The sequence below is a fragment of the Rhinoderma darwinii genome, chromosome 7 (assembly GCF_050947455.1).
Source record: "Rhinoderma darwinii isolate aRhiDar2 chromosome 7, aRhiDar2.hap1, whole genome shotgun sequence".
In the NCBI taxonomy this organism is placed as follows: Eukaryota; Metazoa; Chordata; class Amphibia; order Anura; family Rhinodermatidae; genus Rhinoderma; species Rhinoderma darwinii.
The window spans coordinates 83045089-83189267 of NC_134693.1; the positions used below are offsets into that span (position 1 = coordinate 83045089).

At 43.1% G+C, this 144179-nt stretch overlaps 1 protein-coding gene, 1 long non-coding RNA gene and 2 other non-coding genes across 5 annotated transcripts; all 4 read left to right on the plus strand.

The window, feature by feature from the left end:
* Positions 1–56380: 56380 nt before the first annotated feature.
* On the plus strand, positions 56381–72691 carry RPL3 (ribosomal protein L3). The gene is made up of 9 exons (XM_075833625.1): positions 56381–56545; positions 57746–57938; positions 59998–60166; positions 60607–60742; positions 66150–66336; positions 66637–66797; positions 66871–66972; positions 69064–69279; positions 72574–72691. The coding sequence occupies exons 1-9, from the start codon at positions 56396–56398 to the stop codon at positions 72613–72615; spliced, it is 1356 nt and encodes a 451-aa protein (XP_075689740.1). The 5' UTR covers positions 56381–56395; the 3' UTR covers positions 72616–72691.
* Positions 66474–66567, plus strand: LOC142658284 (small nucleolar RNA U83B). The gene has a single exon (XR_012850111.1). It is a non-coding gene; the product is annotated as a small nucleolar RNA U83B (small nucleolar RNA).
* LOC142658285 (small nucleolar RNA U83B) lies at positions 67957–68047 on the plus strand. The gene has a single exon (XR_012850112.1). It is a non-coding gene; the product is annotated as a small nucleolar RNA U83B (small nucleolar RNA).
* A 3681-nt stretch (positions 72692–76372) lies between the features above and the next one.
* Positions 76373–105767, plus strand: LOC142657995 (uncharacterized). Of its 2 annotated transcripts, none has more exons than XR_012850010.1 (3): positions 76373–79725; positions 104965–105082; positions 105464–105767. It is a non-coding gene; the product is annotated as an uncharacterized LOC142657995 (long non-coding RNA). The 2 variants fall into 2 exon arrangements; XR_012850011.1 differs by lacking the exon at positions 76373–79725 and adding an exon at positions 102347–102691.
* The last annotated feature ends 38412 nt before the right edge of the window (positions 105768–144179 follow it).

Sequence of the window (144179 nt, forward strand, 5' to 3'; positions counted from 1 at the left end):
TTCAGGAATACTGCCTGTGCCATGCGCATCACAGGAAAAACAGCGGGAGCTCAGGGAGTTAAATGCATGGCTGAAGTCTTGGTGTAGAGAAGGCTTTGGATTCCTAGAGCACTGGGCTGACTTTTCATTGGGGTACAAACTGTATTCTGCAGATGATTTGCACCTAAATGGAAGGGTGACCGCTGTGCTGAGGGAGAGAATTCTAGCTGGGGTGGCGGAGTATTTAAACTAGGGCTGAGGAGGGAGATCAATGTAGAAAATAAAGAGGTAGTTAGGTTAGAGAGGGGTCAAACTAAATTGGTAGGGAGAGAAATAGGCTGTGGGGAGAGGACTAGACAACAGGATAGGGTGATCCTTTTGTTACAAAACAGCAATGAAAACAAAAATGCCCAAATAATCTAATTTCTGATACTGAAAGTGAAAAATTAAAAAATTTAAACATTTGAAGTTTTACACTGTATCGGAAAGACAGGGCAAATAGGAAAGGTGGTGGAGTATGTCTGTATGTGAGAAGTGATATGAAGGCGAGTGTGAAAGAGATAATCATGGATCAAGATTTTGAGGAGATTGAAACCTTGTGGGTGGAATTACAGAGGGAGGTAAACACTGAAAAAAATAACTTTTGGTGTATTCTATAGACCCCCCAATATAACTGAGGAGATGGAAGATCAGCTATATAAACAAATGGAGCGGGCTGCATAGGCTGGTACTGTAGTGATAATGGGAGATTTAATTACAGGGATCGGCTTCAACTGCAAAGGGCAGACATTTCCTCAACCTATTGCAGGAAAATTTTATGGGCCAGTTTGTGGAAGACCCGACTAGAGGGGAAGTTCTGTTGGATCTGGTCATTTCTGATAATGCAGAGCTTGTTGGGAATGTCAATGTTCGTGAAAACCTCGGTAACAGAGATCACAATATAGTAATATTTTACCTATACTGTAAAAAACAAACACAGGCTGCGAGGGCAAAAACACTTAATTTTAAGAAGGCCAATTTCCCCAGGATGAGGGCTGCAATTCAGGATATAGACTGGGAAGAACTTATGTCAAATAATGGTACAAATGATAAATGGGAGATTTTAAAATCTGCTTTGGGTAATTATAGTGCAAAATGTATTCCTATAGGTAACAAGTATAAACGACTAAAATTAAACCCCACATGGCTTACACCGTCTGTAAAAAGGGCAATACATGACAAAAAAAGGGCATTTGAAAAATACAATTCTGAGGGTACAGCTTTACCCTTTGGTGATTATAAAGAGCTTAAAATAAAATCTGTAAAAAGGTAATAAAATCAACAAAAATACAAAATGAAAGGCAGGTGTCCAATTATAGTCAAACAAATCCCCAAAAATGTATTCAAGTATGTGTGCCAGGGTTCGGCATGTGGTGGAACAGGTGGACAAATTGCTGGGAGGGGCTGGTGATGATCCAGCTGCCATGGTCCATGTGGGAACCAATAACAGAATAAATGGTGTGTGGAGGAGCCTTAAGTATAATTTTAAAGAACTAGGCTACAAGCAGAAAGGAAGGACCACCAAGGTTGTATTTTCAGGAATACTGCCTGTGCCATTCGCATCACAGGAAAAACAGCGGGAGCTCAGGGAGTTAAATGCATGGCTGAAGTCTTGGTGTAGAGAAGGCTTTGGATTCCTAGAGTACTGGGCTGACTTTTCATTGGGGTACAAACTGTATTCTGCAGATGATTTGCACCTAAATGGAAGGGTGAACGCTGTGCTGAGGGAGAGAATTCTAGCTGGGGTGGCGGAGTATTTAAACTAGGGCTGAGGAGGGAGATCAATGTAGAAAATAAAGAGGTAGTTAGGTTAGAGAGGGGTCAAACTAAATTGGTAGGGAGAGAAATAGGCTGTGGGGAGAGGACTAGACAACAGGATAGGGTGATCCTTTTGTTACAAAACAGCAATGAAAACAAAAATGCCCAAATAATCTAATTTCTGATACTGAAAGTGAAAAATTAAAAAATTTAAACATTTGAAGTTTTACACTGTATCGGAAAGACAGGGCAAATAGGAAAGGTGGTGGAGTATGTCTGTATGTGAGAAGTGATATGAAGGCGAGTGTTACATAGTTACATAGTTACATAGTTAGTACGGCTGAAAAAAGACACATGTCCATCAAGTCCAACCAAGGGAAGGGAAAAGGGAAGGAAAAATGTCTACACATAGGAGCTAATATTTTTTTGTTCTAGGAAATTATCTAACCCTTTTTTAAAGCCATCTACTGTCCCTGCTGTGACCAGCTCCTGCGGTAGGCTATTCCATAAATTCACCGTTCTTACTGTAAAGAAGCCTTGTCGCCTCTGCAGCTTGAACCTTTTTTTCTCCAGACGGAGGGAGTGCCCCCTTGTTTTTTGAGGGGGTTTTACAAGGAACAGGATATCACCATATTTTTTGTATGTGCCATTAATATATTTATATAAGTTAATCATGTCCCCCCTTAGTCGTCTTTTTTCAAGGCTAAATAGGTTTAATTCTTTCAATCTTTCCTCATAACTTAAATTCTCCATGCCCCTTATTAGCTTCGTTGCTCTTCTTTGTATTTTTTCCAACTCCAGGGCATCCTTTCTATGAACTGGAGCCCAGAACTGAACTGCATATTCTAGATGAGGCCTCACTAATGCTTTGTAAAGTGGCAATATTACATCTCTGTCCCGCGAGTCCATGCCTCTTTTAATACACGACAATATCTTGCTGGCCTTTGAAGCAGCTGATTGACACTGCATGCTGTTATTGAGTTTATGATTTACAAGAACACCCAGATCCTTCTCAACAAGTGAATCCTCCAGTGTAGCGCCCCCTAGGACATATGATGCATGCAGGTTGTTGGTACCCAGATGCATAACTTTACATTTATCTACATTAAACTTCATTTGCCAAGTGGACGCCCAAACACTTAGTTTGTTTAAATCTGCCTGCAATTCACAAACATCTTCCATAGTCTGAACTATATTACATAGCTTGGTGTCATCTGCAAAAATAGAAATAGTGCTATTAATCCCATCCTCTATATCATTAATAAATAAGTTGAATAATAGTGGTCCCAGCACTGAACCCTGGGGTACACCACTTATAACCGGTGACCATTCAGAGAAGGAATCATTGACCACAACTCTCTGGATACGGTCCTTGAGCCAATTCTCAATCCAATTACAAACTATATTTTCTAAACCTATAGTCCTTAATTTACCCATTAGGCGTCTATGGGGGACAGTGTCAAATGCCTTTGCAAAGTCCAAAAACACTATATCCACAGCGGCCCCTCTGTCTAGACTTCTGCTCACCTCTTCATAAAAACAGATTAGGTTAGTTTGACAACTTCTGTCCTTAGTAAAACCGTGCTGGCTGTCACTTATAATGCTATTTATTGTCACATAATCCTGTATATAGTCCCTCAATAGCCCCTCAAACATTTTCCCCACGATGGATGTTAAGCTTACTGGTCTATAATTACCCGGGGAAGACCTAGAGCCCTTTTTGAAAATAGGCACCACATTTGCCCTGCGCCAGTCCCTTGGCACTATACCAGTCACTAGAGATTCTCTGAATATTATGAAAAGGGGGACAGAAATAACTGAACTAAGCTCTTTAAGAATTCTAGGGTGTAACCCATCTGGTCCCGGGGCCTTGTGCACATTTATTTTATTTAATTTAGCTTGGACCATCTCTACATTCATCCAATTCAGTATATCAACTGCTATATTAACAGCACTGGCACCGGCTAAATCAGCTGCTCTTTCTTCAGTTGTATATACAGAGCTAAAGAACCCATTTAGTAACTCTGCCTTCTCTTGATCCCCTGTGATCAACTCCCCATTACCATTATCTAGGGGTCCTACATGTTCAGACCTTGGCTTTTTTGCATTTATATGCTTGAAGAATTTTTTAGGATTTGTTTTACTATCCTTGGCCACCTGCCTTTCATTTTGTATTTTTGCTAATTTTATTACATTTTTACAGATTTTATTAAGCTCTTTATATTTTACAAAGGCTACAGCTGTACCCTCAGATTTGTATTTTTTAAATGCCCTTTTTTTGTCATGTATTGCCCCTTTCACAGAAGGTGTAAGCCATGTGGGGTTTAATTTGAGTCGTTTATACTTGTTACCTATAGGAATAAATTTTGCACTATAATAACTCAAAGTAGATTTGAAAATCTCCCATTTATCATTTGTTCCATTATTTGACATTAGTTCTTCCCAGTCCATATCCTGAATTGCAGCCCTCATCCTGGGGAAATTGGCTTTCTTAAAATTAAATGTTTTTGCCCTCCCAGCCTGCGTTTGTTTTTTACAGTATAGGTAAAATGTAACTATATTGTGATCACTGTTACCGAGGTTTTCACGAACATTGACATTCCCAACAAGATCTGCATTATTAGAAATGACCAGATCCAACAGAGCTTCACCTCTAGTCGGGTCTTCCACAAACTGGCCCATAAAATTTTCCTGCAACAGGTTGAGGAAATGTCTCCCCTTTGCAGTTGAAGCCGAACCATGACACCAATTAATATCCCGGAAATTAAAATCTCCCATTATCACTACAGTACCCGCCTGTGCAGCCCGCTCCATCTGTTTATATAGCTGAACTTCCATCTCCTCAGTTATATTGGGGGGTCTATAGATTACACCAAAAGTAATTTTTTCAGTGTTTACCTCCCTTTCTAGTTCCACCCACAAGGTTTCAACCTCCTCACAGTCTTCACCCACTATTGTCTCTTTCACACTCGCCTTCATATCACTTCTCACATACAGACATACACCACCACCTTTCCTATTTGTCCTGTCTTTACGAAAAAGTGTAAAACCCTGTAGATTTACAGCCCAGTCATGTGAAGAGTCCAGCCATGTTTCAGCAACACCAACTATATCTATATTATCTTCCAGTATCAAGGCCTCCAGCTCCCCCATTTTACTTGCTAGACTTCTGGCATTTGTGAACATACACTTTAACTTGCCTGTCAGTTTTTCACTTTTATTATCAGAAATGTGATTTGACATTAATCGGTCCTTTTTATTTACACTGATGTTTTGTAACGAAAGGATCTCCTTATCCTGTTGTCCAGTCCTCTCCCCACATTCTGTTTCTCCCCCCACCAATATAGTCTGACCCCTCTCTAACCTGGCTACCCCTTTTTTTTCTACATTGATCTCCCTCCTCAGCCCTAGTTTAAATACTCCGCCACCCCAGCTAGAATTCTCTCCCCCAGCACAGCGGACCCCCTTCCATTTAGGTGCAAATCATCTGCAGAATACAGTTTGTACCCCAATGAAAAGTCAACCCAGTCAACCCAAATCCTTCTCCTCTACACCAAGACTTCAGCCATGCATTTAACTCCCTAAGCTCCCGCTGTCTTTCCTGTGATGCGCATGGCACAGGCAGTATTCCTGAGAATACAACCTTGGAGGTCCTTCCCTTCAGCTTGTAGCCTAGTTCTTTAAAATTATTCTTAAGGCTCCTCCACCTACCATTTATTCTGTCGTTGGTACCGACATGGACCACGACAGCTGGATCATCACCAGCCCCTCCCAGCAATTTGTGCACCCGTTCCACCACATGCCGAACCCTGGCACCAGGGAGACAGCAAACCATTCGGTTGAGGTGGTCTTGGCGACAAATAATTCTATCCGTCTTCCTGATTATAGAATCCCCTACGACTATCAATTGTCTTGGCTTACCTGCATTACCATCCCGCCGACTACTAGCTGGGCTGTTCTCCCGGCTGTTAGGGAGATCAGTATCCACTAGGGCTGCCATTTCTGAGACTGACACCCTCGCATCATCACCCAACTTGGCAATTTTGCCTGGAATGTCAGAAACCGGATCGGCCTTCCTTGTCTTTGACCCCTTTCTACTGCCCCTAAGTGTGAAAGAGATAATCATGGATCATGATTTTGAGGAGATTGAAACCTTGTGGGTGGAATTACAGAGGGAGGTAAACACTGAAAAAAATAACTTTTGGTGTATTCTATAGACCCCCCAATATAACTGAGGAGATGGAAGATCAGCTATATAAACAAATGGAGCGGGCTGCATAGGCTGGTACTGTAGTGATAATGGGAGATTTAATTACAGGGATCGGCTTCAACTGCAAAGGGCAGACATTTCCTCAACCTATTGCAGGAAAATTTTATGGGCCAGTTTGTGGAAGACCCGACTAGAGGGGAAGTTCTGTTGGATCTGGTTATTTCTAATAATGCAGAGCTTGTTGGGAATGTCAATGTTCGTGAAAACCTCGGTAACAGTGATCACAATATAGTTACATTTTACCTATACTGTAAAAAACAAACACAGGCTGGGAGGGCAAAAACACTTAATTTTAAGAAGGCCAATTTCCCCAGGATGAGGGCTGCAATTCAGGATATAGACTGGGAAGAACTTATATCAAATAATGGTACAAATGATAAATGGGAGATTTTAAAATCTGCTTTGGGTAATTATAGTGCAAAATGTATTCCTATAGGTAACAAGTATAAACGACTAAAATTAAACCCCACATGGCTTACACCTTCTGTAAAAAGGGCAATACATGACAAAAAAAGGGCATTTGAAAAATACAATTCTGGGGGTACAGCTTTACCCTTTGGTGATTATAAAGAGCTTAAAATAAAATCTGTAAAAAGGTAATAAAATCAACAAAAATACAAAATGAAAGGCAGGTGACCAATGATAGTAAAACAAATCCCCAAAAATTTATTCAAGTATGTATGCAAAAAAAAGCCAAGTTCTGAACATGTAGGACCCCTAAATAGTGATAATGGAGACATGGTCACAGGGGATCAGGAGAAGGCAGAGTTAGTAAATGGGTTCTTTAGCTTTGTATATACAACAGAAGAAAGAGCAGCTGACTAAAGTCCTTAACCCCTTAACGACCAGGCCTATTTTTGCCTTAATGACCAAGCATTCTTTTTTATTTTTCTCATCTTCACATTCCAAGAGTTATAACTCTTTTATTTTTCCGTCAACATAGGAGTATGAGGGCTTGTTTTTGCGGGACGAGTTATGTTTTTCAATGGCACCATTTTTTGGTGCATATATTATATTGATTAACTTTTATTCACTTTTTTGGAGGAAGGGAATTTTAAAAAAACCTGCTATTCCTGCATTGTTTTTCGATTTTTAAATTTACGCCATTCAATGTGCGGCATAAATACCATTTTACCTTTATTGTATGGGTCGGTACGATTACGATGATACCACATATGTTTAGGTTTTTTTTATGTTTTACTACGTTTGCACAATAAAAAACCTTTTAAACAAAAATAATACATTTTGTCATAACCGCATTCCAAGAGCCATAACTGTATTATTGTTCAGTTGATATCGCCATACGAAGGCTTGTTTTTTGAGGCGCATGGGACTTATTGATTAATTTTTATTATATTTTTTTGGTGTGGGAATGCAGAAAAAAAGCGATTTTAACATTGTTTTTAGCTGGGTTTTTTGTACGGCGTTCAGTATACCATTGAATTAATGTGTTAACTCTTTGTGTTGTTACAATCGCATCGATACCATATATGTGTACTTTTAATTTTGTTTTTACACTTTTATTAAATAAAACCACTTTTTATGGAAAAAAATGTTTTTATTTTATTTTTGCTGTTCACGTTTTTTTTAAATATTTTCAAAAACTTTATTTGACTGTTTTTAATTATTTATTTAAGACCCACTAGTGTACATCACCATGCGATCTTCTGATCGCAGATATAATGCTTTGTATACCAAACTTAGTATACCAAAGCATTAATGCCTGTCAGTGTAAAACTGACAAGCATTCTATTAGGCCATGCCTCTGGCACGGCATAATAGGCATATAGCCAGGGCAGGCCTGGGGGGTCTTTGTTAGACACCTGGCTGCCATGGCAACCTGTTGGCAGCCTGAGATCGCATTTGCGGGCCGCCGATGGGTGACAGAGAGAGCTCCCTCTCTCTGTCAATAGATTTAAATGCTGCGGTCGCTATTGACTGCGGCATTTAATGGGTTAAATGGCAGAGATTGAATGTTTCTTCAATCTCGGCAGTTGCAGCGGGAGCCCAGCTGTCAGTCATAGCCGGGCTCCCGCAGCGATCTCTGCGATCTGTGCCCGCACGAGCTCCATCACGTACATGCACGTGGGAATGTGCGAACAGGCTGCATTCCCTGACGTGCATGTACATGAAAATGTGGGTTAAAGAGCTTAGTTCAGTTATTTCTGTCCTCGTTGTAGCAGTTTGGGGACTGTAGATAGGCAAAGAGACACTCTCAGTGCAGTATTTTTGTTAAAACAGGACTTTAGAAGCTTTATTTCTTTCAATCAGGGAAATCCAATAAATCCAATAAACACAACAGTACAGTGGCGTAGCTATAGGGGTCGCAGTGGTCGAACTTGTAAAAAAAACAAACACGCAAAAATAATTAGTATCACGTCAAAAAAGAAAATAATTATTATTCTTACCTTTCCTGGGTCCAGCGCTGGAGCTGCAATGTCAGCCAGCTGGGCCCTATATCTAATCCAATCATGTGTGATACTGTCTACTGAGCCACTGTATCTAATCCTATCATGTGATACTGTCTGCTGGGCCCTATATCTAATCCAATCATGAGTGATACTGTCTGCTCAGCCCTATATCTAATCCAATCATGTGTGATGCTGTCTGCTGAGCCACTGTATATAATCCTATCATGTGTGATACTGTCTGTTGAGTCACTGTATCTAATCCTATCATGTGTTATACTGTCTGCTGGACCCTATATCTAATCCAATCATGTGTGATACTGTCTTCTGGGCCCTATATCTAATCCTATCATGTGTGATACTGTCTGCTGAGACACTGTATCTAATCCTATCATGTGTGTGATACTGTCTGCTGAGCCATATATCTAATCCTATAATATGTGATACTGTCTGTTGAGCTGTGTATCTAATCCTATCATGTGTGATACTGTTTGTTGAGCCACTGTATCTAATCCTATCATGTGTGATACTGTCTACTGAGCCACTGTGTCTAATCCTATCATGTGTGATACTGTCTGCTAAGCCACTGTGTCTGATCCTATCATGTGTAATACTGTTTGTTGAGCCACTGTATCTAATCCTATAATGTCTGATACTGTCTGCTGAGCTGCTGTATCTAATCTTATCCATAGCTTTAGGGTCGTAGTGCTATAGATATGCTGTCTCATATGATGTTATCTACGGGGGGTCTGTATGGTGTTATCTACGGGGGGGTCTGTATGGCGTTATCTACAGTGGGTCTGTATGGCATTATCTACAGGGCGGTCCGTATGGCTTTATCTACAGGGGGGCTGTATGGCGTTATCTACAGGGGGGGTCTGTATGTCGTTATCTATAGGGGGGGCTGTATGGCGTTATCTACAGGGGGTCTGTATGGCATTATCTACAGGGGGTGTCTGTATGGCGTTATCTACAGGGGGCTGTATGGCGTTATCTAGTGGGGATTTGGGGCTGTAAGACGTTATCTACAGGGGGGCTGTATGGCGTTATCTACAGGGGGGCTGTATGGCGTTATCTACAGGGGTATTTGGAGCTGTAAGACATTATCTACAGGGGGGCTGTAAGGCGTTATCTACAGGGGGCTGTGTATGGTGCTATCTATAGGGGGTGCTGCGTGGTGGAATCTATAGGGAGGCACTATCTACAAGGGGGGGTTGTGTGATACCCAGCGGAGGGGGGGGGGCCCAGTCAAAAGTTTGCTATGGGGCCCAGTCTTTCCTAGTTATGCCCCTGGTTAGAATAGAAAGAAACGTTTTACGTAACAAAAGTCCAGGTATAACTCACACAGTCCAGCCCTTTGCAGGGGTTAGCTCTCACCCCTATGTAAATGTCAGATCTGTTCAGCAGCAAAACAAGTCTTCACCTTCCTGCTTCCCCACTCTGATGGTTTTTCTCTCTCTCCCCTCTGGTGATGGGCTGAATAAGCACAAATAGGTTTTTGTTTTGAGCTTTATTGGGACAGAAAAAGGGTTTGCAAACGTAGGTTTTCGGGTTTATGTATAGAGTATTGTATTTGGTTATAGTTATATGTTTCTGTTATTATATTATATGGAGTATAGGTGTATACATGGGATTGTGTGAATGTTTAGGTAAGGTGGGCAGTAAAGAAAGGTGGGGTGGGGGGGGCTGGGGGTGTGCCCAGCCTGATTCTGGATTACGTGGACATGACGAGGACATGAGATGTTGGATTGGGCTGGGCGGGTGTTGTTTTGGGTGGGGGGGGGGGCAGCATCTGAACTATGCGGAGATGGGAGGATATGAGGCATGGTGCTGACCGGGGGAAGGTGATGGGTGGTGATAGATAAGTTAGTGTGGATAAGGTTAGGTATGAATATGGATAAGATAAAATATAATAATAATAAAAATATATATATAAAAAAATATTGGTTTTGTTGTTTTCTTTTCTTTCATTTACATGGTGCACTGAAGGTAAGTGCACCACGGGATGGTAATTTTTATTTTTTAGAGTTAGTTTGTTAGTTATTACTATTATGTATTATTATTTTGTTTATTATTATTAATATTAAGAGTATTATTAGTATTATTTTGGTGTTATTATTATTTTGTGAGGTTTTAGGGGGCCATTGGTTGGCAAAAGATTATAGGAATATGTTATAATAAGTATATAGTACATTATATTATAGTTAAGTTTTCTTGGGGTTGGGGGGTATAGGTGTCAGTATGAATGAGCATGGGAATATAGTTATGTATGCATGGGGATGTATGTAAGAATGGCCAGGCTGGGTAATTATTTTTTTTTTAAGAGGTACAGAAATGTGCATTAGTGTAACATCCGTGGTCGCTGACTACGAACTCCTCCCATCCAGTCAACGCCCTTCTCTTCAGAGATGTCTGCACATGCGGCCGTCCTGTTCCGCAGTGACCACTAGGGTGCGCTCGCAAGCTCAGTCCAGCCTTCAGGAGCCAGAGCGCACACATGTGTGAGATTGAGCTGATTGCTCCCAGATCACCCTGGACTATAAGAAGGGCTCTGCCCCTCCCTGCATTGCCTGAGCATTGTTGTCATTACCTAAGTTTGTCTCTGCAAATGGTCCTTAAAGTGTCTCCAGTTCCCAGTGTTCCCTGTTCCTGCTACCTGTAACCTGTAACCCGTGTTATCCTGGTCCAAGTGCCGTATTCGGCAATTAACCCGTTACATGCGGGGCTCAATTGCGATCTTTGCATGCAGGGGGTTTGTAGCACATCAGCAGCCATGCAATTGTGGGGGCTGCTGATGCTTGTGATGGCACCCGGGGGCAAGGCAACGGCCTCCGGGTCTGCCATGTACGGAAGCTTATGAGGACCAGCCTCTGGCTGGTCCTCGTAGACTAATAATAATAATAATTATTTATATAGCGCCAACATATTTACAGCACTTTACAATTTAGAGGGAACATGAAACAAACAATATCAGACATTGCATAGTGACAAAGTTAATTTACAATTCAAACCTGAGGAGTGAGGACCCTGCTCGCAAGAGTTTACAATCTATGAGGAAATAAAGGAGACACAAAGTGTAACAGTGTTTGTTCTGTACAATGGTCCGGCCATTTTTATACACATGGGGCGGTTTTTTGTTTTTTTTTAACTGTGACGTCACACTGACAGTTGGAATACGTTACACAATAGTGGGTGAAGACTGTGAGGAGGTTGAAACCTTGTGGGTGGAACTAGAAAGGGAGGTAAACACTGAAAAAATTACTTTTGGTGTAATCTATAGACCCCCCAATATAACTGAGGAGATGGAAGTTCAGCTATATAAACAGATGGAGCGGGCTGCACAGGCGGGTACTGTAGTGATAATGGGAGATTTTAATTTCCGGGATATTAATTGGTGTCATGGTTCGGCTTCAACTGCAAAGGGGAGACATTTCCTCAACCTGTTGCAGGAAAATTTTATGGGCCAGTTTGTGGAAGACCCGACTAGAGGTGAAGCTCTGTTGGATCTGGTCATTTCTAATAATGCAGATCTTGTTGGGAATGTCAATGTTCGTGAAAACCTCGGTAACAGTGATCACAATATAGTTACATTTTACCTATACTGTAAAAAACAAACGCAGGCTGGGCGGGCAAAAACATTTAATTTTAAGAAAGCCAATTTCCCCAGGATGAGGGCTGCAATTCAGGATATGGACTGGGAAGAACTAATGTCAAATAATGGAACAAATGATAAATGGGAGATTTTCAAATCTACTTTGAGTTATTATAGTGCAAAATTTATTCCTACAGGTAATAAGTATAAACGACTCAAATTAAACCCCACATGGCTTACACCTTCTGTGAAAGGGGCAATACATGACAAAAAAAGGGCATTTAAAAAATACAAATCTGAGGGTACAGCTGTAGCCTTTGTAAAATATAAAGAGCTTAATAAAATCTGTAAAAATGTAATAAAATTAGCAAAAATACAAAATGAAAGGCAGGTGGCCAAGGATAGTAAAACAAATCCTAAAAAATTCTTCAAGCATATAAATGCAAAAAAGCCAAGGTCTGAACATGTAGGACCCCTAGATAATGGTAATGGGGAGTTGATCACAGGGGATCAAGAGAAGGCAGAGTTACTAAATGGGTTCTTTAGCTCTGTATATACAACTGAAGAAAGAGCAGCTGATGTAGCCGGTGCCAGTGCTGTTAATATATCGGCTGATATACTGAATTGGATGAATGTAGAGATGGTCCAAGCTAAATTAAATTAAATAAATGTGCACAAGGCTCCGGGACCAGATGGGTTACACCCTAGAATTCTTAAAGAGCTTAGTTCAGTTATTTCTGTCCCCCTTTTCATAATATTCAGAGAATCTCTAGTGACTGGTATAGTGCCAAGGGACTGGCGCAGGGCAAATGTGGTGCCTATTTTCAAAAAGGGCTCTAGGTCTTCCCCGGGTAATTATAGACCAGTAAGCTTAACATCCATCGTGGGGAAAATGTTTGAGGGGCTATTGAGGGACTATATACAGGATTATGTGACAATAAATAGCATTATAAGTGACAGCCAGCATGGTTTTACTAAGGACAGAAGTTGTCAAACTAACCTAATCTGTTTTTATGAAGAGGTAAGCAGAAGTCTAGACAGAGGGGCCGCTGTGGATTTAGTGTTTTTGGACTTTGCAAAGGCATTTGACACTGTCCCCCATAGACGCCTAATGGGTAAATTACGGACTATAGGTTTAGAAAATATAGTTTGTAATTGGATTGAAAATTGGCTCAAGGACCGTATCCAGAGAGTTGTGGTCAATGATTCCTTCTCTGAATGGTCACCGGTTATAAGTGGTGTACCCCAGGGTTCAGTGCTGGGACCACTATTATTCAACTTATTTATTAATGATATAGAGGATGGGATTAATAGCACTATTTCTATTTTTGCAGATGACACCAAGCTATGTAATATAGTTCAGACTATGGAAGATGTTTGTGAATTGCAGGCAGATTTAAACAAACTAAGTGTTTGGGCGTCCACTTGGCAAATGAAGTTTAATGTAGATAAATGTAAAGTTATGCATCTGGGTACCAACAACCTGCATGCATCATATGTCCTAGGGGGAGCTACACTGGCGGATTCACTTGTTGAGAAGGATCTGGGTGTACTTGTAAATCATAAACTCAATAACAGCATGCAGTGTCAATCAGCTGCTTCAAAGGCCAGCAGGATATTGTCGTGTATTAAAAGAGGCATGGACTCGCGGGACAGAGATGTAATATTGCCACTTTACAAAGCATTAGTGAGGCCCCATCTAGAATATGCAGTTCAGTTCTGGGCTCCAGTTCATAGAAAGGATGCCCTGGAGTTGGAAAAAATACAAAGAAGAGCAACGAAGCTAATAAGGGGCATGGAGAATTTAAGTTATGAGGAAAGATTGAAAGAATTAAACCTATTTAGCCTTGAAAAAAGACGACTAAGGGGGGACATGATTAACTTATATAAATATATTAATGGCACATACAAAAAATATGGTGATATCCTGTTCCTTGTAAAACCCCCTCAAAAAACAAGGGGGCACTCCCTCCGTCTGGAGAAAAAAAGGTTCAAGCTGCAGAGGCGACAAGGCTTCTTTACAGTAAGAACGGTGAATTTATGGAATAGCCTACCGCAGGAGCTGGTCACAGCAGGGACAGTAGATGGCTTTAAAAAAGGGTTAGATAATTTCCTAGAACAAAAAAATATTAGCTCCTATGTGTAGAAATTTTTCCTTCCCTTTTCCCTTCCCTTGGTTGGACTTGATGGACATGTGTCTTTTTTCAGCCGTACTAACTATGTAACTATGTAACTACCTAGGTATTCTAGCAGCGATCAAAGCTGCAGGTAAAAAAAGAAAGTGTAAAAAGTAAAGAAAAAAGTAAAAAAAAGTTAATAAAAATGTTTTACAAAAGTGTAAAAATAAAAGATTTTTTTTCCCTATAAGTCTCTTGTTATAGGGAAAAAAAGAAACCGTTAAAAAACAGTACACATATTTGGTATCACCACGTTCGCAACGACCCAATCTATAAAACTAGAATTTTATTTTTACCGCACGGTGAACGCCGCAACAAAACCAAACTAAAAACCATGCCAGAATCACTATTTTTTGGTCACCACCCCTCCCAAAATATAGAATAAAAAGTGATCAAAAAGTCGTATGTACCCGAAAATAGTACCAATAAAAACTACAACCCGTCCCGCAAAAAACAAGCCCTTACACCGCTTTTTTCACTGAAAAAGAAAAAAGCTACGGCTCTCAGAATATGGTGATTTTATTGTGCAAACGCTGCAAAACATAAAAAAAACTATAAACATATGGTATCGCCGTAAACGTACCGACCCGCAGAATAAAGTAAAATTGTCAGTTATAGCGCATTATGAACGCCGTAAGAAATAAAGAATTTAAAACGCCAAAATCACTGTTTTTGGTCACCAAATCTCTAAATAAAATATAATAAAAGTGATTAAAAAGTTGCATGTACCAAAAAATGGTACCAATTAAAACTACAACTCGTCCTGCCAAAAATAAGCCCTCAAACCGCTCAATTTATGGAAAAATAAAAAAGTTATGGCGTTTGGAAGGCAGGGAGTGAAAAACTAAAATGGAAAAGCAAAAAAGCATCAGTCCTGCAAAGGTTAATTAATTTCTATTAAAATTTTTTATTATTACCACAAGTGGGGTATTGTCATACTCGGGAGAGATTGCGTTACAAATTTAGGGCGACTTTTTCTCCTTTATCCCTTGTGAAACACGGCCTAATTCGACTAAATTCTGCAAAAAAACCTGTGTGGTATAAATGCTTACTAATACCTCTATAAAAATTACTTGAGTGGTGTAGTTTCCCAAATGGGGTCACTTTTGGGGTGTTTCCACTGTTTTGTTCCCTCCAGGGCGTTGCAATCGCGACATGGCACTAAAAAACCAATCCAGTCAAATCTGTGCTCCAAAATCCAAATGGCGCTCCCTTCCTTCTGAGCGCTGCCGTGGGTCCAAACAGCAGTTTATTACCACATATGGGGTATTTCCGTAATAGGGAAAAGATGCTTTACAAATGTTGGGGTGCATTTTCTTCTTTATTCCTTGTAAATATTACAAATTTCTATGTTTTTTTCAGAAAAAAAGTTGATTTTCATTTTCACATACTAACTCCAATAAATATAGCAACATACCTGTGGGGTCAAAGTGTTAACTATACCCCGAGATAAATTCCTTGAGGGGGTCATACAACATCATCAATTAAAAACGAATAAGATATATTACAATTTGATACCACAATTCTGGAATAAATTCATAATATTAGAAAAACTAGTCTGTTCACAAGGGACCAAAATCCAAAGATGAATCAAGATATACGCTCGAAGGGAAACAAGTAGCGTCCCCGTTGTCATAACAACTCATGTCAACAAGACGACCAAATAGGCGAAAATAGGGGATTTATATTATATCAAACCCCAAGAGAGAAAAGAATGAGAAAACCTGTTATATTGTATTCTATCTTTAGTGATAATTATAATCATACTATGTGTATATAAATATGCATATTAATACAATAGAAATGAACTCTTTATGTCAAAGCAAATTTAAATCCATTGAATAGTGGACAGAAAATTGGTACGAAAATTATTTTGAAAGTTATGTATATTAAAAATATGAAATTTATAAACCAAAGATTTATTAAATATATTTATTTTATATTAAATATATTTAAGGAAATAAAAATAAAAATATTTTAATCTAAAGAGGACTCACTAATGTCATATAAACCTTCAGGGTGCAATGTAAAGAGTTTATATATCCAATAATTTTCTCTCTGTTTCAGACATAAAAAAATCTATTAGTATAATCTGCCGGTATTTGTTCAATTGGAGTGATACTTATGCACTCAAAATTGCAATTATGCTTATTTAAACAATGTCGAGAAACACTTTGTTTGGGAAATCCTCTGTTAACATTGGACCTATGCTTATTGATCCTATTACGTAAAGTCTGAGTCGTGCGTCCTATGTATTGCAACTTGCATGTACACTGTAAAAGATAAATAACATACTCACTCCCACAATTTAAAAAACTGTTGATAGAAAAAGATTCCAATGTGACCGTAGAAATAAAATTTGTTGTTTTATGTGTAATATTAGAACCACACAAGCAACTCGGTTGTATACAACGAAAAGATCCCTGAAGTATAGGGTGTATTTTTGGAATTAAATGTTTAGTATTATTAAGCAATTTGCTTGGGGCTAATAGATTTCTCAGGGTTTTAGATTTTCTAAAAGTAACCTTAGGTATAGGTGGTAGTGACCCTTTTAAAACAGGATCATTAAGAAGAATATGCAGTGTTTTTGTAAAATTGACCTTATGGATTTACTCCCAGTATTAAAAGACGTAATAAAATTGTACTTGTGATTAAAAGAGTCAACTTTCTTTGCACCCACTACTTTGATGCAATCTTCTTGAGTCATATTCATTGCTTTGTGTTGTGCCCCCTCAATTAAACTACTCGGAAAATGTTTTTCCTTAAACCTTTTTCTTAAAATCTGACATTCATTCTTAAAGTCTTTTGGGTTAGAACAATTTTCTCTAATTCTACGAAATTGTCAAAAGGGGATATTTTGGAGCCAAGGAGTATAATGACCACTTGTAAAGTCTAAATAGCTGTTTACATCAACTAATTTAAAGTGGGTTTTAGTTGAAAACTTATCCATATTTCTACTGATGGTTAAATCAAGAAAATCAATTTGTTTCACAGAATATGTATGTGTAAAGTTCAATCCATAGGAATTTATATTTAGAGATTCAATAAAGGCATTGGCTGAGGATTCATCCCCTCTCCAAACAAAAAACAAATCATCAATAAAATGTTTATAAAACAATATATTTTTCTTAAAAGGATGATCATACAGTATATAATTCATCTCAAAACTACCCATGTATAGATTTGCGAAGGATGGAGCAAAACTTGAGCCCATTGCACATCCCTTGATTTGGCGATAATATTTATTATCAAAACTAAAGGTGTTATGTTGCAGGATAAAATTAATGCATTCAATTTAAAAAAATTTGTTCAGTTGGCATACGGGCGTCCAAAGATATATAGGATGCCGTAGCATCAATGCCTAAATCATGTGGAACATTGGAATAAAGTGCAGATACATCTGCAGTAAGAAAACTCACATCATTAAAATTATGACTACAATTAAAATCTCTAAGATCTCTAATTAAATGTGATGAGTCCTTGAGGAAGGATGGTAACTCAAGAACAAAGGGCTGGAGGTGTAAATCTATAAAATGAAAAAGATTACTTGTAAGAGACCCTATTCCAGAAACAATAGGTCGACCGAGTGGGGAGGAAATAGACTTGTTGATTTTGGGCAAATGATACATAAAGGGTGTATTAGGAAATGTGACTGATAGAAAACTCTTTTCTTTTTTTGATAAAAGACCTTTAACCATTGCTGACTCAATTAGTTGATTGTACTCAATGAGATCGGATGATATAGTGTTACACACCAATTTCTCATAAAAGTTCTCATCTGACAAGATTCTACACGCTTCTTTAATATAATCGGACCGATCCTGGATCACAATACCACCCCCTTTGTCGGCCGAGCGGATCACAATAAGATGATTGTTTTGGAGAGATTTTAAAGCCCTTCTTTCAGAAGGAGCAAGGTTATCAGCTTCCATACTAGGTTTTTCAAGGGTTTTAAATCCATTGCCCACTAGAGTAGAAAAAGTATCTAAAAAGGGGCCTCTATGATGTATAGGATAAAAAGATGATTTTGGATGAACCTTTTTTTTTTTTTCCCCCTTAATTGTATCCTATACCTGGCGGTAAATTTCCGTATACCGGCTTGGACCTGGGCAGCAGCTGTATCTCAGATCTACCTACACACACTCTGGGTGTGTCTGCTTCTAACACTTCCCAAGTAGAGGTGATTACCACGTAGGCTGATTTTTCCGTTCTAACAGCGTTGTGCCTGCTCAGCACAACCTCTCCAGGTGAGTACAATTCACCTTCACCTCTGTCAACTTCTCGTGGGTAATCTACAATATGTGGCGCCGTGTTTTGTTCTTTTTCTCCCTATTCATAATTATACTCTGTCTGCCGTTGATTTTACAGAGAGGCATACAGAAGTTTTTTTCTCACGTATTCCATGAGAAAAAAAAATTGTGGCATGCAGTATTGCATGGTGTATTATGCCGGTATCTTCTCCCCTCTGTTATGTGGTGGTATACCTCCTCTAATAAGGCTTCATATATACTGAATTTATTGCAGTGTGTACCCTGCACCAGACATCGGCAACAAATGTGCAGTATTGTGATATAGGTCTCATATGGGTTATAAAGGTGTTGGATATCTTCGTTCCTTATCCAGCCTTATACTTCTCTAATCAGAATAACTAATTTTAAAGAGGATCTGTCACTAGTTTATTAATGCCCTATATCCTAACTCATCTAATAGGCTCTATGAAGCTGATAACTACAGTGTAAATTTTTTTGAAAAGTTATAAGCATTTTTCTAAATATGCTAATTTGGCTATAATACCAAATAGGAGGTGACTCTTTCTTTTCAGTCTGGGCGGTGTAATGTTTTCTGTATGACGCTGTCCAATCAGCCTACAGCTTCTGCCCCTTCCCTGCCCAGCAACACAGCCGGATCATATAGTATACAGCCTCCATTGCCGACTGTGTTTTCAGCTGGTGATATCAACTGTTGTTTCACAGCGATCCTGGTGTCATATGAAAGATTAGAATCTTATCTTTCATATGACACTAGTACCACTGTTCTAGGTGGTCCACAGCCCGAGATATGGCTGTTTTAAGTGATCCCTCTTCCCTGCAGCCTGTCTCCTGCGGCTTGAAGCAGCTTCATGCTGATAGGACAGCGTCAGAGTCTGTGAGGTAGCACCACCTCAGTTGAATTGCTGGTGTTGACACCCACTTGTCTAGTATAGTTTCATTTGCATATTTAGAAAAAAACTCATAACTTTTAAAATCACCAGTGTGACAGCACCTACTAGATTAGCTAGGAGAATGGGAAAAACTAAACTAGTGACAGATCCACTTTAAGGTTATGTTCAAACTAACGGATCCTAATAAAAGGCAATGGAAGCCTTCTATTAGAATCTGCTGTTTCATTGACTTAAATTGTAAAAATAATGGGTTGTCACGAACACGTTAACTCCTATCCCCCTGTGAAATAAATATCCCCACAGATTGCTTTGGCAAAATTAATGGCGTGTGCCACCTTTATAAAGCAATCAATCACATAAAATACAGTGCACTGGAGCCTGACCAATCACAACATGGCATTCGCTGAGCAAGGGACCGCTGGCCCCAAGCAGCAGGCCAGCTGTGCCACCTGCTGCGACTGCTCCCCTGGATAGCTGCTGGGACCTTGGTCTGTCCAAGTGCAGTGTCGGAAACATGCACAAAAAGGTAGGCTCCCCCTACTGCCTTACCTTTCCCCTACTAGAAAAACTCAAGTTTGTATTGCAAAGTGTTGTTAAAAATGTCCAAGCCTACACCAATACGAATGTCCCTGTGAGCCACAAACTCACGCTTTATCTCCCCATAAAGTCTCACACGTCCCCCTTACCCTCTCGATGGCCGCCGGTAATGCCGCGGTCCTCTACTTTTTTCTTTGGAGGATCTTTACACTTAATCTCCAAGCAGTGACTTCCATTATTACGTCACTGATCAGGGCCAAAGCTTTAGTGGATCAGGATTCTAAACCAGAAACTCATGTGTCCCAGGCAGTACCTCTTCTCATTGAGCAATGGGTTATGCTGGACAGCTGCAATGCTGAATCTATTGTTTAGGTTCTCTTCATTCTTGCCTCTTGAGATTCTTTGGCTTGATTATCTGATTAGTCTCACACTTACATAAGCCTGGCCCTTGCACTTTCTCCTTGCCAGACTATTAAGCTTTCTGCCTCTAGTCTAGTTCATTGCTGCCTTACTCTACAAACTACTGCTGCTTATTTCTGCACCGAACTTCGATTGTTTCCTGACCATGTCCCTGCCTTAAGCTACAAACTGTTGACGCTTATCTGCGTACTAAACCTGGACTGTTACTTGTCTACTCCTGCTATTATCACCCACTTTCCAGATCGTTTCAGCCATTGGACTCCAAATCTGCTTACAAACGTTAACACGTTGCCTCTGGCTTGCCCCACAATTTGGACACCCGTTCCCCGCTGCCTCATCCACCAACTTTTTCATCTGATGCTATTGGAGGCCCCGAACCAATCATAATATCTCGTATGTGCACTCCTGGCCACCCAATACACATAGGAGAGGCCCACCATCCATTGAAACATAGAATTTTAAGGCAGAAAAAAAACCTACAGGTCCATCCACCGTTTTTCGTATAATATAATATATATATATATACATATACACTACTCAACATTGAAATTGCAACACCAAGCAGGGCAAACCGTAATGCAAATAGCAGGTGTCGCTAAGGTCTGCAAATTATCAAATTTTTAAGCACCTAGGGCGGCAACCAGTGTTGACACAAAGCATTAGAAGGCATTTGAATGACATTGGGCTACAAGCCAGACGTCCAGCTACAGGTGTTCCACTGACTACACGCCACTGCTCTTAAAGGGTATCATGGTGCATAGCTGTAGCGTCCACGGCCGCAGACCGTCATTCCTACTCACCTCTCGATGGTCGTGGCCATGGATCTGTGAGTGCCGGCCTGCGTCTTCTTCCTAGGGGACGCCAGCACTCAGTTCCGCCCGCTCTGCTGTCTCCTGTAGGGTGTGCATGCACGCCCGTGCCCGGCCATAAAGGGCCAGCTCCCGCACATGTAAAATTTTCGAATTAGCCCATGGTCACCCTGGACTATAAAAAGGGCTTTGCCCTTTCACTCCTTGCCTGAGCGTTGTTTGTATTCCTGTTAGTCTTGCAAATGGTCCCATAGTTGTATCCTGTTCCCTGTGTTCCTGTGTCCTGCTACCTGTATCCCGTGCTGTACTTGTTCTTGTGCCATCTCTAGTGTGGAGTCGCGTTGTGCTGTCTATTACGCCTGCTGTGTTACACCACGTCTAGTGTCCTCCGCCACATCTTGCATCACCTGCTGCCAAAGATCCCGTCTGTGCCTGCCGTTATCGAGGGGAATCTGGAGAGGGGTTTCATACGAAAGTCTTCCTCCCGGATTCTTCTTCGTTAAGAAGAAAGATGGATCTTTCCGACCCGGCATTGACTTCTGTGGTCTCAACCAGATCACGTTCAAGAACAAATACCCGTTGCCACTAATATCCGAACTTTGTGACCGCATACGAGCAGCCAGGATTTTTTCTAAACTTGACTTCCATGGGGCTTTCAATTTGATCCGAATCCGTCAAGGCGACGAGTGGAAGACAGCATTCAACACTCGAGATGGGCAATACGAATACCTGGTAATGACCTTTGGTCTATGTAACGCTCCCGCTGTCTTCCAGGAATTCGTCAATGATATCTACCTCTATCTCCTCTATTTCTGTGTTATGGTCTATCTCGATGATATTTTTATTTTCTCTCCAGATCCGACGACTCATCGGAGGCATGATCGTCTGTATGCCAAGCTGGAAAAGCGTGTCTTTGAAAGAAATTCGCTGCTCTTCCTGGGCTACATCATCTCGGATCAAGGTCTCAAGACGGATCCTGAGAAAGTAAAGTCTGTCCTGGAATGGCCACGTCCTCAGGGCCTGTGGTCCATACAGTGTATTATGGGATTCGCCAACTTCTACAGGCAGTTTATCCCAAACTTCTCATCACTGAAGGCTCTCATCTCTACCCTTACCAAGAAGGGTGTGAACGCCAAGGTGAACGCCAACTCCAGAGGCAGAATCTTTATTTAATAGCCTCGAGTGCCTTTACCTCACCCTCAATCCTCCATCATCCTGACGTCTCTCGACAGTTCTCAGTGGCTGAGGACGCTTCATCTGTTGGTGCAGGTGCACTTCAGTTCAAGAGACATTTCAAAGGAAAGGCAGTGGTGTGTGTCTATTACTCAAGACTTTTTTTATCCCACAGAGCACAATGACTCTATTGGGGATTGGGAGTTATTTGTCATCAAATTGGAGCTGGAGGAGTGAAGACAACTGCTACAGGGTGCATCTCATCTCATCCTGATATAGTCCGAACACAAGAGAATTCTCTACCCTTCCTGGGCTACATCATCTAAGACCAAGGCCTCAAGATGGATCCTGAGAAGGTAAAGTCCATCCTGGAATGGCCACGTCCTCAAGGCCTGAGGTCCATACAGTGTTTTTTGGGATTCGCCAACTTCTACCAGCAGTTTATCCCAAACTTCTCTTCACTGACTGCTCCCATCTCTACCCTCACCAAAAAAGGTATGAACGCCAGAAGCAGAATCTGCATTCAATAGCCTTAAGTGCCTTCACGTCAGCCTCAACCCTCCATCAGCCTGACGTACACTACCGTTCAAAAGTTTGGGGTACCCAGACAATTTTGTGTTTTCCATGAAATCTCACACTTATATTTATCAAATGAGTTGCAAAATGACTAGAAAATATAGTCAAGACGTTGACAAGGTTAGACATAATGATTTTTATTTGAAATAATAATTTTCTCCTTCAAACTTTGCTTTCGTCAAAGAATGCTCCATTTGCAGCAATTACAGCATTGCAGGCCTTTGGCATTCTAGCTGTTAATTTGCTGAGGTAATCGGGAGAAATTTCACCCCATGCTTCCAGAAGCCCCTCCCACAAGTTGGATTGGCTTGATGGGCATACCATACAGTCAAGCTGCTCCCACAACAGCTCTATGGGGTTGAGATCTGGTGACTGCGCTGGCCACTCCATTACAGATAGAATACCAGCTGCCTGCTTCTTCCCGAAATAGTTCTTGCATAATTTGGAGGTGTGCTTTGGGTCATTGTCCTGTTGTAGGATGAAATTGGCTCCAATCAAGCGCTGTCCACAGGGTATGGCATGGCATTGCAAAATGGAGTGATAGCCTTCCTTATTCAAAATCCCTTTTACCTTGTACAAATCTCCCACTTTACCAGCACCAAAGCAACCCCAGACCATCACATTACCTCCACCATGCTTGACAAATGTTCTTCTGTGTGGTCCAAACACCTCAAACTTCGATTCGTCTGTCCATAGCACTTTTTTGCAATCTTCCTCTGTCCAATGTCTGTGTGCTTTTGCCCATATTAATCTTTTCCTTTTATTAGCCAGTCTCAGATATGGCTTTTTCTTTGCCACTCTGCCCTGAAGGCCAGCATCCCGGAGTCGCCTCTTCACTGTAGACGTTGACACTGGCATTTTGCAGGTACTATTTAATGAAGCTGCCAGTTGAGGACCTGTGAGGCGTCATTTTCTCAAACTAGAGACTCTAATGTACTTGTCTTGTTGCTCAGTTGTGCAGCGGGGCCTCCCACTTCTCTTTCTACTCTGGTTAGAGCCTGTTTGTGCTGTCCTCTGAAGGGAGTAGTACACACCGTTGTAGGAAATCTTCAGTTTCTTGGCAATTTCTCGCATGGAATAGCCTTCATTTCTAAGAACAAGAATAGACTGTCGAGTTTCACATGAAAGCTCTCTTTTTCTAGCCATTTTGAGAGTTTAATCAAACCCACAAATGTAATGCTCCAGATTCTCAACTAGCTCAAAGGAAGGTCAGTTTTATAGCTCCTCTAAACAGCAAAACTGTTTACAGCGGTGCTAACATAATTGCACAAGGGTTTTCAAGTGTTTTCTAATCATCCATTAGCCTTCTAACACAGTTAGCAAGCACAATGTACCATTAGAACACTGGAGTGATGGTTGCTGGAAATGGGCCTCTGTACACCTATGTAGATATTGCATTAAAAACCAGATGTTTGCAGCTAGAATAGTCATTTAGCACATTAACAATGTATAGAGTGTATTTCTGATTAATTTAATGTGATCTTCACTGAAAAAAACTGTGCTTTTCTTTCAAAAATAAGGAAATTTCTAAGTGACCCTAAACTTTTGAACGGTGGGTGTATCTCGACAGTTTTCGTTGGAGATGGACTCCTCCTCTGTAGGTGCAGGTGCACTTCTGTTCCAGAGAGGTTCCAAGGGGAAGGCAGTGGTATGTGGCTATTATTCTAGACTTTTTTTCTCCCGCAGAGCGTAATTACTCTATTGAGGATCGGGAGTTATTGGCCATCAAATTGGCGCTGGAGGATTGGAGACATCTGCTAGAGGGTGCAGATTACCCCATCCTGATATATACCGACCAAAAGAACCTCACCTATTATTCCTGTATTATTCCTGTTAATCCACTGCAAGTTAGAGACATCCCTCCGGGCAGGACTTTTGTGCGGTTGCCAGATAGGAGGAGAATCCTTCGCTGGGGGCACAGCTCCAAACTGGCTGGGCACACGGGTGCTCGTAAAAACCTGAGATCTGATTGCCCGTCATTTCTGGTGGCCAACGATGCCCAAAGATATTGTGGACTTTGTCTCATCCTGCACGGTGTGCTTCCAACAAAGTTGCTCACTCCAAGCCGGCAGGTCTGCTCCAGCCTCTGCCTGTACCTAATGCTCCCTGGCAGCATATAGCAATGGACTTTGTCACAGACCTTCCTTCCTCTGCAGGATGCAATACGGTCTGGGTGGTGGTGGACCGGTCCTCGAAGATGGCTCATTTTATCCTGCTGACCGGTCTACCTTCTGCTCCTCAACTGGCTAACCTCTTTATCCAACACATCTTCCGTTTGCACGGCTTGCCTCTTCACATTGTGTCGGATCGGGGGGTTTAGTACTCCTCGAAATTCTGGAGAGCCCTCTGTAAACTCCTAGACGTGAAGTTGGCCTTTTCTTCAGCCTACCATCCCCAGTCCAATTGTCAAGTCGAGAGGATTAACCAAATCATGGAGAATTATCTTCCCCACTTCATCTCCACGCAGCATGATGACTGGGTACAGCTTCTTCCATGGACCGAGTTCTCATACAACAACCACACAAGTGAGTCCTCTGCGTCCACACCGTTCTTCATTATCTACGGCCAACATCCACGAATCCCTTTTCCTGTTCCGGCTACTTCTCAGGTACCCACAGCTGATTCTGCATTTAGGGACTTCCTACAAATGTGGGAACAGACTCGGTCCTCTATTCTGCTGGCAGTCGATCGCATGAAGCGAAAAGCGGATACACAAAGAAGAGAGCCGCCTCAGTTTCCTCCGGGTTCCAAAGTCTGGCTGTCCTCAAGGAACATTCATTTGAAGGTGCCCTCGTACAAATTTGCTCCCAGATTCCTCGGACCCTTTGAGATCCTACAACAGATAAACCCTGTCTCCTATAAGATTCGGCTGCCACCAACCCTAAGAATCCCAACTCCTTTCATGTGTCCCTCCTGAAACCTGTGGCCCTGAACCGCTACAGTAAAACTCCTAGTCCCGCACTTGCTCCCAGCGGCTCATCTGATGTGTTTGAGGTAAAGGAGATCCTGGACTGCAAGAGAGTAGGAGGAAGGACTTTCTATTTGGTCTACTAGAGAGGGTTTGGTCCTGAGGAGAGGTCCTGGGAGCCAGAAGAGAACCTTAATGCCCCTACCCTCTTTAGGAAATTCCTCTCGCTATGGTCCTAAGAAGAGGGGGGGATACTGTAGCGTCCACGGCATTGGACCGTCATTCCTACTCACCCCTCGACGGCCGCGGCCTTGGATCCGTGAGTGCCGGCCTGCGTCTTCTTCCTAGAAGACGCCAGCACTCACTTCCGCCCCGCTCTGCAGTGTCCCGTAGGGGGTGCGCGCACGCTCATGGGCCAGCGCACGCACCTGTAAAATGTTCAAATTGGCCCATGAACACCTTGGACTATAAAAAGGGCTCTGCCCTTTCACTCATTGCCTGAGTGTTGTTTGTATTCCTCTGTTAGTCTTGCAAATGGTACCGTAGTCGTATCCTGTTCCCTGTGTTCCTGTGCCCTGCTACCCGTATCCCGTGCTGTACTTGTTCTTGTGCCATCTCTATTATGGAGTCGCGTTGTGCTGTCTATTACGCCTGCTGTGTTACACTACGTCTGGTGTCCTCCGCCCCATCTTGCATCACCTGCTGCCAAAGATCCCTTCTCTGCCTGCCGTTACTACTGTCTGGACAATCACAGGTACCCTTGTGCTTGGACTATATATATTGACTTGGTACACTGTCATTGGCCCAGCTGCCATTCTGCTACAGCGGTGCGGCCCAGTGGGTCCACACACCCACAGATCGTGACAATAGCAAGACAGCAATGGAGGCTAGAATGGAGGTCTATCCTCTTCAACGATGACTTCCGCTTTTGTCTTAGATGCAACAATAGCCGGTGATTGGTCTGGAGACATGTCGGCAACGAAATGAAGAGGCATTCACAAGGGAACGTCACACCGGTCCTAATCCGGGGATTATGAATTGCGTGCCCAAGTGCACTCAGCTTGGCATAATATTCCTTTACCATTAATAACCTCATTGATAGCAAGGTGTGTAAGTGCGTGTATTTCTGCGCTTGGTGCTCATACTCGATACTGAATAAATCAAGATGTTTGGAATATTTTGTTTACATTTTTTCATCATGTGCATATATCGTTAACACCTTTTCCTTCTTGGTGTTGCAATTTAAATGTTGAGTATATATATATATATATATATATCCAAAAAAGAGAACGTGAAGCAGCACTCAAATAAAGTGAATTTATTCATCCAACATGGAACCACAACGTTTCACCTCCTCTATGAAGGTTAACTACTTGAAAATGCCTTCATAGAGGAGGTGAAACGTTGTGGTTCCATGTTGGATGAATAAATTCACTTTACTGCAATCCTCTGCTCTTTTATATACATATATATATATATATATATATATATATATATATATACATATATATATATATATATATATATATATATATATATATATATATATAATATATCTATACTAGTCCTTGAATTAGAATATCATCAAAATGTTAATTTATTTCAGTAATTCAATTCAAAAAGTGCAACTCATATATTATATAGATTCATTACACACAAAGTGATATATTTCCAGCATTTTTTTCTTTTACTGTTGATGATTATGGCTAACAGTAAATGAAAACCCAAAATTTAGCGTCTCAGAAAATTAGAATATTAAATAAGCCCAATTTCAAAAATGAATTTTAATACCGAAATATTGGCCTAATGAAAAGTATGTACAGTATATGCACTCAATACTAGATCAGGGCTTCTTTTGCATGAATTACTACATCAATGCGGCGTGGCATGGAGGCAATCAGCCTGTGGCACTGCTGAGGCGTTATGGTAATACTGTGGTTAATAAACCAGGTATTGGTACTTTTGGTAGGGTGGGCAGGTGCCAAGTCCTGCTGAAAAAAAAATCAGCAGGTCCATAAAGCTTGTCAGCAGAGGGAAGCATGAAGTGTTCTAAAATTTCCTGGTAGATGGCTGCGCTGACTCTGGACTTGACATAACACAGTGGACAAACACAAGCAGATGAGTGTGGACACTTCACACTGGACTGTAATCAACTTGGATTGAGTGCTTCTCCACTCTTCCTCCAGACTCTGGGACCTTGATATCCAAATGAAATGCAAAATTTACTTTCATCTTAAAACAGGACTTTGGACCACTGAGCAACAGTGTTGGTCCACTGTGTTATATCAAGTCCAGAATCAATGCAGCCATCTACCCGGAAATTTTAGAGCACTTCCTGTTTCCATCTGCTGACAAGCTTTATGGAGATGCTGATTTCATTTTCCAGCAGGACTTGGCACCTGCCCACACTGCCAAAAGTACCAATACCTGGTTTAATAACCACAGTATCACTCTGATAGATCACTCTGTGTGCAATGAATCTATATAATATGAGTTTCACTTTTTTAATTGAATTACTAAAATAAATTAACTTTTTGATGATATTCTAATTCATTGAGAAGGACTAGTGTATAGGGTGCGATATATTACGCAGAAAGTGAACAGTCAGTTCTTGAAGAAGATGTGTTAGAAGCAGGAAAAATGGACAAGTGTAAGGGTCTGAGGGACATTGACAAGGGCAAATTTATGATGATGACTGACTCAGAACATCTCCAAAAGGGCAGGTCTTTTGGGGTGTTTCCGGTATGCAGTGGTTGGTACCTACCAAAAGTAATCCAAGGAAGCACAATCGGTAAATTGGCAATAGGATCTATTCACACTTGTAGGTCCTCCAGGTCCTTGGTGCCAGGGATTTCACCACCAGATTCTTTTGAATCAACAACTGCCAAATATTGTTAATGTACACCCTGCTTGTTTCTTTAGCATTCAGCACCAGCTGGAAAATGTATACAATTGAATTACTGACCGCCTGTACATAATCTGCCCTGAAATTGATGTTATACTTCATGTACTCAGAATTAAGTTCAGCAAGATGGCTAAGACAGGCTGACAGCTGTGAATAAATTATTCACTGCCCCTACTCTGCTCATATAATTTGTCCAAAAAACAACCCACCTATCTTTCAACTACTCCTTCCAAAGCTCCACAGTTACCACTATTGAAAATAATTCCAAGAGCATCAGGTTCCTCAACCATACTTTCTCCTGCTATCCCTCTGACCAAACTCCAGTACACCACCTTCCATAAAAGGCTCCATAGCCCACTGACTTGGAGGCATCTGTACACAGCCTCAGGTGATGGTGGGAACATGATTTATTTATCCACACCCTTACTCCTTTAAACTCTCAAGAAACTCTTCCACACCTTCTCTAAATTGACTTTGTAATCCTGATTGTATGGAAACTGTCACGCCTGTGAGGTATGTGGACCGACTAGGCCGCTCCGCCATAGCAGAGTAGCAGCTGGCTAAAACAACAGTCAGTAACAGTCTCTGGGTTCGAGTACCTGGGAAAATGATCTGGCAGAAACTCAGAGAAGCAGGCACCTGGTGTAGTAGACACTTGGCACAGATGATGCTTGGTGTGGTAGATGACACTGGACGTGGCAGACGACACTAGACATGGCAGACGACACTAGATGTGGCAGATGACATTACATTACATGTGGCAGTTACGGGATACAGGAAGTAGGATACTGGGAACAGGATACAACTAAAAGACCATTTGCTAGACTAACATGGGAATACTGTAACGTCTATGGCCACGGTCCGTCGTCCTGCCTTAAACGTCGACGGCCGTGGCCATGGACATCTTACCTGCTTGCAGCGTCATCCTACTGTGAGGCGACGGCACTCACTTCCGGACATCGAGACTATTTCCGGCGGGCGCGCGCTCCCGCGCTTGCACCATCTCAAAGGGCCAGTTCGCACATTTTGCAGGAAGTCTATAATCTAGCCCAGGATGCCCTGGACTATAAAAAGAGCTCTGCCCTCTTGCTCTTTGCCAGAGCTTTGTTTGTTACCCATAGTTAGTCGTGCTAATAGTCTTCCAGTTTCCCAGTGTACCTTGTTCCTGTATCCCGTATTGTTAAAAAAAAAGATGGATCGCTACGACCTTGCATTGACTACCGAGGCCTAAACCAGATCACGGTGTAGAACAGGTACCCTCTGCCTTTGATTTCTAAACTGTTTGATCGCATACGGGGGGCAAAATTTTTTACTAAACTGGACTTGCGGGGGGCCTACAATCTCATCCGGATTCGTCGTGGTGACGATTGGAAGTGTTAGGGATCTGCCAGGTACTTCATCTAGGTATACTCCTGGGATTAATCAATCCACACCTGAGGCCAGACCTGTTCGACTGACACCATCTCCCACCAACCAGGGTGGCAGGCTCAGGAGTGGGAGAGCCTATCGCGGCCTGGTCTGTCGGAGTTAGCTCCGCCCCCTGTCCTTTATTACCTGCCCTGTTCTCTCCCTCAGTGCTTGTAATTCTTTTGGATTCCTGGCCCCACTGCTGCTTGCTCCAGCCTGCTTCTGCCGTGCTTCTGCCTTGCTGCAGTTCTGCTTGACCTGCTTTGCTTTGCCCCTGGCTTGCTTCTGTCTCCTTGCCCGCTTGGGTGTACTCACTTCGTCCTGGTCCTGACTGTCCGTTCGCCGCTCCGTTTCCTCGTGGCGTTCCGTGGCTACTGCCCCTTCCCTTGCATGTTCCCTGTTTGTTTTCCTGTGCACTTAGACAGCGTAGGGACCGCCGCCCAGTTGTACCTCGTCGCCTAGGGCGAGTCGTTGCAAGTAGGCAGGGACAGGGCGGTGGGTAGATTAGGGCTCACTTTCCCTTCACCTCCTTCCGGCCATTACAGGAAGACTGCCTTTAATACTCGTGATAGGCACTACGAATACTTAGTTATTCCCTTCGGCCTGTGTAACGCCCCCGCAGTATTTCAAGAATTTGTCAATGAAATTTTTCATGATCTCCTTTGTTTGTGTTGTGGTGTATCTCGATGACATGTTGATTTTGATGTCCGCCAGGTGTTGCTCCGTCTAAGAGAAAGTCGCCTTTATGCCAAGTTGGAGAAGTGTGGATTTGAGATGAAGTCTCTATCCTTCCTTGGCTATATTATTATACCGACTGTTCATCCCCAACTTCTCATCTTTGACTGCTCCTATCTCCACCCTCACTAAGAAGGTTATGAATGCCAAGATGTGGACTCCGGAGGCTGAAGCCGCATTTGAATCCTTAAAAAAAACCTTCACGTCTGCCTCCATTCTGCACCATCCTGATGTATCCCTACAGTTTTCGTTAGAGGTGGACGCTTCCTCTGCTGGTGCACTGTTGTTCCAGAGACGATCGAAAGGCAATGCTGTGGTATGTGGCTACTATTCTAAGCTGTTTTCTTCCGCAGTGCGCAACTACTCGATTGGGGACCGGGAGTTATTGGCCATCAAGCTGGCTCTGCAGGAGTGGAGACATCTACTGGAGGGCGCGGTTCATCCTATCCTGATCTTCACGGATCACAATAATTTGACCTACCTACAGACGGCCCAGCGGTTGAATCCTCGTCAAGCCAGGTGGTCGTTGTTCTTTGCTCGGTTCCGGTTCGAACTTCACTACCGACAAGAATGTGAGGGCCGACGCCTTGTCTAGATCTTTTGAAACCGAGAACGCCATGGAATCTCCACAGAATATTATTGACCCATCCTGCATCTTCTCTGTGAATCCCCTGCAAGTTAGAGACATTCCTCCGGGTAGGACTTTTGTACGTCTGGCTGACCGAGGAAGAATTCTTCGCTGGGGTCACAGTTCTAAGCTGGCAGGTCACGCGGGTGCTCATAAGACCCAAGATCTAATCACCCGTCAGTTCTGGTGGTCCAAAGACGTTATGGACTTTGTCTCCTCATGCACGGTATGCGCAGCAAATAAAGTTGCTCACTCCAGACCTGCTGGCCTGATGCAACCACTGCCTGTGCCCGTTCCCACTAGGCAACATGTCACTATGGACTTTGTCACGGATCTTCCTTCTTCTGCGAGTTGCAGTGTGATCTGGGTGGTGGTGGATCGATTTTCCAAGATGGCTCACTTCATTCCCTTGACCGGCCTGACGTCTGCTATGCGATTGGCTGACCTCTTCATACAACACATCTTCCGTCTGTACGGCTTGCCCCTGCATATTGTCTAGGACTGAGGGGTCCAGTTCACCTCGAAGTTACCTGCTTCGAGAGAGTTAACCAAATTATGTAGAACTATCTACGTCACTTTGTTTCCAGGCGCCATGATGATTGGGTGGAGTTGCTCCCATGGGCAGAGTTCTCTAATAACAACGACACCAGTGAGTCGACCACTTCCAGTCCAGTCTTCATCGTCTACGGTCAGCATCCTCGTATACCTCTTCCTGTTTCTACTATGTCCCAGGTTCCTGCAGCTAACTCGACCTTCAGGGACTTTCTACAGATTTGGCAACAGAGCCGATCTTCTATCCTGTTGCCGGTGGACCGCATGTAGAGAAAGGCAGATACAAGAAGACGGGCGCCTCCGCAGTTCCTTTCAGGGACTAAAGTCTGGTTGTCTTCTAGGAATATCCGGCTGAAGGTGCCGTCGTGCAATTTGACCCTAGGTTCCTCGGACCCTTCAAAATCCTGCTACAGATCAACCCTATCCTACAAGCTGCAGCTCCCCTCTACCCTCAGGATTCCTAACTCCTTCCACGTCTCTCTGCTGAAACCCGTGGTCCTGAACCGCCACTCCAGGACTCCTAGTTCCTCAGTGGTCCCGGGCGGCTCATCGGGGACTTTCGAAGTAAAGGAGATTCTGGCTACCAAGAAGCATGGTGGAGGTAATGTGATGGTCTGGGGTTGCTTTGGTGCTGGTAAAGTGGAAGATTTTCACAAGGTAAAAGGGATTTTGAATAAGGAAGGCTATAACTCCATTTTGCAACGCCATGCCATACCCTGTGGACAGCGCTTGATTGGAGCCAATTTCATCCTACAACAGGACAATGACCCAAAGCACACCTCCAAATTATGCAAGAACTATTTAGGGAAGAACCAGGCAGCTGGTATTCTATTTGTAATGGAGTGGCCAGCGCAGTCACCAGATCTCAACCCCATAGAGCTGTTGTGGGAGCAGCTTGACCGTATGGTACGCAGGAAGTGCCCATCAAGCCAATCCAACTTGTGGGAGGGGCTTCTGGAAGCATGGGGTGAAATTTCTCCCGATTACCTCAGCAAATTAACAGCTAGAATGCCAAAGGTCTACAATGCTGTAATTGCTGCAAATGGAGCATTCTTTGACGAAAGCAAAGTTTGAAGAAGAAAATGATTATTTCAAATAAAAATCATTATTTCTAACCTTGTCAATGTCTTGACTATATTTTCTAGTCATTTTGCAACTCATTTGATAAATATAAGTGTGAGTTTTCATGGAAAACCCAAAATTGTCTGGGTGACCCCAAACTTTTGAACGGTAGTGTATGTCCACACGCAAACGTAAAATACGTCTGAAATTACGGAGCTGTTTTCAGGCGAAAACAGCTCCTGAATTTCAGACGTTTTTGCAAGTGCACGCGTTTTTCGCGGCGTCCATTACGGACGTAATTGGAGCTGTTTTTCAATGGAGTCAATGAAAAACGGCTCCAATTATGTCCCAAGAAGTGACATGCACTTCTTTGAGGCGGCCGTCTTTTAAAAAAAAAAAAGCCTGTCTGCACAGAACACCGTAAGAGCCATTGAATTCAATGGGCAGATGCATGCCGACGGTTTGGAGCCGTTTTTTCGGCCGTAATTACAGGTGAAAAATGCCTGAATTACGACCGTAAATAGGGCATGTGAACATACCCTAATACTTATTTGCAGTCGCCAGGGAAAAACCTTATTCATTGGTTCCCATGCTGCATGCAAAATTAATGAACCCAAAAGTGACTGCATCTTCTTGTGAGTCACCTTCCTACTGCCCTTCAACTCTCTTAACCGCTTCCCGACCGCCCACAGTAAATTCACGTCGGCATTTGCTGGGCTCTGTGCAGTGCCGATGTGAATTCACGGTGGATGTTAAAAGCGAGATCTGGGTGTCTCAGAATAGCGCTGACACCCGGATCTCGCTGCTGTCACCTGCCTCTGGTCCCAGAGACATGATCGGGACCTGATTTATTCAGGTCCCGAACATGTGATGGTCATGATAATCAATCATGACCATCGCAGGGAAAGTTTGTTGTATCAACAAACTTTTCGTCGTAACCTACACTGTCTCCCCTCTGCTGTTCTATCAGAGAGCAAACAGAGGAGAGACAGTGCCTCTAGTCCCGGAGACATGATCGGGACCTGATTGGTTCAGGTCCCGTTCATGTGATGGTCATGATAACCAATCATGGCCATCGCAGGGAAAGTTTGTTGTAGCAACAAACTTTCCCACGTAACTTACACTGTCTCCCCTCTGCTGTTCTATCAGAGAGCAAACAGAGGAGAGACAGTGCCTCTGCTCCTGTAAACATGATCGGGACCTGATAGGTTCAGGTCCTGGTCATGGTAACAAATCATGGCCATAGCAGGGAAAGTTTGTTGTAGCAACAAACTTTCCCTGTAACCTACACTGTCTCCCCTCTGCTGTTCCGTCAGAAAGCATACAGAGGAGAGACAGTGCTTCTGCTCGTGGAGACATGATCGGGACCTGATTGGTTCAGGTCCTGGTCATGGTAACAAATCATGGCCATCGCAGGGAAAGTTTGTTGTAGCAACAAACTTTCCCTGTAACCTACACTGTCTCCCCTCTGCTGTTCCGTCAGAAAGCATACAGAGGAGAGACAGTGCTTCTGCTCCTGGAGACATGATCGGGACCTGATTGGTTCAGGTCCTGGTCATGGTAACAAATCATGGCCATCGCAGGGAAAGTTTGTTGCAGCAACAAACTTTCCCTGGGACCAAGTATATATAAACCAAGTATATATAAACACTGTCTCTGTCAGAGAGCAAACAGAGGAGAGACAGTGTCAGATCTGTGAATATCACAGTATAAGACACAGTGAAAAAACACACCACATAACAATTTCCCCCAATCCCATTAATCTGCCTTGTTAGGTAGGATATAGGGTTAGGGTATAGTGCTAGGTTTTAGTATTAGGGTAGTTAGTAATAATAATTATTACGGTATAGTTACCGTATTTTCCGGACTATAAGGCGCACATAAAATGTTGAGAATTTCTCAGAAATAGAAAGTGCGCCTTATAATCCGGTGCGCCTTATATATGAACCCGACAGTAAAGAGAGGGGTTCATACAGGATCCTTTACCTCTATCGTGGGCGGCAGGGGTCGGCGGCGGCATACCACAGCACACACCATGCTCCTCCCCCCCGTGCGCCTATGAATTTATTCTTCACTTGGGTTTTTACAGTATCCATAAATGGATTGAGCATTACGGCCACCGTAATCAGGAGCCACACTGAGTGATACTTACAGCTCTGTAGGATCCTTGCAATATATCTTTGCTTTAGCGTTAACTATACCCACTACCCCAAAAAATGCCTCCTGTTAAGAGACATGCTTATGATGCAGGTTTCAAGCTTAAAGCTATAAGTTATGCAGTAGAGCATGGAAATAGGGCAGCTGCAAGAGAATTCAACATTAATGAATCCATGGTGCGTAAGTGGAGAAAACAAGAAGATGACCTCCGCCAAGTAAAGAAGACCAAACTGAGTTTCCGAGGAAACAAAGCAAGGTGGCCACAGTTGGAGGACAAAATAGAACAGTGGGTTATGGAACAGAGAAACGCATGTAGAAGCGTCTCCACTGTCTCTATTAGACTCAAAGCCACTGCTTTAGCACGTGACATGGAGATCAAGGACTTTCGAGGAGGTCCTTCATGGTGCTTTCGTTTCATGCAAAGGCGTCATCTCTCCATTCGCACCAGAACTACTGTGTGCCAGCAATTACCAAAGGATTATGAAGAGAAGCTGGCCATTTTCCGCACCTACTGCATAACCAAGATAAATGAAAAGAATATCCAGCCAGAACACATTATTAACATGGATGAGGTTCCCCTCACTTTCGATATCCCCGTAAACCGTACTGTTGAGAAAACAGGGACCAGTACGATATCTATACGTACCACAGGAAATGAGAAGTCCTCTTTCACTGTAGTTCTCGCTTGTCAGGCTAATGGCCAGAAACTACCACCCATGGTAATTTTCAAGAGGAAGACTTTGCCTAAAGAAAATTTTCCTGCTGGTGTCATCATTAAGGCTAACCCAAAGGGCTGGATGGATGAGGAGAAGATGAGTGAGTGGCTGAGGGAGGTCTACGTCAAGAGACCGGGTGGCTTTTTTCACAAATCCCCATCCCTATTGGTCTGTGACTCGATGCGCGCCCACTTGACCGATACTGTCAAAGCCCAAGTGAAGAAAACTAATTCGGAGCTTGCTGTCATCCCTGGTGGATTAACCAAAGAGCTCCAGCCGCTAGATATCAGCATCAACAGGTCATTTAAAGTTAAATTGCGAGCTGCATGGGAGCATTGGATGACAGAAGGTGACCACACATTCACCAAAACAGGGAGGCAACGCCGTGCGAGTTATGCCACTATGTGCCAGTGGATCGTGGATGCCTGGAAGAATGTATCAGTCTCCAGTGTCATCCGAGCTTTCAGGAAGGCTGGAATCACCACTGAAGAGCCTAGCAGCAGCAACGAAACCGACTCGGATAATGAAGAGGAGGACCCCATGCTTGATGCCGAAATCGCCCAACTGTTCAACTCCGACACTGAAGATGACGGATTTGATGGATTTCTGGTGGAGGAATGAACTGAAAAAGTACGGTAAGGGTATGTGCACACACACTAATTACGTCCGTAATTGACGGACGTATTTCGGCCGCAAGTCCCGGACCGAACACAGTGCAAGGAGCCGGGCTCCTAGCATCATACTTATGTACGACGCTAGGAGTCCCTGCCTTGCTGCAGGACAACTGTCCCGTAGTATAATCATGTTTACAGTACGGGACAGTTGTCCTGCAGCGAGGCAGGGACTCCTAGCGTCGTACATAAGTATGATGCTAGGAGCCCGGCTCCTTGCACTGTGTTCGGTCCGGGACTTGCGGCCGAAATACGTCCGTCAATTACGGACGTAATTAGTGTGTGTGCACATACCCTTAACGTTTTGATTTGCAATTACAGCTGAACCAGTTGCAAGTTATTGTTAAAAAGTGTAATAAATTTTGACTTGCAGTCTGAGCAATGGTTTATTTAACGGTAATGTGCTGCGCCTTATAATCCAGTGCGCCTTATATATGAAACATGATTGCTTACAAGGCGCTCATAGAAAGTGCGCCTTATAATCCGGTGCGCCTTATAGTCCGGAAAATACGGTAGTAATAATTTAGGGTGACGGTTAGGGTAGTATAAGTTATATTCGTAATCAATTTGATAGGAAGTGCTGTGCCAGTCAATTAATTTGTTTGTAATGGCAGGAAGGAGGTGAAGGGAAAGTGAGCCCTAATCTACCCACCGCCCTGTCCCTGCCTACTTGCAACGACCCGCCCTAGGCGACGAGGTACAACTGGGCGGCGGTCCCTACGCTGTCTAAGTGCACAGGAAAACAAACAGGGAACACGCAAGGGAAGGGGCAGTAGCCACGGAACGCCACGAGGAAACGGAGCGGCGAACGAACAGTCAGGACCAGGACGAAGTGAGTACACCCAAGCGTGCACGAAGACAGAAGCAAGCCAGGGGCAAAGCAAAGCAGGTCAAGCAGAACTGCAGCAAGGCAGAAGCACGGCAGAAGCAGGCTGGAGCAAGCAGCAGTGGGGCCAGGAATCCAAAAGAATTACAAGCGCTGAGGGAGAGAACAGGGCAGGTAATAAAGGACAGGGGGCGGAGCTAACTCCGACAGACCAGGCCGCGATAGGCTCTCCCACTCCTGAGCCTGCCACCCTGGTTGGTGGGAGATGGTGTCAGTCGAACAGGTCTGGCCTCAGGTGTGGATTGATTAATCCCAGGAGTATACCTAGATGAAGTACCTGGCAGATCCCTAACAGTACTCCCCCTTTTATGAGGGGCCACCGGACCCTTACTAAGGGGACCCGGTTTAGTGGGGAAGAGAAGGTGGAACCTCCTGATCAATACCCCAGCGTGAACATCACGGGCAGGTACCCAAGTCCTCTCCTCCGGCCCGTATCCTCTCCAATGGACCAGGTACTGGAGGGAGCCCTGGACATCCTACTGTCCATAATCTTGGCCACCTCGAATTCCACCCCCTCAGGGGTGAGAACGGGAACAGGAGGTATCCTCGAGGGGGACCAGGACGGGGAGCAGCGTTTAAGGAGGGAGGCATGGAAGACGTCATGTATGCGAAAGGATGGGGGGAGCTCCAGACGGAAGGATACAGGGTTGAGGACTTCAATGATCTTATAAGGTCCAATAAATCGGGGAGCAAACTTCCTGGACGGGACCTTAAGGCGCAAGTTCCTGGACGACAACCAGACCAAATCCCCGACGACAAACCGGGGGTTAGCAGAACGTCTACTATCCGCCTGAATCTTTTGTGCGCTCTGGGACGCCTCTAGGTTCTTCTGAACCTGGGCCCAGACAGTGCACAGTTCCCGATGAACATCCTCTACCTCAGGATTATTGGAACAACCAGGGGAGACGGAGGAGAACCTTGGGTTAAACCCGAAATTACAGAAAAACGGGGAGACCCCTGACGAGTTACTGACCCGGTTATTCAGGGAAAATTCAGCAAGGGGAAGGAATGAGACCCAATCGAATTGACAGTCAGAGATGAAACACCTTAAATATTGTTCCAGGGATTGGTTGGTCCTTTCCGTTTGGCCATTAGTTTCGGGATGGAAGGCGGAGGAGAAGGACAGATCAATCTCCAACTTTTTACAAAAAGCTCTCCAAAATAAGGAAACAAATTGTACCCCTCTGTCAGAAACGATATTGACTGGGGCCCCATGGAGACGCAGGATGTGTTTCACAAACAAAGAAGCTAACGTCTTGGCGTTAGGTAGCTTCTTAAGGGGCACAAAGTGGCACATCTTGCTGAAGCGGTCGACTACCACCCACACCACCGACTTGCCCTGAGATGGAGGCAAATCGGTGATAAAATCCATGGAGATATGGGTCCAAGGTCTCTGGGGAATGGGCAAGGAACGTAGTAGGCCCGCAGGTCGGGACCTAGGGGTTTTGGACCTAGCGCAAACCTCACAAGCGGCGACGTAAGCCCTAACGTCTTTAGGCAACCCAGGCCACCAATAGTTTCTGGTAATGAGGTGTTTGGTGCCCAAGATGCCAGGATGACCAGATAGAGCGGAGTCATGGTTTTCCCTGAGTACCCTCAGCCGGTATTGCAGGGGAACAAACAGTTTGTCCCCAGGGACGTTCCCGGGAGCTGCACCCTGATCAGCCTCGATATCAGAAGCTAAATCAGAATCCGTGGCAGAGACGATTATACCAGGGGGTAAAATACAAGCAGGATCCTTCTCGGAAGGAGGATTGGCCATGAAACTACGTGACAGAGCATCAGCCTTAATATTCTTGGACCCAGCCCTATAGGTAACCAAGAAATTAAATCTGGTAAAGAATAGTGCCCACCGAGCTTGTCTAGGATTAAGCCTCCGGGCCGATTCTAGGAAAACCAGATTCTTGTGATCTGTAAGGACCGTTACCTGGTGTCTGGCCCCCTCCAGGAAGTGCCGCCACTCCTCAAAAGCCCATTTAATGGCTAGAAGTTCGCAGTTGACAATATCATAGTTACTCTCCGTGGGCGAAAACTTCCTAGAGAAGTAAGCACAGGGGCGGAGATGGGTTAGGGAGCTGGTACCCTGGGACAAGACGGCCCCCACTCCCACCTCGGAAGTGTCAACCTCCACAATAAATGGCTCCTCTTGGTTGGGCTGAATCAGCACGGGGGCCGAGTTAAAGCACTTCTTGAGACTCTCAAAGGCCTGGACGGCCTCAGGGGGCCAATGGAGGACATCAGCACCCTTGCGGGTAAGGTCTGTAAGAGGCTTAGCGACGACCGAGAAGTTGGCAATAAATCTCCTGTAATAGTTGGCGAACCCTAAAAAACACTGTAACGCCTTAAGGGAGGCAGGTTGGACCCATTCCGCCACAGCCTGAACCTTGGCAGGGTCCATGCGGAATTCATGAGGAGTGAGGATTTGCCCTAAAAATGGTATCTCCTGTACCCCAAAGACACATTTTTCAGTCTTAGCAAACAGATTATTCTCCCGAAGGACCTGGAGCACCTTCCTGACATGCTCCACGTGGGAGGACCAGTCCTTGGAAAACACCAGTATGTCATCAAGGTACACAACAAGAAAATTACCCAGGTACTCTCTCAGGATTTCATTAATAAAATTCTGGAAGACAGCAGGGGCATTACACAACCCAAAGGGCATGACCAGGTATTCGAAATGACCCTCGGGTGTGTTGAACGCAGTTTTCCACTCATCCCCCTCTTTGATGCGGATAAGGTTATATGCCCCCCGTAGATCGAACTTAGAAAACCATTGGGCTCCCTGAACCTGATTAAAAAGATCCGGAATCAAAGGAAGTGGGTACTGGTTCCTTACGGTGACCTTATTCAGGTTACGATAATCAATGCACGGCCTAAGACCACCATCCTTCTTCCCCACGAAGAAGAAGCCAGCACCTACAGGAGAAGTCGAGGGGCGAATGAAACCCTTGGCCAGGCATTCTTGGATATACACCCTCATAGCTTCACGTTCAGGACATGAAAGATTAAATATCCTACCCTTAGGAAGCTTGGCACCAGGCACCAAATCGATAGCGCAATCGTAATCGCTATGGGGGGGCAACACCTCGGAGGCCTCCTTAGAAAACACATCGGCGAAGTCCTGAACAAACTCAGGAAGCGTGTTTACCTCCTCCCGGGGAGAAATAGAGTTAACAGAAAGACATGACATAAGACATTCATTACCCCATTTGGTGAGATCCCCAGTATTCCAATCAAACATGGGATTATGCAACTGCAACCAGGGAAGGCCTAAAACCAGATCAGACGATAATCCCTGCATCACCAGTACAGAGCACTGCTCCAAATGCATGGAGCCAACCAGGAGTTCAAAAACAGGAGTATGCTGAGTAAAATAACCATTAGCAAGGGGAGTTGAGTCGATTCCTACTACAGGGATAGGATAAGGTAAATCAATACAAGGCATCTTTAGAGACATAGCAAATTCCACAGACATGATATTAGCAGATGAGCCAGAATCCACGAAAGCACTGCCCGTGGCAGACCGGCCAGCAAACGAGACCTGAAAGGGAAGCAAAATTTTATTGCGTTTCACATTAACGGGAAATACCTGTGCGCCCAAGTGACCTCCCCGATGATCACTTAGGTGCGGAAGTTTTCCGGCTTCTTATTCTTGCGCCTGGGACAGGTGTTCAGTAGATGCTTGTCGTCCCCACAATAGAAGCAGAGACCATTCATTCTGCGAAACTCCCTACGTTGTCGAGGGGACATGGAGGCCACGAGTTGATAGGTATCTCCGAGTCCTCCGTGGAGGGGCGAGGAGACGGGACCTCGGGGGGATCGCAGAAAAGTCAGAGGGGAGCACACTGAAGCGTTCTAGCTGACGTTCCCTGAGACGTCGGTCAAGTCGTACTGCTAGGGCCATAACCTGGTCAAGGGAGTCAGACGAGGGGTAGCTAACCAGCAGATCCTTCAGGGCGTCAGATAATCCTAACCTAAACTGGCACCTTAGGGCCGGATCGTTCCACTGAGAAGCTACGCACCACTTCCTAAAATCAGAACAGTATTCCTCAACCGGTCTCCTACCCTGACGTAAGGTCACCAGCTGACTCTCGGCTAAAGCAGTCCTGTCAGTCTCGTCGTAAATGAGTCCGAGGGCAGAGAAAAAACGATCAACAGAGGAAAGTTCAGGGGCGTCAGGAGCCAAGGAGAAGGCCCACTCTTGGGGCCCTTCCTGGAGTCGGGATATGATGATACCCACCCGCTGGTTCTCGGAACCTGAGGAGTGGGGCTTTAGGCGGAAATACAGTCTGCAACTCTCCCGGAAGGAGAGAAACGTCTTACGGTCCCCTGAGAACCGGTCAGGTAACTTGAGGTCGGGTTCTAGAGGTGAGGTGAGGGGTACTACTAAAGCAGCGTCACCCTGATTGACCCTTTGGGCCAGGGCCTGGACCTGTAGGGAGAGGCCCTGCATCTGCTGGGTCAGGGTCTCAAGGGGGTCCATGATAGCGTCAGCGTAGGAGAAATGGCAGACTAGGTAAGGGCTTGTAATTATGTAATGGCAGGAAGGAGGTGAAGGGAAAGTGAGCCCTAATCTACCCACCGCCCTGTCCCTGCCTACTTGCAACGACCCGCCCTAGGCGACGAGGTACAACTGGGCGGCGGTCCCTACGCTGTCTAAGTGCACAGGAAAACAAACAGGGAACACGCAAGGGAAGGGGCAGTAGCCACGGAACGCCACGAGGAAACGGAGCGGCGAACGAACAGTCAGGACCAGGACGAAGTGAGTACACCCAAGCGGGCACGGAGACAGAAGCAAGCCAGGGGCAAAGCAAAGCAGGTCAAGCAGAACTGCGGCAAGGCAGAAGCACGGCAGAAGCAGGCTGGAGCAAGCAGCAGTGGGGCCAGGAATCCAAAAGAATTACAAGCGCTGAGGGAGAGAACAGGGCAGGTAATAAAGGACAGGGGGCGGAGCTAACTCCGACAGACCAGGCCGCGATAGGCTCTCCCACTCCTGAGCCTGCCATCCTGGTTGGTGGGAGATGGTGTCAGTCGAACAGGTCTGGCCTCAGGTGTGGATTGATTAATCCCAGGAGTATACCTAGATGAAGTACCTGGCAGATCCCTAACATTGTTCTAATTAAATTAACGAACTTCATACCATTTACGTTTATATACCTTTACGTATAAAAATATAAACGTAATAAAATGGCCCGTCAATTTTATTCTGCAGAGGAGGCGTATGCCCTTTTATGCTCTGACAGTGAAGATAGTGTCTTGTCAGATGGCGAAGACTATTTTGAGGGTTTTGCTGTTAGCGAAAGTGACAGCTCTGAGTCTAGCGGTCATTCTGGTTCATCGCCAAAAAATACAAGGACCAGTACAGGACAGGTAGAGAGGGCTGTTGGAGAAACATCTCCAAATCAGGGCACGATGCCCAGTACAAGTGACATGCCTCATTTTAGCGAAGAAGCGCATGCCAACCTACAAGAGAGTTTGCCACTAGATGTAGCATTTACTATATGGGAGGCTTCAAATTCTGGTGCGCCATTCATCCCTGACTTTAATGCCACCCCAGGTACAAATGTGGAGGTGGAAGGTTTTGGTCCAATTAATTTTTTTTACTTATTTCTAACAAATGATTTGCTTGAACATATTGTTTTCCAAACTAATTTATATGCTTCCCAATTCATCTCTCAGAATCCCCGTTCATATTATGCCAGGCAAAATTCATGGAGGCCAACAGATATTGATGAAATGAAGAAATTTATAGGCCTCACATTTGCGATGGGGCTTGTTAAAAAACCGAGCATTCGATCTTACTGGTCCACCCGTCCCGTTCTAACCACCCCTGCCTTTTCTGCCATTCTTCCTAGAGCACGTTATGAAATGCTCATGAGATTTTGGCATTTCAACGATAACAGTCAGTGCCTCCCTAGAAGTGCCCCAGATTATGACCGACTCTACAAAATCAGGCCCATCATCAAAGCGTTGTCAGACACATTTTTATAAATTTACACCCCCACGCAAAATATTTCCATTGATGAGTCCCTAGTAAAATTCAAAGGGAGACTGCACTTCAAACAATTCATTCCATCTAAAAGAGCAAGATTTGGAATAAAGCTCTATAAAATGTGCGAGAGTTCAACAGGGTATACATCAGCTTTTCGCATTTATGAGGGAAAAGATAGCCAACTAAACCCACCAGGATGCCCCCCCCCCCTATCTAGGGACAAGTGGAAAAATTGTTTGGGAGCTTATTACCCCATTTCTAGAAAAGGGCCATAACCTGTATGTGGACAACTACTACACAAGCATACCCCTTTTTAAAAGTTTGGTCGAACAGAACACAGGGGCTTGTGGGACCATTCGTAAAAACCGCCAGGGGTTTCCACAATCATTGGTGAATGAAAAGTACAAAAAGGGGCAGTCAGGCGGTGTTCGCAGCGGAGAGCTGCTTGCCCTAAAATACAAAGACAAAAAGGATATTTTTATCCTCAGCTCGATCCACACTGATGCAACAATGGATGTTGTAGAACGAGGTTCTACTACCCAAAAGGAAAAGCCTGTGTCAATCATTGATTACAACAAATACATGGGGGGGGGGGGGAGTGCTGATCAGGTTCTACAGCCATACCAGGTATCAAGAAAATCCTATACCTGGTACAAAAAATTTGTTATTTACCTATTTCAGGCTGCCACATACAACTCGTTTGTGTTATACAAAAAGGCAGGAAATTCAAATACTTTTCTAGATTACCAGGAAATGGTTATTGAAGATCTTGTTTTAGCAAATGTTGGCCCCTCTCATCCATTAGAATCTGAATCCGTCAAAAGACTCACTGAGCGACATTTTATTGCTGTAATTCCCTCAACTGAATCAAGAAAGTACCCCCAAAGAAGATGTCGTGTATGTACCAAGAAAGGAATGAGGTGTGATACCCGTTATTATTGCCCAGATTGCCCATCACTCCCAGCCTTGTGTCTCATTGGCTGCTTTAAAATTTTCCACACAGAGCCACGTTTTTAAACTCTTTATTCATTTGTCACATTTTAGACATTCAAGAATATAATTTAGTTTATCTTTAGTGTGCCAAAATTTTCTTGGATATTTTTGTTCTTGCCATTCTTGTCAAAAACCCATCTTCATAAATGAACCACCAGCCAAAGTATACCCAAAAATAAAAATGTACCTAAAGGGGTTGTCCGATGAAAAGAAAAACTATTTAGCATTTTGCTTTTGTGAAATAAATAAACTTTCTAATATACTCTATTTTTAAAACCTGCACGGGTTGCAGGTTTTAGTCCCCATTGTGTGGACCCAGAAGTGTGGAGCTGCGATTCTTGCTGGGATGGGTCAACACAATCTCCAGGAGAAGGAGCATCCCCCTCCTCTCTGTGTGTTGATAATGCGGATGAAGGGGCTGGCTGCTTGGCTCAATTCATCAGCTATCCAGCCCCTTCCCCCTTAAGGCTTAGCTGATGAATTGAGCCAGGCAGCCAGCCCTTTTATACGTGTCATCGACAAACAGAGAGGAGAGGAACTCCTATAGTCTGTGTCGAAGCGTGGCAGCAAGAACGGCCGGGTCTATGCAATGGGGAATGAAAACCTGCAATTCATGCAGGTTTTAAAAATTACGTATATTAGAAAGTTTCGTTATTTCAAAAAAGCAAACTAATATATTGTTAAAATGCAAGCTGAAAGCCAAAATGCACACAGTCCACTCGAGGCCCTGAAAAATGTCCAAGCAGTCGGTAATTTAAACATATAAGGTAACTACACATTCCTTGAGGGTAAACTTTCCAAAATATGGTTGCTTTCGGGGAGTTTCCACTGGGGCTAAGGGGCTTTGCAAATGCGACATGGCCTATGCACACCATTCCAGATAAATTGGAGCTTCAAAAGCCAGATGATGCTCCTTCCCTTTTGGGCCCTGCCGTGTGTCCAAACAGCAGTAAATGACTGCATATGGGGTTTAACTATACTCAGAAGATATTTCTTTACAAATATTGGAGTGCTTTTTCTCCTTTAGTCCCTATGGAAATTTAAAAAAAATTTCAAAACCTATATTTTATCGAAAAAAAATTCGATTTTCATTTTCACTAATTCCAATAATTTATGCAAAAAAATTCTAGGGTCTAAATGCTCACTATACCCCTAGATAAATTTCTTGAGAGGTGTAGTTTCCCAAATAGGGTCATTTTTTAGGGGTTTCCACTGTTTTGGCCCCTCAATGGTTTTGCAAATGCGACATGGCCTCAGCAAACAATTCCAGCTAAATTTGAGCTCCAAAAGCCAAATGGTGCTCCTTCTAAGCCCTGGTGTGGGTTCAAAGAGCTGTTTCTGACCACATATGGGGTATTTCTGTGTTCAGAAGAGTTTGCTTTACAAATGTTTGGGTGCTTTTTCTCCTTTATCTATTGTGAATATGGAATAATCTGAGGTAAAACTTAATTTTACTTGAAAAAAAACAAAGATTTTCATTTCCATGACCTAATTACACTAAATTCAGCAAACATCTGTGGTGTCAAAATGCTCACTATACCACTCAATATATTCCTTGAGGGGTGTAGTTTTCAGGAAAAAAAATAATTTTAATTTTTACAGACTAATTCAAATAAATTTAGCAACAAAACTGTGGGGTCAAAATGCTAGCTATAGCCCTAGATACATTCCTTGAGGGGTGTAGTTTCCAAAATGGGGTCACTTTTGTGGGGTTTCAACTGTTTTGGTCCCTCCAGTACGTTACAAACGCGACATGGCACTGAAAACCATTCCAGCAAAATCTGTGCTCCAAAATCCAAATGGTGCTCCTACCCTTCTGAGACCTGCCGTGGGTCTATACAGCAGTTTATTACCACATATGGGGTATTGCCGTAATCAGGGGAAATTGCTTTATAAATGTTGTGGTGCTTTTTCTCATTTCTTCCTTGTAAAAAATTGAAAATTCTATGGTTTTTCAGGAAAAAAAAATATTTTCATTTTTACAGGCTAATTCAAATAAATTTAGCAAAAAAATTGTGGGGTCAAAATGCTAACTATAGCTCTAGATACATTCCTTGAGGTGTGTAGTTTCCAAAATAGGGTCACTTTTGGGGGATTTCCACTGTTTTGGCACCACAAGACCTCTTTACACCTGATATGGTACCTAAAATATATTCTAATAAAAAGGAGGCCCCAAAATCCTCTAGCTGCTCCTTTGCTTCTGAGGTTTGTGTTTCAGTCGATTACCACACTAGGACCACATGTGGGATATTTCTAAAAACTGCAGAACCTGGGCAATAAATATTGAGTTGCGTTTCTCTGGTAAGGGTATGTTCACACGTAGTCAACAAAAACGTCTGAAAATCCAGAGCTGTTTTCAAGGGAAAACAGACCCTGCTTTTCAGACCAACTCGCATTTTTCGCGCCGTTTTCGCAGCGTTTTTTACGTCCGTTTTTGGAGCTGTTTTCATTGGAGTCTATGAGAAAACAGCTCCAAAAACGTCCAAAGAAGTGTCCTGCACTTCTTTTGACGAGGCTGTATTTTTACGCGTCGTCGTTTGACAGCTGTCAAACGACGACGCGTAAATAACAGGTCGTCTGCACAGTACGTCGGCAAACCCATTCAAATGAATGGGCAGATGTTTGCCGACGTATTGTAGCCCTATTTTAGACGTAAAACGAGGCATAATACGCCTCGTTTACGTCTGAAAATAGGTCGTGTGAACCCAGCCTAAAACTTTCTGTGTTACAGAAAAAAATGGATTACAAATGAATTTCATAAAAAAAAAAAAAATTTGTAAATTTCACCTTTACATTGCTTTAATTCCTGTGAAACGCCTGAAAGGTTAAAACACTTTCTGAATGCTGTTTTAAATACTTCGAGGGGTGCAGTTTTTAAAATAAAGTGTTTTTTAAGGTTTTCAAATATATGGGCCCCTCCAAAACACTTCAGAATTGAACTGGTCCCTGAAAAAAAAACATTTTGACATTTTCTTGAAAATGTGAGAAATTACTGCTAAAATTCTAAGCCTTGTAACGTCCTCGAAAAAAAAAAGGACGTTCAAAAAACAATGCAAACATAAAGTAGACATATGGGAAATGTTAAATAGTAACTATTTTGGGTGGTATTACTATCTGTTTTACAAGCAGATACATTTACATTTAGAAAAATCATTATTTTGCAAATTTTCGCCAAATTTTGGCGTTTTTCACAAATAAATATTAAATTTATCGACCAATTTTTTTCACTAACATAAAGTACAATATGTCACGAGAAAACAATCTCGGAATCGCTTGGATAGGTATAAGCATTCCAGAGTTATTACCACATAAAGTGACACATGTCAGATTTGATAAAATAGGGCTGGTCCTGAAGGCCAAAATGAGCTTGGTCCTGAAAGGGTTAAATCTATCAGCACCGACTCCTTTTCAACCGGCAACCTACATTGCCCCAGCAGCACTGATGTAACTTGAGTTATATGGGCCACAATGCAAATATTGCACCTGCCTCCTCCCCCTCCCCCCACAGACACTTGTTGCTCGGATGCACTGGCCTCAGTGGCATTGCGAATCTCAAAAATATCATAGCTATAAGACAATTTTCTATGTATGATAATATGCCTCTAAATTATACAATAATCAAATTACCAAATAATACTACTATACACTATTCAAGGAACAAATATCACCACACTGTTACTGAACAAAACCCAGTATACCAAGGCCAATATTACCAATGATACCACTATATTAGGGCCAAACTATAGAGCCAAACCATGACTACATATTAGTACTACATAGTGACTGAATAATACCTCCACACCATGAACACATATTACCACCACAAAGTAACTGAATAATACCACCATACTGTTATTGAATAATACCTCCGCGCTAGAACCACATATTACCCCCATACTGTTACTGAATAGAATCCACTATATAAAGACCAATATTACCACCAGATAGTGTCTGATTAATACTACCATACTTTTACTGACTAATATCGCATGAGGACGCAGACACAAGTGAATGTAGAAGTTGCCGAGACAGTAATTTGTCGGGACTGTCTCTGTCAATTCGGGACAGTCCCGGCAAATTCGGGACAGAGGGCAAGTATGCACATGTACCCCCTGTGGATAGGGGTTTCATGTGTTTCGTGGGACCTTTAATGGCAGAGCCGGGAGATACCTCCCTGCTCTGTCATAGTGTACAATAGTATCTGCTTCCTGAGGACGCAGATACTATTGACTATGGCGTCGCTACCGCTGTAGCAGCCATAGCGGCTGCTAACGGTGCCAATGGGCATGGGGGGGGGCGTGACAGCAAGCGGCACGGTCCCCCTCATGTCGCGGGCCCAGTAGCAGCAGCCACTGCTCCAACATGCCAGCCACTGTAAGGGCTTATTTAGACGAACGTGATATACGTCCGTGCAACGCGCATGATTTTCACGCGCTTCGCACGGACCTATGTTAGTCTATGGGGCCGTGCAGACTGTCCGTGAGTTTCACGCAGCGTGTGTCTGCTGCGTAAAACTCACGACATGTCCAATATTTGTGCGTTGTTCACTCATCACGCATGCATTGAAGTCAATGGGTGTGTGAAAATCACGCGTACCACACAGAAGCACTTCAGTGTGACACGCGTGATTCGCGCAACAGCAGTAAAAAGTATGAATGAAAACAGAAAAGCACCACGTGCTTTTCTGTTTACAAACATACAAACAGTGTCTTAATGATGGCGGCTGCGCGAAAAGCACGCAGCCGCGCATCATATGCTGCTGACACACGGAGCTGTTAAGTACCTTTTGGGCGCGCAAAACGCTGCATTTTTTGCACGCGCAAAAGGCACTCGCTCGTGTAAATCCGGCCTCAGGCATGCGACCGAGACTGGGCTGACACACCAGCCCCTTTTTAACAGGTTCCCGACCGCTGGCCGTATTTATACGGCCAGCGGTCAGGGTCTCTGAAGTCCGCCGTATAGACTATTTACGGCGGCACTTCAGAGACTGTGCACGCGCGATCGCGTGCACACAGCTCTATGCCCTGGCTGTTGCTAACAGCCATGGGCACTGGGCAGAATGTCAGGGGCCAATCTTTTGGCCCCTGAACATGTGATCGCTGTGACAACCAATCACAGCGATCACATGCGTTTCTGCATATAAAACAGTGTGCACGCGATCGCGTGCACACAGCCCTGTGCCCACGCTGTTACCAACAGCTCTGGGCACTGGGCAGAGTATCAGGGACCAATCTGAAGGTCCCTGAACATGTGGTCGCTGTGAAAACCTATCACAGCGACCACATTTGTTTTATTTTGACTTTTCTGGCAGTAAATCTCCTGCCTCTTTTCTTCTCCTCAAACATTGTTTCAGTTTGAAGAGAAGAAGAGACTCGAGAGAATTGCTGCCAGAAGATTACAGTGAAAAAAAATACAGTTACACTATAAAACATTCTCTGTATAGATAGATTTCTATCTATCTATACAATCTATCTATCCATCTATCTTTTTTTCTATATATCTACCTTTCTTTCTTTTATTCTATTAGAATAGGCAGGTAGGGAATATATAATTATATATATATCCACATATATATAATATATATAGCAATAGCGGTTTATTTTTTTGTTAGCGGTAGTGTAGATATATATACCAATTAGTTTGTGTGTTTTATAAAAAAAAAAAAATTATTTGTTTAGTTAGTGTTAGTTACGTTATGGCGAGGAAGTTGTTTAGCGCCGAGGAGGCATACGCCATGCTGTGGTCTGAGTCGGAGACCGCATCAGAGATGGCGTCCGAGATGGAACCTGTTTTAGGTAGTGACGATGACAGCGTCACTTCAGGTTCATCTTCAGGGGACGTTGTCCCTGATGCAGTTGAAACTGCAGAACATGAAAGCGCAGGGCCAAGTAGCGCTGTAGCACGGGACAGCCTCGTCCCTCCAGTCCAGGCTCTTGTATGGGCACCTGCCCCATCTTTTGGGCCTAGAATCTACGGATTTACTGCCACTCCTGGCATAACCGTGGACAATACAAATTTTGTCCAAATGGATTACTTCCATTTATTTATAACGGACGACATCCTAAATCAGATTGTCCACGAAACAAATTTATATGCCATGCAATATATAAGGCAGAAACCTTCATCCACCCATGCCAAAGATTGGACGCCCACCAATTTGCAGGAATTAAAAAAAAATTTGGGGCTCACCCTAAATATGGGTATTGTCAAAAAGCCCTCCATTAGGTCTTACTGGTCAACAAGACCCGTCCAAGCCACCCCAGTATATTCTGCAGTAATGCCCAGGTCTCGTTATGAGACAATAATGAGGTTCCTCGGTTGTTCAAAATAAGACCACTGATAAATTCCCTGAATAATTTATTTCTGCAACTCTACACCCCTGAGCAGAATGTAAGCGTGGACGAATCCCTCCTCAACTTCCATGGCAGACTTAGCTTTCGCCAATATCTACCTTCCAAAAGGGCAAGATATGGCGTTAAGCTCTACAAATTGTGTGAAAGCGGGTCAGGATATACCACCGCCTTCAGAATTTATGAAGGGCGGGACCGCACAATAAATGTTCCTGGATGCCCCCCTGATCTTTCCACCAGCAGCAAGATTGTGTGGGAGATAATGCAGCCTCTGCTTCACAAGGGGTACCACCTGTACTGTGATAATTTTTATTCCAGTGTGCCCCTGTTTAGGCATTTGCATGCTGCAAGGACTGGGGCATGTGGTACCATGCGCAAAAACCGAATTGGTTTTCCACAGCAATTAGTGGGGAAGCGCATGGTAAAGGGGGACTCCGGTGCTTATGCATCTGAGGAATTGCTGGCGGTCAAGTTCAGGGATCGCAAAGATGTGTATGTGCTAAGCACGATTCATACCGCAGGAACAGTGGCAGTGAGGGAAAGGGGGGCAACATCGGACAAGCACAAACCAGTGAGCGTGTCCGAATATAACAAGTACATGGGGGGGGGGTGGATTTAAGCGACCAGGTTTTACAGCCCTATTTAGTAAAACGCAAAACTAAAACCTGGTACAAAAAAGTGGCCATTTATTTGTTACAGGTGGCCATCCACAACTCATTTGTGCTCTACAAAAAAAACAGAGGCAGAGACACATACCTGGATTTCCAGGAAAAAATTATTGAAGGCCTCATTTTTGATGTTCAGGACACCCGAGAATGCCCCCAGTCTGAGGAAGTAACCCTCAGAAAAAGTGCCGCGTCTGCAGAAAAGACGGGCACCGCAAAGATTCCCGATATTTCTGTCCCTCATGTCCCTCGCAACCAGGCCTGTGCATTGAGCCATGTTTTAAAAAATACCACACTGTTCTGAATTATTAGATTTTACTTAATTCGTTGAAAATATATTTGCCCTACATTACTTTTTTATTTTTCCCCTGATTTTACTCCAAGGGTGAGGGAGGGAATGGGTGGGGGGTGGATGTCATGTTTGATGTTTTCCAAAGTTCATCTGCTGGATAGCTCCATTTGCATAAACCTGCAATTTCTTATTTTAGAAAACCCAAAAAAATAAATTCTCATTATACCCCTAGATGAATATTTTGGGATTTCTGCTTCAAGAGCAGATATTTTGGAAGTGTTATAGCAACTCTGTCGAGTTTTGTAAAACCAGCTTTGAAAAAAAGCGATTTGTGAAATAAGCTTCTTCTATCGTCCGCCCTCCTACTTCTCTATGTGATAAATAAGACACACATATTTGGTATCCCCATGCTCAGGAGAAGTGGAAGAATGTGAAAGGAGATGAATTTTGTCCGTGGTCTATACTGTGTGTGAAAAATGCTGGTATAAACTGATGCATTTGCTAAAAAATTGCTAATTTTATTTTGATCCATCTTATTCAAGAAACTTTCAGAAGAAAACTGGACTGTCTAAAAATATGATAAACCCCTTGAAGAAAACTTTGTGGGGTCTACTTGTGTGAATGAAGTAATTTATGGGGTGTTTCCAATGTTTCAGCAGCATTACGCCCCCCAGAAAACAGTATGTGGCTATAAAATCAAATGCAGAATTCCTGGACCAAAGAGCCTTCTTTTATGCCAAGCCCTGGCACATGCCCGCACAGTGAATAAGGCACACATATTTGGTATCCCCATACACGGGAGAAGTGGAAGAATGTGAAAGGAGATTAATTTTGTCCGTGGTCTATACCGTGTGTGAAAAATACTAGCCTAAACTGACGAATTTGCTAAAAAAGCGCTGATTTTATTTTGTTCCATCTTATTCAGGAAACTTTCAGAAGAAAACTGGACTGTCTAAAAATGTGATAAACCCCTTGAAGGAAACCTTGTGGGGTCTACTTGTGTGAATGAAGTCATTTATGGGGTGTTTCCAATGTTTCAGCAGCATTAGGCCCCCAAGAAAACAGTATGCGGCTATAAAATCAAATGCAGAATTCCTGGACCGAAAAGGCCAAAAAGCCTCCTTTTATGCCAAGCCCTGGCACATGCCCGCACAGTGAATAAAGCACACATATTTGGTATCCCCATGCACGGGAGAAGTGGAAGAATGTGAAAGGAGATTAATTTTGTCCGTGGTCTATACCGTGTGTGAAAAATACTAGCCTAAACTGACGCATTTGCTAAAAAAGCGCTGTTTTAATTTTGTTCCATCTTATTCAAGAAACTTTCAGAAGAAAACTGGACTGTCTAAAAATATGATAAACCCCTTGATGGAAACCTTGTGGGGTCTACTTGTGTGAATGAAGTCATTTATGGGGTGTTTCCAATGTTTCAGCAGCATTACGCCCCCAAGAAAACCGTATGCGGCTATAAAATCAAATGCAGAATTCCTGGACCGAAAAGGCCAAAAAGCCTCCTTTTATGCCAAGCCCTGACACATGCCCGCACAGTGAATAAGGCACACATATTTGGTATCCTCATGCACGGGAGAAGTGGAAGAATGTGAAAGGAGATTCATTTTGTCCGTGGTCCATACCGTGTGTGAAAAATGCTAGCCTAAACTGACGCAATTGCTAAATTCTTGCATTTTTTTCCAATTTTGCCCACTTTAGAGAAAAAAATAAAAATGATATATACTGACAAATGCCACTAAAACAAAGCCCTATCTGTCCTTTAAAAAGAGTGTAAAATTCAAAGATGAACTTTATTCACCTGCAGAGTTATAGTCATCTAAAGAAGCGCATAGCAAAATTTTGAAATTTGCTCTGGTCATTTAGCTGTAAAACAGCCTAGTCCTTAACCGGTTAATCGAGTGACGTGTGGAAACAGAGTGGAGGGGGAGGCAGGAAAACTACTGCAGCTCCAGGGTTACGTGACCGCTATTGGATTAGAGGGCAGCGGACAACTAGCCGACAGCAGACCAATAAGTGAGTGCTTTTTTTTTAGGGTTGTTAAACCAATGGGCAACAGTTTTTTCTCTCCGGATAACCCCTTTAAAACCCACTTTACACTCCACCTTTTATTCTATACACATCCTTAGCCGTCCGTATTTACGGAACTGCCCATAGGCTTCTATGAGAGAGTCCGTGCCGTAATTACGGACAAGAATAGGACAGGTTCTATCATTTTTTTCAGCACGGACGCCCATCTGTAAAAATACTGAAAAATGTCCGTGGCCAATAGAAATGAATGGATCCGTAATTACTGATGAAATATACTGTTGTGTGCATGGGGCCTTAATAGGTGTTTTTTCCCCACTACGTTCAAATACAACATAATAAACCATTTATTTACTTGAGAAATCGGAGACGGCTTCAGTTTTAAAACCGCATGAATATAGCTTCACTCTCCCACCACTCCTAACTTTCCATTATGTACTAGGGACATCTGCCCCCCCCCCCTTAGGGTATGTGCACACACACTAATTACGTCCGTAATTGACGGACGTATTTCGGCCGGAAGTCCCGGACCGAACTCAGTGCAGGGAGCCGGGCTCCTAGCATCATAGTTATGTACGATGCTAGGAGTCCCTGCCTCTCTGCAGGACAACTGTCCCGTACTGTAATCATGTTTTCAGTACGGGACAGTAGTTCCACGGAGAGGCAGGGACTTCTAGCATCGTACATAACTATGATGCTAGGAGCCCGGCTCCCTGCACTGAGTTCGGTCCGGGACTTCCGGCCGAAATACGTCCGTCCAATACGGACGTTAATGTGCTCGTGTGAACCCAGCCTTATGGTTCCCCCAATCCCTCATCGCTAATTAGATAGAATAGGGTAGTAGACACATCAAAACAGAGCAACATATACAGAGTAAGGCCCCATGCACACGACCGTAAAAACTCCCGTAATTACGGGCCATAATTACGGGCCCACAGACTTCTATTGGCCACGGGTACCTCCCCGTATGCTTACGGGAAGGCGCCCGGGCCGTTGAAAAAGATAGAACATGTCCTATTTCAGGCCGTAATTACGGCACGGGCAGCCCATAGAAGTCTATGGTGCTCCCGTAATTACGGGTGACTACGTGTGTGCACCCGTAATTACGGGAGCGTTGCTAGGCGACGTCAGTAAATAGTCACTGTCCAGGGTGCTGAAAGAGTTAAACGATCGGCAGTAACTGTTTAAGCACCCTGGACAGTGGCTACCGATCACAATATAAATAAAGCTGTAAAAAAAAAAAAAAAAAGACGTTCATACTTACCCAGAACTCCCTGCTTCTTCCTCCATTCCGGCCTCCTGGGATGACGTTACAGCCCATGTGACCGCTGCAGCCAATCACAGGCTGCAGCGGTCACATGGACTGCCGCGTCATCCAGGGAGGTCCGGCTGGATGTGAACAGAGGGACGCCTCACCAAGACAACGGCCCGGTAAGTATGAATTTCTTTTACTTTTATTACAGAAAGGGCTGTCCCCTCTCTATGCTGCACTGATAGAGAGATGGGCTGCCGATTACTGCAGTGTAATTTTGCAGCCAAAAAGGTGCCCGTAAATACGGGTGGAATACTGGTGACACCGGATCCGTATTTACGTGCACGGGTCCGTAAATACCGGTGCAATACGGGTCAAATACGTATTTACACCAGTATTTACGGGTGGACAAAAATACGGTCGTGTGCATGAGGCCAAGCATAGAGAAAATGCGTGTGAATAAGGCCTTATGCACACGACATGATTTTCGGGTCGGATGGCTGCGGACTGTCAATGAGCCCGGACCGCAGAAGACGGCCGTAATAAGACACGTCCATTCTTTCTGCGGTCCGGGCTCCCAGGCCGTGTACGGACTGTAAAAACTACGGTCGTGTGAATGGGCCCCATAGAAATGAATGGGGCCGCAATTCTCCCGTGGATTTTCGAGGGAATTGCGGCCGCAAAAGCACGTTCGTGTGCATGAGGCCTAAGGCTACATTCACACGAACGTGTTTTTGCGGCCGCAATTCCGCCGAAAACCCACGGGAGAATTGCGGCCCCATTCATTTCTATGGGGCCATGCACACGACCGTAGTTTTTGCGGTCTTTGCACGGCCCGGGAACCCGCACCGCAGAAAGAACGGGCATGTCCTATTACGGACGTCTTCTGCGGTCCGGGCTCATTGAAAACAATGACGGCGGCCATGTGCATGTCGTACGATTTGCGGGTGGCCCGCGGCTGACAGTCCGCAGCCGGCCGACCCGAAAATCACGGCCGTGCACACGGCTACGGTCGTGTGCATGAGGCCTAACTGTCAGGAGGATGCACACTCCTATTTATCGCAGCCTGTACACCGGCTGTCTATGGAACTGATGGCAAAGCAGCACGTGTCTGCAGACAGGGAAGTCATGGAAAAGCCGGCTTATGTATAAAAACCGCAGCCCTATACATATAAAATCAGCAGTGATAAATACATGACACTAGCTGGAATGTAAGGCGAATAGACGTCGTTACCAGACACACCTCAATGCACGCGGCAACACCCATTCGCGTCCTATGTCACTGTAAATGTTTTGTTCCTTATTGCTAAAGTTGAGAGTTGTGGGGGGGAAAAAAAAAAAAAAAAAAAGATTGAGGGCGTGTCTATCCAGCGCATCTTTAAATAGTGAGGGTGCAGCCTCGTTGCTCTCTCTTCTAGTCCGGTCAGGAGACAGGATGGTAAGTGGAGGGCTATAGGCAATCCTGCTGTTATATAAGCCATCCCGTAACCTGTCCATCTCTAACCTTTACGCTTGTATATCGGCGACTGGAGCCTCGTGTGTGATGCCGATATGTGCAGTGTCCTCATTTTCTTTGTGTTTAGGGTTCGTGGGCGCAGCTGCGAGCCGCGGCCTGTACTAGAGGCCCGCACGCAGCCGCGGCCTGTACTAGGGGCCCGCACGCAGCCGCGGCCTGTACTAGGGGCCCGCACGCAGCCGCGGCCTGTACTAGGGGCCCGCACGCAGCCGCGGCCTGTACTAGGGGCCCGCACGCAGCCGCGGCCTGTACTAGGGGCCCGCACGCAGCCGCGGCCTGTACTAGGGGCCCGCACGCAGCCGCGGCCTGTACTAGGGGCCCGCACGCAGCCGCGGCCTGTACTAGGGGCCCGCACGCAGCCGCGGCCTGTACTAGGGGCCCGCACGCAGCCGCGGCCTGTACTAGGGGCCCGCACGCAGCCGCGGCCTGTACTAGGGGCCCGCACGCAGCCGCGGCCTGTACTAGGGGCCCGCACGCAGCCGCGGCCTGTACTAGGGGCCCGCACGCAGCCGCGGCCTGTACTAGGGGCCCGCACGCAGCCGCGGCCTGTACTAGGGGCCCGCACGCAGCCGCGGCCTGTACTAGGGGTCCGCACGCAGCCGCGGCCTGTACTAGGGGTCCGCACGCAGCCGCGGCCTGTACTAGGGGCCCGCACGCAGCCGCGGCCTGTACTAGGGGCCCGCACGCAGCCGCGGCCTGTACTAGGGGCCCGCACGCGGCCTGTACTAGGGGCCCGCACGCGGCCTGTACTAGGGGCCCGCACGCGGCCTGTACTAGGGGCCCGCACGCGGCCTGTACTAGGGGCCCGCACGCGGCCTGTACTAGGGGCCCGCACGCAGCCGCGGCCTGTACTAGGGGCCCGCACGCAGCCGCGGCCTGTACTAGGGGCCCGCACGCAGCCGCGGCCTGTACTAGGGGCCCGCACGCAGCCGCGGCCTGTACTAGGGGCCCGCACGCAGCCGCGGCCTGTACTAGAGGCCCGCACGCAGCCGCGGCCTGTACTTTGCTTTTTATTGTCTGCTTGAATGTAGCCGTTACTACAACTGCTGTACATGTTGTCTCCTAGTGTGAACTGTAACTCAATCATTGGGTGTTCATTTTGCCTTTTGTTTTCTTCCTTAGTCTCACCGTAAGTTCTCAGCTCCCAGACACGGCTCCCTGGGCTTCCTACCACGGAAACGCAGCAAGAGACACCGTGGCAAGGTTAAGAGCTTCCCTAAGGATGACCCAAGCAAACCTATCCATCTGACTGCCTTCTTGGGTTACAAGGCTGGCATGACCCACATTGTTAGAGAGGTGGACAGACCTGGCTCAAGTAAGCAAGAACTATATTTCAAATGGCCGTCTTATTCCCATCATGGGGTCTGCCATACATGTCTAATGTTGGTGCATCCCAGAGCTGTGACTTATCTCTAGAACGGGGGTCTCGGCGCATCAAGGTGGCACATGGGTGGCTGTATCACCATGTGGATCGGTTGCACCCCATTCTGGAAATTTGTCTTAGTTGATCTAACATAGCCCTTTAAAGTGTACCTGCGGTTTTAAAAAGAACTGGCATGTCAAGCTTTAGTTGTTGAACCTGCACTGATACGTAAAGTAGATCTATGCTTTTAGGTTCTAGGTATTCATATTTCTAAAAATCTCTAATGTTCAGAGATCTTTGCAAATGCAGAGTCTTCAAAGCTAAAACTTGTATGGACTCTCACATCAGTGGTGCTCCTAACAAATGCTTGACATTTAGGACGTTTTCAGGTGCTTAAGGCCCTGTTCACACAGATTTTTGCCGCAAAAAAAAAGTCCGGCATTGACTCCCATTGAATTCAAATGGAGGTGTCTTTACCACGAGCAAAAATAAAAATCCGCTTGTGAGGAAAAAGTGACCTGCCTTATCTTGAGGTGGTCTCCACCTCAGAAACCCATTGAAATCAATGGGAGACAGAAATGCGTTTTACGCAGGAAACACGTGCTGAGTTTCACTTCGAAAAAACCGTGCCTAATAGCGGCAAAAACGCGTGTGGTGCAAAACAACTTTTTTTTTTTTTTTTTAAATGGAGCTAATTTTTCCAGGCAGCATTTTATGCCTGCAAAAAAACTTCGTGTGAACAGGCCCTAACACTGTTGTATTGTCCAGTTTATACCCATACAACTAGGTGCTGAGTCACCTCATTCACTTGTTCAGACGGCTACACATGATGAAACTCCCGACGGGCGGACTGATAGACATCTTATGGTTGTCTCTGCTGAATGTCGACTACTGATTGTAGCTCTTTATAGTTTACCTGTTGTCTTAGTATCATTCATAAGTCACTTAACAGGCAGATATTTTGGCCGTGAAAGAGCGCCTATCGACAATACAGCATGTCGGTTGACGCTTGTTCTATTGAAACATTGTAGTAACTGCAAGTATTGGGATGAACTATCATTAAAGGGGTTTTCCGGGTTAAAAATGTGTGTGAATGCTTGTAACTTATGAATGTAACTACATTTGTAATATACTTACTTTTTCCAAAGTAGCCCAGTTTCCAGATGATGCCGTGGGGTACTTGACTGGTGACTTCACTCTCTGGCCACTTTGTTGCTCTTCAATTATTTTCCGGGTATGTGACCCGTCACTTGTGCCGTGAATGGGCTGTACTGTTGTACAGCAAGTAACGCGCATGCGCGGTCCTGGACAGCAGGAACCATGCATACGTGTAACTGTACAACAGAACAGCTCATACACGACTCATCACAAGTGACGTGTCGTATACCTTTAAGAGAATTGAAGATTAACACAGCCGCCAGACTGACGTCACCTGTCAAGTACCCCACGGCAGCATCTGGCCACGGGCCCAATTTGGAAAATGTTAGTATAGTACAAATCTACATTCAATTAATCTACAAGCATTAACAGTTTAACTCGGAAAACCCCTTTAATTCCTCCCCATACATATTGCATCTTGGCAAAAGACTTAGCAAAGTTCTGATCATTTTTAGTTTTATGCTAGTTTGTTCTAAGTGCCCAACTGGATGTTTTTTTTACTTTTCACGAAATGGATGTAGTAAAGAAAAGGTGTATGATGCAGACCAGTCAGATCACACTGCTTTGAAACAAGCTTGGCATGAATGGAGAGAAGTGTATGGCACTGATTGGTCAGCGTCGTACACTTTTCTTTACTACATCCATTTCGTGAAAAATAAAAAAAACATCCAGTTGGGCACTTAGAACAAACTAGCATAAAATTAAAAATGATCATAACTTAGTGAAACTTTTTTAATTAAAAACAAAACTAATCTACATTAAAGCACCTATTAGATTAGGTAGGATATAGAGCAGTTGTAAACTGGTGACAGAGCCTCTTTAAGATGTCCACCTCTGACTTGTGTGTTTTTAGAGGTGAATAAGAAAGAAGTTGTGGAGGCAGTAACTGTTGTGGAGACTCCTCCAATGGTCATTGTTGGAATTGTGGGATACGTCCAGACTCCACGTGGTCTACGCAGCTTCAAAACTATCTTTGCTGAACACATCAGTGATGAATGCAAGAGGCGCTTCTACAAGAACTGGTAAGGGACTGGTGTTTTGTTTTAAGGTTGTGGATATAGTGACAAAGGCCATTCATAGTTTATTTTAAACACTAAACGTAGATGCATTATAGCATATCATGACAGTGGTCAGTTTGACTCAACATGAAACTTTGCAATAAATCCCCTAGCATATTGTCAGATGAAATGCCAAATTCTAAGTAGTTCACTACTTTAGCATGTATGTTTTCTTCCAGGTATATTTAGTACCATCAAATAAATGTAATGTACATTGGTAGCTCCTCTCAGCTCTGGCCTTGCCTGCCTTTGTCTGACGAGCTCCAGGCTCCGCTTGCTTGCTGAATCTCCTGTGAAGCTATGCAATGAGCCGAACACTTAAAATGGTCTGGTGCCTTCCGCTCTTGTCCTTTCATTGGGGCATGATGAAGGTTCACTCCAACTTGCGTGCTCTATTGTTAAAGGTATAAATCCAAGAAAAAGGCCTTCACAAAGTACTGCAAAAAGTGGCAAGATGATGAAGGCAAGAAGCAGCTGGAGAAAGACTTTGCAAGCATGAAAAAATATTGCCAGGTCATCAGGGTCCTTGCCCACACACAGGTATGTGGTAGTCATTGCATATTGTTGTGAATTTTCCCATGGCATTTGCCTTCATCTGTGCAATTAGAATACTAAATTGTGCACTTCTTGGATATATTCTCATGGAATTGCACAATTTCCATTAAAGCACATCAATACACAAATTTTGCTATGGTTTTGAAAGACTGTTACAAGAAACTTTCCAGATTCATAAACCTAATCAATACCACATGCCAAAATTACCATTGTCGTTTTTCATTGTTTATATTTCCCCCATTGAAATCAATGGAGAACTGGCAAAAGCATGACGACTGAGGCATGTTCCAGTTAAGCCTTAAAGGCATGGTGTTGCCCGAAAAACATGTTTTTTTTTTAAAATTTAAACATTTAGTGTGTGGGTGATTAAACATTGTTCAAATTTTTTTTATTTTTTTCGCGAGTCAGGAAATATTATAAATTTTTTCTAATTTATAATACTACCCATTTTTGGTCACTAGATGGAGCTAGTTCCCAAAATTGCAGCATTGCAACATTGGGTTAAAAGCTCTCGCTCTAGTGAGCTCTCAGCATCCCCCCCTCCTTTATCCTGGCTAGTGCCGGGATAAACGAGGGGTTTGAAAGGTTTAACCTCCTACACTGTGTCGCCATTTTTTGAGGTAACCCACAGTGTAGTAGGTTTACATACAGTAGTAAACACACACAAACACTAACATACATTGAAATCTCTTACCTGCTCCTGCCGCCGCGGCTCCCTCCGGCCCGTCCGCTCCCTTTGCTGCCGCTGTTCCATGTGCACAAGTCCGGAAGCCGCGACCGGAAGTAGTAATATTACTGTCCGGCCGCGACTTCCGGTCCACAGGAAAATGGCGCCGGACGGCGCCAATTTCAAATAGGACTGTGTGGGAGCGGCGCATGCGTAGTTCCCACACAGACGCCGTACACGGACGTGAATGGGACGGGAGCCGTTCACAGTCCCTATGGGACTGTGGCTGCCGTACTCTATGTCTGTGTGTGTCGTTAATCGACACACACAGAAATGGAACAAAAAATGGCAGCCCCCATAGGGAAGAAAAAGTGTAAAAATAAGAAACAGTAAAACACAAACACACAAATGAATATAAATGTTTTTATTAAAGCACTAACATCTTTAACATATAAAAAAATTATTTGTGATGACACTGTTCCTTTAAATGGCTGCCTCTGCATCTATGGGGCTAAAAAATACATGAGTTTGCTGGGAAATACATGGTATTGAACCATACTCTGGGAGTTCATAACATTCCATTCACAGTACTGTTAAGCAGCATTCACATGCTTCAGATTTCACTCATGTAAAATCTGAGTGTGAATGTAGCCTAACACTTGGCTCCTTGCAGTGATGTACAGCTGTAGCAAATGTGGCAAGGCTGTCCCATATGGCATGTTATCTGTGGTAGTCCATAAGCAAAGATGGCCATTAGATGTGCACACTAGAGGAGCTTTCCGATATTTAAAACTAGACATACCGGTGTTAAGGTACTATTTAATGACAAATGATTTTGAGATTATGTGCAGAAGAAAAGTCAGAAAGTTGAATGAGTTTTGGCATATCGCCAGTGAGTTCCTCATTTAATCTGCGGGAATAGCTATGTAGTTCATATTCTAGTACATAAGAAAACGGCACTCGGCGAACACCAATGGCACTTAAAGAGGCTCTGTCACCAGATTTTGCAACCCCTATCTGCTATTGCAGCAGATAGGCGCTGCAATGTAGATTACAGTAACGTTTTTATTTTTAGAAAACGAGCATTTTCGGCCAAGTTATGACCATTTTTGTATTTATGCAAATGAGGCTTGCAAAAGTACAACTGGGCGTGTATTATGTGCGTACATCGGGGCGTGTTTACTACTTTTACTAGCTGGGCGCTCTGATGAGAAGTATCATCCACTTCTCTTCAGAACGCCCAGCTTCTGGCAGTGCAGACACAGCGTGTTCTCGAGAGATCACGCTGTGACGTCACTCACAGGTCCTGCATCGTGTCAGACGAGCCGGCACCAGAGGCTACAGATGATTCTGCAGCAGCATCGGCGTTTGCAGGTAAATCGATGTAGCTACTTACCTGCAACCGCTGATGCTGCTGCAGAATAAACTGTAGCCTCTGGTGCCGATGTGGCCGTCACGATGCAGGACCTGTGAGTGACGTCACAGATCTGCACTGCCAGAAGCTGGGCGTTCTGAAGAGAAGTGGATGCTTCTCATCAGAACGCCCAGCTAGTGAAAGTAGTAAACACGCCCCGATGTACGCACATAATACACGCCCAGTTGTACTTTTACTTTTCAACACGCCCAGTTGTACTTTTACAAGCCTCATTTGCATAAATACGAAAATGGTCATAACTTGGCCAAAAATGCTCGTTTTTTAAAAATAAAAACGTTACTGTAATCTACATTGCAGCGCCTATCTGCTGCAATAGCAGATAGGGGTTGCACAATCTGGTGACAGAGCCTCTTTAAGCACTATCCAAAAATAAATATGCATTACTGCTGAATCTACTTACAACAGTGAGGTTCTTAGCGCACATAGTTCATATTCTAGACAGGCTGTACTGGTGAAAGACCTATTTTAAAGCGGCTCTGTCTCCAGATTCTCTAATCCCTATCTCCTATTGCATGTGATCGGTGCTGCAATGTAGATAACAGTAAAGTTTTTTTGTTTTTTTTTTAAACTTTCATTTTTGGCCAAGTTGAGTGATTATTTTTTTTATATATATGTGCGTGCAAAGGAGGTTTTAAATGGACAACTGGGCGTTTTTTTTTTTTCGTATGTCCAACTGGGCGTGTGTTGTGTTTTTAACTGAACGTGTTTACTTGTTTTACTAACTGGGCGTTGTGAATAGAAGTGTATGATGCTGACTAATCGGTGACCAATCAGCATCATGCACTCCTCTCCATTCATTTACACAGCAGCATCACATTCTTACTAGAACGATGTGCAGCCACATTGCACTGTATTCAATGTGCAGATTTCAATGAGCGCAGATTTTGCTTGGTAGTTTTTCTGTTTTGGGTTTTGCTGGTTTATAATGTGGGGGTATGTGTAATCTGTGCGGAGTACATCAGGGCATAAGAGGGTATGATAATGGGATAAATAATATTTCATAGATATGTGGCCGGTGTTGCACTGATAAAGGGCGCCCGATCTTATCCACTTTTGAACACTCCGCACATTTTGCATCGCCATATTCTGAAAGCCAGAACTTCTTTCTTTTTTTTTTTCACCACCGGAGCCCTGTTAGGGCTTATTTGTTGCGGGACAATCTGTAGTTTTCATTGGTACCATTTTGGGGTACATGCATGTTTTTTTTGTTTTTTTTTAATTTATTTATTTTTTTAAATCACTTTTTATTCAATTTGTTTGCAATCCTGAGCAAAAAACAGGAATTCTGACACCGTTTTTTTAGGTTTTCTTTTTGCGGCGCTCACCGTACGCTATAAATGACATTTTTACTTTATTCTGCGGGTTGGTACGATTACAGCGATACCATATGTATATAGGTTTGCTACTTTTTTTTTTTTTTCTTCTCGCGTTTGCACAATAAAATGGCTTATTTATAAAAAAAAAAAAATTCTGTCACCATATTCGGAGAGCCATAATTTTTTTATTTTTTAGTCAAAGCTCTATAAGGGCTTGTTTTTTGCGGGACGAATGGAAGCTTTTATCGGTACTATTTTCGGGTACATGCGACTTTTTGATCACTTTTTATTCTTTATTTAGGGAGCGGTGGTGACCAAAAAAATTTCTGTCGTAGTTTTTTAAAGTTTTTTTTTTTTTTTTTTTTTTTTTTGGGGTGTTCATCGTGCGGGAAAAAACATTAGTTTTATATATTTTTTTTTAAACCTTTTTAGTACTTTTTTATTTATTTTTTCTACTTTTTTCACTTGTCCCACTAGGGGACACTTAGACTTGCAGCTTTGATCGCAGTATAATGTACTCCAACTGTCATTGTGACGTAACTGTCACACTGACAGGAAGCCTCGGAGGACCGGCCGGAGGCTGCTCCTCCGAGGCATCCGTACATGGCAACCCGGAGGTCATTATCTTACCTCCGATTGCCGTGACAAGCATCGGTAGCCCCCACGATCACTTCGTGGGGGCTGCCGATGTGCTTCAAACCCCTTAAATGTGGCGACGGCACGCCGTCGCCGCACTTAAGGGGTTAATTGCCGAAAGCAGCGGTGATGGTCCGCTGTCTGGCGAGACTGATGTCTCAGCTGTCTAGGACAGCTGTCAGCGCGCGCCTGTCACTGTGTTTACACTGAGTGACAGTTAGAAATGCTGACGAAAGTGAACGTCCTGGTGCGGGAACTAGCAGCCGACCAGGACGTTCATTTTCAAGTCCTTATGTTGACGCAAAAATAAGTTCTAGCTCTTTGAATGTGACGATGGAAAAGCTTAAATTGCTTGTGGGTTAAACTTGTGGTCTTGTATGGTGTTTTACACATGCTATAAGACTTGGAGGCCAACAGGACTTGTTGGGCGGACTGAATGATGAGACTCGACGAGCAAACAGATTGTTTATTGCAATCTTTGAATGTCTATTCAGACAATAGGAGTAGAAAGACTTGTGCTCCTATTGTCTGAATTGTTTGAGTCTGCAAAATTGAGAGAATTTGTCGCTCCAGTCACTAAACTTTTTTTTTTTTTTTTTTTGGTGCTCAGTCAGAGCTTTACAAGCTTCCAAAGTTTCATGCGCAGGAATAATACCATTATACCAATTGCATAGAGCAGAACTGTCCTGACTTGCTTTGGAGCCAGTATAGGAAATATACCCAAACAATCACCTCTTACAATAAATACTTCTGGTCAGTCAAGCTCAATGACTCTTTGCGGCTGATTTACAAAGACTGGCATTTCATACATCTGTCTTATTATGAAGCCTGCATGAATAAGATATGGCTAACTTAAGAGGCATGCAACTCTTCTATTGTCCATGCAGAAAGCGAAATCTACATCTGATAAGTGCTGATGTAGTATCCTGCTATATTTTAGGACCGTTTCTGGTTTCAATTGGTGAATTTGTTAAGCTGTGATGGTCCTGCCCCTCCTATGTCCTGCCCAATTTTTTAAGTGTGGAGAACTGCTGAGTCGCAACATTTTCACAGAAGCACAACTTTTTTTTTATATGCCAGAAAACAAGTAAATGTTTAATAAATACCCGTATTTCTAATTGCTAGTTTTAAATTTCCCCAGCTTAATAGGGACTTGTTTCTCATGCTAATATCTCTGTAATTATCATACGGGCCCGAATTACCTTTATTGTGATGGCAGCACAAACCTATTTACAACATAAAAGTAACAATTGCATGTAAACACCACGTACTGTCTGGTTTCTATTTTTGCTGAGTTCCATTTTTTTATCTTATTTTTTTTTTTTTATATATTTGAAGATGCGCTTGCTCTCCCTGCGTCAGAAGAAGTCTCATCTCATGGAGATCCAGGTTAATGGTGGAACAATTGCAGAGAAGGTGGACTGGGCTCGTGAGAAGCTGGAGCAGCAGGTGGCAGTGTCTGGAGTCTTTGGTCAAGATGAAATGATAGATGTCATTGGAGTCACAAAGGGAAAAGGCTACAAAGGTGAGATTTGAAGGGTGTATTTCCCTTATTTTTTATATGTATGTGTTTGTAATGTCTGATAAAACTGACCTTTCCCTTAATTGGTAGCAACCCATGGCTGGTATGACATGTTACATAGAGACGTTAGGCCTTTTTAATCTGTTCTGTGATGAGGTTATGGAATAAGCGCTGGGCACAGTGCCTGAATAACACTGAAGAAGAATTCCATGCTGCCTTCCTTCTGAGAACAAGCTATAGCAAGGTTACAAAATAAACATGTGTTGCTGCTTTCCTTCCTAATTTGTATATTACCCTATCCAGGTGTGACTAGCCGTTGGCATACAAAGAAGTTGCCACGCAAGACTCACAGAGGTTTGCGAAAGGTTGCTTGTATTGGAGCCTGGCATCCTGCCCGTGTGGCCTTCTCTGTAGCTCGTGCTGGACAAAAAGGTTACCATCACCGCACTGAGATCAATAAAAAGGTATTTGCTTTCAGTCATGGTTGCTGTGTATGTAACTGAAGTACAGTCAAACTAAATTTTAACTTTCACCCAGGTATATAAGATTGGACAAGGCTACCACTCAAAGGATGGCAAACTAGTAAAGAACAATGCTTCAACTGACTACGATCTGTCGGATAAGAGTATCAACCCATTGGTAAGTTTGCTTTGCAGTACAGGGTATTGTCAGATGACATTTAGTCAGCTAGCCCTAGAAGTACAAAATCCAGAGGTTCAATATAAATGCAAATGCAGTATTTAAGTCCCCTTCAGATAAAATGATGCTGGTTTCTTAAAGAGGCTCTGTCACCACATTATAAGTGGCCTATCTTGTACATAATGTGAATGGCGCTGTAATGTAGTTTACAGCAGTGTTTATTATTTAGAAACAATCATTTTTGACCGTGTTATGACCTATTTTAGCTTTATTCTAATGAGTTTCTTAATGGACAACTGGGTGTTTTTTACTTTTTGACCAAGTGGGCATTGTAAATAAGTGTATGACGCTGACCAATTAGCGTCATACACTTCTCCCCATTCATTTACACAGCATATAGTGATCTTATTACATCACTATGTGCAGCCACAAATACTTAACGTTACTCAAGTGTCCTGACAGTGAATATACATTACCTCCAGCCAGGGCGTGATGTCTATTCAGAATCTTGACATTTCTGTAGCGTCTGTGATTTACAGCAAGGCAAACGTAATCTCGTTTTAAATGACATATTACATCGTAATCTTATTTAGAGATTACGCTTGCCTTGCTGTGAATCTCAGACGCTACAGAAGTGAGTATTCTAAATACACATCCCGTCCTGGCTGGTGGTAATGTCTATTCACTGTCGGGACACTTGAGTAACGTCTTTGTGCAGCCAAACACACTGATGTAATAAGATAACTATGTGCTGTGCAAATGAATGGAGAAGTGTATGACGCTGATTGGTCAGCGTCATACACCTCCCACTTGGTCAAAGTAAAACACGCTAAATAAAAAAACTGCTGTAATTTACATTACAGCACCGATCATATGTACAAGATAAACCACTTATAATGTGGTGACAGCCTCTTTAAAAACCGTTTTGTGCAGTTATGTTTGTTTTTTTCAAAGGCTCGAAGTCTATAATACCAATTGATCTCTTCTGTCCTATGATGAAGCAATGGAAATTGCACTGGATAGTGCCTGATGTGCATGATTAATATTTCCATGCTGCCTTCCTTCTGAGGATTTTGCTCAGGTTCTACTTGGCTCTCCTGAATAACAACCATTAAATTGCCTTTGTCTTTTTGTTGGCGGAGTGGTTTTCCAGTATTTCCTTAACTAGTCAATCGTGTCATCCCTGTACTCCTTTGAAGCTTCAAAGGATACTGTCCATATCAGATATACTGTAACATTAGTATTGCAGTATATCATGCGAACGATCGCTTGTTCAAGTCTCCTGGGGTGACTAAAAAAAAGTAAACAGTTAAATTTTTGTTTAAAAAAGTGTTCAGCTAAAAAAAACTTTCTCCTAAAGCAATGTTAAAAAAATCAAAGTTAACATAACTGGTATTGCATAGAAGTCCAAACTATCACAATATGGCATTATTTAACCCGCTCGGTGAGCGCCATAAAAAGAATGACCCCAACATGGTATCAGTGAAGACTACAGCTCGCCTCACACAAATTAATCCCTCAATCACTACATTGACAGGAAAATGATAAAGTTATGGCTTCCAGAACATGGCTACACATTTGTGTTTTGTTTAAAGTGGTAAAACAAATTTTGGTATCTCTGTAATCGGATCAGCCTGTGGAATAAGGTGAACATGTAGAAATTTTTACTGCTTGACGGACGCCATAAGAACAAAACGCCCTGGAAAATGGCGTAATCGCTGTTCTTCTTTTCGGCACTTTTTTTTTTTTTCAGCTTCACAGTACAGTATATGGTACAATAAATGGTGCCATGACCAACTACAACTTGTCCCGCAAAAAACAAGCCCTCATACAACTATGTCCACAAAAAAAAGGATATGGCTTTTGGAAGGCAGGCAGGAAAAACAAAAATGAGGGAATTGGCTATCCAAGGGGTTAAACCAGATCCAGAAGTAAATCTAAGGAAAGTTCTTAAGAATTATTATTTTTTTTCTTGTCCACTACTGTTTGACTAAACCTGAGCTCAGAACGGTTATCCTCTTACAGTTTGTTTTTTTGGGTGTGCACTAAATTTACACTTGCGACAGATTAACCTCTACAACCTTTTTATAGGGGGGATTTGTTCATTATGGAGAAGTGAAAAATGACTTCATCATGCTGAAGGGCTGTGTTATCGGGACCAAGAAAAGGGTTCTCACCCTCCGCAAGTCTCTTCTTGTGCAGACTAGCCGTCGTGCATTGGAGAAGATTGACCTGAAATTTATTGACACAACCTCCAAATTTGGACATGGACGCTTCCAGACAGCAGAAGAAAAGAAGGCTTTCATGGTATGAAGTTGTAAATTAAAGGGAATGTGTCACTACAAATTGTTTTTTCAGTTAAACAATTAGTATTTGAGTGATTACACTGTTTTAATTTTTTTTCACAAGTCAGGAAATATTATAAATTAGATTCTAATTTATAACCTTTCCATGTGCTGGGCACTATAGGGAGCAGTTCCCAAAATTGCAGCATGGTCACTGTAGTAAAGCAACCTCATTGATTTATGCTGCAAATTTGGGGTGGACACTCTCCTCTAGTGTCCTCACACAATTCCCCCCCCCCTTCTGGCTAGTGCCAGAAAAAGGAGGGGTTTGAATCTTCAGACCTCCTACACTGTGCCACCATTTTCTGAGCGAATGCAGTGTAGAAGGATTAGATACAGGGCTCAGCAGACAGTATCACACGCGCATAAAGTACCTGCTCCTGCCTCCACTGGTCTACGCTCCTATTCCTTCGCTTCGTTGAACATATGGCCGGAAGTCCTCTTACTGTCCGGCAGCGGCTTCCGGTCGACGTGAAAATGGCGCCGGGTTTCAGTCTGCGAACTGTCTTCGTTTTTGTCTGTGGGAGCGGCACGTGCGCAGTTCCCACACAGCCTGCATACGCTTCAGAGAATGGAACGGCTCCCGTTCACATTCTCCATGGGGATGTATGTGGTAATCGACACAGATGAGAAAAAATGGCAGCCCCCATAGAGAAGTAAAAGTAAAAAAACAGTAAAAAGTAGAACATGAGAACACAAATAAATAAAATTTATGTTCATATCATATAAGCCATATAACAAAATTGTACCTTCCCTTTAAGTGTATTGCATTGTATTAACAGTTATGAAATTTCAAATGCAAAGCCTAGATAGTATTTTGACGACTTAAATAGTTGAGATTAAAAACTGTTAGTAAAAGATGTGAGACTAATGAATGGCCTCCACTGTGTACACCATCCCCCCAATGGCCAGATAAAAATGTATGCTCACTGCTCCTTTTCGCTTATTACTGGGTCCCTTCCAACTCTCCCAGTATAGAGTATGTTCACACAGGCTATTTTCGGGCTGTAAACCGCCGAAAAATCAGAAGTAGAACGCCTCCAAACATCTGCCCATTGATTGCAATGAGAAACTTCATTCTGTACAGTCGGGCCAGTTTTTACACGGCAGTTTTGAAAAAGTGCTGCAAAAACGAAGTGCAGGTCACTTCTTGGGATATTTTTGGAGCAGTTTTTCGTGACTATTGACGACCGCTACAAAAATGTCCGTTAAAATGCAGCGAAAATAGCGAGTGGTTTAAAAAAAATCTGAATCAGGAGCTGGTTTCCTTTAAACGGCTCCTTGTGTTTGAATTTGCATGTGAACATACCCGTACTGACTAGCAACGCCAGGGCCTTAAAGAGGCTCTGTCACCAGATTTTGCAACCCCTATCTGCTATTGCAGCAGATCGGCGCTGCTTTTATTTTTAAAAAAACGAGCATTTTTGGCCAAGTTATGACCATTTTTGTATTTATGCAAATGAGGCTTGCTAAAGTCCAACTGGGTGTTTTTTAAAGTAAAAGTCCAATTGGGCGTGTATTATGTGTCTTCCATCTGGGCGTGTTTACTACTTTTACTAGCTGGGCGTTCTGACGAGAAGTATCATCCACTTCTCTTCAGAACGCCCAGCTTCTGGCAGTGCAGACACAGCGCGTTCTCGAGAGATCACGCTGTGACGTCACTTCCTGCCCCAGGTCCTGCATCGTGTCGGACGAGCGAGGACACATCGGCACCAGAGTCTGCAGTTGATTCTGCAGCAGCATCAGCGTTTGCAGGTAAGTAGCTACGTCGACTTACCTGCAAACGCCGATGCTGCTGCAGAATCAACTGTAGCCTCTGGTGCCGATGTGGCCGACACGATGCAGGACCTGGGGCAGGAAGTGAGTGATGTCACAGCGTGATCTCTCGAACACGCTGTGTGTCTGCACTGCCAAAAGCTGGGTGTTAACGAACAGAAGTGGATGATGCTGATATCTGATTGGGTGCCATGGCAGCCGGGGTCCTAATAAAGGCCCTTACGTCTGCCCTGGCTATATACATATTAGAAAGTGCCAGTCTGTTCTTTACGGTCAGGCAATAATGCTCTGGTATACAAAGTATACCAAAGCGTTATATCTGCAATCTAAAGATCGCATAGCGAAATCTCCTAGTGAGACTGAAAAATGTGAAATAAAAATGAATAAGGTACACATTAAAAATCATGTTTTGCCATAAATGGTTTTATTTAGTAAGTGTAAATAAAATACACATATTGTATCCCTGAAATCGTGATGACCCAAAAAATAGTTATATTTAAAACCGCACCCCATAAAAAAAAACTGAAATTGCTGTTTCTTTTCTTATTCCCCCCCAAATAATAAAGTGTTTCAATGAATTAGAATATCAGAAAGCTAATTTATTTCAGTAATTCAATACCAAACTCCTATTATACATTAATTACACACACCTATTTCCGACATATTTTTTTTCTTGAGGTTTACGGCTTGCTGTTAATGAAAACCCACATTTTAGTCTCTGAGAATTTGAATATTGGGTAAAAGTTGCAAATTGTAGCCTCCGTGTCACACTCTAATCAGCAAATCGGCACAACACCTGCAAAGGTTTCCTAAGCCTTTAAAAATACTCTGCATGTAATGAATCCTTTTGAGTTTTGCTTTTTGAATTGAATTACTGAAATTATTTTTTTTTATATTCTAATTCATTAAGATGGACTAGTGTGTATCTCCTAATGCAGGCCTGTCTTGCTACACCCCACAGTGTAACATGCACCAAATCTCTGAATCTGTCAAATTTTAATTTGTCAGGACATGGTGGCCCATCCGCTTTGGTAAGCAACTCAAAGTGGCGAGGCCAGCGTAAAATGCACAGAAGCTGCAACTTTTAGACCTCCGGGCCTTCTACAACTTTTCTATGCTGGAAAACTGCTGTAGAAAGATGGATATATCAACCCAAGTGCCCCCCCCCCCCCCCCCCCCACCTCACCAATGTCTTTCTGTGCTTAGTGAGTTAGCATGTTTTGACCTAGCAGAGTAGGGATATTGAAGTTTCTTTACGTGTTAATTGTTGGCATTCCTCGTTTTCAATACCCTATTGCCTAGCAGTGTGGCATTCTTCTATTAAAGCGGTGTTCATATATAGACTTTTATGGCATAACAATTTAGTCTGCAGATGACTTACTGCTTTTCCATCTGACTATTTCTATCAGATTAAATGGCCTGAATATTTAATGTAGTAATCAACCACTATATCTGTACTAACCAAGTCTTTATTTCATAGGGTCCTCTTAAGAAAGACCGCCTGGCAAAGGAGGAAGCCTAAACCTTACCATACCTTGATCCATCTACCACCTGGGCTACATTGGAGTTTCAATTTCTCAATAAATTCTGTAAAAACATCATGCAGTCCTTGAGTTTTACAAAGATTCGTGGCATGTAAAAATTGACAGGTCTCAATAGCAATGCACTAATTTTGCCATTGACTGCAATATTGTGATATTGTAGTTATGGCATAAGTGTTCTAATGACTGCAGATTCAAGGCCCCTAGGGTGGGCTAATAACAGTGAAATTTAAATCACACCTCCGCCCCCCCCCCCCCCCCCATTTCCCTAGATCACATATAAAAATAAACTAACACATTAGGTATCCCCACATCTGGAAACACCCGAACTATATTTATCCAGTACAGTGAACATCCTAGCGGGAAAAGGTCAAAATGCCTTTTTTTTTTTTTTTTGCCACGTCAACCCCTACAAAGAATTTTTAATAAAGTGATAAATGCCATATTCCCCCAAATGGTATTCATGAAAGCTATATCTTTCCACATACAAAGACACCTGCACAACTGTCCACAGAAATAGTTATTGGGGGTTGCAATTTTTGTTTCAAACTGTACTTTGTTCCCTCTACACCTCCACGCTACCAGGAGGGATTCACTGCTTCCAAGGAAACAGGAAGCTGTTTAAATTCCCCTTCCTTACCCTCTCCAGTTATCTCCTGTCCCCTGGGAAACGGGGATCAGGATCCGTGCATCAGGCACCCCAGTCTGTCTTCCCCTGGACGAATGAGCAGTGTCTCGGCAGGGAACTTCTTTTTAATCTGACGTAGTTGAGTTTTTTTTTTTTTGTTTTTTTTTTTAAATATACTTACACCAATCATGTTAACCCCTTAGTGACCAGCCCATTTTAGGCCTTAATGACCAAGCTATTTTATTCGTTTTTCTATAGTCGCATTCAAAGAGCTATAACGTTTTTATTTTTTCGTCTACATAGCTGTATGAGGACTTGTTTTTTGCGGGATTAGTTGTGCTTTTTAATGGCACCATTTTTGGGTACATATAATTTTTATATTAACTTTTATTAACCTTTTTGGGGGGGATTATAAAAAAAAACTGAAATTCCGCCATTGTTCTATGCGTTTTTAAATTGACGCCGTTCACTGTGCGACGTAATTAACATGTGACCTTTATTCTATGGGTCGGTACGATTACGGCGATACCACATATGTGGAGGTTTTTTTGTTTTACGACTTTTGCACAATAAAAACACTTTTGAACTAAAATTATTTGTTTTTGCATCGTCTCTTTCCAAGAGCCGTAATTTTTTTTATTTTTCAATCAATGTAGTGATTTTTTGGGCTTGTTTTCTGCGGGACGAGACGTAGTTTTGAATGGTACTGTTTTTGGGTACATGGGACTTATTGATTCATTTTTATTATGACTTTTTTGGGGGGCAATGGAAAAAAATTGCAATTTCGCCAGAGTTTTTTGCGTTTTTTTTTACGGTGTTCACTTTGTGGTTTAAATTACATATTCACTTTATTAATGGAGTCATTACGGTCGCGGCGATACCACATATGTGTACTTTTTTTTTTTTTTTTTTTTTTTACACTTTTACTAAATAAAACCACTTTTTATGGAAAAAAAATGGTTTTATTTATTTTTTTACTGTACTTTTTATTAATAATCTTTATTTCACTTTGACTTATTTTATTAGTCCCACTAGGGGACTTCACTGTGCGATGTTCCGATCGCTGCTATAATGCTCTGGTATACTTCCTAACAGGCATATGTCCAGGGCAGACCTGGGGGCTTTTCAGTCCCCCGGCTGCCATGACACCCCATCGGAGACCCGCGATTGCATTCGCGGGCCGCCGATGGGTGAGAGAGGGAGTGCACTCCCTCTGTAAACAAAGTTAAATGCCGCGGTCGCTATTGACGGCGGCATTTAACGGGTTAAACGACCGCGATCGAAGTAAACTTCGATCGCGGGCGTTGGAGCAGGAGCTCAGCTGTCATCAGACAGCAGAGCCCCGGCTCCTGCCTGCACGGGAGACCCGTGCAGGACTTAGACTAGGCTGACGTGAAAAGGCGTCACCCTAGCCTAAAGCCCAGTAGTGAATCACGTTAAAAGGCGTATTAGTGGTCACTAAGGGGTTAAACGTTTGTTAGTTGTGGCATTACCAAATATGTCAAGTTTTGGGACTTCTCATTTAAAGACCAGTACTGCTTGATTGATCTGGGTAGTAGTTGTGAGTTATTTCAGGGCTGCTACGTGCTGAATACATTACAAGTTCAGCCACATTTCCTCATGCAGAGTCTGACGCAGCTTGGTAAGAATGTGGTTATGTTTTTATATAACCCCCCTCCCTCTGTAAAGCCTCAAAATATTCAACTGAAAACGTATGTTTATTTTTCAGGGAGGTAAAGAGGGAATTCAAAAGATCAGACCTATTAACCCCTTAGTGTCTAAGCCTGTTTTGGCCTTGTGGACACAGCTGATTTTTGCAAATCTGATGTGTTACTTTATGTGGTAATAACTCGAATTCTTTTACCTATCCAAGCGATTCTGAGATTGTTTTCTCATGACATGTTGTTCTTTATGATACTGAAAAAATGTGCTTGTTAAACTCCATATTTATTTGTAAAAAACATATCTAGAGAAAATTTGCAAAAAACTGCATTTTTCTAAATTGTAATATATCTACTTGTAAAACAGATCGTAATACCACACAATATTTACTAGTTAACATTTCCTATGTCTACTTTATATTTGCATCGTTTTTCTTGAACGACCTTTTATTTTTTAGGACGTTACAAGGCTTAGAGAATTTTAGCTGCAATTTCTCGCATTTTCAAGAATTTCAAAAGGCTATTTTTTCAGGGACCAGTTCAGTTCTGAAGTGGTTTTGAGGGCCTTATATATTAGAAAGTCCCCAATCACCCCATTTTAAAAACTGCACCCTTCAAAGTATTCAGAAATTATTTTAACCCTTTAGGCATTTCACAGGAATTAAAGCAAAGTAGAGATGAAATTTACAAATGTAAACATTTTTTTTACGAAATTCATTTGTAATAGTTTTTTCTGTAACACAGAAGGTTTTACGAGAGAAACGCAACTCCATACTTATTGCCCAGATTGTGCAGTTTTTAGAAATATCCCACATGTGGCCCTAGTGTAAAAATGGACAAACACTGGCCTCAGAAGCAACGGAGCACCTGGTGGATTTTGGGGCCTCTATTTTATTAGAATATATTTTAGGCAAGATGTCAGGTTTGAAGAGGTCTTGTGGTGCCAAAACAGTGGAAACCCCCTAAAAGTGACCCCATTTTGGAAACTACACCCCTCAAGGAATTTTTCAAGGGGTATAGTTAGCCTTTTTAGCCCACAGGTTTTTTGCTAAATTTATTGGAACTGGTCTGTGAAAATGAAAATCTACTTTTACCTATTCACCTATGACAGCACTCCTGGAGTGACGTCCCATCCGCTGGACAGGAAACCTGAGGATATAAAATGGACACACCTCTCCACACACCGTCAGGTTACCTGTCCTCCGGATGGAAGATTCTCCTGAGGAAAAAGGCACTTCTCCGGGATTGCAGACCCCCTAGCAAGGTTTACCTTATTCCACTAGGGGTGCTCTGGAAAGGTATAGGTCTCCCCCCTGGGAGCAACCTTAGTCTGGGAAAGGTACTCCCGCCTCTCCCGGTCCATCGTGTCTCCCCACCTCCTGCTGCAAAACAGGATGGTGGGCCTTCCTCTGGCGGGGAGTGGATCCCCGGGGCTTGTCCGGCCTGGTGAAGGGCCTGACCAGACCCAGCGTTGGCGGCTTCCTGGCGCTCACTGGCATGTACGGTCGCCACGACGCGTCCCTTCCGGGCGCGTCCAACACTCCAGGGGGTGGTGTTGCTCCAGCGTCTGGAGCGAGGGCCTCCCAGGCCAATCCTTGGCCTATTTTAGGCCAGTAACAGCTGGACTCGCTCTCCAGCTTCCACAGTCATGGAGTCACCAGGAGAAGCTTCAGGACGCACTGAACGCTCGGATGCCAAGTCCTCCAGCCCGCTACTTGAGGACGCCAGAGTGGGGTAAGAGAAGGACCTCTCCCTTAATGCTGTTCCCCTTTCTCTTGTACATATGTTTAGGCCAGGGATTGTCCTTGGATTCCTCAGCTTAAGGGGACCCCCAGCTAGGTGAAGAAGGGGAGTACAGCTCCTACGATTCCTCATGTGAGGAGGAGGAGGGAGAGAAATCTTTACCCAACGGAGGACGTTGACCTACTCCTAAAAACGGTCAGGGCGACTGAATATAGACGACCCCAAAGAACTACGGTCCATCCAGGACATTATGTTTCAAGGGCTAGGGCCTAAAAAGAATAGAACCTTCCCCATCCATAGGAACATATCTAACCTTATTAAAAAGGAATGGGAAACTCCTGATGAAAAGACAAGGATTCCCAAGTTTCTCAAAAGGAAGTATCCCTTTGAGGAAGATGCATGCAGGGACTGGGATAACATCCCCAGGCTCGACGCTCCAGTAGCCAAGATCTCAAGGAAACACTCCCTTTTGAAGACCTAGGCTCCCTGTCTGACCCTATGGAAGAAAGGCTGAATTCTACCTTAAGAGAACCTGGGAAGCCTCTACGGGGAGTTTCAAACCAGCCACCTGCGTGGCCAGATCCCTGAAAGTGTGGCTCGCACAACTGGAGGTACATCTGAAAGACAAAACCCCTCGGGATCAAATCTTAGCCTCCCTCCCAACACTTTCTATTTTCTTATTTTTACACTTTTTCTTCCCTATGGGGGCTGCCATTTTTTTGTCTATTTCTGTGTGTCGATTAACGACACATACAGACATGGAATACGGCAGCCACAGTCCCATAGGGACTGCGAACGGGTCCCGTCCCATCCACTTCTGTGTACGCCGTCTGTGTGGGAACTGCGCATGCGCCGCTCCCACACAGTCCAATTTGAAATGCGCGCCGTCCGGCGCCATTGTCCTGTGGACCGAAAGTCGCCGCCGGACAGTAAGATTACTACTTCCGGTCGTGGCTTCCGGACTTGTGCACTTGGACCAGCGGCAGCAGACGGAGCGGACGGGCCGGAGGGAGCCGCGGCGGCAGGAGCAGGTAAGAGATTTCTATGTATGTTCCTGTTTGTGTGTGTTTACTACTGTATGTAAACCTACTACACTGTGTGTTAGCTCAAAAAATGGCGACACACATTGTAGGAGGTTAGACCGTTCAAACCCCTCGTTTTATCCCGGCACTAGCCAGGATAAAGGAGGGGGGGATTCTCAGAGCTCACTAGAGCGAGTGCTTTTTTCCCAATTTTGCAGCAAAAAGCAATGTGGTTGCTTTACCACATGCAATGCTGCAATTTTGCGCAATAGCTCCATCTAGTGACCAGCAATGGGAAATACTATAAATTAGAATCTAATTTATAATATTTCCTGACTCGTGAAAAAAATAAAAAAAATTTCAACAATGTTTAATCACCTACACACTAAATGTTTAATAAAAAAAACAAAACATGTTTTGCTGGCAACACATTCCCTTTAAAAAAAGATCAGAGAAAACAGGGCCAGCGTGATACTGATAGCCCCCTTCTGGCCAAAGAGACCATGGTTCACGTGGCTAAGAAAAATGTCGTTACACCAACCATGGGTTCTTCCAGACAGGCCAGATCTTCTATATCAGGGCCCAGTATTACACCCCGACATTCCGAAGCTCCACTTGACAGCATGGAAAGGATAATCCTTAGGCAGAGAGGATTCTCAGAATCCGTCATCTCCACCCTACTAGCTAGTAGGAAACAGATTACCTCAAAGATATATCTGAGGTCATGGAACACATTCTTAAACTTCGCAGGCAGGGAGGTTAATCCTTTAATCCAGATATTCCCCTAATATTGGATTTTCTTTAGGTGGGACTAAAAAAAGAACCTTTAGGCCTACTAAATTAAAGGTTCAGATTTCGGCTTTAAGTTCCTTTTTTCAATTTTAAATTAGCAGAACACCCCTGGATCAAAAGATTCCTAGTGGCCGCCTGCAGACTTAAACCCCAGATAAGGTCCCCAGTTCCTCCCTGGGACTTAAACCTCGTTCTCCAGGCTTTGATAAAACCACCCTTTGAACCCATAGACTCTATTTCCTGGAAGATTCTAACACTCAAAATGATCTTTCTATTCGCCATTACATCAGCGCGTAGAGTGAGCGAGATCCAGGCCCTCTGACTTTCCTCCACATACCCTACTACTAGATGATAGTCATCTTAAAAACCCTACCGTAATTCCTTCCTAAAGTGGTTTCACCCTATCACCTAAACCAAGACATTGTCCTTCCCTCCTTTTGTGACTCCCCAAAGAATCAGAGGGAACAACAGTTTAACTGCCTAGACGAAAGAAGATGTCTAGTCCAGTACCTAAAGTTTACTCAAGATCTGAGATCATCACAAAATTTGTTTATCCAGTTTCAGGGTCACAATAAGGGTTCAGCAGCCAGCAAAGCTACCATAGCAAGGTGGATCAAGCAGGCCATACGGCTAGCCTATATAAACCAAAAACTCAAACCCCCAGAATTCTTCGGGGCACACTCCACTAGGGCCGTATCCACTTCATGGCAGAAAGAGCAGACACAGCCGTAGACCAAATATGTAAGGCGGCCACATGGAGTTCTCCTCCCACCTTCTTTAAACACCTACAGATTACAACTACATACAGCCTCAGACTTGGCCTTCGGTAGAAAGGTACTACAAGCTGTGGTCCCACCCTAGAAATAATGATTTCTATTTTACATCTCCAGGGGTGCTGTCATAGGTGAATAGGTAATAGATGGATTACTTACCGGTAATCTGTTTTTCAAGAACCTATGACAGCACCCCGCTGTTACCCTCCCATGTCTGTAGTACATGACCCTAATAAACTGGATCGCTGCCCTTGATTTGAGCGTCCCTGTAAATATTGTACATATTAAGGTGTGAGGGACTTTCACAAAAAAAAACAAACATACATACGAACTAAACTACTTCTCATCCTGAGGTCTTCCTAAAGACTGGGTGTGTGGAGAGGTGTCCATTTTATAGCCTCAGGTTTCCTGTCCAGCGGATGGGACGTCTCTCCAGGGGTGCTGTCATAGGTTCTTGAAAAACAGATTACCGGTAAGTAATCGCTTTTTTTCTGAAAAAACATACAATGTTTTTGTTTTTACAAGGAATAAAGGAGAAAAAGCACCCCAACATTTGTAAAGCAATGTCTCCCGATTTACGGCAATACCCCATATGTGGTAATAAAGTGCTGTTTGGACCCACGGCAGGGCTCAGAAGGGAACGTCTGCTCCTAGTGCTTGCTTCAGAACACATGTCCGGAAGTAGTAATCTTACTGTCCGGCCGCGGCTTCCGGTCCACAAGAAAATGGCGCCGGATGTCGCTCGGCCGAAGACCTTCCATTTGGACTGTATTTGGAATGCGAACGGCTCCCGTTCGCATTCTCTATGGGGATGTGTGTGCCGTATTCCATCTATGTATGTGTCGTTAATCAACACATACAGAAATGAAAAAAAAAATGGCAGCCCCCATAGAGAAGAAAAAGTTAGAAAATAAAAAAAAAAGAAAACACACACACACACAAATAAATATATTTTTTTTTAATAAAACACTAAGAGCAAATTGAAATAAAAAATTTTTTTTGCGACACCCTTCCTTTAAAGCCATCTACTGTCCCTGCCGTGACCAACTCCTGCGGTAGGCTATTCCATAGATTCACAGTTCTCGCAGTAAAGAAGGCTTGTCGCCTCTGCAGGTTTTTGTTTTTTCTCCAGACGGAGGGAGTGCCCCCTTGTTTTTTGAGGGGGTTTTACATGGAACAGGATTTCACCATATTTTTTGTATGTCCCATTCATATAGTTATCTAAATTAATCATGTCCCCCCTTAGTCATCTTTTTTTCAAGGCTAAATAGGTTTAATTTTATTCTTTCCTCATAATTTAGATTCTCCATGCCCCTTATTAGCTTTGTTGCTCTTTGTATTTTTTCCCAACTCCAGGGCATCCTTTCTATGAACTGGAGCCCAGAACTGAACTGCATATTCTAGATGAGGCCTCACTAATGCTTTGTAAAGTGGTGATATTACATACCTGTCCCGCGAGTCAATGCCTCTTTTAATACACGACAATATCTTGCTGGCCTTAACAGCATGCAATGTCAATCAGCTGCTTCCATTTAGTTCATGATTTACAAGTACATCCAGATCCTTCTCAACAAGTGAATCCCCCAGTGTAGCTCCCCCGAGGATATATGATGCATGCAGGTTGTTAGTACCCAGATGCATAACTTTACATTTATCTACATTAAACCTAATTTGCCAACTGGATGCCCAAACACTTAGTTTGTTTAAATCCGCTTGCAATTCACGAACATCTTCCAAATACTGAACTATATTACATAGCTTGGTGTCATCTGCAAAAATAGATATAGTGCTAGTAATCCCATCCTCTATATCATTAATAAATAAGTTGAATACTAGTGATCCCAGCACTGAACCCTGGGGTACACCACTTATAACCGGGGACCATTCAGAGTAGGAATCATTGACCACAACTCTCTGGATACGGTCCTTGAGCCAATTCTCAATCCAATTACAAACTATATTTTCTAAATCTATAGTCCTTAATTTACCCATTAGACGTCTATGAGGGACAGTATGAAATGTCTTTGCAAAGTTCAAAAACACTATCAACAGCGGCCCCTCTATCTAGGCTTCTGCTCACCTCTTCATAAAAACAGATCAGGTTAGTCTGGCAACTTCTGTCCTTAGTAAAACCGTGCTGGCTGTCACTTATTATACTATTTTACCCTTTCACCTATGACCACACCCCTGGAGAGACGTCCCATCCGCTGGACAGGAAACCTGAGGATATAAAAAGGGACACACCTCTCCACACACACAGTCAGGTTTCCTGTCCTCCGGATGGAAGGATTGTCCTGAGGAAAACACTTTTCCTGGGGTTGCAGACCCCCTATCAAGGTCTTACCTTATTTTCACTAGGGGTGCTCTGAAAGGTGTAAGTGTCCTTTGGAGGAAGCAACCTTGAGCCTGGTACAGGTACTCCCTCCTCTCCCGGTCCATCGCCTCCCCCCTGAGGTGGTTTAAGGTCCACACCATGGTCCTTTCTCTGGCTAGGAGTGGTTTCCCAGGGTCACGTTCAGGCTCTCTGGGCTGGACGATGCCCAGTGTTGGTGGCTTCCCGCGCATTCGCTGAGACTTCCAGACTTCCAACGCGTCCATCACTCCAGGAGGCGTTGGTTCCGGTGACACCAATGCAGGGAGGAGGCACTCCAGCTTCCAGAGCGGAGGGCATCCCAGCCAATCCATGGCCTATTTAGGCCTGAAACAGCAGGAGCTTCGATCTCCAGTCTTCTTCCTCCATTATGAAAACGCCAGGAGAAGCACCAGGACGCACTCACCGCTCAGATGCCAAATCCTCCAGTCCGGTACTTGAGGATGCCAGGAATATGGGGTAAGATGAAAAACCCCTCTTCCTTACTAAATACTGTTCCCCTTTCTTTTGTACATATGTTTAGGCCAGGGATTATCCTAGAAAAAAAAAACAGGATAAGGCCCACAACAAGGAATGTGCTATATGTAAAAAGAAACTAGCATCATCCTATAATAAAAGGTTCTGTCAGAAATGTTTAGACAACATTATCTCAGAAGAGTTTACAAACTTAGCCACAAGTATCAAGGATATTGTGAGGGCAGAAGTTAGGAACTCCCTAAAGTCCCTTAAAAGGAAAAAAGATTTACCATCTGCCTCTTCTAGCTGGATAGACTGATTCCTCAGCTGAGGAGGATCCTCAACTAGGAGAAGGGGAGTACAGCTCCTTATATTCCTCAGGTGAGGACGAGGGAGGGAGGAATTTGTTCCCAACAGATCACCTAGACCTACTCCTCAAAACCGTAAGGGCTACCATGAACATAGATGATCCCAAGGAACCTCGGTCCGTCCAGGACATAATGTTTCAAGGCCTAGGGCCTAAGAAAAATAGAACCTTTCCCATCCATAGGAACATTGCCAGCCTCATTAAAAGAGAATGGAAAAATCCTGATAGGAAAGCAGGTATTTCCCAAATTCCTCAAAAGGAAGTATCCCTTTTGAGGACGAGGTATGTAAGGACTTGGATAACACCACTAGACTCGATGCTCCAGTAGCTAAGATGTCAAGGAAACACTCACTTCCCTTTGAAGATCTAGGCTCCTTGTCTGACCCTATGGATAGGAAGGCCGACTTCTATCTAAGAAAGACCTGGGAAGCCTCTACGGGGGCCTTTAAACCAGGCATTGCAGCCACTTGTGTGGCCAGATCTCTGACAATTTGGCTTGCACAATTGGAGCTTCATCTAAAAGATAAGACCCCCTCGGGATCAAATCTTATCCTCCTTTCCAACACTTTCCTCAGTAGACGCCTTTCCGCCAGATCAGCACCCCTGTCAAATTCCGCTAGACGAGCTATCTGGCTGAAAACCTGGAAAGGAGACACTGGATCCAAAGGGAAGCTATGCGCTATTCCCTGCTCAGGAGATTATCTCTTTGGGCCCCTGCTTAACGACCTTCTGGAAAAAGCGTCGGATAGCAAGAAGGGGTTCCCTACACAAGCATGGCCAACAAAAGATTCCTTTCGTCCCAAAGGGCCTAATAAAAGACCTAACCCTAGGGGTCAGGGCTTTAGATCCTCAAGATTTACAAGGAAGAATAAGTCCTTTCTCTTCAGGCCCCAAAAGGACCCTAAAAATAGAGACCAACAATGACGCCAAAGGGTCCATGGTGGGTGTTTCCCTGTTTTTCAAGGATTGGCAGAAGATATCAGCGAATCCTTGGATTCTAGGAATCATAAAAACTGGGTACGTGCTGGAGTTCAGGTCTCTTCCCCAGACAGATTTTTCCCCACAAGGGTTTTAAGGGACCCAGAGCAGCAAAAAATCCTAGAATTAGAAGTCCTGTCACTCATAAAAAAAGGAGTCCTAATTCAGGTTCCAAGCATAGACGGGTCAGGGCTTTTATTCCCCTCTCTTCCTCGTGAGCAAACCAGGAGGAAAACCCAGGGTCATTATAAGCTTAAAAAGATTAAATCTTTATCTGACCTACAAAAAAGAGCATTGCGTCAACTATAAATCTCCTCTCCAGGGATTGCGTGATGGCATCAATAGACCTGGAGGATGCTTACTACCACGTACCCATATGTCATCATCATCAAAAATATCTGAGGGTAGCAGTGACACTCAATGGGTATTTACTTCACCTACAATACAGAGCCCTCCCCATTGGCATCTCACAAGCCCCAAGGGTATTTTCAAAACTAATAGCGGAAATGACCTCTTACATCAGGACGAACTACATCCTCCTGATCCCGTACCTGGACAATTTTTTTGTTGGTCGCAGAAACATCTCGAACCTTGACCCTACAAATACAAATAGTTTGCGCTATACTAGCAAAATTAGGATGGAACATAAATTTTAAAAAATCTAATTTAAACCCATCAAAAAGATTCGTATTCCTAGGAACTCTGCTAGACTCCTCCAAGCAGATGTCCTTCCTTCCAGAAGACTAAATCAATCCCCTGATAGACAGAGTATCAGAGATCTGCCTAGGCCATATGACATCTTTCAGGAAATCTATGTCTGTCCTGGGCCTCATGACATCGTGCATCCCAGCTGTACTATGGGCTGACTTCAGGTCCAGAACCCTACAGTGGGACATTTTAAATAAGTGGGACAGGAGCAGTCTCTCCCTAGACCAACCCCTACACATCTCATCCGCAGCAAGGCTGTCTCTCAGATGGTGGTTGAACAGGGAGAACCTCATGCGGGGTATTCCATGGAAGTTAACCCCTACTCTAAACCTTACAACAGATGCGAGTCCTTGGGGGTTTGGAGCTCATTACGACTCCTCTTTTCTTCATGGTCACTGGGATCAACGGACCATTCAGAAATCCTCCAACTTCAGGGAACTGGCGGCAGTTCTTCAGGCCTTGAAGAGATCCATACCAGCAATTTCAGGTCGACACTTAAAGATCTATTCCGACAACACGACCACAGTGTCTTATATATATTGGCAGGGGGGTACAAGATCGGCCTCACTGATGGACTTCTCACAGATCTTTTTTTCTGGCAGAACACCACCTATTGACCCTATCAACTGTCCATCTGAAGGGAAAAGACAACCAGGTGGCAGACTTCCTAAGCCGAGAAAGGCTTCGCCAATCAGAATGGTGCCTAAATACAGCAGTATTTCAGAAAATTATCATCAATTGGGGGACCCCATCAATAGCTCTATTTGCGTCCAGGGAAAACAAAGACCCAAAGATTCTTCTCCCTAGACCCTTTAGACCACCCAACAGCAATAGACGCATTCTCCCAGTGTTTGAGTCAAGAGAGGAGATACGCCCCCCCCCCCCCCCCCCACGAACCTCCTCCCAAGAGTAATAAGAAAGGTCAGAAGACAAGGCCATTGTGATATTAATAGCCCCCTTCTGGCCAAAGAGACCATGGTTCACGAGGTTGAGGAAAGTGTCTTCAGACCAACCATTGGTTCTCCCGAACATGTCAGATCTCCTACATCAGGGCACAGTAATACACCCCAACATTCAGAAACTCCATCTGACAGCCTGGAAACTGAAAGGATAATCCCTAGGCAAAGACGATTCTCAGAATCCGTCATTTCCACCCAGGGGCGGATTAAGGGTACCATGGGCCCCGGGAACTTTTTCATGTCCGCCCGAAGCCCCTCCCCCCCTTGAATTCCGAAGACGCTGTACAGTATATATTTGTAGATTTCTGTTTAGGTGGCCACAGATCTGGCACGGTTTTAATTTAGCTGTAAAAGCAGAATAGCCATATAGAAGAAAGCAGAATACTTTGAGACACTGAAGTGGTCAGGAGCTTTTATAACTTTTTTTATTTTTACGTCAATGTAGTGGTGTATGAAGGATTATTTTTTTGCGGGAGGAGTTATAGTTTTTATTGTAAAGTACCATATAATGTGTGAATTGGAAAAATCTGAGATTCCTCCATGGGTTTTTTGGGTTTAGTTTTTACTGTATATATTTACCTTCTCTTAAGGTAAAAGGAGATTTAACATATACTTTTACCTTAAGAGAAGGTAAATATATACAGACCCAGAAGCAAGCTCCGCACATATATACAGCCCCAGAACAAGCTCAGTACATATATACAGCACTAGAACCAAGCTCAGTACATCTATACAGCACTAGAACCAAGCTCAGTACATCTATACAGCACTAGAACCAAGCTCAGTACATAAATACAGCCCCAGAACAAAGCTCAGTACATAAATACAGCCCCAGAATGACTCTCCGTACATATATACAGCACTAGAACTAAGCTCAGTACATATATACATCCCCAGAACCAAGCTCAGTACATATATACAACATCATAACCAAGCTCAGTGTGTATATATATATATATATATATATATATAGCACCAGAATAAATACAGTTCAGTACAGAGATCATTTGCAAATTCAGTTTAACCCCTGCTGTATAAATTTGTACGACCTAAAACTACAACTCCCAGTATAGCCTAAACAATGGTTAGAGTATGCTGGGAGTTGCTGTTTAACAAAAAAAGAATACTACAATCCGTCATCTCACTGATCAGTACTGTAGTCACTGTATGATCTGCAGTCACAGGGAGAATAAACATTTACATTGAGTGACTCATAGGTGATGTCTCAGATTCTTTTTCTTTTTTTTTTTTTACTCTTTTTTTTTTTCTTCTCCATCCGGTCCAGACCTCTATGATGACTTGTCTCGGACACGGCCCATTTATGCAGTTCACATCTCAGATGTCTTCGGCTCCTCACTTTTCCAACATTTCCGCACTGTAAACATAGATAAAATTCTCATGATGCCACACTCTATGCTTCTAAATATAATCGTATCATACAATGAATATAATAGTACTATACACTGTACTCTTGAATATAATAGTATTATACACTGTGTTCCTGAATATAATAGTACTAGACACTGTGTGTGTGTGTATATCTATATGTGTGTATAGGAGACAGCATATCTATATCTCTGACCCTATAAACTATGGATAGGATTAGATATAGTGGCTCAGCACAGTATCACACATGATAGGATTAGATACAGTAGCTCAACAGACAGTATCACACATTATAGGATTAGATACAGTGGCTCAGCAGACCGTATCACACATGATAGGATTAGATATAGGGACCAGCTCGCTGACATTGCGGTTCCAGTGCTGGACCCAGAGAAGGTAAGTATAAGAATTGTTTTGCTTTTTTATGTGTTTGTGTTATTTTACAATTTCGTATGTTGGACTACGTCGGATTCGAGGACTACTTCAATGACAGCATTTTCTTTTCAATAAAATGGTTAATGAGGGTTGTGTTTGTTTTCTATGTCCTTGTATTTTTTAAACTTTATTATTACCGCCTTATTAATAGCTGCTGGCTGATTGACAACATCCATTACTAACGCGAGGCTTAATGTTAGCAGGCAGAGAGGCTAACACTAAACCCCATTACCCCGGTACCCACTGCCACCAGTGGTACTCGGAATAGCCGGGTACGAACGAGTACCTGACCACCTGTAGTGATGGTCGGGTACTGGGCCAGCCACAGGCTGGTAATATCAGCCTGGGAAAGGCCAAAAACAATGACCCTCCCCCCCCCCCCCCCCCGGTAATGCTAGGCTGCTGCTGTTGTATCTGGCGGGGTCCCCCCCAATTTTCATAACCAGCCAGATACAAGAAAGCAGCAGCAGGTTAACATTACCAGGGGGGGAAGGGCCATAGTTTTTGGCCTTTCCCAGCCTAATAATACCAGCCTGCGGCCGAGCCGTTACCCGACCATCACTACAGATGGTCAGGTACTGGATCATACCCGGATTTTCCCGACACCCCTGGTGGCGGTGGGTACCGGGGTAATAATGGGGGTTAGTGATGGCCTCGCCTTAGTAATGGACGCTGTCCATCAGCCGGGGGCCCATTACTAAGGCGGTAGTAATAAAGTTTCAAAAACAAACAAAGACATAGAAAAAATATTTTATTGAAATAAAAAACACCCAATCAACCCTCATTAACCATTTTATTGATAATAAAAACGCCGTCATCAAAGTAGTCCTCGAATCCAACGTAGTCCAACGACCGAACCTGTAAAAAAAACACAACAAAAACTATTAGTAACACATGTGGTAGGCTTAGGTACAGGGCCCATGTGTGATACTGTCTGTCAAGGCAGGCTTAGGTACAGGGTCCAGCAGACAGTAATTTTATATAGTACATGTGGTGGGCTTATAAACAGGGCCCAGCAGACAGGATCACACATGGGCCATGTATCTAAGACTACCATGTGCTTATGTAAGATGCTTCAATACAGGGCCCAGCAGACGGCATCACACAATCTGATCCTGTCTCATGGGCCCTCTAAGCCTGCAACATCGTAGGCTTAAAGGGATTGTCCAGTCCCTAAACATTGATGGCCTATCCTCAGGATAGGCCATCAATAGCTGATGGGTCGAGGTCCGTCTCCCGGGACCTGCCGATCAGCTGTTTTGAAGGGGCCGCAGCGCTCGTACGACAGCTGCTTCCCCTTCATTTCCCTCACTGGCTCACACTGTGAATCGCCGACACGGATTCACAATGTGAGCAAGTGACCCTAATGAAGGGGAAGCACCAGCTCTCATACGAGCGCTGTGGCCCCTTCAAAACGGGTGACTTGCGGGGGTCCTGGGAGTCGGACCCCGACAATCAGCTTCAAGCAGACAGGGATATTAAACTTACCCTCCTCTTCAGCCGCGGCGGATGTCCTGACTCTGAACTACTGGACTGTAGTGACGTCATGCGCTGCGTACCGGAAACAGGAAGGTAAGTACTGTAGTTACTATAGTAACGGGCCCGCGGCTCCCGTTACTATAGTAACTTTTATTGATGTACTGCGGCCCCTATAGCTACGCCACTGGTTGGGTGAGCGGTCCTGCTTCACTCCAGTTCTCTGAACCAGCTGTATTTTAACAGCCGGTAAGGGAGAACCGGGGCGAACTGGGCCCCCTTCCAGCCTCATATTGCCTTCATTATAATCCGCCCCTGTTTCCACCCTACTAGCCAGTAGGAAACCGGTTACCTCAAAAATATATCTGAGGTCCTGGAAAGCATTCTTGAATTTTGCAGGCAAGGATATTAATCCTTTTAACCAAACCAGATATCCCTTTAATATTTGATTTCCTCCACGCAGGATTAAATAAAAACCTTCGGCCTAGTACGTTGAAGGTTCAGATTTCTGCTTTTAAGTTCCTTTTTTAATTCTAGATTAGCAGAACACCCCTGGATCAAAAGATTCCTAACCGCTGCCTGCAGAATTAAAGACGCTCTGTCACAACATTATAAGTGGCCTATATTGTACATGATGTGATCGGCGCAGTAATGTAGATTACAGCAGTGTTTTTTTATTTAGAAAAACAATAATTTTTGACGAAGCTATGACCTATATTTGCTTTAATTAATTTGTAGATGTGTGGCCAGTGTCTCACTGATAAATGGTGCCCCATCTTATTCGCTTTTGGAACACTGCACATTTTGCCTCGCCATATTCTGAGAGACAGAACTTTATTTTTTTCTCGAACGGAGCTGTGTGAGGACAATCTGTAGTTTTCATTGGTACCATTTTGGGCTACATGCAATTTTATAAAACAAATTTGGCAAGCAAGGTGAAAAAAAACATCAATTCTGACCATGTATTTATATATAATCTACTTTATTTTTTTTTACCGGCATTCGACCTGGGCTATAAATTTAAATTTTACTTTTATTCTACGGGTCCCTACGATTACAACAGTACCATATGTATATATTTTTTGGGATTTGCAGCGTTTGCTCAATAAAATCACTTTATATCAAATTTATTTTTTGTCGCCATTTTCTGAGAGCCATAACTTATTTCTTTTTCCATCCCAAAAAGTTGTGTAAGGGTTGTTTGTTTGTTTTTTGTTTTTTGTTTTTTTTGCAGGATGGGTTGTAGTTTTTATTGGTACTATTTTGAGGTACATACGACCTTTTGATAATTTTTTTTTTAAATTCTATTTTGGGAGGGCTGGTGACCAAAAAATAGTGATTCTAGCATTGTTCTTTACTTTTTTTTTTGCAGTGTTCACCATGCTGAAAAAATTATATATTACTGTTTTTGAGTCACTGTGAACATGGTGATCCCAAATGCTGGTCCTCAGAGGCTTCCATATGTGGCAAACCTGGAGGCCATGTATACCATCAACAGCCCCTGAAATCTCATTGCGGGGGGCTGCCGATGTGCTACAAACTCCCTAAATGCAGCAATCTGTCGCCACATCTAAGGTGTTAATTGCCAAAATCAGCAGCGATGGGCCACTGATCGGCAAAAGGGAGAGCAGGGCAGACACCCTGCACAGTTAACTGTCGCTGTGGTGTAATGCCGTGCAGCGGTTAACTTTTAGGGTATGTTCACACTCGGAGTCAAAAACTGCTCAAAATACGGAGCTATTTTCAAGGGAAAACAGCCCCTGACTTTCAGACGGTTTTTGAGCAACTCGCGTATTTCGTGGGGCGTTTTTCGCGTCCGTTTTTGGAGTGGTTTTCAATAATGTTTATGAGAAAACTGCTCCAAAAACGTCCCAAGAAGTGTCCTGCACTTCTTTTGACGAGCCGTCATTTTATGCGCCGTATTTTGACAGTGACGCGTAAAGTGACAGCTTGTCTGCACAGAACAACGTAAAACCAATTGCAAGCAATGGGCAGATGTTTGCCGACGTATTGGAGCCGTCTTTTCAGGCGTAAAACGCCTCCATTACGTCTGAAAAGAGGTCATGTGCACATACCCTTAAGCTCCAGACGTAACTGCAAGTAGGTGCGCTAACTAACTGCTCGCCTTGACTTGCCGTTACATCAAGGTGTGGGAAGGGGTTAATGAACGGTTTAACACAGCGGATATCTGGCTAAAAACGACACCACAATTTGATGCGGTTTTTCCAGCTGGAATTCCCTGTGATGTCCAGGTTGGGTATGCTGTGTACTTTAATGCTATTCAGGAAAACAGCAGCACAGCCACAAAAAATTCTTCAGTATGAAAGGACAACTCCCCAAACCCGGGTGGTGCATGTGGCAAAGAATCCCAGGTCCAAGGGAAACAATATGCAATCGAAGAAAGGAACTTCAGCACTCAAGATAATCCAAAGAAGTGTATTTGATTTATTCACCAAGCATAAAAACACTTGCAATGTTTCAGTGTTGGGTCTTTATCAAGCATGCTAGTGGTAACATTTGGTTTATACATTTAGTGTTTATTTCTGAAAAACACACTTAGAGAATTTTTAAAAATTAGCATTTTTCTAAAATTAAATACATCTGCTTGTAGGACAAATAGTTATTTCACACAATAGTTACTAGTTAACATTCTCCATATGTCTACTTTTTATGTTGCCATTGTTTTTTTTAACCCTTCCCCGCTCCTGGACTATTAGGTCATAAGTGCATCGTTCGTGCTCCATGAACTAATAGTACATTACAGGAAAAACGGCCATTCCGGTCGTCGTCCTGGCACATACAGGAGCTGTGACAACTGCTGTCTCGTACAGCAGTTGTCACAGTTCCTTTAAAACAGGGACCGATCGGTGTCCCCGCTGATTAACCCCTTAGAAGCTGCGTTCTATAGCGATCGCGGCTGCTTAGGGGTTAAAACACCATCGACGTCCCGCAACATGATCCAGCCGCCGATGGTTACTTTGGCAACTGGAGGCCTAACAATGGCCTCCGGCTATACCATCTGCGGAAGCCGAGTGGGTTCTGACAGTCAGGACCCACTATGCTTGCTGTCAGTGAGTAGCTGACAGCTCTAATACACTGCACTACGCATGTAGTGCAGTGTATTAGAATAGCGATCAGGGCCTCCTGCCTCCAAGTCCCCTAGTGGGACAAAATAAAATAAAGTTATATAAAATTAAAAAAGTAAAAGTTTAAAAGTAAAAATCCCCCTTTCTCCCTTATCAGTCCTCTACTTTTATTTAAAAAAAAAACTATAAAATAAGTAAACTATACATAATTTGTATCGCCACGGCCGTAACGGCCTGAACTACAAATGTATTTAGTTATTTATCCCGTGCGGTGAACGCTGTTAAAAAAAAAAATACTAATAAACCATACCAGAATCATTTCGTCTCCCAAAAATATTAAATAAAAAGATCAAAGTCGCATGTACCCAAAAATGGTACTGATCGAAACTACAGTTAGTTATGCAAAAAACAAAGCCATCACACAGCTTTCTTGATGGAAAATTAAAAAAGTAATGGCTCTAAGAATATGGCAACTCAAAAAGTAAAAGTATCTTATTGTGGAAATGCCATAAGACATTAAAAAACTATAAACATATGGTATCTCCATAATCGTATCGACCCGCAGAATAAAGTGAATGTCATTTATAGTGCACGGAGAAGGCTGTAAAAAAAAAAAAAAAAAAGGAATTAACATATAGTAGAATTGCTTATTTTTAGTCACCACACCTCCTAAAAAAATGAAATAGAAACTGATCAAAAAGTCGCATGCACCCCATGAAAACTACAATGAATTCCTCAGGGGGTCTAGTTTCCAAAATGGAGTCACTTTTAAGGGGTTTCCCCAGTACTGGTACCTCAGAAGCTCTGCAAATGCAACATGGCACCCAGAAAAAAATCCAGCAAAATCTACCTGCCTTTCTGAGCTCTGCTGTTTGTCCAGCCAGCAGTTTATGACCACTTATGGAGTGTTGCCTTAATTGGGAGAAATTGGTTTTCAAATGTTGGGGTGCTTTTCCTCCCTTTATTCCCTGTAAAAATGTGCAGGTTTTATCAGAAAAATTAGATTTTTAATTTCACAGCCTAATTTCACTAAATGCAGCAAAAAAAAAAAAAAGTGGGGTCTAAGTGCTCACTATGCCCCTCGATAATTTCCTTGAGGGGTGAAATTTGCCAAATGGGGCCACTTTTGGTGGGAGTCTACTGTTTTGGTACCACAAGACCTCTTCAAACCTAACGTGGTGCCTAAAATATAATCTAATAAAAAGGAGGCTCCAAAATCCTCTAGGTGCTCCTTTGTTTCAGAGGCCTGTGTTTCTGTCTATTAGCACACTAGGGCCACATGTGAAATATTTCTAAAAACTGCAGAATCGAGGCAATAAATATTGCGTTGCGTTTCTCTGGTAAAAATTCTCCTGTTTTACAGAAAAAAATAGAATAAAATGTATTTTCTGCATAAAAAAGTAAAGCTTTAAATTTCATCTCTACTTTGCTTTAAATTGCTGTGAAACGCCTAAAAGGTTAAGAGCCTTTCTAAAGGCTGTTTTGAATGCTTTGAGGGGTGTCTTTTTTAAAATGGGGTGATTTATGGGAGTTTCTAATATATAGGGCCCTCAAAGCCACTTCAGAACTGAACTTGTACCTAAAAAAAGGCTTTTGAATTTTTCTTCAAAATATGAGAAATTGCTGCTTATGTTCTAAGACTTGCAATATCCTAGAGTTCAAAGTGTTCAAAATAAATGATGTCAACATATAGTAGACATATGGGAAATGTGCACCAGTCACTATTTTGTGTGGTAATCCTATATCTTACAAGCAGATACGTTTAAATTCAGAAAAATCATAATTTTTCAAAATTTTGCTATTTTTCACAAATGAACACTGACTCTATCGACGAAATTTTACCACTAACCTAAAGTCCAATATGCCACGAGAAAACAATCTCCGAATCGCTTGGATAGGTATAAGCATTTCAGAGTTATTACCACATAAAGTGACACTTGCCAGATATGAGAAATGGGCTCTGAGCCTTAACCCCTTAACGCTATGTGACGTAATAATACGTCACAGGTGGTGTCCTGTTAACGCGAACTGACGTACTATTACATAGCGTTAACAGGGTACTGTGTCTGCAGACAGTTTGAACCCAGCCTAAAGTTATCACTGCTTTAACACGAGCATGTTACCTCCGTAATGGACGGAACGTATTTCGGCCGCATGTCCCGGACCGAACACACTGCAGGGAGCCGGGCTCCTAGCATCATAGTTATGTACGATGCTAGGAGTCCCTGCCTCGCTGCAGGACAACTGTCCCGTACTGTAATCATGTTTTCAGTACGGTACAGTAGTTCCACGGAGAGGCAGGGACTCCTAGCATCGTACATAACTATGATGCTAGGAGCCCGGCTCCCTGCAGTGTGTTCGGTCCGGGACTTGCGGCTGAAATATGTTCCATCCATTATGGAGGTAACATGCTCGTGTGAACCCAGCCTAACGCTATCACTGCTTCAAGGCCAGGGCCGGAGCTAGCATCCGGCGATTAACCCCTTAAATGCAGCACTCAAAACCGAGCGCTCCACCTATGGTGTTTACAAGCAGATCGGAACCCTGCAATGAAATCGCGGGGTTTCGATGACTGCTCCGGCAGACCGTCTGCCTCCTGTCTGCCAAGTACGGATGCCTGCTTGGTCTCGCTTGGGGCCTAAAAGGCGTCCGTACGCATTAACAAGATGGCTCAGAAGCTGAGCCTGCGCCATCAGCCGCTGGTGTCAGTTGTATGTTACAGCTGACACCGTGCTGTAATGGTAGGGAATGGAGCTAGTTCCGAGCCCTGCCATTAACCCCTTAGATGCCACAATCACGGCATTGACACGATGTAATCGTGAGGCTGCCAATCATTGCTATGGCAAACGGAGACCTAACAATGGCCTGGTCTGCCACGTATGATAGGTCTCGTCTTTGGGCAGGGCCTAATAGAGTAACAGGCTGACCGTTCTAACAGCTCAAATATGTGGTTCTCTTCACATCTTAGCCCTGTCATATGTCCAGGCAAATGATAAATGCCTTGAGCAGTGTAGTTTCCAAAACGGGATCACTTCTTGGGGCTTCCACTGTACTCTGGTACCTTTTAGGGTTTTGCAAATGCGACATTGCACCCAAAAACCAATCCAGCAAAATCTGCATGCTAAATAGCGCTCCTGCTATTCTGAGCCCTGGCGTGTGTTCATACAGCAGTTTATGACCACATGTGGGGTATTGCCGTACTCATGAAAAATTGATTGACAAATGTTGGGGTGAGTTTTCTCTATCCCTTGTGAAAACGAAAAAATTCAACTTGTTAGTGGAAAAAATGTTGATATTAATTTTTATAGCCTAATTCCAATAAATTCTGTAAAAGGCAAGTGGGGTCCAAATGCTCACTATATCCCTAGATAGATTCCTTAAGGTGTGTAGTTTCTCAAATGGGGTCACTTTTGGGGGGCTCCTACTGCTTTGGAAATTGTGAAAATGGAAAAATCAGAGCTAAAACTACATTTGTCAGCAAAAAACCTGTGAGGTCAAAATGTTCACTATACCCCTCGATAAATTCCTTGACGGGTGTAGTTTCCCAAATGGTGTCTTTTCGGTGGTGTTTCCACTGTTTTGGCCCCACAGGGGCTTTGCAAATGTCACATGGCACCCGAAAAACCATTGCAGCAAAACTGAGCCTCAAAAGCCGAATGGTGCTCATTCCCTTTTGAGGCCTGCCGTGTGTCCAAACAGCAGTTTATGACCATATATGGGGTATTGTCGTAATCCGGAGAAACTGCTTTTCAAACGTTGGGGTTTTTTCACCTTTATGACTAAAGATTTCTACTTTTTATTGGGTAAAATTTAGATTTTCATTTTCACAGCTTCATTCCAATAAATTCAGCAAAAAAGCTGTGGGGTCAAAATGCCCCCTATAACCCTTAATAAATTCCTTGAGGGGTGTAGTTTACCAAATTGTGTATTTTCGGTGGGGTTTCCACTGTTTTGGCCCCACAAGACCTCTTCAAATCGGACATGGTGCCTAACTAAAATATATTCTAATAAAAAGAAGGTCCCAAAGTACTCTAGGTGCTCCTTTGCTCGGGAGGTCTGTGCTTCAGTCCAGTAGCACACTAGGGCCACATGTGGGATATTTCTAAAAACTGCAGAATCTGGGCAATAAGACATTGCGTTGCATTTCTCGGGTAAAACCTTTTGTGTTAGAGAAAAAAAAGGGTTAAAAATGAATTTCTGCAAAAAAAAAAAAATGAGATTTGTAAATTTCACCCCTACTTTGCGTTTAATTCTTGTGAAAAGCCTAAAGGGTTACTAATCTTTCTAAATGCTGTTTTGAATACTTTGAGGGGTGCAGTAAATACTGAATGTATCAACCAAATTTTACCAGTAACAAAGTCTAATGTGTCACAAAAAAACAATCTCAGAATCACTTGGATAGGTAAAAGTATTCCAAAGTTAAAACAACATAAATTGAGACATGTCAGATTTGAAAAATGGAGCTGCGTCCTGAACGTGCCAACTAGTCCACGTTCTTAACCCCTTCAGGACCCAGCCTGTTTTGGCCTTCAGGACACAGACGGTTTTTTCAAATCGGACATGTGTTACTTTATGTGGTATTAACATCGGAATGCTTTTACCTATCCAAGCGATTCTGAGATTGTTTTCTCATGGCATGTGGTACTTTGTTAGTGAAAAAATGTGGTCGATAATTTCGGTATTTATTTCTGAAAAACACCAAAACTTAAAAAAATTAGCATTTTTCTAAATTTAAATGTATCTACTTGTAAAACAGATTGTAATACCGCGCAAAATACTTACTAGTTAACATTTCCCATATGTCTACTTTATGTTTGCATAGTTTTTGAAAGTTATTTTATTTTTCTAGGACACTACAAGGCTCAGAAATTTAGCAGCAATGTCTCATATTTTAAAGAAAATTTCAAAAGGCCATTTTTTTCAAGGACCAGTTCAGTTCTGAAGTGGCTTTGATGGCCTTATATATTAGAAAATACCCAGAAGTCACCCTATTTTGAAAACTGCACTCCTCAAGGTATTCGAATCAGCATTCACAAAGTGTTTTAATCCTTTAGGCGTTTCACAGGAATTAAGGCAAAGTAGAGGTGAAATTTACAAATTTTATTTTTTTTGCCGAAATTCATTTCTAATACATTTTTTTTGTTACACAGAAGGTTTTACCCGAGAAATGCAACTCAATGTCTTATTGCCCAGATTATGCAGTTTTTAGAAATAGCCCACATATGGCTCTAGTGCGCTAATGGACTGAAACACAGGAATCAGAAGCAAAGGAGCACCCAGTGGATTTTGAGCCTCCTTTTTTTTTTTAGAATATATTTTAGGCACCTTGTCAGGTTTGAAGAGGTCTTGTGGTGCCAAAACAGTGGAAACACCCCAAAAGTGACCCTATTTTGGAAACTACACCTCTCAAGGAATTTATCTGGGGATATAGTTAGCATTTTGACCACACAAGGTTTTCGGTAAATATATTGGAATTAGTCTGTAAAAATGAAATTCTACTGTTTTTCTGAAAAAAACATTCCTTGTAAATATTAAAAATGTCTGTTTTTTTTCAGAAAAACAGTAGATTTTCATTTTTACAGACTAATTCCAACAAATTTAGCGAAAAACCTGTGTGGTCAAAATGCGAACTATACCCCTAGATAAATTCCTTGAGAGGAGTAGTTTCCAAAATGGGATCACTTTGTTTGGGGTTTCCCCTGTTTTGGTCCCTCCAGGGCATTGCAAACGCGACATGGCACTGAAAACCAATCCAGCAAAATCTTTGCTCCAAAATCCAAATGGCGCTCCTTCCCTTCTGAGCCCTGTTGTGGGTCCAATCAGCAGTTTATTACCACATATGGGGTATTGCCATAATCGGGAGACATTGCTTTACAAATGTTGGGGTGCATTTTCTTCGTTATTCCTTGTAAATATAAAAAATGTCTATAACAAAGAAAATGCACCCCAACATTTGTAAAGCAATGTCTCCTAATTACGGAAATACCCCATATGTGGTAATAAACTACTGATTGGACCCACAGCACGGCTCAGAAGGGAAGGAGCGCCATTTGGATTTTGGAGCACAGATTTTGCTGGAATGGTTTTCAGTGCCATGTCGCGTTTGCAACGCCCAGGAGGAACCAAAACATGGGAAAACCCCCAAAGTTACCCGATTTTGGAAACACCCCTCAAGGAATTTTTGTAGGGGTATGGTGAGCATTTAGACCCCACGGGTCTTTTGCAGAATTTATTAGAATTAGGCTGCGAAAATGAATATCACAATTTTTTTCCACTAAAATGTTGCATTTTCACAAGGGATAAAGGAGAGAAAAAAAACAACCAATTTTTGTAAAGCAATTTCTTCCGAGTATGGAAATACCCCACGTGGGGGTCATACTTTTTTTTTTTCATTAGAAATGAATTAACCCTTTCAGGACTGATCCATTTTTTGCTTTCTTATTTTCGTTTTTCATTCCCCACGTTCTTAGAGCCATAACTTTTTTTTCTTTTTCCGTCAATAGAGTGGTGTGAGGGCTTATTTTTTTGCGGGAGGAGCTGTAGTTTCTATTGACTCCATTTAAAGTGCCATAAAATGTACTGGAAAACGGCAAAAAAATTTATTTGCGGACTGATATAGGAAAAAAATCAGATTCCACTTTTTAGGGTTTTCGTTTTTACGGCTTTCACCATGCGGTAAAAATGAAAACTTTACTTTTATTCTGAGGCTAAATACAATTACGGTGATACCAAATTTATATATATTTTTTTTTTTTTATATTATACTACTTTTACAAAGAAAAATCTAATTGTTAAAATAAAAATTGTTTTGTTTCACCACATTCTGAGAGCTGTAACTTTTTTTTATTTTTCGGTTGATTAAGCAGTGGGAGGTCTTATTTTTTGCAGGACAAGCCGTAGTTTTTATTGGTACCATGTTTTGGTACATAAAAAGTGATCCAAAAGTTGTATTTCATTTTTTTTTTAGAGCTAAAGTGACAAAAAAGACAGCCATTTTAGCAGTTTAAATTATTTACGTTTTTTACTGTGTTCACCGTGCGAGTTAAATAATGGTATATTGTGATAGTTCAGCCTTTTATGAACGTAGCAATACAAATTTTGTTTATTTTTTTACATAATTTCAGAAGAAAAATGGGAAAAGGTTGTTTTTTTTTTAACTTTAAACCTTTTTCTTTCTCACTACTAATAACTTTAATTCTTCTACACATTTTATTAGTCCCCTTAGGGGACTTGAACCAGCGACCATTGGATCGCTGGTATAATATACTGCAATATTAATGTATTGCAGTATATTGTTATTTTTACAAGCTTCTGTAACAGCACGTTTGCTGTTCCTGTCAGTTAGTCCTGGGTGTCAGTTGTAATACACCGCTGACACCCACAGCGTATGGAGCGGGCACAGCACGTGAGCCCACTCCATACATCACCCCCCGCAGCATGACGTGCTATTAAGTCCTAGTGCGCAAAGGGGTTAATGCATAGCGGATGGTGTGAATATTGCAATTTTCCACTGATATGCCATTTTAGTGCATAATATGTCGTGCCCAGTTTGTGCCACTGAAGACAAATACCTCATAAAACGTTAAGCGGGTTCTCTCAGGTATGGCAATGCAATATATGTGGGCGCAAATGGCTGTTTTTGCACGCTGCAGGGGTAAGAACGGAGGGAGCGCCATTTTGCTTTTGGAGTGCAGATTTTGCTTGGTAGTAGTTCTGTTTGGGGTTTTGCTGGTATTTCAGTTTATAATGTGGGGGCATATGTAAGCTGTGCGGAGTACATCAGGGCATAATAAGAGGGTATAATAATGCGGTAAATAAATAATAATTCATAGATGTCTGGCTGGTGTCGCACTGATAAATGGTGCCCAATCTTATCTGCTTTTGGACACTCTGCACATTTTGCATCGCCATATTCTGAGAGCCAGAACTTTTTTATTTTTTCACCACCGGAGCTGAGTGAGGGCTTATTTGTTGCGGGACAATCTGTAGTTTTCATTGGTAGCATTTTTGGGTACATGCAATAATTTTTTTTTTTTTTTTTTTTTAAATCACTTTTTATTCAATTTTTTTGCAAGCTGGGTGACCAAAATTCTGACAATGTTTTTTAGTTTATTTTTTGCGGCGTTCACCGTGTGCTATAAATGACAGTTTTACTTTATTTTGTGGGTTGGTACGATTACGGCGATACCATATGTATATGTTTTTTTTTATGTTTTGCAGCGTTTGCGCAATAAAATCACTTTTTTTATAAAATGTATTTTCTGTGTTACCATATTCTGAGAGCCGTAACTTTTTTATTTTTTAGTCAAAAAAAGCTGTGCAAGGGCTTGTTTTTTGCAGAACGGGTTGTAGTTTTTATCGGTACTATTTTCGGGTACATGCGACTTTTTGATCACTTTTTATTCTCTATTTTGGGAGGGGTGGTGACCAAAAAAATAGCGATTCTGGTGTAGATATTGATTTTTTTTGGGTGTTCATCGTTACGAACGCGGCGATACCAAATATGTGTACTTTTTTTAATGTGTTCATTTTTTCCTATAATGAAATTCTTATTATAGGAAAAAAAAACATTTTTTGTTTAGATAACTTTTTTATTTTTACACTTTTTTAAAAAACTTTTTATTCCTTTTTTTTTTAAACTTTTTTTACTTGTCCCACTAGGGGACATTTAGACTTGCAGCTTTGATCGCTGCTAGAGTACATTACACTACCTATGTAGTGTAATGTGTTCTAACTGTCATTGTGATGTGACAGTCACACTTACAGGAAGCCTCGGAGGACTTGCCGGGAAGCAAGCCCTCTGCAGGATGTACAGTTGCGGCGCAGCACGTGAAGAGGTTAAGGAGTTAAGGCCAAAACTAGGCTGCGTCATTAAGGGGTTAAACATACTTTTATTTTTCTAGGACTTTACAAGGCTTAAGTTTAGCAGTAATTCCTCACAATTTCAAGAACTTCAAAAGCCAATTTTTATAGGGTTCAGTTCTGAAGTTGCTTTGAAGGGCCTGTGTATTAGAAATCCCCATAAATCACCCCATTTTAAAAACTGCACCTCTCAAAGTATTCAAAACCACATTTAGATGGTTTCTAAACCACTAGGCATTTCACAGGAATAAAAGCAAAGTGAAGGTGAAATTTCAAATTAGATTTTTTTAATTGCAGATATTCAATTTTAATATATACACCATGTTCCAAATTATAATGCACATTGGATTTAAGTGTCATAAACATTTAATTATTAGTTTTTAAATTAAACTCATGGATTTTATTGTGTCTTAGGGCTCTTTGGATCATTGCAATTAATCAGGTTTCAAGCAATATGAGAAAGAAAAAGGATCTCTCTGCTGCCGAAAAGTGTGAAATAGTGCAATAGCTTGGATAGGGTATGAAAACATTGGATATTTCAAGAAAACTTAAGGGTGATCATCATACTGTGAAAAGATTTGTGGCTGATTCAGAGCACAGATGGGTTCGTTCAGAAAAAGGCATAATGAGGAAGGTTTCTGCCAGACAAATTAATAGGATTAGGAGAGCAGCTGCTAAAATGCCATTGCAAATCTGCAAACAGGTATTTGAAGCCTCTGGTGCCTCTGAAGTCCCGCGAACCTCAATGTGTAGAATCCTCCAGAGGTTTGCAAGTGTGCATAAAGCTATTATTCGGCCACCCCTAAACAATGCTCACAAGCAGAAACCGTTGCAGTGGGCTCAGAAATACATGAAGACTAATTTTCAAAAAGTGTTGTTTACTGATTAGTGCTGTGCAACCCTGGATGGTCCAGATGGATGGAGTAGTGGATAGTTGGTGAATGGCCACCATGTCCTAACAAGCCTGCGACGTCAGCAAGGAGGTGGCAGAGTCATGTTTTGGGCTGGAATCATGGGGAGAGAGAGTTGGTAGGCCCCTTTAGGGTCCCTGATGGTGTGAAAATGACCTCTGCAAAGTAAGTAGAGTTTATGACTGACCATTTTCTTCCGTGGTACAAAAAGAAGAACCGTGCCTTCCGTAGCAAAATGATCTTCATGCATGAGAATGCACCATCTCATGCTGCAAAGAATACTTCAGTGTCATTGGCTGCTATGGGCATAAAAGGAGAGAAACGCATGGTGGGGCCCCCATGTACCCCTGACCTCAACCCTATTGAGAACCTTTGGAGCATCCTCAAGCAAAATATCTATGAGGGTGGGAGGCAGTTCACATCAAAACAGAAGCTCTGGGCGGCTATTCTGACATCCTGCAAAGATATTCAAGCAGAAACTGTCCAAATACTCACAAATTCAATGGATGCAAGAATTGTGAAGGTGATATCAAAGAAGGGGTCCTATGCTAACATGTAACTTGGCCTGTTAAGTTTTTTTTTTATTGAATTTGATTTCTGTAAATATGACCTCCTGATGCTGCAAATTCAACAAATTACCATTTCAGTTCTCTTTACAACCTTTAAAATGTTTTGATCTCTGTTGTGCATAACAATTTGAAACCGTGCATTTTGAGTTTTTTTACTTCTAAAAAAAAAACCTGTTATCACTAGGAGATTTGTTCAATAAAATTTGCATTATACTCCAACTGCTGATGGCTTGAAGATTATACTGACTGTCATTTGCATCAAATATTTAGGAAAATCAGTGAAAAATAACATTTGCATAATAATTTGGTGTGTGTGTGTGTGTGTGTGTGTGTGTGTGTGCATATATATAATTTTTTTTTCTTTTTTTTCCTATAACACTGAAGATTTTACCAGAGAAAAACAACAATTTTTTTTTTCTTAATTCGGAAGTTTTTAGAAATATATTATATCTGGCCCTAGTGTGCTGCTTGACTGCAATGCTGAAGGAGCACCTTGTGGATTTTGTGGCCTTTTTATTAGAATATATTTTAGGCACCATGTCCGGTTTGAAAAGGTCCTGTGGTGCCAAAATATTGGAAAACCCCCAGGGTGCAGTGAGCATTTTGACCCTACAATGAAAAATATATATATTTTTTCCAATAAGATGTAGTTTTAGCTCAATTTGTTTTTTTTCATTTTCACAAGGAATAAAGGAGATCAAGCACCCCAAAGTTTGTACATCAACTCGAGTATGGAAATATCGCATATGTGGACATAAACAGCTGTTTGGGCACACAGCAGGGCTCAGAGTGGAGGGAGTACTATTTGGCTTTTGGAGTGCAGGTTTTGCTGGAGTGCCTTCTGGGTGCCATGTCACATTTGCAGAGCCCTGAGGTATCAGTACAGTGAAAACCCCTAAAATGTGATGCCTTGAGGAATCATCTATGGGTATAGTGAGAATCTTGACCCCCAAAGGTTTTTTGCTGAATTAATTAGAATTAAGCTGTGAAAATGAAAAATTGCATTTTATTTCCCAATAAGATGTAGTTTTAGATCAACATTTTTTATTTTCACAAGGAATAAGGAAGAAAAAGCACCCCATCGTCTTGTAAAGCAAAGTCTCCTGAGTATGGCAATACCCCAAGTGTGGTTATAAACTGGTGTTCGGACATATGGGAGGGTTCAGAAGAAAAGGAGTGGTATTTGACTTTTGGGGCGGATCTGGGCGGATTACATCAGGGCATAATAAGAGGGTATAATAATGGGATAGATCATACAATTATCCCATAGATGTTTGTTACGTTGTGAAGCAATTTGTTATGCACAGGCCAGTGTCCCACTGATGAGCTGTATCCTTTCTTAGCATCGTTTTGTAACACTGCACCCTTTTGGGACTGTGTTGCCCTGGTATAATACCGGTGCCCTCGCTTCCAGCAGATGCGCTACTGGTTGTCCCTTCCCTTCCTGGTTCCTAAGTACTCGGGCCTTGATAACCACTGCTTGAAACTGAAGGAATATTCCCAAACGGCCTGCACAATGGGATGTTTTATTTATCACCGCCTTACTAATGACACAATAATTTAAAAAAAAATTTCAGTTGATGGTGCTCATGAGGGCTCATGTTTTTTGTGAGAAAAGCTGTCAATTTTAATGCTACCATTTTGGGACACGCAAAACTTTTTGATCACTTTTTATTTTATATTTTGGCAGAGGAAATGACCAAAAACAAACAATTCTGAAATAGTTTTTTTTTTATTGTTTTCTTTTTTTTTCCATTCACCGTGCACCATAAATGACATGTTAACTTTAATCAGTGCGTCGATACGATTAAGGTGATACCAAATTGATATAGTTTTTTTCATGTATTGCAGATTTTGCACTATAAAATCACTGTTTTCAAATTGATCATTTGTTTTGTGTCGCCATATTCGAAGACCCAAAAGTTTTCTATTTTTGTGTCAGAGCTGTCCAGGATTATTTTTTTTTTTGCAAGACACACTGTCTTTTTTTTATTTTGTACTATTTTGGGGTAAATGTGACTTTTTTTTTTTTCTAATTTTGTCGGCAGAAGATGTGACCTAAAAACAGCAATTCTGATGTTATTTTTCATATTTATTTTCTTTTTTTACGGCGTTCACTGTGCGGGATAAATTACATAATAATTTTATAGTATAGGTTGTTACGGATGTGGCGATAACTAACTGTTTTATATAGAGTTTTATTATTTTTTATTTTTTTTAGAATCCTAAAATACTTATGGGTAAAAAGGACATTTTTGTGTTTTGTTTTTAACTTGAAACATTTTATTTATTTATTTATTTATTTTTACAACACTAGGGAACTTGAAGGCCTGCAACACTGATCGTTATACTAATACCTACATAGTGCAATGAATTATAGCGGTCAGTGGGACACTGTTAGCAAGTATCAGAACGGTCCTCATAGGCTTCCATACTTGGCATTGCCATACCAACCATCAGCGCCCTAGCGATCGCGTCGCTGGGGTGCTAATTGGCTAAAAAAAAACCTTAGAGGCTGGGGTTGCTATTGAGCGTGACATCTGAGGGGTTAATCGGCGAGATCAAGGACTAGTTCCGGTCCTGGCCATTACATCACGGGGTCAGCTGTGACAGCTTCTGAGCCCGCGCCATCACCGCGATGTAACTGTAGTGCGGTTTGCGGGAACCTTGTCCCGACAGCGCTGTAAATATACACGAGGTGTGTCAGGAAGGGTTTAAAAAATAAAAAATAGTAAGTAAAAACTGATTTAGGAAGTGCACTATGAAAGTCACCAACTTTTTTGGGGGTCAAAGAATAAGTTATAAATGAGCGCCACTTTATTTTATTGGGCCTTGATTCTCTTGGCCATTAGGGCTGAGGCTTTTTTGAGGCTTGAGTATTGCAATCTAAGTCTGGAAAGATTTTTTCCAAACTGGTAAGGAAGATGGAATCCAAGTTTCCTCTTTGACCTCGGCAGCACCCAGGGTTATTTATTCCTACCCAGTCTAAGGACAGATCTTAGTTAAGCAGCATATAAAGAGTTAATGGACACAAGTATAAAGCTCCACCTATCAAGGCACTCATGTTGGAAAAAAAATTCTGTCCCTGCCTGTACAGGTAGCTGTGCTACTTGGCAGCATACTAATATTTCTTTCTTTTTTTCCTAGGTTACTCAAATGTATTTCTTTGAAGCCTGACAGCAATACAGAGCCTACCTGGATGTTTGTATCATGTGATTAGTGTTTTTACACATACGCTGCTCCTGTGTCCTGTGGATTTGTTTGGGTAGGTATCACCCTGTCTACAGCTTTCTCTGTACCTCACATTCTGCTGCTGGAGGGATGACACACGGCTCCATCTGACATCACACGCTGAGGCTGGAAAGAGGGCGGAACCAGAAGTGATGAGGCGCTGCCTTCCACGTCTTACAAGCGGTAGAGAGGGGGCGCCGGATATGGCGCCGCTACGTCTGACATCAAGCGCTGTCAGAAGTCCCAGAAGTGACTTCTTGAAATGCCGCATTATTTAAAGACTGGCTGTTTACCCCTCATGCACAGCTCGGCATGCTAGGCAGCAGTGACTCCACTGTATTAAGATGATTGTTTCCCCACCAGGGGCGTTTATTTTATTATATGGCTGTTATGCTTATACCTCTCTCTTTTTCAGATGTCCAGCCTTTCTTCATCTGTGAAAAGAAAGAGGAACACACACTGTGCATATCTTGCTTGCAACCAATTCCTGATGAATTGCCTGATCAGGACTGTGTCAATTGTGCCCCTCCTCAGACGCGAAGCTAGGTTCACCAGCACCTGGGGCAAAGATTCATTTTGGAGCCCCCCCCCCACCACCTCTTTCCCATCAGCTCCTTCAATCTTTCTACCAATCAATGACGTGTCTTTTCTTTTCCACATTTTTTTTATGTAACTCGAGAATAAAAACATTTGTACATTTTACAAGCAATAAAGTTCTATACACCAGAACAAAGCACATTACATATATACAGCACCAGAACCAAGCTCCGTACATGAATATATCACCAGAACAAAGCTCAGTACAAATACATTTCAGTACAGAGATCATTTGCAAAGTCAAGTTAGCAGCTTCCAGTATGACCTTAATAATGGTAATCATATACTGGGAGTTGCTTATACCCCACAAAATATAATTCCCTCCACCATCTGTAAAGATCATACAGTAATAATTAGGCTTCGTTCTCACTTGAGTCGTGGTTCCGTTCATGGGTTCCGTCAGACCTTTCTGTCAGGGGAACCCACGAACGGAAACCAAACGGAAACCATAGCTTTCCGTTAACATTTCAATGGTAAAGTTTCCGTTGCTAATGGTTTCTGTTTGTCTCCGTTTCACAAGGTTTATTGGCGGTATCAATAGGGTAGTTGACTGTATCCACCTGTAATCTATCACATCTAACTTAGATGTGATGTATTACAGGTGGATCCAGCGTGTCAGAGACACACAGGACCCTCTGACACTGAACCCATCAGTCCCACAGACCTGACAAGTTCAGGATTCAGCGTAAGATACAGCTGCTCTGTATACAGGATACTGTAAACAGAATACAGACCAGCTGTATCTCAAAAAGTTAAAATATTTTTTTAATATAAACTAATTATAAAGTTGCACAAAACACACTGACATTTGAAAAAAATTAAAAATCCCTTTCAAAGGTGTGCATAACCTTTACTGCAAACAATGAGATTGTAACAACCATTGTTCAGTAAGACACGCAGCACATGCAGTTTTACCAAAAGTCGGTGCAATTTTTAAATGATTGTTAATGTCTGCAAAAAACTCCATGGACATTAACAATCATTTGAAAACTGTGCTGACTCGTGGGAATGCAGCATGTTGACGTGGTTTGCAGCTGTATCGTTGTAAGACAGCAGCTACTATATGTATATACTGTACGGGTATGTTCACACAGGGCAGATACACTGTGTGAAAGCACTGCTCTGTGGTGCAGTTTTTCATCCAGGAATGGCCGTTGCGGAAAAATGAGCAGAAAAAAAAAAAAAAGTATACTTACCATGGCGACGCTTCCCTCCTACATCCTGCAGCCTTGGGATGATGTTTCATCCCATGTGACCGCTGCAGCCTGTGATTCACTGCAGCAGTCACATGGGATGAAACGTCATCCCAGGAGGCCGGCCCGGAAAAAGAAATCGAATTCTAGGTAAGCATAAGATTAAATTTTTTCCTGAGTTGCGTTTTTTGCGGAGCCGCTGCATTTCCGCCACAAAAAGTTTTACTTCCCCATTGAATTAAATGGGGAAAACCCGAAACAAATAAGCAGCATTTACGCAAATACAATTAACATGCTGCAGATCAAAAAAACAGATCGCAGGTAAATTACTGAGCCTTATTCCCGCTCATCGTGTGGGTGAGATTTGTTCAAATCTCATCTTCTACGTTCAAGTGGCATAGTCATAATACAGTATTTAGACGACTGGTTCATCAAGGCCCCAGACTGGGAGACACGCAGAGATCACATGGCCTGCTCCATTCAATTTCTTGAACAACATGGATTCATTCTAAATCGGAAGAAATCAGAGTCAATTCCTTCAACACGACTGAATTTCCTGGGGATCCTCATTGATTCAAGAAAGAGATTTTTTTTAAAATCTAATAGAGATCCCAAAAATTATGTAGAGAGATACTACACGGTGCATACCCGGATATAGAAACAATTTTAGCTATAGTATTACACCTTACTATTATATATATAAAACGCACCCATGTTCTGTCTTCAGTGTCTGCACCGTCACTCATTAGTCCAGCGTCGGCTGCATCACCTCATGCTGACCGCGCGCACTTGCTGCTCATTAGTGTAGCGCTGGCCACAGGCTGGTGAGTTCTTCTCCAACCCTCCCCTCCCTTTGCCCTCTCTCTCCTGTCCACCTTCCCGTCTCTCTCCCGTCTTCCCTCCCTTTTCACTCCTTTTGCTCTACCTCCACGCTCCCTCTCTCGCTTTGCCCTTCCTCCTTCTCCCCTCCTTTGCCTAGCCCTCCCTTTACCCTTTGCTCCCTGTGTGAAAATGTTTTCACAGACTAGCACCACCCACTGGACTGGGATAAATATAGAGATTTCCAAAGTTCTTCTTATAAGCTCTTCCGTTTACAAAAAAATCAGTCTACTGTATCTAATCGTATCATGTGTGACACTGTCTGCTGAGCCACTGTATCTAATCCTATCATGTCTGATACTGTCCGCTGAGCCACTGTATCTATTCCTATCCATAGCTATAGGGTCATAGTTCTATAGATATGCTGCCATACAGCTCCCCATCTCCCCCTTGTAGACAGTGCCCCCAAACAAAAAAATTGTACTCACCTAGGACCCGTTCCCACGATGAACTGAGCTGCTCTACGACGATTTTGAATCAGATTTTGAATTGACAGCGTTGTTTGACTTTTTTTTGTTGCGTTTTTTTTAAGCTGTTGAAGCGAATGCAAAAGATGCCGGCAAAAAAGCACCAAACCAGCGCCGCAGGTATTTTCTGCCTCCTATTAATTTCAATTGGAGCTCAGAGGTGCAAACCACTGAACATCAGCTCCCCACTAACAGTAAAATAAACATCAGGTGTATCCGCCCTGGAAACCACAGGGAATTCCACCTGAATTCCACCTGCGGAAAGACTGCAGAAATAATTTTTGAAAAAAGCTTATAATCTTCCGGCCATAGTCATAGCAACGCGTATTATGTTCTGAGCGCAGCCTAGCCTCCTGGGATGACGCTGTAGTACATTGGATAACATACGCAACCCCCTGAAATACCATAAATAAAAGACAAGCATACAAATAGTTGGAAATAAAAGGCTGTGTTGTTTATTATGGGTAACATAACTATATTAATAAATCTTTATAATCAACTTGAATAAATTAATAAATAATTAATTAAATAAATAATGTACAATAATGAAATGTCCAATAAATAAGCACTTGTCCACACCGCATTAGCTGTGCGACAACCCACCAGACAGAGCAGCCATAAGCTGCCATGCCCCCCTCCCCCCACACCAACATCCTCTTCTATAATGCTTTGAAGGCCCAGATTAAAAATATCCAGGCCAATCTCAGAGAGATGGACCCGAGCACCTCCATACAGACCAGCAACATAGCCTTCCAGATACTTCCAGAACTTCATCATACCTCTATTCAGCCATTTACGGATTTTATCCAGAAAAGAGGACTCGGCACATGAGCCAAGCCAAACGAGGAACTATTTCAGAAAAACATAATACTGCATTAGGAAAAAGACCATCAAAAAGCAAAAAGGACCTCTTCATTGCTGCCAACAATTGGACTGTGGTAACACGGCCTACATCAGTACCTCCTGCATGTATGATAACAACGTCAGGCGGTTGCCAAGGCAAGCATTGCTCCTGAAAAGTATCTTCCAGGTGACTCCATTTCAAACCCTGTATACCTGCCCAATAAACTTTACAGGTATGACAATCAAATGATAGGTTCTCACTGTATGTTCTGGAAACTGCACGTCTATGGGCCCAGAATATAAAGGAATGGCCTAAAATCCAGACCACTAACTTCTTCCAACCTATAAAATAATCATATAATCTAAATCTATCTGAGCACCGGCTACCAATCCGTTTAATGACTGAGTCTGAAAGACCCAAACTCGCCGCCTCAGTAGCGGGCACCAATTCTAAAAGAATGAGAAGAGAATTCAAATTAATCAAGGTGTAAAAACAATAAATATTTCTTCGAAACGCTATTAAACTGATAAACAGTAACAGGTGAACCATCAACCTGTGAAAATAAAGAAACCACACTACAACACCTAACTGCTAAAAACGATTTAATTCTACAAACAGCACAAAACCTGACATCTTGAATACAATTAATCCGAATAAATGAACCCTTACCACGCTGATCCGTTTTTGATCGTCTTAGAAAAAGCGATATTGAGCTATGATCCACCTGTATATCTGCAAAACATAAACTAGCCAAGCTGGTTCTATTGATAGACACCAGCTTGCTAACCCGGAAGGCTCCAAAGAAAGCTGTCAAAAATAAAGCTTTAAACCTAGTACATTCGTATGAGGAGAAACAAACAGAATTACATGAAGAGACCAATTGCTGCAACAATTTAAATGTAATAGGACGTCTATTATCCCTAACAACTGTAGATCTCCTATAACCCTTCAAAACCTGCATAACCTGAAAAAGAGAATTAATTGGCCTAACATTAAACTACTTATGAAATAAAGGAAACACCTGACAAAATACCGGAAACATAACTGTGAAAACTGGTTCAAGAACTAACGACCGACAAAGGATAAGGCTAAATCCACTTCACAAACATATGTATTAGGGCGGATGTAAAGGATTTGTCTGACACAGCTTCTGTGTCGACGCCCGTGGTTACTCATTCTGCACCTGCTCCTAAGTCTGGTCGAGTGACCACTTCTTCCACCAATCAGCCTGGGAGACTGAGGACTGGGAGAGCCTATCACAGCCTGGCCAGACGGAGCTAGCTCCCGCCCTCTGTCTATTTATACCTTCACTTCCTGCTCCTCCTTTGCCTGTGAATCTTTCAGTCTGTTTCCTGGCTCTGCTGCTGCTACTTACTACTTGTCTTCTGCTTCATATTGACCCTGGCTTGACTGACTATTCTCCTGCTTTGCGTTTTGTACCTCGTTAACTCCTGGTTTGACTCGTCTCGTTCACTATTCTCCTGCTCTGCGTTTTGTACCTCGTCCACTCCTGGTTTGACTCGGCTCGTTCACTATTCTTGTTGCTCACGGGGTTGCCGTGGGCAACAGCCCCATTTCCCTTAGCTTCTGTGTACCCTTGTCTGTTTGTCTGTCGTGCACTTAGTGAGCGTAGGGACCGTCGCCCAGTTGTACACCGTCGCTTAGGACGGGCCGTTGCAAGTAGGCAGGGACTGAGTGGCGGGTAGATTAGGGCTCAACTGTCTGTCTCCCTACCCCGCCATTACATAATCACAGGCCCATATACCTTTTCTACCCTGGTCCCTGTCACAACTATGGAACCCCTTGAGACCCTGGCTCAGCAAATGCAGGGCCTCTCCCTACAGGTCCAAGCCCTGGCTCAGAGCGGCAACCAGCAAGATGCTACCCTGGTAGTGCCCCCCACCTCACCTCTTGAACCCCACCTCAAGTTGCCTGACCGGTTCTCAGGGGACCGGAAGACTTTTTTCTCCTTTCGGGAGAGTTGTAGGCTCTATTTCCGTCTAAAGCCCCACTCCTCAGGTTCCATGAGCCAGCGAGTGGGTATAATTATGTCCCGGCTCCAGGACGGGCCCCAAGAATGGGCCTTCTCTTTGGCTCCCGACGCCCCTGAACTTTCCTCTGTTGACCTTTTTTTTTCTGCTCTCGGGCTCATATATGACGAGACTGACAAGACTGCCTTTGCCGAGAGTCAGCTGGTGACCTTACGTCAGGGTAAGAGACCCGTTGAGGAGTACTGTTTGGACTTTAGGAAGTGGTGTGTAGCTTCTCGGTGGAATGACCCTGCCTTGAGGTGCCAGTTTAGATTGGGTCTGTCGAACGCCCTGAAGGACCAGTTTGTTAGCTACCCCTCTTCTGACTCTCTAGATCAGGTTATGGCTTTAGCGGTACGACTTGACCGACGTCTCAGGGAACGACGACTTGAACGTTTTTGTGCTTTCTCCTCTGGCTCCCCCATGATGGCTCCCGAAGTTCCGTTGCTTCGTTCTTCCACGGAAAACTCGGATGAACCAATGCAACTCGAGGCCTCCGTGTCTCCCCAACAACGTAGAGACTTCCGCAGGAAGAATGGTCTCTGCTTCTACTGTGGGGAGGACAAGCATCAAGTGAACAACTGTCCTAGGCGTAAGAATAAGCAGCCGGAAGAACTTCCGCGCCTAAGTGATCATCGGGGAGGTCACTTGGGCGCACAGGTATTTCCTGTAAATATGAAACCTAATAAGATCTTGCTTCCCTTTCAGGTCTCTTTTGGTGGTAGGTCTGCTACCGGCAGTGCCTTCGTGGATTCAGGGTCTTCTGCTAACATTATGTCTGTGGAATTTGCTATGTCTCTAGCTATGCCATTGATTGATTTGCCTAAACCTGTTCCGGTAGTGGGTATCGACTCCACTCCTCTTGCTAATGTTTATTTTACGCAGCATACCCCTGTTTTTGAACTCCTTCTTGGCTCCATGCATTTGGAGCAGTGCTCTGTACTGGTTATGCCGGGATTATCGTCCGATTTGGTTTTAGGCCTTCCCTGGTTGCAGTTGCATAATCCCACGTTTAACTGGAATACTGGGGATCTTACCAAATGGGGTAATGAATGCATGACGTCATGTTTTTCTGTTAATTTTATTTCTCTCCCTGACGGAGAGAACACTCTACCTGAGTTTATTCAGGACTTCGCTGATGTTTTTTCTAAAAAGGCCTCCGAAGTGTTACCTCCTCATAGAGAATACGATTGCGCAATCGATTTGGTACCAGGAGCTAAGCTCCCTAAGGGTAGGGTATTTAATCTCTCTTGTCCCGAACGTGAAGCCATGAGAGAGTATATCCAGGAATGCCTGGCCAAGGGTTACATTCGACCCTCTACTTCTCCGGTAGGTGCTGGCTTCTTCTTCGTAGGGAAGAAGGATGGTGGTCTTAAGCCGTGCATTGATTACCGAAACTTGAATAAGTTCACTGTAAGGAACCAGTATCCCCTTCCTTTGATTCCTTATCTCTTCAATCAGGTTCAGGGGGCCCAATGGTTCTCTAAGTTTGATCTACGGGGGGCTTATAACCTTATCCGCATCAAAGAGGGGGATCAGTGGAAGACTGCGTTTAATACGCCCGAAGGTCATTTTGAATACCTCGTCATGCCCTTTGGGTTGTGTAATGCTCCCGCGGTCTTCCAGAATTTCATAAATTAGATTTTAAGAGACTACCTGGGGGTATTTCTTGTAGTGTACCTTGATGACATCCTAGTGTTTTCCAAGGACTGGTCCTCCCACATTGAGCATGTCAGGAAGGTGCTCTAGGGCCCTTCGGGAAAACAAACTGTTTGCTAAAACAAAAAAATGTGTGTTTGGGGTGCAGGAGATACCATTTTTGGGTCAAATCCTCACTCCTCATGAATTCCGCATGGACCCTGCCAAGGTACAGGCTGTGGCGGAATGGGTCCAACCTGCCTCCCTAAAGGCGTTACATTGCTTCCTGGGGTTTGCTAATCATTACAGGAGATTTATTGCTAACTTCTCGGCCATCGCTAAGCCTCTTACGGATCTCACTCGCAAAGGTGCTGATCTCCTCCATTGGCTTCCAGAGGCGGTCCAGGCTTTTGAGATCCTTAAGAAGTGCTTTATCTCGGCCCCAGTGCTGATTCAGCCTAACCAAATGGAGCCATTTATCGTGGAGGTTGACGCCTCCGAGGTGGGAGTGGGTGCTGTCTTGTCCCAGGGTACCAGGTCCCTCACCCATCTCCGTCCCTGTGCCTACTTCTCCAGGAAGTTCTCACCCACTGAGAGTAACTACGACATTGGCAACTGCGAACTCTTAGCCATTAAATGGGCATTTGAAGAGTGGCACCACTTCCTGGAGGGGGCTAGGCACCAGGTTACGGTCCTCACCGACCACAAGAATCTGGTTTTCCTAGAATCTGCCCGGAGGCTAAACCCGAGACAAGCTCGATGGGCGTTATTTTTTTACTAGATTCAACTTTTTGGTCACCTATAGGGCTGGGTCTAAAAATATTAAGGCTGATGCACTGTCGCGTAGCTTCATGGCCAGCCCTCTTTTGGAGGAAGATCCTGCTTGTGTTTTGCCCCCAGGTATAATCATTTCCTCTGTTGATTCTGACTTAGTCTCCGAAATTGCGGCTGATCAAGGTTCAGCTCCCGGGAACCTTCCTCAGAACAAGCTGTTTGTTCCCCTGCAATTCCGGCTAAGGGTACTCAGGGAAAATCATGACTCTGCACTATCTGGCCATCCAGGCATCCTGGGTACCAAGCACCTCATTGCCAGAGACTATTGGTGGCCTGGGTTGCTTAAAGACCTTAAGGCCTACGTCGCCGCTTGTGAAATTTGTGCTAGGTCCAAGACTCCCAGGTCCCGACCAGCAGGCTTACTATGTTCTTTGCCCATTCCCCAGAGACCTTGGACCCATATCTCCATGGATTTTATCACCGATCTGCCTCCATCTCAAAGCAAGTCGGTGGTATGGGTGGTAGTGGACCGCTTCAGTAAGATGTGCCACTTTGTGCTCCTCAAGAAACTACCCAATGCTAAGACATTGGCTACCTTGTTTATCAAACACATCCTGTGTCTCCATGGGGTTCCTGTCAATATTGTTTCTGACAGAGGGGAACAATTTGTTTCATTGTTTTGGAGAGCCTTCTGTAAAAAGTTCGAGATTGATCTGTCCTTCTCCTCGGCCTTCCATCCTGAAACTAATGGCCAAACTGAGAGGACTAATCAGTCTCTAGAACAATATTTAAGGTGTTTTATCTCTGACTGTCAATATGATTGGGTCTCCTTCATTTCCCTCGCTGAATTTTCCCTTAATAACCGGGTCAGTAACTCATCAGGGGTCTCCCCCTTTTTCTGTAATTTTGGGTTCAATCCACGGTTCTCCTCCGTTTCACCTGGTGGTTCCAACAATCCTGAGGTAGATGTCGTTCATCGGGAACTGTGCACAGTCTGGGCCCAGGTTCAGAAGAACCTAGAGGCGTCCCAGAGCATACAAAAGACTCAGGCAGATAGAAGACGTTCTGCTAACCCCTTGTTTGCGGTCGGGGATCTGGTGTGGCTGTCTTTCAAGAAATTTGCGCCTTAAAGGAATAGTGTCACCCAAAAATTTTTTTTTACATCAGTTAGATTTTATTGTTTTATTAAAAACTTTTATATTTATTTGTGTGTTTGTGTTTTACTTTTTTTTTATTTTTGAACTTTTTCTTCCCTATGGGGGCTGCCATTTTTTTTTCCATTTCTGTATGTGTCGATTAACGACACATACAGACATGGAATACGGCACATACAGTCCCATAGTGAATGCGAACGGGGCCCGTTCCATCCACTATGGTGTACGCCGTCTGTGTGGGAACGGCGCATGCGCCGCTCCCACACAGTCCAAGTTGAACTGTTCGCCGTCCGGCGCCATTTTCCTGTGGACCGGAAGTCGCGGCCGGACAGTAAGATTACTACTTCCGGTCGCGGCTTCCGGACATGTGCACTTGGAGCGGCGGCAGCAGAATGAGCGGACGGACCGGAGGGAGCGGCGGCGGCTGGAACAGGTAAGTTATTTCTGTGTATGTAAGTGTTTTACTGTGTGTTTACTAGTGTATGTTAACCTACTACACTGTGTGTTAGCTCAAAAAATGGCGACACACTGTGTAGGAGGTTTGACCGTTCAATCCCCTCATTTCTCCCGGCACTAGCCAGGATAAAGGAGGGGGGGGATTCTGAGAGCTCACTAGAGCGAGTGAGTTTTCTCAAATTTTGCAGCATAAAGCAATGTGGTTGCTTTACCACATGCAATGCTGCAATTTTGGGAATTGCTCCATCTAGTGACCAGCACTGGGAAATATTATAAATTAGAATCTAATTTATAATATTTCCTGACTCATGAAAAAAAATAAAAAAAATTAGAACAATGTTTAATCACCTACACACTAATAGTTTAACTAAAAAAAAAATTGTTTTTTTCTAGCGTCACATTCCCTTTAAGGTCCCGCATAAAAAATTTCTCCCAGGTATATAGGGCCATACAAGGTCATTGAAGTCCTTAACCCTGTCTCCTTCCGACTGGAGTTACGCCAGTCTTTTCGAATACACGACGTGTTTCATCCCTCCTGAAACGCTGCTCCCCGTCCTTGGCTCTCTCTCGAGGAAACCTCCGGTCCCTGTTCTCACCCCTGAAGGGGTAGAATTTGGGGTGGCCAAGATTGTGGACAGCAGGATGGTCCAAGGCTCTCTACAGTACCTAGTCCATTGGAGAGGATACGGGCCTGAGGGGAGGACTTGGGTACTCGCCCGGGATGTTCACGCTGCAGTATTGCTCAGGAGGTTCCATCTTCGGTTCCCCTATAAGCCAGGTCCACCTAGAAAGGGTCCAGTGGCCCCTCATAAAGCGGGGGTACTGTAAAGGATCTGCCTGACACAGCTTCTGTGTCGACGCCCGTGGTTACTCACTCTGCACCTGCTCCTAAGTCTGATCGAGTGACCCCTCCTTCTACCAATCAGGCTGGGAGGCTGATGAGTGGGAGAGCCTATCACAGCCTGGCCAGACGGAGCTAGCTCCCGCCCTCTGTCTATTTATACCTTCACTTCCTGCTCCTCCTTTGCCTGTGATTCTTTCAGTCAATTTCCTGGCTCTGCTGCTGCTACTTACTACTTGTCTTCTGTTTCATATTGACCCTGGCTTGACTGACTATTCTCCTGCTCTGCGTTTTGTACCTCGTCCACTCCTGGTTTGACTCGGCTCGTTCACTATTCTCCTGCTCTGCGTTTTGTACCTCGTCCACTCCTGGTTTGACTCGGCTCGTTCACTATTCTTGATGCTCACGGGGTTGCCGTGGGCAACAGCACCATTTCCATTAGCTTCTGTGTACCCTTGTCTGTTTGTCTGTCGTGCACTTAGTGAGCTTAGGATGGGCCATTGCAAGTAGGCAGGGACTGAGTGGCGGGTAGATTAGGGCTCACATGTCTGTCTCCTTACCCTGCCATTACAGCGGATTTACACGAGCGTGTGCGTTTTGCGCATGCAAAAAATGCTGCGTTATGCGTGCGCAAAAGGCACTTAACAGCTCTGTGTGTCATGTTCATATGGTGCGCGGCTGCGTGCTTTTCACGCAGCCGCCATCATTAATGACACTACGTTTGGATGTTTGTAAACAGAAAAGCACGTGGTGCTTTTCTGTTTACATTCATTTTCTTACTGCTACAAGTGCTTCCATGTGGTGCGCGTGATTTTCACGCACCCATTGACTTCAATGGGTGTGCGATGCGTGAAAAACGCTGAAATATAGAACCTGTCATGAGTTTTACTCAGCGTAATCACGCTGCGCAAAAATCACGGACAGTCTGCACTGCCCCATAGACTTGCATATGAAAATCACATGCGTTGCACGGACGTAAATCACGTTCGCATAAATCCGCCCTTAGAACCATGTTACTCACAGAAAGAGCACCAGCTGCTCCATGCATGTGTGTATCCAGACTGTTTTTGAGAGACCGAACCCTGTAAGGAAAAAAAAATTCTCCCATATCAGATCCCAGAGATGCTTCGGACACTCTATCCCTTCCATATCGGCAGAGGGGACCAAGTAACGAAATTTTTCCAGCTGGCAACTAGAGAGAGAATCAGCTATTACATTATGAATACCACTAAAATGTCTAGCTTTCAACCATATGTTAAACTTCAAGCATAACAACACTAGATGGCGAAAGAGCTTAAAGAGGCTCTGTCACCAGATTTTGCAACCCCTATCTGCTATTGCAGCAGATCGGCGCTGCAATGTAGATTACAGTAACGTTTTTATTTTTAAAAAACGAGCATTTTTGGCCAAGTTATTACCATTTTCGTATTTATGCAAATGAGGCTTGCAAAAGTACAACTGGGCGTGTTGAAAAGTAAAAGTACAACTGGGGGTGTATTATGTGTGTACATCGGGGCGTGTTTACTACTTTTACTAGCTGGGCTTTCTGATGAGAAGTATCATCCACTTCTCTTCAGAACGCCCAGCTTCTGGCAGTGCAGATCTGTGACGTCACTCACAGGTCCTGCATCGTGTCGGCACCAGAGGCTACAGATGATTCTGCAGCAGCATCAGCATTTGCAGGTAAGTAGCTACATGGACTTACCTGCAAACGCCGATGCTGCTGCAGAATCATCTGTAGCCTCTGGTGCCGACACGATGCAGGACCTGTGAGTGACGTCACATATCTGCACTGCCAGAAGCTGGGTGTTCTGAAGAGAAGTGGATGATACTTCTCATCAGAAAGCCCAGCTAGTAAAAGTAGTAAACACGCCCCGATGTACGCACATAATACACGCCCAGTTGTACTTTTACTTTTCAACACGCCCAGTTGTACTTTTGCAAGCCTCATTTGCATAAATACGAAAATGGTCATAACTTGGCCAAAAATGCTCGTTTTTTAAAAATAAAAACGTTACTGTAATCTACATTGCAGCGCCGGTCTGCTGCAATAGCAGATAGAGGTTGCAAAATCTGGTGACAGAGCCTCTTTAACTACCATGAAACATTTAGAGGATAAGCAATTGATAGCAAATACTACACCCATATAATCAGAGTTCAAAATAATATGTTTATTCCGAAAAAAACTGGCCCCAAATGACAATGGTGACCACAACAGGGAATAATTCCAATAAAACTATGTTTTTTGTGACACCATGAGAGATCCAGGCTTCATTCCACGGTTCAGCACACCAATGATCATTCCAAAAGGCACCGAAGCCAATAGATCCAGAAGCGTCAGTAAAAAGGCCTAAAGCTTCAGAATCAACAAACTCTTCCTACCACAAAGAATGACCATTAAAATTTTGAAGGAAACACAACCACATGGTTAAATCCTCCTTCAAAACTCTATTAAGCCTAATATGAGCAAAAGGGGACTTCAGACCCCTAGTGGACATATATAAGCATCTGTAAAAAAATCACCCTCGAAGCAAAAACTAAATTTCCCAACAGAGACTGCATGTCCTTTGATAAAACTTTACGCAAAGATATCATACGCAATAACATGACCCACATTTTCTGAATTTTATCAATAGGTAATCTAAATTCCATAGCAACCTTATCTACTGTAATACTCAAAAACTTTAAGTTAGTGCAATGATAAATCGTTTTTTCCAAAGCTAATGGAATACCAAAATAAGACATTAAAGATTCAAACTTTTGTAATAAAACCAAACAATCCACAGAATCACAACGTCCAACAAAAAAAATAAATCATCTAAATAGTGTAATATGCCACCTGCAGAATCTTTAATAACAACCCATTCAAGGAAAGAAGTAAAGGATTCAAAATAAAAACATGATAATGTAAAACCCATAGGTAAAGCCTTATCAAAATAATAACAACCACCAAACTGAAAACCTAACTAATTAAAACCAACATTACAAACAGGCAACAAACGAAAAGCTGACTTGATGTCCGCTTTCGCAAGCAAGGCACCCCTACCAAAACTGGTCAAAAGAGGCATACATGACAGAGGCATCAGACTTATCCACAGAATCAATTAACGATTAGTTTTTCGGATAAGGGAGATGATGAATTAATCTAAACTACCCACCACCTTCTTTGGAACTAAACCCAAAGGAGATAATCTGAAATTGTCAAAAGGAGGGGAGGAAAAAGGACCCTCAATCCTGCCTTCTGGCAATTCCTTCTGCAGCAAAATATGTATAATCTCCTTATTAAAATGAACAGATTTCAAATTATTCACCTATGTACAACCAGAGCCAGTAAACTCTGGCACAAAAAAAATCCATTAGTAAAACCATTATACAATAGCTCAGCCCTCATTCGGTTTGGATACACCTCTAGCCAAGGTAACATGTTTACTAAATTCACTGGCGTCAATGCTCTTGGAAATGGACTCTTTTGTACTTGGTTGTTGCTGTGCTGTCTGATTGGCCTTCTTGAAGCATCGCACCATGGGATCTGATCCTGCACAATGTGAGCATTTATGTCTGTAGCGACAGCTTTGATTCCATTTACATTGAGCTTCATTGAAGGCAAAACAGACACCTTTGCGAAAATTAGCAGTCTGGCCCGAAGCCAACTGTTTTCAGCCACTAGCCTTTTGAGGGATCATCAGGTTAATCCATAAACCAACGTCATTCTGGCCCCATTTAACATTGGGGTGGGCAGCCAATTTCTGATGGAACATCTCGTCATATGAACACCAGGCAAAACCGCCAAAGTTCCTAAACGCTTCCAGCACTATATCCAAATGCTGGAATAAACCAGAACATTTCTCAGGACGTCTCTCGCCCAAGATAGAAGAATATTGGATCTTTTATTATCGTCATCCTTCTCATCCTTTTTTTCATTTTTAATCTCTTTATAAGAAGGCAATAACGAAAAAATATCCACATAATCACCTTTATAAAAAAAATTCCTTCACACTGGAAGATAAATGAAATCCCAGTGGGGATATACCACAAGTCAAAGCCTCCTTAACTGTTTGCTGACACAGGACGAGAATGCTCGACCTGAGCGGCGAGTACTTGGCGCATTAGGACGAGCATTCTCGTCCTGTGTGATAGCCGTCTGTGCGCGCGATCGAGAGTGGGGCAACGGCTGTAATACACAGCCACGGCCCCGCTCTGACAGCGGAGAGAAGAGAAACATCCTCTCTCCGCCGGTAACCCTTTGAATGCCGCTATGAAAGCTGATCGCAGAATTCAAGGAGAGGGGACTGCACTTTGATCGCGTACAGAAGATAATTGTGACACGATCAAAGCCTTTAACTTGTATGGCCAGACAGCCCAGGCTCCATTGAAGGACCCCAGGGCTGTCTGAACATATTTCCTGTTGTTAGGACATACTGAGGTAATAACCTGTACAACAAATGTATAACATTATTTATGATGGTGTAAAAAGAAAACAATATTAAAACTGCAGCGGAACTGCTTTTTTTCTGCATTTTCGCCAAAATAAAAATTTATATAAATGAAACGATAATGTATTTGTCCCAAAAAATGGTACCTACATAAAGTACAACTCGTCCCACAAAAAACAAAGTCTCATAAAACTACTTCGTACAAAAAAAAAAAACGTTATGAGCGTCGGGATGCAAAGAGGGAAATTAAAAAAATTGTACTGTCCTCAAGGCCAAAATTGGCCGTGTCCTTAAGGGGTTAAAACAAATTTCAGCTACACCCGGGGCAGTATTAACACTAGGAGCTTTTACCACATCAGTACTTTGCACATTCTCCCTCCCAGAACAACTAGGAGGAGTAACCCATGCCTCAGGGGCTAAACTTGAATTTACTCCAGCAGATGTAGAGACATTAGGATTCACTACAGCAGGAGAAACATTACTCAAACCACCATTGCTAGACATACTAGCAAAACACTTAAAGAAATTAAACATGCCTGACAATACATCAGGCTCAGGGACTAGATCATTAGAAAATATTTGCCTGACAGGCTCATTCAAATTGCTCTCACCCATAGACGTCCCTGGCTTACTGCGGTCCTCCGCTGGCTCCTCTGCTTGCCCAGGGCGATGGGAGGGTGAAGCGGACTTCCGTTCTGCCCTCCTCCTATTCCGGAACACTGGAGGAGAATAAAACCTCGGCTGCTTCCGCAATCTCTTATGCGGCCTCTGTCCCGGCCGGGCGATGTCATCAACATGCGCAGTACTGTCATCAACGAACGCCGGCTCCGTAACGTCACCTTCTGCCGTCGGAGTGACGGAAACAGCTGGAAGCGCCGCTGGTCCCATCTGAAGACATCTCCGCAGCCACTCCTCTCGGCCGTTCTGTTCCGGTTTGCTCAGGAGGTCATTCAACAGCTGGTCCATCGTCCTGCAGGTCTGGTCAGCTGCTTCAAACGGCTTCTTCTTCAGACGAACTGCTGATCGGACCAGACAGCAGGGCCTTTTAACCTCCAGGATTTCCCGCCGCTCAGCTGCTCAAACCAATCCCTGGACTGTTGCCAACATCAGCCTGGTCACGAGGTCAAACCTGAGGAAACTTCCAGAACAAGGTAAATACCAAAACACACCCCACAGAAGGGGTATGGGAAAACACCAAGACACAAATAGGGGGAAAAGCAGAATATAGAAGAAAACAGAATAATGGAAAAGAAACAGTCACATGGGATGTATCATCATCCCAGGAGGCCGGACTGCGTTCAGTACAGAATATGCGTTGCTATGACTATGGGCAGTAGTAAGTGTAAGCTTTTTTTTTTTCTCATTCATTATTTTTGAGGTGTAATTACTGTCACGTAGGGTTCGTGGACCCACTGGGCCATACCGCCTTGGCAGTATGGCAGCTGGCCAATAGGGCGCAGGTCACAGTCTATAGTTTGTATAGGGTACCTGTGGCAGCTCGGACAGTAGCAAGACAGGCTCGACTGGGACTAGGCAGCAGGTAGACGTCAGGTGTGGAGTAGCAGGACAGGTGTGGAATACAGCACAACACGACTACAGCACAGCACGGCACTTGACCAGGATAGCACGGGATACAGGATACAGGTACGGGGAACACTGGAAAACACTAGGAGACCATTTGCTTAGACAAACTAGGATATGACAAACAACGCTTAGGCAAGGAAGCAAGGGGCTGCACTCTTCTTATAGACCAGGGCACACATGGGCTGATTACACATTAAAGTACGGTGTGCGCGCTGCCCCTTTAAGAGCGGGCCTACGGGACCTGGCCGAGGTGAGTGGAAGTGAGCGCCGGCGTCTCCTGAGACCCATGGCTGCGGCCGCCAGGAGGTGAGTGAACCTGACGGCCTGTGGCCATGGGCATGACAATCACGTTTCTGCCTGTTGCGGGTTTTACCTCCCATTGAATACAATGGGTAAAACCCACAATACAAGAGCAGCGATTCCACAGCATAAATTGACATGCTGCAGATTTTAAAAAAAATGCACTGCAGGTCAAGTTATGAACGGTTTCTGTGTAGGGATGAGATATGTTCACGTATCATCCACTATGCTACTACTATATTATGCTGCGGATTTTATGCTGTGTAAATTTCACAGGGGTCGGATATGCTGCGTAATAGCTGTGGTGCAGTTTTTCACCCAGAATGTCCGCTCCGTAAAACCTCAGCACTTAGCCGGCCTGCTAGCAGGCTGGCCTCCTGGGATAATGTTTTATCCCATGTGACCACCCCTACAGCCTGTAATTGGCCTGTGATTGGCTGCAGCGGTCACATGGGATGAAACATCATCCTAGGAGGCTAGCCTGGAGGAAGAAACACAGACTCCTGGGTAAGTCTAAGATTTTAATTTTTTTCTGTGTTGCATTTTTTGTGGCGGAATTGCTGCGAACCCACCGCAAAAAACTCAACAACTACTATTTGTTGGGGGTTTTACCTCCCTATTGAATTCAATACGGAAAACCCACAACAAATAAGCAGCGTTTAAACAAATACTATTGACATGCTGCGGAATAAAATTCCACACCGCAGGTCAATTTCTGAGCGTATTTTCCACTCAGTATTTACGCAGCATGTGAATGAGATTTGTTTTATCTCATCCACTTTGTTGCTACTGTATTTGCTGTCGATTTTCCACAACGAAATCCGTGTGAACTGACCCTAAGAGTATATTCATGTGTTGCAGCCATATTGCAGTTTTTTCTGCATTTAATTTTTGAAAATTGCAGCAAAATATAAACGCAATGTGTGAATACATCCTAAATAAAATGTGTTGTGGGGCTTAGTTATAGCTTGCTTGTGTGGGGGTGGTAATTTTGGCATTAGGATAACATGCGCATCAATTTCAATGTTTTCCTATCAGACATTTTGAAATGTTCGCAAGATTGTGAACAACTTTTTTTTTATCTAGTCACTGTATGACGGTATTATTCAGTCACTGTGTGGAGGTATTATTTAGTCAGTGTATGGTGGTATTATTCAGTTAATGTATGGCAGTGTTATTTAGTCACTGTATGGCAATGTTATTTAGTCACTATATTGCGGTGTTATTTAGTCACTGTATCGCGGTGTTATTCAGTCACTGTATGGAGGTATTATTTAGTCACTGTATGGTGGTATTATTCAGTCACTGTATGGTTGTATTATTCAGTCACTGCATGGTGTTGTTATTCAGTCACTAAATGACGGTATTATTTAGTCACTGTATGGAGGTATTATTCAGTCACTGTATGGTGGTATTATTCAGTCACAGTATGGTGATGTTATCTAGTCTCGGTATAGTGGTATTATCTAGTCACTGTATGGTGGTGTTATCCAGTCATGGTATGTTGGTGTTATTTATTCACAGTATCGTGGTGTTATCCAGTCATTATACTGTAGTGTTATCCAGTGACAGTATTGAGGTATTATTCAGTCACTGTATGGTGGTATTATTCAGTCAGTGTATGGCAGTGTTATCTAGTCACAGTATGGTGGTTTTATTTAGTCATAGTGGTAATATTTAGGCATTGTATTATTATAGTTTGGGGGTAGGGCTAATCTATGTATGCAGATTCCAGACTCTGGTACAGCATAGTATGGCCTGTATTTCCCAGTGGAACTCATGAGTTTTGGGGAACACAGTCCACACCACCTGACACCAGGACCGGGATGTTCACTAGGCATCAATGCCAAGTGTAAATTTTAGTATCAGCGGCATTCACATTTATCAATCGTGTCACTGATAACAACTAGGCCCCATGCACACGAACGTGTTTTTGCGGCCACAATTCAACTGCAAATCTGCGGGTAAATTGCGGTCCCATTCTTTTCTATGGGCCCATGCACACGACCATGGTTTCCACGATCCGTGCATTGCGAGGGAGCCTGGACCGCAAAAAGATAGGACATGTCTTATTACGGCTGTATTTTGCGGTCTAGGCTCATTGAAACGGATGCACACGGCAAGGTGCACGGCCCGCGGATGACAATCCAATGCCGCCCGAGCCGCAAATCATGGGCCGCGCACACCACTATGGTCGTGTACATGAGCCCTTATTTTTACATCACAATTGCAGAGCAACGATAAACAAAGGTATTATCATTGATCTTCTCTTTGTTAACACTGACCAAATATCATTATAATTGGTCAGAAACTAGCAAATCGTGATGATAATTGGCTAAAGTAAATGGGCTATTAATATGGGGGCGTATTCATCCTCAGTGCCTAGAGCAGCGTGAGCTGTAAATACGGCCCTGGCAAGAAAGATAAAACCTCTCAGTTCATTCATAGATTGTAAGCTCTTGCGAGCAGGGTCCTTACTCCTCAAGTTTGAATTGTAAATTAACTTTGTCACTATGTAATGTCTGATATTGTTTGTTTCATCTTCCCTCTAAATTGTAAGTTCTGCGTAATATGTTGGCGCTATATAAATAAAGATTATTATTATTATTATTATTATTATTATTATTATTATTATTATTATTATCCTACGTCATCTGTATTTCTGCTGAATTGTCTCAGTCTGTTGTTTAAGGCCTCATACACACGACCGTAGCCATGTGCACGGCCGTGATTTTTGGGTTGGCCGGCAGCGGAGTGTCACTTGCGAGCCGCCCGCAAATGGCCACGGCCATTATTTTCAATGAGCCTGGACCGCAGAAAACGGACGTAATAAGGCATTCTTTCTGCGGTCCAGGCTCCTGGGCCATGCACAGACGGGGAAAACCACGGTCGTGTGCATGGCCCCATAGAAATGAATGGGGCCGCAATTCTCCCGTGGATTTTCGGGGGAATTGCGGCCACAAAAACACGTTCATGTACATGGGGCCTAACTGATTGTTTGTCTTTCAGCAGTGATTAACATCATCATGAGACCACCTCGCAAGGACTCATCCCACAGGAAGTTGGCGCAGCCGCAGAACAGATCTGCAGCTTCTCATCAATTGCCTCCAAGTAAGAGAAAGTTGCACCTTGATCAAATTATCACTCTCATTATGTATTTTATTTCAGAACTTGATTCCACAGTTAACCTCGGGTCATGTAATACTCTATTGTAATCCGGTTCTCAGCTTTATATCTTAGTCCCCATTCACACAACCGTGTTCGGTCTGTGATATACGGAACCAAATACCTACTCACAACTGCCTTGTCACCACGTCTGCTGGCACGTCTGATTTGATATTTTTGATATTGAATAAATATAGTAATATTATTCCTTTTTAAAACACTCCTACAGCGCTGGATCAATTTTCTTCACTTCTATCTGCTACCTATCGTGGACCGTCGCGGAGATCCGAGTGAAGCTGGAGTGTCAGACGCTGGACTGGTGAGCTGGAGGTCTCCTCCCCTTGCTTCATTTCTAGATAACTATGATACTAGAAGCCCGGCTCCCTGCACAGTGTTCGGTCCGGTACATGCGGCCGAAATGCGGACTGTATATCACGGACCGAACAGGGTCGTGTGCATGGGGCCTTAGAGGGTTAGTTTCTATGCAGTTAAATATTTGTTATACACACAAATTTCTGTAGCATAAGACTGCCACTAGGGGGAGCAAACTGAAGACTGATAAACAACAGGGGCTGTATTAATACACACGGGGGCTGTAAAAATATGTGTACAATCGTCTCCCTCCTAGTCGTGGTTTCAGGAAGCATGTTACTCTATGGCTGTGTGGAGTGGATCAGAAAACAGAGCTCTCACACCTTAGCAGATATATTATGAAATGTGGCAACTAAGAATTTCCAACCTGCAGTCCAACCGCTCTAATCATTCTCTATGGGATCGATGGAAATAGTCAAGTATAATGCCCGGCTGTCTCTGTCAGTCCCATAGGGAATGAATTGACTGACCACCACTCAATTCACACAAGGGACTACGGGACCCGCGATCTCGTTTACGACCCGTAGCAATCCGGCATTTATCACCTATCTTGCTGGTAAGGGATAAATTATTTTCGTGGTACAAACCCTTTAATCCAATATTAATGGGATTTGATGCACAGCAGATTGTCTAAAATTTGAACGTCCACATTTTTATAATTTTTAGGTCCAACATTCTGTGCTAATTAATTTTCTTAACCCCTTAACGACATCCAACGTATGGGTACGTCGTTGTCGTTAGATACTTAACGCAATCCAACGTATGGGTACGTTGGAGCTTTAAGTGGTCACTGTGTCTAAAGGCACGGTGACAGAGTAAAGATGGCTGCTGTCCCTGACAGCAGGCCATCTTTACACGTGGCCCAGGAGGTTGGCACTCCCCCCTGCATCAACGATCTCTGTGATTGGTCGGTCAGTTCAGACCGGCCAATCGCAGCTTTTTGAGGCTATAACCTATCACTGTGCCGCAGGGCACAGTGATACGGTGCGGATTGGTGCTGTCTAGGATGGCACCAATCCCCGCCATGTACTAGTAAGGCAGTAGTGATTGTGCCACCCCCCCCCCCATCGCTACCATTGTTCGGTCTGCATAGACCGACCAATCATAGCCATGGTGCGCGTTTCAAACACCCTGCACCAGCTCTGCCCACCTCATTCCGGTTTGGAACGTTGAGACCACCTGGTGTGTGAGTCTGTGAACCAAATACTTACCGTTGCTGAGGCTTTCTGTGCTGTGATCGTCATCTTCTGCATCTTGCAGTGTGATCACTGACTGTGACCATCATCATCAACTGTGCTGCTGCTGATTTTTTTTTAGATTTTTTTTTAGCAGCAGCACTAGTGATTCCTGAATTTCCCTTTCCCAGTCCCTGTTCCAGCCCCCCCGCCCCCTCCCCCTTCCCCCCTCCTCCGTGTACGTCCTGTGGCCACTGATCAGCAATTTTTGGCACAGGACTTTTTTTTTTTACTGTTTTGCACAATCTCCGTTTGTGCGCCCCGCGGCCACTGAGTGCTGATCAGTGACCGACATCACTGATCAGCATCTGTGGTCATTTTTTTTTGACTGACACAGGTTTAGATTTTTTCTTTTTCTTCCAGCACCATCTCTATGTGTGTGCCTTGCAGCCTCTGAGCGCTGATCAGTGACCGCCATCACTGATCTGCATTTTTGCTAATTTTTTTAGCACAGTATTTTATTTCGGGCCCGTTTTTACTGCACCATTTTCTTGTGTGCGCCCTGTGGCCACTGAGTGCTGAGTCCATAACCAGCCGCAGTGGTAATTTATTGACGCAGGGTTTTTTTGGGGCTTTTTTTTCCCCATTTTTCTTCCAGCACCGTCTCTGGGTGTGCACCCTGCAGCCCTTGAACGCTGATCAGTGACCACCATCACTGATAGGCATCTGTGCAAATTTTTTTGCGCAGGCTTATTTTTGGGCTTATTTTTACTGCACCATCTTTTTGTGTGCGCCCTGCGGCCACTGAGTGCTGAGTCTATAATCAGCCTCAATGGTAATTTGTTCTCACAGGTTTTTTTGGGCCTTTTTTTTTTATATATAAAACTGTAAAAAAAAGTTAAGAAAAAAGTTAAATAAAATATAGTTAGGTGTAGCTAGTACCTGCATAGGTAGGACGTTAGGGTAGCAGTAGTTTAGGGGTAGCTAGTACCTGCATAGGTAGGGCATTAGGGTAGCGGACATATAGGTTAGCGTCCATTTTATAATTAAAAAAATTACAAACATTTTAGGTAGTTTTAGCTATACAAATTTTCTAAAGTTAGTGTCAATTTACTGTAGTATATTTCTTATACTACAGTTTTTTTTCTAAAATATAGTGCGACATTTAGTGTCAGTGGTCACTAGCTTTATAGTTTTAGTCTAAATTGACTGTAGTATAATTTTTATACTACAGTTTTTTTAGCACTAATATATAGCATTACAGATTAAGCGTCAATTAGTGACGGACATTCAGTTTTTTTATTGAAGTTCATTCACTAAGTTTTACATAGCGTAGTTTTATAGTTTTAGTCTAAATTTACTGGCGTATACTTTTTATACTACAGGTTTTTTAGCACTAATATATAGCGTTACATATTTAGCGTCAGTTAGTGACGGACATTCAGTTTTTTTACTGAAGTTCGTTCACTAAATTTTACATAGTATAGTTTTAGCCTAAATTTACTGCAGTAGTTTTTGTACTACATTTTTCTTTAGCAGATTGAACGTCACAAAATTTTAGTTAGTGTCAGGTAGTCAGGAAATTCTTTACAGTTTTATATTACCATAATTTTTTGTTACTGAAGTTGGTTCAGTAAATTTTTTATACATTTTTTTTCTAAACTTTTCTTTCTTTCTTTCTTTCTTTCTTTCTTTCTTTCTTTCTTTCTTTCTTTCTTTCTTTCTTTCTTTCTTTCTTTCTTTCTTTCTTTCTTTCTTTCTTTCTTTCTTTCTTTCTTTCTTTCTTTCTTTCTTTCTTTCTTTCTTTCTTTCTTTCTTTCCTGATTCCGCCAGCAAGGGAGAAGAGGAATTCGCCCCATACATCTTGTCCTCCTCCTCATCATCATCCAGTGATGAGGAACCCCCGCAAAGGCGACCCAGGACATCAGCTCAGGCAACCCCCCAGATAAGTGATCCCTTGTGGAACCCACCCCCTGAGAATGATGAGCCTCAGTTCCCCGAATTCATAGGCAGTTCAGGAACTCATTTTGAGACTGAAGGCCTCACAGAAATAGACTTTTTAAAGGTTTTCTTCAGTGAGGATTTAGTGAATTTGATGGTGGCCCAGACCAATTTATAGGCCCAGCAATTTATTGCCCTGAACCGCACGTCATCATATGCTAGACTCTTCAAGTGGACCCCTGTAGATGCAGCGGAGATGTTCAAATTTTGGGGCCTTGTGCTGCATATGGGGCTAGTAAAGAAGCCACAGATCAGGCAATACTGGAGTACAGATGTTTTGTACACCAACCCAATTTACCGCATGGAAAGGCCCCGAACTCGCTTTGAAGCTATTCTTAAATTTTTGCATTATAATAATAATGCACAGTGCCCGCCCTGTGATGACCCCACATTTGACCGCCTATTCAAAATCAGGCCAGTAATTAATAATTTCGGCACAAAATTTCAAGAAGCGTATACCTGCAAAAGAACATTGTAATAGACGAGCCCCTTGTGCACGTTAAAGATAAATTACTTGGAGATTTAGAGGATCTCCTATAGATTAAGGATTATAGAGTATTACGTTTATTTGTTGTTTAAAGTTCAATATTGTGGTTAACCCCTTAATGACCGGACCATTTTGCATGTTAATGACCAAGGATTATTTTTAGTTTTTTCACGGTCGCATTCCAAGAGTCATAACTTTTTTTTTATTCTGTCGACATAGGGGCTTGTTTTTTGCGGGACGAGTTGTATTTTGTAATTGTACCATTTTTAGATGCTTACAATATATTGATTAACTTTTATTAACTTTATTTTAGGAGAGAATTGAAAATAAGCAGCTATTCCAGCATTAATTCTCACGTTAAAAATTTACGCCGTTTACTATGCAGCGTAAATAACATGTTAACTTTATTCTATAGGTCGGCACGATTACGGAGATACCAAATATGTAAAGGTTTTATATGTTTTCCTACGTTTGAACAATAAAAAACCTTTTAGAAAAAAATTACTTGTTTTTACATCGCCGCATTCCAAAAGTCTTAATTTTTTTATTTTTACGTCGATGTGGCCATATGTGGGCTTGATTTTTGCGGGCCAATGTGTAGTTTTCATTAGTACTATTTTGGGGTACATAGGACTTATAGATTAACTTTTATTTTATTTTTTATGGGGGGAATGGGAGAAAAGAGAGAGTTTTGCCGTTGTTTTTTACGTGTTTTTTGGACGCCGTTCATCCGGCGGTTTAATTATTGTGTTCATTTTATTGGTCAAGTTGTTACGATCGCGGGGATACTATATATGTGTGTGTGTTATTTGTTTTGACACTTTTACAAAATAAAAACACTTTTTGGGCAAAAACAGTAGTTTTATTTGATTTTGACTGTAATTTTTTTTTTCACAAACTTTATTTAACTGATTGACATTTATTTTTTAAGTCCCACCAGGGGACTTCACTATGCGATCTATTAATCGCATATATAATGCTTTGGTATACTTAGTATACCAAAGCATTATTGCCTGTCAGTGTAAAACTGACAGTCAACCTGTTAGGTCATGACTCCGGCATGGCCTAACAGGCATTTGCTGAAGACAGACCTGGGGGTCTTTGTTAGGCCCCCGGCTGTCATGGAAACCGATGGCGACCCACGATTTGTTTGCGGGGGCGCCGATCGGGTGACAGAGGGAGCTCCCTCCCTCTGTCAAATACATTAGATGCCGCTGTCACTATTGACAGCGGCATTTAATGGGTTAAACTGGCAGTTGCAGCAGGAGCCAGGCTGTGTATAACAGCCGTGCTCCTGCCGCTGATCGCGTGGGTACAGTGGCAGTACCCACGCCATCACAGGACGGATATATTTCGTCCTCCTGCACGAACTAGCAGCTGCTGAGGACGGATATATCCGTCCTTCGGCGTTAAAGAGGCTCTGTCACCAGATTTTGCAACCCCTATCTGCTATTGCAGAAGATAGGCGCTGCAATGTAGATTACAGTAACGTTTTTATTTTTAAAAAACGAGCATTTTTGGCCAAGTTATGACCATTTTTGTATTTATGCAAATGAGGCTTGCAAAAGTACAACTTGGCGTGTTTACAGTAAAAATACAACTGGGCGTGTATTATGTGTGTACATCGGGGCGTTTTTACTTCTTTAACAAGCTGGGCGTTAGGAATGGGAGTGTATGATGCTGACGAATCAGCATCATCCACTTCTGTTCGTTAACACCCAGCTTCTGGCAGTGCAGACACACAGCGTGTTCTCGAGAGATCACGCTGTGACGTCACTCACTTCCTGCCCCAGGTCCTGCATCGTGTCGGCCACATCGGCACCAGAGGCTACAGTTGATTCTGCAGCAGCATCAGCGTTTGCAGGTAAGTAGCTACATCGACTTACCTGCAAATGCCGATGCTGCTGCAGAATCAACTGTAGCCTCTGGTGCCGATGTGTCCTCGCTCGTCCGACACGATGCAGGACCTGGGGCAGGAAGTGAGTGACGACACAGCGTGATCTCTCGAGAACACGCTGTGTCTGTGCACTGCCAGAAGCTGGGCGTTCTGAAGAGAAGTGGATGATACTTCTCGTCAGAACGCCCAGCTAGTAAAAGAAGTAAACACTCCCAGATGTAACACACATAATACACGCCCAGTTGGACTTTTACTTTAAACACGCCCAGTTGGACTTTAGCAAGCCTCATTTGCATAAATACAAAAATGGTCATAACTTGGCCAAAAATGCTCGTTTTTTAAAAATAAAGACGTTACTCTTATCTACATTGCAGCGCCGATCTGCTGCAATAGCAGATCGGGGTTGCAAAATCTGGTGACAGAGCCTCTTTAAGGAGTTAAAAGCATTGAATGATTGAGATATGAGGGAACAACTGTTTGTTTTTAATTGTGCTGTGCAGGGTAATGATGTGTATAGGTTTATGCTTCTGTGAATGTATGATATGAAACATATATGAGACTCCTTGACTGTGAAGAATGAATGTATGAGGGTTAAATAAATAAAACCCTGTGTGTATAAGGGAGTCCGATTAGCTGTGGTCCTAGGTAAAACTGTTACCACGACAAATTCATAAGAAAAATACTGTTAAAACACCCAGGAACATTAAGTATATGACTGATCAGCATAATACTTGTAAATATTGGTGTGAGTGTGATAGAAAAATTAAGAAATGAAACTTTTTACTAATGTATTAACATGGAGAATGATGACGTCTTGTGGGAGAACAGAAGTTATACTGATTCTATTGTTTGAGTTACCAAACAGGGAGTCACAGGAATTCCATATGTATATAACTAACCATTGTATATAATAAATTAACTTTTATCTTTACCGCATTATATTATATATATTATATAGACATGTGCCAGTGGTATTGTATATTTAGTCTCTTTATCTTCTGGTGTGTATATGTCATATTGGCTATATATACACTACCGTTCAAAAGTTTAGGGTCACTTAGAAATTTCCTTATTTTTGCAAGAAAAGCACAGTTTTTTTCAATGAAGATAACATTAAATTAATCAGAAATACACTCTATACATTGTTAATGTGCTAAATGACTATTCTAGCTGCAAACGTCTGGTTTTTAATGCAATATCTACATAGGTGTATAGAGGCCCATTTCCAGCAACCATCACTCCAGTATTCTAATGGTACATTGTGTTTGCTAACTGTATTAGAAGGCTAATGGATGATTAGAAAACACTTGAAAACCCTTGTGCAATTATGTTAGCACCGCTGTAAACAGTTTTGCTGTTTAGAGGAGCTATAAAGCTGACCTTCCTTTGAGCTAGTTGAGAATCTGGAGCATTACATTTGTGGGTTCAATTAAACTCTCAAAATGGCTAGAAAAAGAGAGCTTTCATGTGAAACTCGACAGTCTATTCTTGTTCTTAGAAATGAAGGCTATTCCATGCGAGAAATTGAAGATTTCCTACAACGGTGTGTACTACTCCCTTCAGAGGACAGCACAAACAGGCTCTAACCAGAGTAGAAAGAGTAGTGGGAGGCCCCAGGCCCCGCTGCACAACTGAGCAACAAGACAAGTACATTAGAGTCTCTAGTTTGAGAAATAGACGCCTCACAGGTCCTCAACTGGCAGCTTCACTAAATAGTACCCGCAAAACACCAGTGTCAACGTCTACAATGAAGAGGCGACTCCGGGTTGCTGGCCTTCAGGGCAGAGTGGCAAAGAAAAAGCCATATCTGAGACTGGCTAATAAAAGGAAAAGATTAATATGGGCAAAAGCACACACACATTGGACAGAGGAAGATTGGAGAAAAGTGTTATGGACAGACGAATCGAAGTTTGTGGTGTTTGGATCACACTGAAGAACATTTGTGAGACGCAGAACAACTGAAAAGATGCTGGAAGAGTGCCTGACGCCATCTGTCAAGCATGGTGGAGGTAATGTGATGGTCTGGGGTTGCTTTGGTGCTGGTAAAGTGGGAGATTTGTACAAGGTAAAAGGGATTTTGAATAAGGAAGGCTATCACTCCATTTTGCAACGCCATGCCATACCCTGTGGACAGCGCTTGATTGGAACTAATTTCATCCTGCAACAGGACAATGACCCAAAGAACACATCCAAATTATGCAAGAACTATTTCGGGAAGAAGCAGGCAGCTGGTATTCTATCTGTAATGGAGTGGCCAGCGCAGTCACCAGATCTCAACCCCATAGAGCTGTTGTAGGAGCAGCTTGACCGTATGGTACGCAAGAAGTGCCCATCAAGCCAATCCAACTTGTGGGAGGGCCTTCTGGAAGCATGGGATGAAATTTCTCCCGATTACCTCAGCAAATTAACAGCTAGAATGCCAAAGGTCTGCAATGCTGTAATTACTGCAAATGGAGCATTCTTTGACGAAAGCAAAGTTTGAAGGAGAAATTTATTATTTCAAATAAAAATCATTATTTCTAACCTTGTCAATGTCTTGAATATATTTTCTAGTCATTTTGCAACTCAATTGATAAATATAAGTGTGAGTTTTCATGGAAAGCACAAAATTGTCTGGGTGACCCCAAACTTTTGAACGGTAGTGTGTGTGTATATATATATATATATATATATATATATATATATATATATATATATATGTGTGTGTGTATATATATATATATATATATATATATATATAGCGAAATCCAATACACAGGACAGCACTCCAAGTTCAGTGAAAAAAATCGGATCTCTTGAATCACCACAGGCTGCAACGTTTCAGCCCTGCTCAATGGGGCCTTCCTCAAGCAATACATTTTAGTGAGAAGTGCACATATAAATACATGATTTGCAAAATCATTCTAATAAGGCAATAAAACTTCAATATTGCATCATTTCTTAGTTACAAATAAAAACAGTGTGGTGAAAATACCACCGTGTAAAATATTCATTTTTTTATATGGTTTACGTGCAATTGATTATGAGGGCATATCGCCAATACTGTATAAAATTTAAAATACAATCTAATTGGCTAAGTGCCAATAGACAAAGTGCAGGTGAAAAACATCAAAAAACATTAAAACCTTTTAATTATCTTTAATATTAAATCCGGCTCACCGTTCTGCGGATCCCCTTGCATCCTCCATGCTGATTAATTCCTCGTCGACTTCCGGGAATGAGTGCGCATGCGCTGGACTATACGTCACACGTAGGGATATTCATGCCCTAGACCTGAAAATGAGTCATGGAACGCACTCAATTCAATGGCACGCATCTCGCGCATGCCCCGTTTGTCACAATGTTTAAAATCGTAAATCTATTTTTTCAAGGACAAGAAAATCAATGTATTAACAAATGTACTATGTTCAGGGTTGGTACAAATCCCATTATTTAAAGGAGGTCCCATACATATGGGTGCACCTCACTTATTACACGTATATAATGATATTCAATCCGTTTTCAACAGATCATATTCTTTTTAACTCTGTGGACCGTTACTACCATATTAGAAAAATTAGAAATAGTACATATATTTATTTAAGCTTTATTTTTTATATAATCATAGCATATAAATTGTGATATGAGCGCATTCCATTTAATCTGGACATTTCAGGAATTTCACATAATGAATGCATGGAAACAGGATGAGGGGATCCATAATAGGTGAGTCTTCATAAGTTATCTGAAAATAGACAGAAAAAATAATGTATGGGACCTCCTTTAAATAATGGGATTTGTACCAACCCTGAACATAGTAAATTTGTTAATACATTGATTTTCTTGTCCTCTAAAAAATAGATTTACGATTTTAAACATTGTGACAAACGGGGCATGCGCGAGATGCGTGCCATTGAATTGAGTGCGTTCCATGACTCATTTTCAAGTCTAGGGCATGAATAGCCCTACGTGTGACGTATAGTCCAGCGCATGAGTACTCATTCCCGGAAGTCGACGAGGAATTAATCAGCATGGAGGATGCAAGGGGATCCACAGAACGGTGAGCCGGATTTAATATTAAAGATGATTAAAAGGTTTTAATGTTTTTTTATGTTTTTCACCTGCACTTCGTCTATTGGCACTTAGCCAATTAGATTGTATTTTAAATTTTATACAGTATTGGCGATATGCCCTCATAAACCATATAAAAAAATGAATATTTTACACGGTGGTATTTTCACCACACTGTTTTTATTTGTAACTAAGAAATGATGCAATATTGAAGTTTTATTGCCTTATTAGAATGATTTTGCAAATCATGTATTTATATGTGCACTTCTCACTAAAATGTATTGCTTGAGGAAGGCCCCATTGAGCAGGGCTGAAACGTTGCAGCATGTGGTGATTAAAGAGATCCGATTTTTTTCACTGAACTTGGAGTGCTGTCCTGTGTATTGGATTTCGCTGTTTATTTGGGACACTGGTCGTGTGTCTGAACAGGCCCTTGTGCACCCTATACTGGAAGAACGGTGCTGCTTTTGCTTTGCTTTATATATATATATATATATATATATATATATATATATATATATATATATATATATATATATATATATAAACTGCTGTAATTAATGATTTAATGTCCAATCTTCATAGGAAGATTTTGGGTTATATTATAGATTGCAGATTATGTGTAATATTGTAAAATATGTAATATTGTCATTCTAACTGTATGTTTGCTGTTTGAGTGAACGGAAGCTTATGGTATAGTCCCTCTGTGTTTTACAGACTTATTCACCAGAATGTGGGTCTAAGTTGAGACACTTTATTATAAACTCCATGTGTGAAGTGGCAGGTAACCTCTCCCTTCCGCGAATCTGGACAGCACTTTTGTACGTCCACGTTGTGACTATTATAAGTTCTGCATTTTTTATGTGTTTTCTACTATACTTCTATGTTGTGTTCTCTTGTGATGTGGATGTATGGACTGTTCTGTCACAATACAGTGAATGGGTAATAGAAGGACCTTTGAAAGGTGTGTGAATGTATAAGGCAAGTGAAGGGTTACCCCTGAACTGTCTGTCTGCTATGAGGGACGGTAAAAGTCTCTGAATCCCCCATAAAAGGTCCGCTGTCTAATCTAATGCTCCGTGTTACACTCAGTAGCAGGAGTTAGTAGAGAGTGAAGCAGGGTATTTTTTTTGTACCCTTTGTAACTCCATTATATATTTCTGTGCCTGTGCTTGAGTACTAATCTCTGACTGCTATGCTATAGAAGCAAAATGTGACGTGTAGTAGTAAGGTTTAGTACGATGATATTGCCTATTAAAGGTAGTCTGACAAGATCCATATTGTGTCCCTGTAGTTTGGGACTTCCGTAGATGAGAATGAAATTTGGGGGTTATGGTAAAACCCCCACTGCAGGGGACACGGTGTATGGCATATCCAGAAGGAAGCCGTATGATCATGATAATCTAGGCACTTGGTAAGAAAGTATACAAAATGTGGAACGGGTAGAGAACTGTGCTTCCAGATCCACATTTGGGAGTACTCTAGATATTAAAGTGCTGAAAATGATTGCTCCGTATTGTAAAAATGATGTAGAAAAAGAAAATGTATTATAAATGGTTGGATTTAGTTAACACAGATATTAGAGTGATGCTCTTACAGCAATTATAATCCTAAATGTTTCACCAATGTATTGTATGTCACCTAACATGATGATGATGATGATGATGATGATGATCTACTAACCGTGATAAGCAGTATTGTATGTCACCTATGATGATGATGATGATGATGATGATGATCTACTAACCATGATAAGCAGAATGCTAAAGCCTAGAACTGGGGGAATATATCTAGTGAGTGAGTTATATCAAGTAGAAGAAGGTTTCATGACTGATGGTTACACTAATGTAGATATCTCCAATGTGATTAAGTCTAGGTGATTAGAAAAAACTTTGAACTTGTACTAAATTGCTGAAGTTGAAGAAACAAAGAGAAAGGGAATAATAATAATAATAATAATAATAATAATAATAATAATAATAATAATAATAATAATAATAATAAAAAACGGTTGCCATTATATTGATCCTGCAGGCAGCCTACATGTTAAAGCTAGTCTAACAAAAATAGCTGAGAGAAAAGCAGCTACAAGAACAAGAGGTTAAACAAAGACTCCTGGTGGAATAAGACATTTTCATTCTTAAATCCAGCTAATTGATTTAAGGGAATAGCCGGATGGCTGATGAGTATATTTCAAACTGTGTTCCAAATTATTTTCTTTTGCATACTTGGCTATATATATAGATTTTTATTTGTTAATATGGCTAATGAACTGAAGTATAAGGTTGTGTAAAAAGACTGTTTTGTTGTTGTCTTTTATGTATCTTATCTATAAGTTTTAAATAATTAAAATTGTCTATGTACAGTCAGATTTTAGCGTTATAAATATAGCAGCAAATTCCCCTGATATTGTCATCCGTGCAATGAAAGAACTGTTGGATAAGTGGTCCCCCAAACACTCCACCACTTATCTATTGTAATATGTTGATAGTTTTGTGTTGTATCTCTGTTGACATATGTGCTCAGGAAACAGTCTCATTATTGTTGTAATTTTCCCATATAGGTTTACGGCTATCCAAGACCACCCAGTCCCACACAACCATCACTATGCCTATGGTTGTAGGGAAAGGAGGGGAAAGGGGGGGGGGGGGTGCCAGACCCCTAATGTACGGACTTGCAAATGACAATGACTTGTTTGATATGGAACATGAGTCTGATTGTCACAGTTTGATGCAATTTGAATCCCAAGGGTTACCAGGTGTCACTCATGTACCTTTGACTAACTATGATTTTCAGTATTTTGTCGACGGATCCAGATACTGGAATGAGCAGACAGGAAATTTCACCACCGTATGCAGTAGTCCAGGCAGGTAAGACAGTGCTGAAAATGTCACTGCCCTCCAGCAGCTCTGCCCAAGAGGCAGAACTCATGGCACTCACAGAAGCATGTAAGTAGGGCAGAGGCAGTGCCGAACCTGCCATGAGGCCAGAGGACCGACGGCCTCAGGCGGCACCACCTACCCAAACGGGGGGGGGGGCGGCATTTTCAGCCCGGGACTGGACCGGGGGGAGGGGCCATGCAGACGCGCCGAACGTCTGTAATACTCCTCCTCCTCTCTGACGCTGTACACAGTACATACAGCCAGAGAGGAGCAAGTCTGCAGGAGGAGCGACGAGCAGCACCAGCACCACGAGGTAAGTGCCTGCCTTGCTGGGACCGGGACGTGAGTATACTGCAGGGGGGCATTTTACCGACAGCAGAGGGCTCTATGGGGCTGGAATAATCCACCCCATAGAGCCCTCACATCACTATAATGGAACGATTAGTGTGGGTGGGTAAGGGTCTGAGCGTCTGACTTACTGCAGAGAGCTCTATAGGGGGGATTCTGCCCCCACTTTAGAGCAGTCAGATGCTCAGACCCCCCTAACCTTCCAGTATAGTAACTAGTCAGGGCTCTATGGTGGGAGGATGATTCCCCCCTATAGAGCCCTCTGCTATCAGTAAAATAACCCCCCCCCCTGCAGTATACTCCTTGCTTTGTAGCTTTCCTGTGCTTAATTAGCGTGGGAAAGCTACAAATAGGGCTGACTGGTGAGTCTCACAGTGCACACTGCATGCAGCAGCTGTGGCAGCCAGTCTGACTGTGAATCTCTGACCAGTCACCACCCACACGCAGCAGATAGGAGAGACTAATAGTGCCTTTCATTCAATAAACCCTTAAGTACTACAGTTTCACAGGCCTTGACTGAAGCTTTCTATAGGGTAGTGGTTAGCTTGTCTGCCTTACACTTGGAGGTTGCTGGTTCAAATCCCAGTTGGGTTTTTTTTTTTAAATTTATTTATTTATTAATATCTTACTTGTATTGGGCTTTGTTCACACTAGCATTAATATACGTTTACCTCTCTTCCGTCAGAGGAAGAGAGGATCAATACGTTAAACGGAAAGCAACGGCTCCATTAGAATTACCATTGCTTTCAATGGTAATTCTTTTTTATCAGTTGCTTTCCGTTTGTCTCCGTTCACTAGGTTTCCGTTCTTTTGAACGGAAATAAAAGTTCTGCAGACTTCACTTTTGTTTCCTTTAAAAAAAACGGAAAATTAGCGAACGGAGACAAACGGAAAGCAACTGATACAAAAGAATTACCATTGAAAGCAATGGTAATTCTAATGGAGCCGTTGCTTTCCGTTTAACGTATTGATCCTCTCTTCCTCTGACGGAAGAGAGGTAAACGTATATTAATGCTAGTGTGAAAGAAGCCTTAGGGCCTGTTCACATCAGCGTTGGCTTTCCGTTCTGGGGTTCCGTCGGAGGTAACCCCGCAACGGAATGTCAAACTGAAACCACAGCTTCCGTTTCAGTCACCATTAGCGCAGTCGACTGCGCTCTTGATTCCGTCACAAAAACTGAAACCTGCCGGAATGGTGATGAACGGAAACCATTAGCAATGTTTCCGTCACCATTGATTTCAATGGTGACTGAAACGGAAGCTGTGGTTTCAGTTTGACTTTCCGTTGCAGGGGGTTCACCCGACGGAAACCTCCCACGGAACCCCGGAACGGAAAGCCAACGCTGATGTGAACAGGCCCTAATCCTTCCCCATAAACCTGCCCCCGCTAATTAAAATAAATATATTATATAATGTATATAGCGCTGTATCCTGTATCCGTCAGGTCAGCAAGTCCTGCAGGATCGAGCTGTAACCGATCACATCTAAGTTCATAACTTAGATGTGATCGGTAATAGGCGACCTAATGGATTCAGGTCTCAGCGCTATATACAGATAATGATTCTGATTTAGTCTCTGAAATTGCGGCTGATCAAGGTTCAGCTCCCGGGAACCTTCCTGAGAACACGCTGTTTGTTCCCCTGCAATTCCGGCTAAGGGTACTTAGGGAAAATCATGACTCCGCACTATCTGGCCATCCAGGCATCCTGGGTACCAAACACCTCATTACCAGAAATTATTGGTGGCCTGGGTTGCCTAAAGACGTTAAGGCCTACGTCGCCGCTTGTGAGGTTTGTGCTAGGTCCAAGACTCCCAGGTCCCGACCAGCGGGCTTACTGCGTTCGTTGCCCATTCCCCAGAGACCTTGGACACATATCTCCATGGATTTTATCACCGATTTGCCTCCATCCCAAGGCAAGTCGGTGGTGTGGGTGGTGGTGGACCGCTTCAGTAAGATGTGCCACTTTGTGCCCCTCAAGAAACTACCCAACGCCAAGACGTTGGCTACCTTGTTTGTCAAACACATCCTGCGTCTCCATGGGGTCCCTGTCAATATTGTTTCGGACAGAGGGGTAAAATTTGTTTCATTATTTTGGAGAGCCTTCTGTATGAAGTTGGGGATTGATCTGTCCTTCTCCTCTGCCTTCCATCCTGAAACCAATGGCCAAACGGAGAGGACTAATCAATCTCTAGAACAATACTTAAGGTGTTTTGTCTCTGACTGTCAATTTGATTGGGTCTCTTTCATTCCCCTCGCCGAATTTTCCCTTAATAACCGGGTCAGTAACTCGTCAGGGGTCTCTCCCTTTTTTTGTAATTTTGGGTTTAATCCACGGTTCTCCTCCGTTTCACCTGGTAGTTCCAACAATCCCGAGGTAGAGGTCGTTCATCGGGAACTGTGCACAGTCTGGGCCCAGGTTCAGAAAAACCTAGAGGCGTCCCAGAGCGTACAAAAAACTCAGGCTGATAAAAAACGTTCTGCTAACCCCCTGTTTATGGTCGGGGATCTGGTGTGGTTGTCGTCTAGGAACTTGCGTCTCAAGGTTCCGTCCAAGAAGTTTGCTCCCCGGTTTATTGGGCCGTATAAGGTCATTGAGGTCCTCAATCCTGTCTCCTTCCGGCTGGAGTTACCCCCGTCTTTTCGTATACACGACGTGTTTCATGCCTCCCTCCTCAAATGCTGTTCCCCGTCCTTGGCTCCCTCGAGGAGACCTCCTGTTCCCGTCCTCACCCCTGAGGGGGTGGAATTCGAGGTGGCCAGGATTGTGGACAGCAAGATGGTCCAAGGCTCCCTCCAGTACCTGGTCCATTGGAGAGGATACGGGCCCGAGGAGAGGACTTGGGTACCCGCCCGGGATGTTCACGCTGGGGTATTGGTCAGGAGGTTCCACCTGCGTTTCCCCAGTAAGCCAGGTCCACTTAGAAAGGGTCTGGTGGCCCCTCATAAAAGGGGGGGTACTGTAAAGGATCTGCCAGGCACAGCTTCGGGGTTAACTCCCAGAATTAATCAGTCAGCATCTGAGGCTACATCCCTGAGACTGACTCCTGCTTCCACCACTGTGGCTGGCAGGCTTAGGAGTGGGAGAGCCTATCGTAACCTGGCCAGACTCAGCTAGCTCCCGCCCTCGGTCTATTTAAGCCTGCCCTTCCTGTCCCTCTGTGCTGGTTATTCTTTTCTTGTGGTTCCTGGCCCAGCTACAGCTCCTGCTATTTTTGATCCTGCTCCATACGGACCCTGGCTTACTGACTACTCTTCTGCTCTTCGTTTTGTACCTCGCACACTCCTGGCTTGACTCGGCTCGTTCACCACTCTGGTTGCTCACGGTGTTGCCGTGGGCAACTGCCCCTTTTCCTTGCTTGTGTTCCTTTGTATGTTTGTCGTGTTTGTCGTGCACTTACTGAGCGCAGGGACCGCCGCCCAGTTGTACCCCGTCGCCTAGGGCGGGTCGTTGCTAGTAGGCAGGGACAGAGTGGCGGGTAGATTAGGGCTCACTTGTCCGTCTCCCTACCCCCCGCCATTACAATGGAGGTATTATTCAGTAACAGTATGGAGGTATTATTCAGTAACAGTATGGGGGTATTATTCAGTAACAGTATGGGGTATTATTCAGTAACAGTATGGGAGTATTATTCAGTAACAGTATAAATGTATTATTCAGTAACAGTATGGGGGTATTATTCAGTAACAGTATGGAGGTATTATTCAGTAACAGTATGGAGGTATTATTCAGTAACAGTATGGGGGTATTATTCAGTAACAGTATGGGGTATTATTCAGTAACAGTATGGGGTATTATTCAGTAACAGTATGGGGGTATTATTCAGTAACAGTATGAGGGTATTATTCAGTAACAGTATGGGAGTATTATTCAGTAACAGTATGGGGGTATTATTCAGTAACAGTATGGGGTATTATTCAGTAGCAGTATGGCGGTATTATTGGTAATGTTGGTCTTACAATCTATGTACATTACAGTGGTGGGGGCTGTGGGGAAGTGTGAGTGGCAGCGGATGATCAGGCTACGAGACAGTCCGCAGAGTGGCATGTGATGTACTTTGACATGTAGGTGATACTTACGTGTGGGATGTGGATCCATAACTTGTGGACCGCACAGGGCCAAAGATCATATTAATCCACCACTGGCATCGAGCCAGCACAGGCAGACCACAACAATACAGCAGGTAGAGCAAAGAAACCAGCCCAGGACGTGCCGCTTCAAAACAGCGCTAAGCGCGATCCGTCCTGGACTGGCCTGAATGTAATTGCAGAGAGTGACGCCACAAATGAGACTGGCTGCCGAGGAGAGATATGGGGCTGTGCAGACTGTACTATTTGCACTGCACTGATTGGCAGTAAGAATAATTCTTTAAATATTTTCCATACTTCAAACAGCACTTTAAGGCTATGTTCACACTGAGTTTTTTGGGTTTTTGAGGCAAATTTTGTCCTTCCTGCACGTCGTTTGCCGCGATTTTCACCGCGTTTTTCGCTCACGGCCATTGAGTGCTACGGGCAAAAAACTCAGCGAAATACCCTCTCTCTGCCTCCCATTGATGTCAATAGGAGGTCAGAGGCGTAAACGTGCGAAGATAGGGCATGTCCCTTCTTTCTCGGGAGGCATTTTCGGCCGGTTTTTGACGAGTTTTGCGGAGCGGTTTCCGCGCCCAAAAACTCGTCAAAATACTCTGTGTGAACAGGGCCTAACAAATAAACATCAAATGTTTTCCTATTTAAAAAATGTATATATTCCGTGTTTGATGTGTAAAGTTAGGAATGAGAAAACTCCGATAGATTTGTGGGGGGGCGCCTTTTTATAGTTCGCCTCAGGCGGCAGACGGGCTAGGTTCACCCCTGGGCAGAGGTAAAAGTGTGAATGTCTATACAGACTCAAGGTACACCTTTGGAGTAGCACACAGTTATGGCACAATATGGCGAGCACGAGGCTTTCTGACTTCAGCAGGCAAATCAATCAAAAATATTGATACAGTACAATAACTAATTGAGGCTTTAGCATTATTTATAGAAGTAGACATAATTAAAGTGCAAGCGCACACAAGACTAGACACCCCGGAAGGGAATGCACGGGCTAAACAAGCAGCAAAAGCAGCTGCAACCCTCCCGTGTTGGTAGTCCAATAAGTGGGCCCAGTCACGGAAGAATTGCTGTGTGCTTTCCAGACCCAAGCACCGGCCCCTGAACTGAAATTGTGAAAGGAGGCCGGAGCTGTCAGAGGCGAAGGAGAGCCATGGCGTGTAAAGGGTAAAACGTGCTTACCACGTAGTCTTTTCCCAATGATGTGCGCCCTATCACATTCCCCAGTTCATAACTCAAAAGGAGCCATGAGTAGCACAGTGTTACATCATGGGTTTGCCCCTGGATTTCAGAACGCAGCTGCTTGACATGTAGAGGGTTGCCTGTCACAACCCCGGTAAAATGACAAAAACACCCAGTAAGCACATGCCTCGCCCTGATTACCCCTTCCAGCGACTGCAGATGGACTACATACAGCTACTCGAGGTAGGTATATATGAATATGTTCTCATATGTACTGATGTGTTTTCAAA

Excerpts from the sequence above, each read along its gene's own strand:
- RPL3 (XM_075833625.1), top strand. The coding sequence starts at position 56,396 with ATGTTTTGTTCCTTATTGCTAAAGTTGAGAGTTGTGGGGGGGAAAAAA. Across the intron at positions 56,546-57,745 it reads TCCGGTCAGGAGACAGGATG|TCTCACCGTAAGTTCTCAGC; the intron begins GTAAGTGGAGGG and ends TTTCTTCCTTAG. Across the intron at positions 60,167-60,606 it reads AGGCGCTTCTACAAGAACTG|GTATAAATCCAAGAAAAAGG; the intron begins GTAAGGGACTGG and ends CTATTGTTAAAG.